The following is a 144,179-nucleotide window of genomic DNA, read 5'->3' as shown; positions in this document are numbered from 1 at the left end:
CCAGGGACCAGGTCTCTGACCATGTGGACAACCTCTGTCGGCCCTGCATTCCCTGGGTCCCGCCTGGCCAGGACAGGGCCTGCTGTCCTGGGCCCGTGCCTGCAGCCATTCCCTGGGCCCTGATTTCAGATTCAACTGGTGAAGACAGGCCTCCTGGGATGAGCCAGTTGGCCCCTCCCTGTTATTGGCTTCTCAAAGTTGGAAAAACTACACTGTGCACCTGGCAGTACTTGCTGCTGCTGGTTTTTCTTTCTTCCTTTTTTTTTAAGAAACAGAAAGTAACCCCTGTGCTTGCTGCAACCAAATCCATTTTACTGGTCTTCTGCATGTGCCACTGCAATAATAACAATCCCTTACATCTGGCGAGTCTTTTACAGTTTACAAAGCACTTTCTTATGCTTTCTCCTTTTTTAGTCCAGGTAACAGTTTGGGGAGGGAGAGAGAGCTGGCATTATTGTCCCTGATTACAGGTGAGGAAGCTGAACCTCAGACAGGAAGATCAGCTGCCCAAGGTCATAAGCAAGATGAAACTAAAGCAAAGAACCTGGGTCCTCAGACCCAAGTCCTCGGTTCTTTCCCTTGCACCACACACCCCTCTTGTCACTTGAATACTCAGGGTCTCAGACAACCTATTCCAAAAACCAGAAAGGGCAGAAGGCTCAGGTGCACCCCTGCCCCTGGCTCTTTTTATTTCTCAACTTCTTCCCTTGGTAAACTTAACCATCGCCTCACCTTAACTATCACCTCTAAGCCGATGACTCAAATCTGTGCTTCCCTCTGAGACCTGAGATCTTCAGAGCCTACCTGGCCTCTCCAGGTGTCTTTAATGTTCCCACCTGCCCCTCGCTCGCCCAGTTTAGAAAACTCAGTATTACTTTAGTTTGTCTTTCACCTTCTAAATCCAGTTGGCCAGGTCCTGGCCATTTAACTTAATTCATTTATTCATCCAACAAATACTGATTGTATGCTACACCTTTCCAGTCTACTCTGCATCCCATTTTTACATAATATGCAGTCTTGTGTGCCTGGCTTCTTCGGCTTAGTATAATTTTTTTAAGGTTCATCCATGTTGTAGCATGTGTCAATACTTCATCCCCTTTTATGGCTAAATAATATTTTGTATGGATATACCACATTCTATTTACCTGTCATCAGTTGATGGGCATCTGGGTTGTTTCTACTTTTTGGCTATTACGAATAACTGCTGTGAACATTTGTGTTCACGTTTTTGTGTGGGCATATGCTTTATGTCTTTTGGGTATATACCTAGGAGTAGAATTTCTGGGTCACGTGGTAACTATATGTTTAACTTCTTGAGGAGCGGCCAAACAGTTTTCCAAAAGGGCTGCACCATTTTACATTCCCACCGGCAAGGCATGAGGGTTCCAATTTATCCACATCCTCAGCACACTTGTTATTGTCTTTTTTATTATAGCTGTTCCAGTGTGTGTAAAGTGGCTTCTCGCTGTAATTCTGATTTGCATTTCTCTAACGACTAATGACACTTAGCATTTTTTCGTGTGTTTATTGGCCATTTGTGTATATTCTTTGGAAAAATTCTATTCTGATTCTTTGCCCATTTTTCAGCTAGGTTATTTGTCTTTTTACTGTTGAGTTGTAATAGTTCTTTATATATTCTGGATGCAATTCCCTTATTAGATAAATAATTTGCAAATATTTTCTCCTATTCTGTGAGTGGTCTTTATTTTTGAAAGCATCCTTTGAAGTCCTATTTAACTATCTTTTCTTTTGTCACTTATGCTTTCGGTGTTTTAAGCAGGCTTTGTCTAACCCAAGATCACAAAGTTTTACCCCTGTTTTCTTCTAAGAGTTTTATAGTTTTAGCTCTCATGTTTAGCTCTATGATCCATGTTGAGTTAAATATTTTTATTAAAAACTTTTAAATTGTGGTAAAATATCCATAACATGAAATTTACTATCCTAACTCTTTTAACTACGCAGTTCAGTAGTGTTAAGTACATTCATATTGTTGTGCAACCAATCTTCAGAAGTTTTCGTCTTGTGAAATTGAAACTCTTACTAAAGAACTCCCCATTCCCTCCTACCTCCAACCCCTATTCAGTTTGCTTTTATGTATAGTGTAAGAAAGGGGCCCAACTTTATTTCTTTGTGTGTGGATATCCAGCTGTTCCAGCACCATTTGTTGAAAAGACTATTCTTTTCCCATGAAGTGTCTTGGCACCCTTGTCAAACATCAGTTGACCACAAATATAAGGGTTTAATTCTGGACTATCAATTCTGTTCCATTGATCTATATGTCTATACTTATGCCAGTATCAGCCGGTCTTGATTACTGTATCTTTGTTGTAAGTTTTGAAATCAAGAAATATGACAAATCCAACTTTCTTCTTTTTGAGACTGTTTTGACAATTTATGGTCCCTTACATATCCATATAAATTTCAGGATTAGCTTGCTGGGGTTTTTTTGCCAAAAAAAAAAGCTATCTGCGATTTTGATAGAGATTGCTTTGAATGTGTAGATCAATGTAGAGAGCATTCCCATCTTAACAATATTAAGTTTTTTGATTTATGAACATGAGATGTCTTTCCACTTATTTAGGTCTTTAAATGTGTTGTGGTTTTCAGAATACAAGTGTTGCACTTCTTTTGTTAAGTTTATTTCTGAGTATTTCTGTTCTTTTTGATACTATTCTAAATGGAACTATTTTCTAATTTCATTTTCAGACTGTTCATTGCTAGTTTGTAGAAATATAATTGACTTTTGTATATTAATCTTGTATCTGAAATCTTGCTGAACTAGTTTATTAGGTCTAATAGTTTTTTAGTGAATTCCTTAGGATTTTCTACATAGAAGATTATATCATCTGAATGTAGAGATAGTTTTACATCTTCCTTTCCAATATGGGTCCCTTTTATTGCTTTTTCTTGCCTAATTGCTCTTGCTAGAACTTCAGTACAATGTTACATAGAAGTGGTAAGAGACATCCTTGTTCTTGATCATATGGGGAAAGCTTTCAGATTTTCACCATTAAATATGCTGTTCGCTGTAGGTTTTCATCGATGCCCTTTATCAGGTTGAGGAAGTTCCCTTCTATTCTTAATGTTTTAGTGTTGTTTTTTTTTTTATCACGAGAAAGGGTTGGATTTTATCAAATACTTTATCTGACTCTATTGACATGATCATGTAGTTTTTATCCTTTGTTCTGTTGATGTTATATTGAATATCAACTGATTTTCAGATGTTTAACCAATCTTACATTCCTACGATAAATATCACTTGTTCATGGTGCATAATCCTTTTTATATGTTGCTGGATTCAGTTTGGTAGTACTTTGTTGAGGGTTTTTGCATCTATACTCATAAGAGGTATGAGTCTGTAGTTTTCTTATGATGTCTTTGGTTTCTGGTAGCAGGGTAACAATGATCTCATAGAATGAGTTGGAAGTGTCTTCTAATTTTTGGAAGAGTTTGGAAAAATTGGTGTGAAGTCTTCGTTAAATGTTTGGTAGAGTTCATTCCTTTCTATTTCTGAGTTGTATTCCATTATGTGAATATAGCATAATTTGTTTATCCATTCACCCGTTGATAGATATTTGGGTTGTTTCCAGTTTTGGAATAAAGCTGCTATGAACATTAGTAGTGTACAAATCTTTATATAGACATATGTTTTCGTTTTCTTGGGTAAATATTTACAAGTGGAATTGCTGAGTCATTTGGTAGGAACATGTTAACTTTATGAGAAAGTTCCAGACTAATTTTCAAAGTGATTGCATCACTACACTTTACACTCCCACCAGCAATGTATTTTGCTTATTCCACATCCTCACCATGTTAGGTGTTGCCAGTCTTTTAAATTTTAGCCATTCTAGTGGGCATGTTGTGATATCTCAATGTTTTCACTTATATTTTATTGATAAATAATGATATCAAACACATGAACATATGTTTATTGGCCATTTGTTTATCTTCCTTTGTTCAGAGTCTGTTTGTATCTTTTGCCCACTTTTAAAAAATTGGATTTTAGTTGGGTCTTCTTACTGTTGCACTGTAGGAGTTGCTTATATATTCTGAATAAAAGTCTTTTGTCAATATGTAGATATAGAGATGGATAGGTAAGTATATATATTTTTTGACATTAAATTTTGCTCTTCATTTTATTGTACTTCTCAGATGATGCATTTTTTACATGTTGAAGTTTTATGGCAACCCTGAATCAAGCAAGTCTATTGAGACTATTTTTCCCACAGCATTTGCTCACTTCATGTCTCTGTCACATTTTAGTAATTATCACAATATTTCAAACTTTTTCATTATTGTTATATTTGTTATGGTGATATGTGATCAGTGATCTTTGGTGTTACTACCATGACTTGCTAAAGGCGCAAATGATGGCTAGCGTTTTTTAGCAATAAAGTATTTTTAAATTAAGGTGTGTACATTTTTTTAGACATAATGCTATTACATATGTAATAAACTACAATATAGTATAAACATAATTTTTTTTTTAAACATAATTTTTACATGCACTGGGAAACCAACAATTTTGTGACTTACTTTACTGCAATATTCACTTTATTGTGGTGGTCTGGAACAAAACACACAATATTTCCAAGGTATGCCTGTACTGTGAACATCACTGTGGCCGTAAGATAAACAACTTGGATCAGCACACTTTTCCTATAATGCGTCAGGTAGTAAATATCTTAGACTTTGGGGGTCTCTATTGGAACTACTCAAAAAAGTAACTTTTAAACTCATAAATGTTATAAGAGATGAAGACTTTATACCTCCACCTCTCCTTCCTCATCCTCTTCCCCAAATTTTAACATATTTTTAATTATATTGATAATTAGCTTTTGCATCATTATAACAATGTTATTGTTCACTGCAGAACATATTAGAAAACTGTGATTACACATCTTTTTTTATTGTTCTTGTTAATTGAAGTGTACTTGGCCTACAACACCATGTGAATTCCAGGTATACGCCATATGATTTGATATGACTATCAAATCATACATTACAAAATGATCATGATAAGTCTAGTTACCATCTGTCACCATACAAAGTTATCACAATATTATTGACTATATTTCCCCATGCTGTACATTGAATCTCTGTGACTCCTTTATTTTGTAACTGAAGTTTGTACCTCTTAACCTCTCTTGCCTATTTCATTCATTCCCCTACTGCCTCCCCTCTGGCAACCACCTTTTTGTTCTCTGTATCTATGAGTCTGTTTCTGTTTTTTAGATTCTACATATAAGTGAAATCATACAGTATTTGTCTCTCTCTGTCTGACTTATTTCACTTAGTATAATACCCTCCAGATCCATCCATGTTGTCACATATGGCAAGATTTCATTCTTTTTCATGGCTGAGTAGTATTCTGTTGTGTGTGTGTATATGTATGTGTGCGTGTATATACATATACACATACACACACACACACACACACACCACATCTTTATCCATATATCTTTCAGTGGACACTTAGATTGCTTCCAAATCCTGGCTGTTATAGACAATGCTGCAATGAACATTGGTGTGCATGTATCTTTTTTAATTAGTGTTTTTATTTTCTTTGAAAAACATCCAGAAGTGGAATTACTGGACTGTATGGTAGTTCTATTTCTAATTTTTTGAGGAACCACCATACAGTTTACCATAGTGGCTGCACCAATTCATAATACCATCAACAGTGCACAAGGGTTCCTGTTTCTCCACATCCTTGCCATCACTTATTATTCGTTGTCTTTCTGATGATAGCTATTCTGACAAGTGTGAGGTGATATCTCGTTGGTATCTCATTTCCCTGATGATTGGTGATGTTGAGCATCTTTTCATGTGTCTGTTGGCCATCTGTATGTCTTTGGAAAAATGTCTATTCAGATTCTCTTCCCATTTTTTAATTGGGTGGTTTGGTTTTTTTGATGTTGAGTTGTATGAGTTCTTTGTATATTTTGGATATTAACCTCTTGTCAGATATATCATTTGCAAATATCTTCTCCCATTCAGTAGGCTGCCTTTTCATTTTGTTGATAGTTTCCTTTGTTGTGCAAAAGCTTTTTAGTTTCATGTATTCTCATTTGTAATGGTAATGTAAATTCTTTACCTCTGTTCTATTTCAAGATGGATTTATTCTAGGTCTATTATATTTCCATATAAATTTTAGAATCAACTTGTCAATTTCTTAAAAGAGGACTACTAGAAATTTGATTGGTATTGCTTTGAACCTATTGATCAATCTGGAGAGAATTGGCAAGTTAACAATACTGGGTTCTTCCAATCCAGGAACATGATATCTCTCCATTAATTTTGAATTTTTTAAATTTCTCTCTTCAGTGTTTATGGTTTTTGATGTAGAGGTCTTGCACATGTTTTGTTATATTTATTCTTAAATATTTTGTTTTCAAAACTATTATGAATAGTATTTAAATTAAAATTTTTTTCAGTTTCTTATTGTTAGTGTATATAAATACAATTGATTCTTGTATGTTAACCTGGTATCTTGTCACTTTACTAAATTCACTTATTAGCTCCAATAGTTTTTTGTTTTTCTTGTTTGTGTGTTTAGATTTCTTAAGTTTTTCTATGTTCGTGATCATGTTTTTTAGAAAATAAAGACAATTTTACTTCTTCCTTTTTGAAGGCATACTTCCCTTTTGTATGTCTCTTATTTACTTTTCTTGTCTTATTGCATTTGCCAGAACCTCCAGTAATATAATATTGAACAAATTGATAATGGCAGATATCACTGCCTTGTTCCTAAACTTAATGGGAAAGTGTTCAGTATTTCACCATTAAGTATATAATTAGCCATAGGTTTTTCATAGATTCTGCTTTACAGATTTAGAATATTTAGTTCTATTTCTAGTTTTCGGAAAATTGTGTTTTTTCCTTTTTATCAAGAATATGTGTTGAATTGTGTAAAAATATGCGTGGTTTATTTTCCACATGCAATTGAAAAGAACAGGTATTCTGCAGTTACTGAGTGCAGTGTTCTGTAAATGTCAATCAGGTAAAATTGGTTGATAAGATTTTTCAAATCTTGTATATTATTATATTGACTGCTTTTGCCCCTTGAATATGGGTCACACTTTCCCATTTCTTCACATATCTCATTTCTTGTATTTGTTAGATAATGTATTCTAGAAATTCGGAAATCTGTTCTTTCTTCTTTTAGGGGTTGTTGTTGCATTTGGTTGTTTAGTAACTTGCTTGGAATAAATCTGTGGAGCCTGTAGTGTGCAGCCACTAGTGTCTTTCTTATTATTTTTTTAAAATTTATTATTATTATTTTTGGCTGCACTGGGTCTTTGTTGCTGTGTGCCGGCTTTCTCTAGTTGTGGTGAGCAGGGGCTACTCTTCATTGCAGTGCACAGGCTTCTCATTGCAGTGGCTTCTCTTGTTGAGGAGTACAGGCTCTAGTCACACGGGCTTCAGTAGTTGCGGCACGTGGGCTCAGTAGTTGCGGCACACTGGCCTTAGCGCACGCGGGCGTCAGTAATTGTGGCACATGGGCTCAGTAGTTGTGGCTTGTGGGCTCTAGGGCTCGCGCAGGCCTCAGTAGTTGTGGTGCATGGGCTCAGTACTTGTGGCTCACAGGCTCTTAGACCGCAGCCTCAGTAGTTGTGGCACATGGGCTCATTTGTTCTGTGGCATGTGGGATCTTCCCGGACCAGGGATCAAACCCATGTCCCCTGCACTGGCAGGTGGATTCTTAACCACTGCGCCACCAAGGAAGTCCCGCGACTGGTGATTTTCTTATTTTTTGTTTTGTTTCTTGAATTCTTGTCTTTATTTTTAAGCCTTGCTTCCTAGGGATTGCCTCTGTGTCAGCATTGCTAAGTAGTCAACCAGTAACTGGTTACAGTTTGCACTCAAACACCTTAAGCCCATAAGATTTTTGTTTTCTTCAATGGCTGTGATGAATGTAATGTATGGGTTAGACAGCACATTCAAAATCCTGGCAGTTTACAAGTCTGTTGGGCACTCTCATGTCCCCTGTACCTGCATATATGGACTCAAGTTCTACCAGGAATATGTAGATAGCCAGAGCACTCTTTGGTCTCTCCTGCACATGTGCTTTGCTGGAACTGTTTGGGAGCTTATCAAGGCCCACAATAGCTGGCTCATTCCTGGTATATCCCTGTTAAATTTCTTTGCTTGCCCCAACCAACACCTCAAAATCAGGCTACCTGAGTTGTTGGCCTTCCCTGTTTGTTTGTTTGTCGCCAAGATTGCTACTGTTTCTCTCAATGCCCCAGGCATGGGGTTTTTCAAGCTCTGCTCCAAATCAAGTGAGACCCTTCCTGAAACAAAGCTGCAGTTTTTCATGGCTTGCCTCTCCCTGTAGAACAATTACCACAATGACTGAGCTGGGGTGGTGGTGTGAGGGGAAAGGGTTAGAAGCAGCCACAGGCGAAGATGTCACAGACTGCTTACGTTTCTTGCCAAAGGTTCAGTAATATTTCATGAATCAATACTTCTCAGTTTGTTGTAAGCCTTTGATCATTTTTGTTTTTGACAATTTTGTCCAGTTTTGATGTTTTGGTTTTTTGAGTTTTGGTTTTTTTAAGAGCATTTTCTGAGCTTCTTACTTTGCCATTCCAGAAGGCCTGCCCTCATCATTGTATATCCTTCTAAATTGTGGATTTATCTCTTTTTTCAGTTCTTAGGGGTTTTTTAATATAAATTTATTTTATTTATTTTTAACTGTGTTGGGTCTTTGTTGCTGCGGGTGGGTTTTCTCTAGCTGCAGTGAGCGGGGGCTACTCTTTGTTGTGGTGCGTGGGCTTCTCATTGTGGTGGCTTCTCTTGTTGCAGAGCACGGGCTCTAGGCATGCGGGCTTCAGTAGTTGTGGAGCGCGGGCTCAATAGTTGTGGCTCACAGGCTTAGTTGCTCCGCAGCATATGGGATCTTCCCAGACCAGGGCTTGAACCCATGTCCCCTGCATTGGCAAGCGGATTCTTAACCACCGCACCACCAGGGAAGTTCCAGTTCTGTTAGTTTTTACTTCATGTGTGAGTAAAGCTGCCCTAAACATCCATATACAGGTTTTTGTGTGGACATAAGATTTTCACGTGTGGGCATAAGTTTTCAACTGATTTGGGTAAATATCAAAGAGCACCATTGTTGGCTTGTTATGGTAAAACTGTTTAGTTTTGTAAGAAACTGCCAGACTCTGTCCAAAGTGGCTTTACCATTTTGCATTCCCACCAGCAATGAATGAGAATTCCTATTGTTCCCCATCATTGCCAGAATGTGGTATTGTCAGTGTTTTGGATTTTGGCCTTTCTAATAGGTGTGTAGTAGTATCTCATTGTTCAATTTGTAAATCCCCAATGACATATGATATAGAGCATCTTTTCATATGTTTATTTCAATGCGTATTTCTTCTTTGGTGAGGTGTCTGTTTAAATCTTTTGTCCACTTTTTTAAAAAATTGGGTTGTTCAGTTTCTTACTGTTGAGTTTAAGAGTTTTTTTGTATATTTTGGATAACGGTCTTATATCAGATAGATCTAGTGCAAATGTTTTCTCCCAGTTTGTGACTTGTTTTCTCATTCTCTTAACAGTGTGTTTCACAGAGCAGAAAATTTTCATTTAAATTAAGTCTAGCTTATCAATTCTTTCTTTCATGGATTGTGATTTTGATGTTGTGTCTACAAAGTCATCCCCATACCCACAATCATCTAGGTTTTCTCCTATGTTATCTTCTAGGAGTTTTACAGTTTTGCATTTCATATTTAGGTCTGTGATCCATTTTGAGTTAGTTTTTGTGAAGGGTGTAAAGTCTGTGTCTGGATTCATTTTTTTGTGTGTGGAGGTCCAGCTGTTCCAGCACCATTTGTTTAAAAGACTGTTTTTGCTTCATCGTATTGTCTTTGCTCCTCTGTCAAATATCAGTTAACTATATTTATATGGATCTACTTCTGGGCTCTCTATTCTGTTCCGTTGATTTTTTTGTCTATTCTTTTATCAACATCACATTGTCTTGATTACTATAGCTTTATAGTAAGTCTTGAAGTCAGATAGTGACTTTGAACTTTGTTCTTCTCTTCCAATATTGTTGGCTGTTCTGGATTTTTGAAGCCTCCAAATAAACTTTAAAATCTCTTTGTCTATGTCCACAAGATAACTTGCTGGAATTTTGATTAGGATTGCATTGAATCCATAGATCAAGCAGTGACATTTTAAAAAATTATTATATTTTCCAGTCTATCGTTTCTATTTGTCTTTTTTTATAACTTTCAGTTCTCTGTTGAGGTTCCTTACTTGCCCTCATTATGTTTATACTTTTCTCTAATGCCTTGAACACGTTTATAACTATTTTAAGCTCCTTGTCTGCTAATTCCAACATTAATAAAATTCACAGATCTGTTTCTATCACATTATTTTCCTTTGGTTATGAGTCATATTTTTCTGCTTCTTTGCATGTCTACTAATATTTTATTTTTATGCTGGACATCATGGATGCTACATTGTTGGGTGTCTGAATTTTGTTGTCTTCTTTAATGGGGTGTTGAGTTTTGCTCTGGCGGGCAGATAATTTACTTGTGCATGAGCTTGATCCTTTTGAGGCTGGTGTTTGTGAGGGTGCGTCCAGAGTAGGCTTTACTCTAGGGCTAGATTAGCCCTGACCTTAAGGCTTGGTCTTTCTGAGAGTTCTATTGAATGTGCGGAGTACCCAGTGAGACATCTATATTCTGACTAGTTACAACTCAGCCATACTTTAGCTCTCTGCATGCAGTGGTAGTTGTTCAGCTCACAGTTCTCCAGTAGTTGTTCCCTGCCTGGCCTTATGGCGCATCTTCCTCTGCATGTGTCGGGGACACCTATGCATACTTCTGGAGCTCCTTTGCTATGCAGCTCCAGTCTATGAAACCCTGCCCTGCAAATTTCAGCTGCCACAGTAACCCTGAACTTCACTTTCTGTTTCTTCTTCTTAACAAATGTTCTGTTTAGCAACCCCTTCCCTGCATCAGCGTCTAGAAAATGTCTCCAAATTGGGTGATAATGAGGCACATCATATTTGTTTTCTTTCTATTAGGGATAATATTCCTACTTTGCCTGTTGTCCAGTGTCTGAAAACAATTTTTTCATGTTGTATCCAGTTTTGTAGTTGTTCGTGATGGGATGGCTAATTCAGTACCAGTTACTCTGTGTGACCAGAAGCAGAAATCTGCCATTTTTTAACTGTGTGATCTTGGGCAAGTCAAACTCTCTTAGCCTGATTTTGACATGAGAAAATTGAGGCTTATAATAATTAAATCAAAATGTTGTTGTTAAGATGAAAAGAAGTAATACATATCAATTCCTGATCTTAGTGCGTAGAGCATTTGCAGAAGCGTCACAAATGATTCTTATCATTGCAGTTATGTTACAGCGTGTTAAAATCTCTGTTGGACAGATGTGATGGAAAAGGCAAACAGATTGACAGGTGAAGAATCATATCTGAAGCCACAAGCTCTCACCATCCCACACAGTAATGGCCCAGCCTGTAGGCTTGGGGTTGTCCTAACCAGCTAGTGACATGCTTGGCTAAAGGATGGTGTTCTTGGAGCCAAGGACCAGGTGAAGGGCACTGTCCATAACAGGAAATGAAAGTGAGAACATCAGACACAACGGAGGCAGTGGGATATATGGGAAGAATACACAGGCTTTGGATTCAGACAGGCATGGATTTCAGTCCCACATGTGTTATTTGACTTTAGGTAAACCACATAATCTCATCTATAAAATAGGGGATAATATATATTTTGTAACGTTGTTCTGAAAATAAGAGATGCTATATGTAAAGTCTCTGATATACAGCTGACACATAATAACTATCATCTGATTATATCACTTCCTTGCTTAATAACTTTCCTTGATTTCTTATTTCCTTTAAGAAAAAAATCCAAACTCCTTAGTGTAAGACCTCCTTTTACCTCTTCAGCCTTGAATCCTGCCACTCTGAGCTTCTTTGACTTTCTTCAGCCACACTGAACTGTTTTCTTAATCTATCCAGGCCTTTACACTGCCTTTATCTCTGTATGGAACATTATTTCTATCCTTGACTTGGACTTCTATCCTTTTTGTCTTACCAATTTAGATATTGGCATAACTTTATTCACTCATTCTTTTGTTCATTCATTCATCAAACATTTATGGAGGACCCATCATGTAGCAGGTACTGTTACAGAGCAGTGAACAAGGTATACACAGTCCCTGTCCTCATTGGAATTCACCCTGCACCCTTACCATATCCACCAGGTCTGGACTTGGGGCCCCTTCTGATATATTTTTATGATGTCCTGTACTTCTCTCTCATAGCCCTTCTCTTAAATATTGTAATTAGTTCTTACCTATAGTTAACCCTCACTAGATTGTAAACTCTGCACGCTCACAAACCATGGTCATCCTAATCTTCACTTTATTTCCACTTCCTAACACATTAAATATTTGTTGAATTAACAGCAAATTACTGAAAAGTCCCCTTGGCCCTGAAACATACCCAGAGCAAGGACTCTGTGCAAGGCCCTGTAGGAGATAAAGATACAGGTCTATCACACCAGCCAAGTGAGGGAAATGACCGGCAAGATCTCTGACTCTTGGGGTCACTCTTGTTAGTGACCCCACTCGGTGAACTAACAAGCCCATTATGATACTCTCTCGAGTCTGCTGGCAGTGATAACTCATGCTGCTCTCCCTACCGACTTAGCTTCTGCTGGAGTTTTTTCTTCCTTCTCAGGACTTTTAATGTCCCCAGTCCACAGGGTTCTATCGGCTTCATAGACCCTCTGCTTATGTCTCCAGGAACCACACCAAGTTCTGAGCAGCAGCAGCTGCACAGGAGTGCCCTGCTGTCAGCAAATGACCCGACCCCATGTGAGGTACCTTTCGGCTTCCTCCTAGGCCTTGGGGAGTTTCCTGCCTCCACTGGACACCATCTCTAAAGCTTCATCTTCTTTCCTCAATTAAAATTGTCAAAGTCTTGTTGTATTTCCTGTCTCTAAGTGAGAAAATTAAGTATGGCTGGCAACTCATTTTTTTTTTTTTAATTTTTATTGGAGTATGGTTGCTTTACAATGTTGTTAGCCTCCACTGCACAACAAAATAAATCAGCCATACACATGGCAACTCAGTTTTATGTTACTTGAAGCAGTGAGAAGGTCATTCTCATGTACTGACAATGAACATCAAATCGGTACAAGCTTTGAGGGGGCAGTCTGCAATGTGTCTTAAAAATGCATATCCTTGGGCTTCCCTGGTGGTGCAGTGGTTGAGAGTCCACCTGCCGATGCAGGGGACAGGGGTTCGTGCCCCGGTCCGGGAAGATCCCACATGCCGCAGAGCGGCTGGGCCCGTGAGCCATGGCCGCTGAGCCTGCGCGTCCGGAGCCTGTGCTCCGCAACGGGAGAGGCCACAACAGTGAGAGGCCCGCGTACCGCAAAAAATAAAATAAAATAAAAAATGCATATCCTTTGACACAGTAATTCTATTCCTAGGAATCGATCCTAAGGATAACTTAAAATACATCAAAGATTTGGTTGCAGTTACCCCAAATGCAAGCATAATGCTCAGAAGAAGTTTGTCTCTTATCAGACTTGCTTAAAAGTGGCTTATGAGACATTCAATTTTCAGTAAGAGTTACTATTACAAGGTATTTAGGTCCAAATCCTAGCCATCTGGAGGATTTTAGAGGGAGAAAAAGCTCTCAGCTCTGTAAAGCAATAGGGTATTGAGAGGAGTGGACTGAAATGTCTAAGATGAGGCTCTGCCACTGACTTGCCCAGTGGTCACCTGCCCTCTCTGGACCTATTTTCTCACCTATAAAATGGGGTAAAATCTGCCCATTATCTTGGACAGGCGTGTAAGGAGGGCGTCCAGCTTTCCCTTTTGTCTGTACTAGGGCTCTCTCTGTAATGACACGGATTGTCTTCCATGGCTTCTCTCTGCCTTTAGAATGACACAATCCTTCCCACAGCCTCAAGCTTCCCAACAGTCTGGCTCAGCCTACTTCTCTGGCCTCATCATGGGTACAACCTCCCTGTCAGTCACTGTGCAGTCACTAGGTGCTGGAGATAGACATTCCTCCTCCAGGGTTTTCACGTGTGCTCTTCCCTCTGCCTGAAATCCTGTACCCCCTTTGCCTGGCCAACTCCTACTTATCCGTAAAGTCTAAGCTTAAATGTCACTCTTACCAGGTTATCTTCCTGGACGATCCCCAACATGGTTAGGTCCCCCCATTACATCCTGTCATAGTGCCTGCTACAGATCCTTCATAAGGCTTATCACAATGGTCCTTCAATACCTGTTTACGCCATAATTTATTTGGTCTCCTCTCCCTTTCAAAACTTCATGAGGGGGGCTTCCCTGGTGGCGCAGTGGTTGAGAGTCCGCCTGCCGATGCAGGGGATGCGGGTTCGTGCCCCGGTCTGGGAAGATCCCACATGCTGTGGAGCGGCTGGGCCCGTGAGCCATGGCCGCTGAACCTGCGCGTCCGGAGCCTGTGCTCCGCAACAGGAGAGGCCACAACAGTGAGAGGCCCGCGTACAGCGCAAAAAAAAAAAAAAAAACACACAAAAAAAACTTCATGAGGGCAGGTTCTATTTCTGACTTGCTCATGACTCTGTAGTGTCAGGGCTTGGCAGAGTGCCCAGCCCAGAGACACAACGTAATTTTTTTTTAAATAAATTTATATATTTTTGGCTGCGTTGGGTCTTCGTCGCTGCGCATGGGCTTTTCTTTAGTTGCAGCGAGTGGGGGCTACTCTTCGTTGCTGTGTGTGCAGGCTTTCTCTAGTTGCGGCGAGCGGGGGCTACTCTTCTTTGCTGTGTGCGGGCTTCTCATTGCGGTGGCTTCTCTTGTTGTGGAGCACGGGCTCTAGGCACGTGGGCTTCCGTAGTTGTGGCTCGCGGGCTCAGTAGTTGTGGCTCGCGGGCTCTAGAGCGCAGGCTCAGTAGTTGTGGCACATGGGCTTAGCTGCTCCGCAGCATGTGGGATCTTCCTGGACCAGGGCTTGAACCCATGTCCCCTGCATTGGCAGGTGGATTCTTTTTTTTTTTTTTTTTTTTTGCGGTACGCGGGCCTCTCACTGTTGTGGCCTCTCCCGTTGCGGAGCACAGGCTCCGGATGCGCAGGCTCAGCGGCCATGGCTCACGGGCCCAGCCACTCCGCAGCATGTGGGATCCTCCCAGACCGGGGCACGAACCTGTGTCCCCTGCATCAGCAGGCAGACTCTCAACCACTGCGCCACCAGGGAAGCCCGGCAGGCAGATTCTTAACCACTGCGCCACCGGGGAAGTCCCAAGGTAATTTTTTAAATGAATGAATTATTATCATCTTAGAGCATCAGGGATAGAGATCTAATGGCTTCATTTTACAGCTGACAAAATGAAGGCCCGGAGAAGATAAATGACTTTTCCCAGATCACATGGCCAATGAGTGGAAGAGGCAGTTTTAGAATTCATTCATTCATTCAAAAAATCTTGAGCCTACTATGTTCCAGGCACTGTCCTAGGTGCTGGAGATAGAACGATGGCCAAAGCAGGCCCTGACCTCCTAGCACTTAACTACCTGTAGTGGAGGAGATAAGCAGAGAAACAAACAACACTTATATAACATATGAGGTAGTGATATCTATGAAGAAAGAGATGCTCTAAAGACAAAACCGGTGAGGACTCAAACCCATGTTTTCTGCTTCCAAGTGCAGGCTCTTTCCACTACACCACGCTGCCTGCCCTAAGTAAACAAACAAAACCATAATTTATGAGGCTCCTTCAGCTGCCTGTGTGTGTGCTTGGTGGGGTGAAACCCTCATGAAGTCCGTGAAAAAGGGCCAACATCATCAGAAGCAGCAGCTGACTGGCTTGCCTGCTAAAGCAGGTGTCCCAGCATTAGCCAGCCCGGCCTCTACTGCCTTGAAACTTCACATCTGGCGCCCAAAGAGAGAGGGGGCGTGTTTAAATAAGACAGCTATTGACCAAGTGGATTGAGGAGGGTTGGAGTTGGCTTGTGTCTGGGAATGATGCAAACCACAAGGGGACAGTACTCAGGAGGCAGACAGAAAACACAGATGGGCTCAAACTGCAGGCGTGACTATTGCCTGAGCACCCCACCCCCATCCCTGGGCGAAGCAGAGGGAGGCCTCTTCACTGCCGAAGATCTGTTTATTTTTTCATTTATAAAGGCGCCCTCTGATGCCTGTACTTGGAGAAATCGAATGTGCACTCAGACCACTGACTTTCCTCTAAACTGTTTCAAGTAGAAACGTGGTTGAAACAAGAGTTCAGAACATATACAGAATGACACAGCAGCCCGCTGAGAGGGAGGGGTGCTGGTGGATCAAGGGGGTCATGGATTGGACAGTTGAGCAGATCACAAGGCTGCCCATTGAAACACTCCCTCCTCACTTTGGCAGAACATCAGTTTTGATAGTCCAAAGTGTTGTTTATAACATAAAGTAGGTACCCTAATAAAGATTAGTTGAAAAACAAACAAATGAAGGATGACAACTCATTTTTCTCACATAGGGAAGATTAAAGCCCAAAGCACTGCTTTGAAAATAATGATAGTAATCATTTCCTGACCAAGCACTATGAACCAGACATTTCATGATCTCTCATCCTCACACTAATCTTGACATAGATATTATCTTCATCTTAGAGATGAGCAAACTGAGGCTCAGGGCAGTTCAGTGACTTTTGAGAAGTCACACTGGTGGTGAATGGGCACTGAGCTCCAATCTGTCTCTAAAATCCAAGTACTTTCTACAAAACCAAGAAGTGACAACTACTTGCTGAGAGCAAAAAGCGACCCTCTCTAGCCGCTCTGCTGCTACTAACGTGTTACTGGTTGGGAAGCCACGTAATTCATGTTGTGAGTTATGTACGACTCTAAGTAAGGGTGGGGGACTTCATGCAGAGGCTTCAGGATAGCTGGTCCCTTATTTTAGGGGTGAGTTCAGGAGTTTGCAGCAAGAACTCACTGCTAGAGTAGAATCATATCATTGTACAATCCCAAGTATAATGGCTGTTCAGTGAGTGCCTGACGTGAACCCTAGTTACAATAAGCAAGACTGCTTACTGCGCTCCACCCCACTGGAAAAGAACTCATGTCAGGAGTGGATGACAACGGGACACTCAGTCTCCCAGCTCTACTGTATGCTAGCCTGGTGGTAGCCTCTCTTAATTTCCTAATTCACAAAATTGGGCTGATATCTACACTTCACAAAATTGTGAGGAATAAATGATAAAGTATACAGAAACACCTGGCATGGAACAGGTGTACAATAAATATGACTTTAGTCATATTTATTCATTATTCATAGGATGAGTTTGGTTGACCAGTCTGGGACTATGGGTCATTTTGGCCCAAAGAATTCCAGGGAGATGCAGTCAGTTCCAGGTCTAAATCAGAGTGTGTGTTCGTGCGTCAGAGAACAGCCTACATGGATCCTTAGTGGAACCGTGGAACCAATCCCATCTCCATGGTTTAACGAGGACCATGGCTCAGGCAAGAGCCAGAGGATTTCCAAGCATGAGATGAACCAGCAAAAGGCTAATCATTCCACATTTGAAGGCACTCCCAATTCTCTCCTGTCCTGAGTTTCCGAGGGGATCAAAAGAATCATTTGCCTAAAACTGAACTAAATCCAACCTCAAACTTGTTCACTTGAGATAGAACAAGCTTTTCCTCAGCTTGTTCTGTCTCAAGATGCAGGTGCAATTTGGCCTTTATGACCTATTTCATACTGGTGATTCTCTCTTCAGGCTACAAATGGCGATTTTTCTAATGTACGAATCTGAGATGTTAAACTTCTTCAATGGCTTCCTATTGCCTGTAGAGTGAAGTCCAAACTACTTAGCAAAGACTTCTGTGATCTGGCCCCTACCTATTTGTCTCATAACCCACTATTCCATCTGTCACTAAACCACTTATAGCTCCCTAAACACTCTGTGCTTTCTCATGTGTCTATGTCTTTTACGTAGTATGTCCTGTTCCTTTTGCCTGGGGTGCCCTTCACTTTCCCATTTGGCAAACATCTATTCTCAGTTTAAGCACTTCATCCTCTGTGAATCCTTAATCCCTGAGGTAGTCACAGACAACCCTTCCCTGGGCTCACCCTTAGGCAGGGAAGAAAGGACATGGTACAGTGGAAAGAATATAGGTTTCAAGTCAGAAAGACTGGAGTTTAAACTCTGGCCCTCCTCCCAGGCCAGCTGGAACACCAACCAGAGGGAAAGACATAGTCTTCTAGCCTAATGTATAGTCCACTGGTGTGGTTTTCCTTATGTAAAGACAGATGCGGGGGCTTGTAACCAAAAGATTCAGTGACCTGAACCACTGATGAGATCACCCCTATCTGGGATTGACAATTCTAAAGGTGTAATTCATTTAACTCCTTTTGTTCCAACCTCCATGTTTGCTCACACACCATGTGACAGGAAGTCAGCTTCCTATACAGGTTTGCTAATCACAACCACTTGAGTATTCCAGTTCCTCCAATTTTTTGTTACAAATTTATTATTAAAAATAAATGCATCTCACCTTTGCCACTTACTGGCCAAATCATTTAAACTCTGAGCCTCTTTTATCTTCATTTGTAGATGAAAAGTGTGAGGATTAGAGAAAATGGATTGAGCACAAATTTTGGCCCAGGGTAAGCACTAATATTATTGTATCATTATAGCACATTTAAATTATTTATCTATGTCTCTCCCTCCACTAGATAGTAAACCCCTCAAGGGCAAGAAATTCATCTTTATATCCCCCAGCATCTAGCATAACAGTGCTGGGCACATAGAAACTTTTGGCAAAAGTCTGTGAGATGCATAACATGCACACATTTTGCCTTTCCAATGACTGTCAGTTGCAGGAAGGCAGAGAACTTGTCGTGTGCTTCTTTTATCTTTCACAGCAGCCACCATGGTTGTGGAGCAAATCAGTAAGCAGTCATTCAAGGCAAACTCATGAGTAGACCAACACATTCTTCTTCTTAGCAGTTACTCTACAGTGGAAAAGTTACACGTTGTGAAGTCTGAAGACCTTGGTTCTAGCCCTGGTCCACTCCCTTAATGTGAGGTGTTAGGCATACTCGTTAAATGACCTACGCTTGTTTTCTGCAAAACAGGGGAGAGAAAAACCTTGAGGGCTATCACAAGGATGAAATAGGATGAAGTAAAGCACCATGTAAAGGTGCTTTATAAGTAAGAGGGACAAGGGAAACACTCCTATCAGGCTTTATGGTTTTCAGGAAAATGGTTCTGCTTCCTGTACCTCCCATTCCAGGAGAGAATAAAAAAGCACAATACCATGATTATGCTATATTTATGTAATTTTCACATATCTTTTAGGAAAACCTGGTTTTGAGAAGACTCCCTTGGCCTAATTCAGAGCAATCAGTGGCAACAAGTGTCCTGAGGCCGCTTTACTACCTGCATGGCTTAAATAGGGCAAAAAAATGCCAAATTTCTTTTTGATTTTCTTACAAAGGTTAAGTCAAAGGCAAGGCCAAGAGTTGGACAATCTTTTCCAAGGAAAAAGTGTTCTTGATTTAAACTAAAAGCAACCAAATGGATTACTTAGGGAACTATGCTCTGTTCAGAAGAGTTTCCTGATGATCTAAAATTAATTATAAAACTTTATTCTAGCCTCTCTTTACCTTCTTCTTAACATTTATTAGTCTACTTATCTAACTTTGTAATTTAGTAAGTATGGTATACTGGACATAATTGAATCTTTGTTTACAGATTCAAGACCATGTGGCAGGGATGCTGTAGAGAGGACTCATGCAGCAGATGGGTGGCTGAGTTAGATAAACATTAAGATCACCTTCAAATCTGACAATCTGGGATCTGAACAACTTAGTTGCACTTTCACTTGTAAAAACGAACATGAATCATCATTGGGCGGTATGGCAATGTGAACTAATATATAGCCAAGAGCAGTATAGCACAGTGGTTAAGACTACAGGCACTAAAGCCAAATTGTCAAGATTGATATCCTGGCTCTGTCACTTGCTAACTCTGTGACCTTGAACAAGTTTCGCTATTTCTCTGCTTCAGTTTCCTCATGTGTAAAATGGAAATAAAAGTACCTGTCTCTTAGGGTTGCTGTAAGGATTAAGAGTTAATATATCTGGGGGGAGGGGCACAATAGGGATGGGGATTAAGACGTACAGACTACTAATATAAAACAAATAAGCTACAAGATATATTGTACAACACAGGGACTATAACCAATATTTTATAACTATAAGTGGAATATAACCTTTAAAAATTCTGAATTAGTATGTTGTACACCTAATATTGTACATCAACTATACCTCAATTAAAAAAAGAAGCTAGGGGCTTCCCTGGTGGCGCAGTGGTTAAGCATCCACCTGCCAATGCAGGGAACACGGGTTCCAGCCCTGGTCCAGGAAGATCCCACATGCTGCGGAGCAACTAAGCCCGTGTGCCACAACTACTGAAGCCACTGCAATGGGAAGCCCTCGGCAACTAGAGAAAGTCCGCACACAGCCACGGAAGATGCAACGCAGCCAATAAATAAATAAATAAAGTAAATCTATTAAAAAAAAAAAAGAAGCTAATACCTTTAACATTCTTGGAACAGTGTCTGGTACATAGTAGGTGCGCAAAAAAATGAGTTATCCTGCTTTGTGTTAGCTTAATATATGTCAGAATACTAGGGACTGACTGCCCATGCAACATTTCATTAAAGCCTGAAAACAACACTTTAAGGTAGATGGTGTAGCTCATTCTAAAGATGAGGAAACAAGTTCTCGGAGGATAAGCGTCTTACCTAAGGTCAGTGCCTTAAACAGGGTTTGAATCCAGAGCCCTCTGCCTCCCAACTTGTGTTATTTCCATCACAGCACCCTGCTTCCCCAGTATGTCAAAATTGTTGAGTGTGTGCAAAACTGAGTTGAATTCATGCTGATCCAATGTATGTAGATCCTGTAAACTGCCTTTTGGAATAACACTGGGTACCTGCTTGCTATCTTGTCAATACTCTCATTTTTAAGGTAGGGCAGAAATAACCCCATTAAGGATTCACTTTACCATGGTTTACTTATACAATGATTGTGTAAATGGTGATGTTCAAACAGCTAGATAAATATCCACTAAAGGGACTTCCCTGGTGGTCCAGGGAAACTCTGCACTCCAATGCAGGGGGCCTGGGTTCGATCCCTGGTCAGGGAACTAGATCCCACGTGCCGCAACTAAAGGAGCCCGCATTCCACAACTAAAGATTCCACATGCCACAACTAAAAGAGCCCGCATGCTGCAACTAAAGATCCCACGTGCCGCAACTAAGACTCAGTGCAGCCAAATAAACATTTTTTTAAAAATCCACTAAAATGGTGAACCTTCCTTAGCCTGTTTCTTGTCTTAAATTCTTTGTTATTCTTTACATAGGACTATAAATTTTCGCCCATTATGATTATCCAGGTTCTCTTCTGAATTAAGTCCCTCTTACCACTCATCTAAGCATCATCTCAGTTGCTATCTAATGCTATTTAGTGTGCCTGTCCTCCACTCCATAATGATAGCCTCTGAGCTCTTGCAATCCCTCAAGTATCTTATCCAGGACTAAACATAACTAGTATTCAACAACTGTTTGACCCTCTGGATTTGAATGACCCAAAGTAGATACTAAACAATGTGGTTTTTCCATTCTTCAAGAGCAGTTCAATAAACGACATAAGAACCTTGAGAAAGAAAGCCTTAAAAGACTGAAAAAAAAAGTTATAGAAGGACTAGCTGTGAAGAACTTTGAATATTAAAAAAAAAAGAGGGGGAGAAGCCAAAGTGAAGCCTCAAGAAACAAGGAGTCTGGCAAAAGCAAATGAGAAAAAAGGGGAGAGGTGGCAGAGGAGCCACATGATATTTAGGGTTTGAAATGAGGGGGAATTCTAGAGTTAAGGTGGGTTTGGATCAGAAGCCTTCCCAAGTTTCTCAGGCTAAAGAGCCTGGGTGGCAATCTGTGGGTGGCCCACACTTAAGAACACAAAAAAACTGGACACAGATACAAATGGTGAGAAGTGTCATGCAGCAGGGAGTGGCAAGAGTCCATCCTAAATGCAGTCATTTGGGTACAACGTGCCCTTCAGAGAGGGCATAGTGACAGCATGGGCTAATTTACAGAGCCGCCAGGGTAATAACTCAAAAAGCAATACTGCCTTCTCACAACAAAACGAGGCAGCCCCAGAATGTTTTGTGGTGGTAAAAAGCTGCATTACAGCATACTGAGATCCCGGAACCAATGAAAGGAGACAAGTTTACCAAAACGAGTCTTGACACAGAGTACGTTTCTGGCAAATACATTATTATGCACTCACTCTACTCAGGTCCTGGAGCAACTATTTCGTTTCCTTATATGGCCCTTCTCTTCAGCTCTCTCCTGTATAATAACTAATGTCTTCTTAGAGAAACAAAGAAAAGGAATAGAACTGTTCCACTCGTCCTCCTCCGTTTTTTTCAGGGAAATGAGTAGAGGCTCATATCATTGAGAGTGTCAGAGAAGAACTACCAGTTTTTGAAATCACTTTTAAAAACTGAAATCATTTCTGCTAGAGAAAGCTGCTTTGATGGGGGGAGGCAAGGGAAAATACTGCAACTGCCTACCCTGACTGCCAGAATTAAGCAGTCTTACTTTAGCCAGAACATTTTTCTTTAATTCCATTAGAACTTTAATTTGAATACTACTAGAACTAAGATACGATGGGCAAGCATGGGTAGAAACACTCCCTATATGGCACACAAAATCAAAGAAAATGCCAGCTGTCATGCTGAAATAAAAATCAACTTCTAATGTTACTCCTCTTCTTAAAATTCTTTGATTGGCCCTCGTAGTCTTCAAATAAAATCCAAACTCCTTAGCAGGACCCCAACTTCACTTCCCAATATATTTCCCTCCCTATTCCCAAATTCTAATAGTCCATTTCTCCCCAAAAGTCATGTTCCTCTACCTGGAAAATCCTTTCCATTCCTCTTTGCTTGGTAAAATCCTACTCATCCTTCAGAAAAACTGCTTGGCTTTCTCTCCTTCAGGAAGATGTCCTCAACACACACACACCCCCCAATGAGCTCTCTGAGGACCCTGCGCTTATTTATCATTGCACTCACCATGTGATGCTATGATTTCACTTTACTTTCTTGTCCCTTCCACTAGTTCCTGAGGACAAGTGCCAAATTCTAGGATTCTACCTTCTAGTGCTCAGGACAGAAGCGTGACATATAGGAGATACGCAATAAATGTTTTAATGAATAGTAAATATAGCCATCTACGAATCTCACTTTCTCTCAATAAGAAAATATACTCTCTAAAACCTTTCATAAAATAAGGTAACTATCTTCCCTCTTTGACCACACTGACAGCCAGAATGAATATTTTGAAAGAGTGTAACATCTGGGTCATACCCTTGATAACATTTCAGGAAGTTGGTGGCTGACTGCATCATTTATGACATCAAGAAGAAAGCCATCATTTGCAGAGCACCTACGTGTGCCGAATTTATTCTGTATACACATTACTTCACTCTTGGTGGCCCATGGTAACTTGTTTGAGCTCTATTTTGATAAAGAATCTGAGGTTTAGAAATCTGCCCAAGGTCACAGAGCCAGCAAGTGGTGAAGCCAGACTAACACAATGTGCAAGATCAGGACTAGATTTTCTTCTAAAGGAACTAAAAAATGAGGTTGGCTGAATCTAAGATTTCCCACAGGACTGAAAAAATGATGAAGACAGCAAATAACTTGTCCATCTCAGACTATGGGTATGCAGTTTTAACAATATAAACTGAAAACCAGCCTTGTTCCTGTTCAGAGTTTAAATAACTGCATACACTGTTGCCATCCTGTCAAGTAACAGATTCATCAGACAATCAGTTTGAAGCACTGTTTTAAAACAACTTCTCAAATTTATTTAACTCATGTGGATAACATGGTAGAGTTTTTTTTTTTTTTTTTTTTTACAAAAAGGAAACAGCCAGCACTTACTACTCAATAAGCCTTGCAGACGGCTCAGAGTGTAGGCAGCATACTGGGCACAGTGACCACAGGATTTGCATTATGCTTGCAAAGACAGAACTCCACCAGCACCAGAGTTTTCCAATTCAAAATGTGATTTAATTAGAGATCCCAGCATGATAATTTTTTTTTAAAAGGCTGGATTGTTGCTTTTTTTTTCTTTAATTTTCCATTTCTATTTAGAAAAATGACTAGAGGCAATGGCGAAAATAACCATTTAAAAGGGATTCCTCTCCAGAAGTTTTTTGGAAAGTTAAATCCAGCCTTTCCACCCTTCTCTCCATCCTTTTACATTTAAAAAAGAAAGGAGTTTGGAATGTGTCAACCTTTACTCAGCTTGCTGCACAAAGCCTCAGCCTTCTCAAGTTGTAGACGTAATGCAATGCTGGGACTAATCTCCCAAACCTCTGGTTTTAATCAAGTCCATGGGGTGCCTGGCTGGAGGGCCCTGGGTGACAGTTGCTAAAGAAGCTCCTATTAATCTAAGGTCAGTCACAATCCTAACCTTAAACAGTAGACGGCTGACTGCATCACTTACGACATACACCAGGCGAAGGCAGAAGGAACAAGAAGTCAGACGTCCCTCGTCTGTTAAGTCATGAGTCACTCCAGCAGCTGAGCCTGTGTTCCTTTCCCCAGAGCTCACTGTGCAAGGTCACCGCCACACCACCTCCATCCCCTGAGCTCACTGTCCAGCCATAAAGGAAGGTGCTTCCAAGTTATCACTGGAATAAATGATTTTCCATAAGTAACAAATGAAAATGTTTAGATCTACCAATGACTCAGTCTCTCCATCTCTTCTTGGGGAGCCTGTACTTCTAAGCATGTGAGGAAGTTAAAAATACAGAGGAGCAGCATCAATAGACAATGTGCTTTACCTCTTCCTCATTACCTTCCTGGAAAATTGTTGTTTCTAACATTCAGTTTCCTTGAAAAGGAGAAATTTTACTTAACTGTTGTACATTGCATGTAAGAAGGGACTTCTCTTTTTAGCCTTCATTTCACTGTATGGGTTTCCCTCTCTAGGTACTGAGAGTGGGAAAGGGAGAGAGAGGAGGAGACAAAAATCACAAAGTGTAGTATAAAGCACAGCCTGTGTCAGCAACATGACAAGTCCTCTAATGTCATCAATGTTGACTCTAAGTAATTTCTGGTGGGGTTGAATACATCATTACATTTCTATTTGTGCTCTGCCTGAGGCTTTTCCCTAACCACTAATTGCGAATAAAGGGCTCAAGAGTAAGAGCTTTTGTGAAAGGGCTAGAACACAAGTAATGTGCTGGTCTGTGGCCAGGTGTCAGTGTACTTCATAATGAAGGAAAAGAGGATTACCGGGAGATTTTTGTTTCAGCCTTTAGTCCAACCAAGATTTAAAAGACTTACAGAAAATGCTTCACACAAAAGTTTGGTAGTGGGGAAGGGAGGATGGGGAAGTGGTAAACACATCCAGTAAAATTCAGGCATAAAAGAATACCCACACAAGTCCACAAAATACAAAAGAACACAGAGGATCACTTCCTGAGCCATAAATGGATGGATAAGGGCACAGGGTGGGTAGGGCACAGTGGATCAGCCACTAACGGCTTCAGTGATAATTCTGAAACCTGTTCCAATTTATTTTTGGAATGAATTCTTCTCCTGGACAGGTCAAAATTGTGCTTAAAAAATGTTGGAAGATAACAGCTTTTGAAATATTCTTTTGCCTCTTGCTTCCAGGTGATTTCCTTTTTGTTGAAAACCAGAAGCTGTATAAACCTCACAGGATGGAAAAACAGTCTTTTGATAAAGATGAGGTGAGGTACTGGATGAACTTACACAGTAAGTGAGAGTCTGTATGTCTTGGTCTTGTCCCTTGACCACTCCACATCTCTGGACCTAACAGAGATGGCAGTTCACTTCCTCTGGAAGAAGCCAGTAATGGACACTTGTCTATTGGCTTTGCCCAGAGCAGCAGTTCCTTTCTTTGGGCCCTTTCGTTCCTCTTTGGGTTCCTTTTTCAGAGTCATGGTGGGAGGCCTATGTACAGAGGAAGTCTTCATCTTAAGCTCTTCTTCACTATCTGTGCAGGATTCACTCTCGTAGACCTTTTCAGTTACTGGAAGAATAAAGAAAAAAATAGGATATGAGTGGGTTGAGTCATTTAGAACACAGCTCTCGAGAGAGAAAGAGATGTCTGGTTCACTCCAATCCCCTCAGACCCACTGACCAAGGGAGGTGTGCTCACTGACCATCGCAGCTCAATCCCGCTGGGAGATCAGATCCCGCCTCAGGGAGGAAGCAGTATTTTGAGCTCACACAGCCTCTAGCTGGGGCTCAAAATCAACATTCACCCTTACTCCGTCACTGCTATGCCCCATGCCTTTAAGTGGGCCCTTATCATGTGGTTGCCCAAATCCTGCATTTGGGCCTTGGTCTATGCTTAGCTAACTTGCTGAGCTCTACATAAGAAGTGTCTGCATCTCAAACACCTACTTCTACCTCCATGCTTTGACTGACTTCTTCAGTCTCACCTCCCTGACCCACAGTGCCTGCCATTTCCATCACTGGTTTTCCTGGTCTTAAGCTCTGCTCTACCAGCCAGTCCCCATCCTACCTAGCCAGACTCATTGCCATGGACCCTCCTGGCTAGTCCTATCCTGATGTCACCCACTGTGAACTGGAGATTAGCTACTCAACTATTCAGTCCTTGGTTCTCAGTGACCCAGGATTTAGTAATGGTCTACATCATGAAGAATGACTATCTCAAGCAAACCTGGTCAGATGACAAACTTGATAGTTTTAAGGAAGGACAACGATAAAATGAGAAAAAGTTCCCAGTGTTTTTACTCCCTGTCAGCCAAGGGTGTATTGCGCCTTTTCTCCTACCAATAAAATTCACTGATTCCTTCCCACTGGAAACTTTAAAAAAAAATTATACCAGTGAGGAGTCACTATAAGGAAGCCCCAAAGGGCACAGGCAGACAATCGCTTCTAACAATGATGTCCCAGAACTGATGAGGGTCTCTTCAATACTACTGCAGTGCACACACCAACCGCAAGAAACAGTACAATGCCACCCTCCTGTGACTTTAGAGAGATGCAGCAGCTGTACAGTCAACGTCATCTAAATCCTTTCTCAGCAAATGATGGAAAAAGGAAAACACCTTTTCTTAGCTGAATAGAGTAACCTAATATGCATAATATTCAAATGAGTAAAGTGAAAGGTATTTTTTCCCATTAACATACAATGATAGTTTTAAGCTCTCGATTACTGACCAATTTTTTCTAATAAAATATATCCGCCGAACTGTTCTAGAAGCATAGGCTTTGGAATCAAATACACCTGTGTTCTAATACCTAGTCTGTCACTTACATAGTCTCAAATTTTAATGTGTATCAGAATTACTTGAAGGCTCATTTAAACACGTATGGCTGGGCTTTATTTCCAGAATTTTAGATTCAATAGGTCTGGGGTGGACCCAAGAATTTGCTTTTCTAACATGTTCCCAGGTGATGCTGATATGCTGCTGGTCTGGGGACCACACCTTGAGAATCACTATTCTTTGCTCCCCTGTAAAAGGTGATATACTGCCCTACAAAATGTACAAATACACCCAGTAGTCTTTGGCAAGCACTCTTCAGTGCTATATTTTCCTCTTGCAATGGGCCACGCTGGAGGTCAACTGGCTATAACCAGTGGAGTACTCCTTCACCTTATTCATCTATTCTTATTAAGGTTGCATAATCAACAGTCCCCTCCCTAAGAGTTCCTAGGATTTGTCATTACTTTCAACAGCCTAGAAGTCACTTTGGCTGACCCCTGTCAACGAAGAGGCTAAAAAAACACTAGTAAGCTTTCAATATATACTAAGCGTTCTTGAAGATCTTAAGGCTCCACAGACCAGAGGCATTAGAATCTCCCATGAGCTTATTAGAAACACAGAATCTCAAGTCCTAACCCAGGCCTACTGAATCAGAATTTGAATTTTGTCAAGATCTTCAAGTAATGCATCTACTCAACAAAGTTTAAGAAATGTTGCTCTAAGATACTTCAGGAATTTCCATGGTATACTTGTTAGTTCAACAATTATGAACCCAGAACATCATCCCCATCCTGATGCAACTTCAAAAGCATTACATAACTGGATTTTAGAACAAAATTATGAGCTGTTATTTACTCAATATCTCAAATTAGGGAATTCTAAAGAGCCACCTACAGATATAGAAAAGACAAGACTTGCTCCTCCATAAGCTATATTATGTATTCAAATGGTGGCATGTCTGTAATATTAAACTTCAGCATCAATTAGCTCATTATTTCATGACTAACCACTGGTTGTCTCATTGCCGACTCTGTGCAATGCACTGCTTGAGGGAGTTAAAAACCAGTCAGGGCAGCACCAACAGAATTTCTTAAGCAGAACACTTTGTATATACCTTAAGAGCTAAAAGGAGCATTTCTATATTCAAAGCTGTGGCTACTTCAAACTACAGAACAAAGGAGATTTCAACTTAAAAATACAGGACCTTTATTTTAGCTGAACAACACGCCACTTTTCTGGGCTGCCATAAAAACAGGCGCAGTTTGCATGGGTAGAAGAATTCTTTTCCACTCAACTGTTTTGCTCTTAGAAATCCACCCTGTCCAGAAGTCCACCCCAAATTTATCTCAGGGGCCCAACTCCCCAGTCCCTGTAGTAAACTCACAGAAAGGGAAAGATCAGCTTTTTAAGCCCACAGACCAACCCCCATCCAGTACAGGACAGGAGAAGCCCCCTGTGCTGGTACATCTGGAACAGTCTGAGCAGAGAGAGGAAAGCAGAACTCCTTTATTGGTTACAGGAGCCAAGATTCATTAGGTTGACCTTGGACTAAAAACCTTAAAAAAAAATGTGCTATGTGAGCACAGTTTTCATTGTTGCATCCAAGGCTCTTAATAGTCCTGTCTGGAGACAGGAGTACAAAAAAGTTCACATCCCATACCTGGCCAAAACTTGAGTACTATGTTTTGAACAAAGCAATAGGTAATTAGCCCCAAATTCCCAATGAACTCCCATAAAGATATTTTTGACACTTTTCTTTTGGGGTAGCAGGAGGGAAAAACTGGCACTGATGCTTTTGTCCTCTTAAGTTTAAAAGAATAAAAAATTCAACAGTAAATATGTAAATTACCATTAACAGTCAAACCAAGAGGCTTGAAATTCATTACTAGAAGACTAAAAGCAAAAAACAAACAAAACAAAAAAAGACCAAAATCCAGAATTCATAGGCACAAGAAAGTTATCACTGAAAAGATAGAAATTTCCTGTGTAAGGAATTTTATTCCCAATCACATGCTACAATTAAAATGGCAGAGGCCTTTTCAGATGAGTGGGAGGTGGGGAATGGGAGAGGGCTCGAGACTGATGAAAGGTCTTCACTAGTTTTTTTTTTTTTTTGCGGTATGCAGGCCTCTCACTGTTGTGGCCTCTCTCGCTGTGGAGCACAGGCTCCGGAAGCGCAGGCTCAGCAGCCATGGCTCACGGGCCCAGCCGCTCCGCGGCATGTGGGATTTTCCGGACTGGGGCACGAACCCGTGTCCCCTGCATCGGCAGGTGGACTCTCAACCACTGCGCCACCAGGGAAGCCCCCTTCACTAGTTTTAACAACCACATTGCCTAGGGAAAGTTGATTCTTCAGAGTCTATCAATCTTTTTAAGACAAAAATTTGAACCAGAAAAGGAAAATCAAGAAAGGGAAAAAATACTTCTCTGGAGAGCCAGTGTGTGGCAGGTGCCACAGGAAAGGAGAAATGACAATTCTCGGCTATCTCACTAACAAGCGGTTGAAGAGCCTAAACCCACAACTTTTTACAAACACAAAAGACAGTACCAGGATCTGAACATCTCATCGGGCCTCAAGTGCTAAATCTTAAAAGCCCCACAGAAGTCGGTCAATCGTGGTAGAACAAGCTAAAACATGGCTGAAGAATCAAGCAATGACTTGAGGCCTGAATTCTAATTTCCCTCTAGGCCTCCATAAAAAGCACATGCTGTTACCTAACATGGCTTACAAGCAGGAAACATAAAGGAAGTGATTTGGAAGAGTCAGACCCCTCTATAGAACAAATGGGACAAAACACAAAGAAGACTCTTGACACTCTCTTCAGAGTCTAGTCTTCTATAGGAGCTTCTTTTCCACTGTTCAAATGTATAAAACAAACATTCAAAAAAAACCCAAATGTTTCTCAATGTCTATGATTTAAAATTGGTATTGTGGTTTCCATCTTGAAAGTGTTTTTTAAATATATTACTTCACATGAATCTTCACAACAATCCCACATATAGGCAAAATGGTATTTTCCCTCCACTCCACAGATCAAGAAACTCCCCACCAGAGATGATGTGACTTTTATGCAAGATCTCAAGCATATTACCCAAACAGAAACCCAGGTATTCTGACTTTAGTTGTAGTGTTCCCTATATTCCACTACTCAAAGTGTGGGCCACAGGAAAGCAGCCCAGCACCACCTGGGGATGAATCATGTGCATATTAAAGTCTGAGGCACCCTGCTCTGTAAGGGATTAAGGTGCTCTCCATGGTAATAACTCTATCTCTGGATTTGGAGTCAAAAATTTTTCTTACCTATGCAGCCCTCCTCGTCCACAAAGGCTTTAGATTTTAGCACACGTTTTCGTTTTCTTTTGTTTTCTCCACTTGAGCCCTAAAAGATCATAGGAAGATCAGAGGATACAACATTAAATTGACCAATCAAGCTACAGAGAAAAATAACAAAAGTTTTTTACTCTATAACAATCACCCTCCAATATTCTATGACGATAAAAAGTTAAACAAGTTATCTACAAATTTCCCTTTAGGGGATCAGCCCAACCACAGACAAGTTATGCTCATTGATACTTCATTGTGAGAAGGAAAGTAGCATGTTGAGCAAAGAACTGTGTTCATTCAGTCAACAAACTTTTGTTGGGTAGTGCAGGCGTCAAGGTTAAAAAGACCAATAGGACAAGGGCCTTAGTGGAGGAGAGAGACAAAGAAAACAGACCATTGCAATCCACTGTGGTAAGGGCTTTAATGGAAGGCCACAGCAGATACTATGGAAGCACTCAGGGAAGGCCTCTAAACCAGACCAGAGGTCTCCATGGCATCCACCCTTGCCGTGGATACCTGCTAGTTCAATCTTGGCACTGCAACATTACAACTGTCTAATTTAGTATCAAAAGGTATTACTTATACCAACTTCCTTTTCTCTCCACTGGTCTTCCACCCCATTTTCTCTTCAGCTAATGAGGAAATCAGTGCAAAATTTAAATGAGTCTTAACACAATGAATTAAGGAAAACTAATATTCATAAAGGAAAAAAACCACCCATCTTCTCAGTCCTTCATTATCTACACTAACAGAATCAGACAAGAGCCAGATGAAGATCATTGAAAACTGTATTTCCCCATTTGCAGCCCTTTTCTTGAAGAGCAACAAATCTGCATAAGTTGTTTGTTCTACTCTGTCTTTCACACACTCTGCTGCAAGACTTCACTTTGCACAATGCCAACAGGAGTTGGGTGGCACAGCTGCCCTAAAGCTGGAGGGAATGAAAAACAAAAGAGCTCCCAGGATTGACTTTGGCCACATTCCTGAGATGACACCTTATGGCTGAACTCCCTCTTCAGGAGAGAAGAGAGGGAATGCCCATTCTGCACTACCTATAGGAGAGCAGGACGAGACAGGAGCCGGCTACTGACATCTGTGAAGTGTACAGCAGCGAACTAACGTAGCAGAGTAGTTTTATCCTTGGGCGATAAAGGACACATCCCAGTAAAGTTGTACCTTGACAGAAGGAGGCTCTGGCTCAGTCTTCGGCACTGGTTCAGGAGATGGAGAAGCAGGAGGAGGTGGGGATGGTGACTCAGCTTCATGAGCCCCAGGAGAGTCTAGTATGACTGAAATAAGGAAACAAGCTTAGATAAGAGAACTACAGCAGTGTCTGGTACAATGCCTTCTCCACTGGCTCTCTAAACTTCCATGTCCAACAAAGGGTATTTTGCAAGCAGTAATTCAAGACAACCAAGGACTCTGCAATTATATAACTATAAGTATCTTTAAAATACATATTTTATTAATTTTCATACAAAGAGAATCAAAGAATCAAGAATTATTAGAGCTGGAATATACCTTAGAGATCATCTTAGCTAAGCTTCTACTTTTATAGATAAGTCAAAGTATGAAGTTGTTTTATAAATATCCACTGATCAAAAAAAAAAATATCCACTGATCATCTACCATGTGTCATGTATTTCACTTACATTATTTTACTTTATCCTCACAACAAACCTAAGAGACTAATACTATTATTCATCCATTAGAGTTGAGTAAACAGAGGTTCAGAGAGGTTAGTTAACTTGTCAGGGGCACAGAGCTTGCAACTGAGGCAGGAAGTTTTAGACCCCAGTCAGTCTGATTCCATAGTCTTACTATTCCAACTATCCCATGCTACCTTACCACTCAGGGCCAGACATTTTCTCTTAAGATCAAGTAAGTGGAGATAATCCTCAGATTATATCAAATGTGAGTACCTTTCATCTGAAGAGCTACAAATCCATTACAAATATATTTAAAATACACTGACGCATCCACATTCCTTATGCTTATGTCACTAAAATTATATTGAGGGAGAATGCTTGACTAAGGCAGACAGACATAAATTCTAGCATATGAATGTGGGCAAGTTGTAAAAAAATCTCTTTGAACTTCAGTTGTATAAAACAGAAATAATAGTTAACAGTGATTTTGTGACTGTGGTCTGAGGATTATTTGCCATCACTTGAGATGTATGTTAGACTGAAATTTTCCAGCTGATATTAAGAGCATAAACTGGGGAGTGGGGAAATCATCTTTGACACAATGATCACAATTACAGCTCTAACAACTAGGACTTGCTTGTTAATATGTGTTTGGGAACTACTTCTCACTTGCCTCACTGATGAGGCTTATTTTGCTACACTGAGATTAGCAGGAAAGAATATTTTAAGGAGAGAAATATTGCTACGGAAGTGGTACCACCTGAAACGACAGTACCACCACGGGGATCCCATCATTTCTGAATAGTTCCAGAAATAGTATAAGGCCCATAAGAGAGGAAGTGAAAATCCTCAGCTGACCTATTGCTTAATTACCACAAAGAAATTGCTGGTCAAGGGACTGGGTAAGCTGCTTAGCCTCACCTGCTCCCTGAATCTCCTGGCTGTATTCAAATTCTTAGCACAAGTCTTGGATCTGAAATTCTCCCAACCGATTAGGTCAGTGTTAAAAATTATGACAGTGGAGGGTTCAAGGCCAAATGACCTAAAGAGGTGAAGCAGAACAACAGCCAGAAAGAAACAATTATACACTTCAAGTATGAAATGGGCCCCAAAACTTTATAAGCTCTAGGAAATAAAAACATAAAAGGAAAGTGGTCCAGCTATTAACCAGCTCTGGGAGGCTGGAACATGATGGGAGCTCAAGGAAGCAAAAGTCCAGTCAAACCACAGAACCAAGCACACGTTTTTCTGAAGGTATAGCTATTAAGAAAGCTGTGTCACAATGTGTTACAGTGGTGGGAGTGAAGTTTATGTGGTGAGGATGCCAAAAAAAAGGAATTTTGAGTACTCTCAGTAATAAGTTTAAGAGTTCTTACTCTATTTACAGTTCTGTAACAACTTGACTTAACCAAGGAAAACACAATCCCAGTGGCACCCTCTAAGACCCCTCTCACTGCACTGTATGGACTGTTTATCTACACTTCACCTTCAGACTCTAAGGTCCACACAGGCAGAGGCATCATGATTTCCCTAGCACTGAATATACAGTAACAATTTCTTTTAAATAAAGGAAAAGAATCATTTTCTGAACTAAATTTGGGATGATGGGCTTCTAGGTCAAGGAAGATTCAGCATATACCTCCTTCTCCCTTCCACACACCCCCAAAGAGAAACATTATAACGATAATAAAGGAAAGAAATGTTGTAACCCTCTCATAATGGGGAAGAGAACACCAGAGGAGCCAAGAGCTCTTAATGAATAAGAAATTTCAACAAATCCCTGGAAGATGGAAGGCAGATGGGAAAAAGTTGACAAGGGAAGCATCAGTCCATTAGGTGAGTCTGATAGGAGAGGTTACTATATATTATAAAACTTGTATTTTTGAAATTGTGTACATGTATTACTTTGTTTAAAAAAGTTTTTTTAAACAAAATACTTTAAGAAAGGAAGGACAGGGAAAACAACTAGAATTTTCTGGGCTTTACAAACATTAATCATTCATTTTCATAATAACCCCACAAAATCACTATTACTATTTCTGTTTTATATTGATACAACTGAGGTTCAAAGAGACTTTTTTAAAACTTGCCCACATTCATATGCTAGAATCCATGTCTGTCTACCTTAGTCTTTATTACCAAGCCAAGCATTCTCCCTCAATATATTTTTAGTGACATAAGCATAAGGAATGAGAAACCTCACTCACCCCAGGAAAGCAACCTTTGTTGGGGCAGCATAAGAGCTGTGGTAAAACTAATTGCAGGGATCCAGTAATGTAACCACTGTTTATCAGAGAGTTTTCTGGAAGAGATGGGTAACTAGGATTCCTGAAAATCATTCATAGCTTCCTTTAACCTTTAAAAAAGGGGCAGTGGGTCATTTGCTTAACATTCCCTATAAGCAGTTTGCAAGGACTGAAAATGGTAGCAAGGACTGAAACATACCATTTAAAACTTTTTCCTAGCAATATAGATAGTACTCTTAATGTTGTTTCTCTCTGGGTCTGGCCTTTTCTCGCTTTACAAAGGGAGTATGTACAATAGAACTGCTAAAGGTGCTTATGACTCTGCCAGGGAGAAAGAGAAAGGAACAGTCCCTTGGGTAGAGAGTTAAGGATATGAAGTTGACGGGAATTTTCTGAGAGAAGGTACTTTCAAGTGTGTTTATTACCATTAAACGCTTACTGAATTTCAATAGGAAAAGTGGGGTGAATAATAAGAAAACTGACTCTATGTTAAGCACTGTCCCGGCACTTTTGACGCAGCATCTTATTTAATGTTCATAAAAGGCCAGCACAGTTTGTGATAACATCCCTATATGAGAGACGAGAAAACAGGAATTGATTAAGTAAAGTAATCTGCCTAAAGTCACATGGTCAGTGGTAAAGGTTAAGATTTAAACCCAGGTCTGTCTAACTGCAAAGTCTCTGCCATTTCCTCCACTCCCGCTGCTCATGTACTAACTTCCAGCTGAAGACAGCATATTGAACTAATAGTGTAACAGAAATAAAACAATAATAGGTTAGAGACTGTATGAATGTTTAAAATGAAATCCCACTGGCTTTGAGACAAAGAAGAAATTTAGGAATAAAATGGCAAAGGTTTATAAATTTAGTCAGATGCCAAAAATTATCTTTGCCAGAAAAAAAAATCTGAGAGCCTCTGCTTTATATCATCTGCTATTATAGGTTGTCCACCTCTTTCACATTTCTTCTCCCTTCCAAACTAAATAACCCCACTCATATTTCTAATCACTTAAGGGTATTATTTTTGTGAGCTAAGGATCAGAACTACAGAGAATATTTCAGAAGTATGTAAAGAGTGTTCAATCAACCACAGTAATTCCTTGACTTAGAGCTGACTCCTTCACTAATACTAGAGTATCTAGTTTACTTTTTTAATGTACATTAGGATGATGGCTTCAAAGACTTTTTTAGAATCTTCTTCAAGTTCTTTTCCTGGTTGGAATTTAGGGAAAACTGTTCCAATTAGCACACATTCCTAAGTTACTTGCTAAGTTATTTTCCTGTGTGTCTGCATAGATTTGCCTCTATTTCCTTCAACTCTTAACCAGTCAGAATGTTCCTTGATGGTTGTTTCATCACACACTTGGGAATCTTCCTTTCTGTAGTCTTGGTTAAAGCATTTTGATAAATGACATGGAATGAGTATATAGCAACTGCTCCACTGGGATGGTCACAATACCCTATCCCTATCCATTCCACAGTCAATGGAAACCCTAAATCCATGGAAGAGTCAAAGATGTACCTCTGCCATAGACATATTTAACTTTCTTGTACAATTTCTTATGTATATTCATTTCTTTTGCATTACTGTCACCTGTATATATAATTTGTTTTTTCACTCACTTGAGCTAATATCCCCCCACTTTTGGGGAGCCTCTGTTACCATTTTTAGCGCTTCTTAGTTTCTGGTAAAAGTAGAATCTAACAAGTTTAGCTTTGTCCTTCAACAGCATAGCAGGTTCCTTTTTTTGCATTCATTTTTCTTTAATCTCTTTTTAGTGTCAGTTTGTTTGCTCTTGTCTACCTTTATATGATGCTGAATCCCTTTGGACGATAGTTCCCCTGGCCATTACCAAAAATGTTTTATACTCATTAGGCCATGAATTCATGGAGAATCAATCACAGCAGCTCAAGCTTTTCACCACTCGTTCTCAAACCAGGCTTTTCAGGATCAAAGTAATCTGGCATATCGGTCCAACCCAGGTATTGTTCTCTTTGGTCTCCTCCTTTTTCTGTACACTTTCATTTACACATTTTGGGAAGGATAATTGATACTGGCTCTTAGAATAATTGATATTCTTTTAAAAGGCACATTAATTTTTCAGGCAAGACTCTTGCCCTTATTCTATTCGCTTATTGTACAACAGTGTCTACAACTTAAAACTGGAAGGGTTCACAGTGTCATTCCCTCTCAACAATGACCATACAGATTCTTCATCTTAGCATGGTTTTACTTATGTGGTACAAAGCGCCACCAATACCCCTATGCCTACAATATCACCCATTTTATAAGATTCACATGAAGGTACCCAAAGGAAGAGCTCCATTTTATTTTTTAAAAAAGAAAACGTCCTTGTTAATAAATGTAATAATCCTTATTCTCTTTCCCTTTGTGTTTGCTACTTTGACAAATTACCATAAGATTATGGTTCTTGTCAAAAGGTTAAAGTAGCTTTTAAACAGAAATAGGTACACTGTGTCTCTCAGTGCTAGGATTACTATTGTCACTGTGACCCATAATAAGTAACTTTTTAGCTCCTTGAGCCTAAAATCATCATAATAAGAACTGACCTTTCTGTGGACCGAATGTTTGTATTCCCTCAAAATTTATATATTGAAGCCCTAATCCCCAATATGATAGAAGTAGGAGGCGGACCTTTGGGAGATAATTAAGTCTCGAGGATAGGGCCCTCATGAATGAGATTAGAGACACAAGAAAGATGATTTCTCTCTTTGCCACGGAGGATATAGCAAGAAGGTGTCTGTCTACAAATGAGGAAGAGAGTTCTCACCAAGGAACTGAATCAGCAGACACCTTGATTTTGGACTTCTTAGCCTTCAGAACTGAGAGGAATAAATTCCTGTTGTTTAAGCCTCTCAGTCCATGGTATTTTTTGTTATAGCATCCCAAATTGACTGAGACAATCCCACTAGCCAAAAATTAAAATTTAAAAAATTAGCAATGCCCACCTTCATCTTCACTGCTATCAGACTCAGGAAGTTTGATTCTTCTCCTCTTTTTCTTCATGTTTTCAGTTTCTTTTGTCTCATCATCAGATACCTCCACTTGCTTCCTCCTGTTGCCATTCGGGAATAATTTAAGCATGTTACACAAAATAAAAATATAAGTATTCATGTGCTACTGTCAGCCTTGCTTCATAACTCATGATCTTAATTCCAGAGGGTAGAAAGTAAGAGTCGTAATAGACCCATAAGGATACTCTGCTAACTGACCACAGCTAGGTCACTTCGTGGGGTAACCAGAATAAAAACTTTCTCTAGCTCTCTAAAGACCACTGTAAGCTACTTACCAGGTTATTGAAAAATTTTCCAAATTCCTTCTTACTTCCCCTACTGGCCTTTCAATCATTCAACAAGCATTAAATAAGCAGCTACTACCTACATAAAGACTTTTTGCTAAATGCTCAGATGCAAAGATCAAGAAAATACCGTTGTTCTAAAGAAGCTCTGGCAGGAAAAATGGGCATAAATACCACTAACTATAAAATACAATGTGATAAATTTTACTAGACAAATAACCTAGATCCATCTTGACATTATTTAGCTCCTCTGTCTGGATACTCCACCACACTATTCATTCAATCAACAATAATTTATCAAGGGCCTAGTGTGTGTTATAGACACAAATAAGTACAAGACATAGTTTTTACCTTCAATCTTATTTCTTATGTAACTAAATATCAACTTATTTTTCTACCTTAAGCTAGAAAAATAACAAATTAAACCCAAAATAAGTAGAAGGAAATAATAAAGAGCAGAAATCAATGAAATAGAAAATGTTAAAAGGTAAAAGTTATTTTTCAAGAAAAGATTAATAAAATTAGTAAGACTTTTACAAGACTGATAATGAGAAAAGTATACATTACCAATGTTAGGAATGAATGAAGAAATCTATAGTGATACCTACAGATTCCACAGATACTCAAAGAATAAGGCTATATATATTATAAACATTTTTATGCCAATAAACTCAACAACTCAGATGAAATTCCTTTAAAAACACATTCAAAATTGACCCCAAAAGAATAAGAATATTTGAATAGCTCTATTTAAAGAAATCAAATTCATAATAAAAATTTTCCCACAAAGTAAACTCCAAGCCTGGGTCCACTGGTGAATTTTATCAAACTTTTATGAAAGAAACAATACATACCTTACACAAACTCTTTTGGAAAACAGAGGAGGAGGAAACTCCTCTCAACTGATTGTATGAAATGGGCATAACTTTGATACTGAAATCTGACAAAGACATTACCAGCCAAGAAATTAACTGATTATAGCCCCCATAAATATAGATGCAAAGAATTCTTAACATAACATTGACAAATCGAATCTAGCAATATATAAAAAGGATAATACATCATGACCAAGTGGGGTTTATCTCAAGAATGCAAGGCTGGTTTAACATTTGAAAACCAGTCAGTGTAATCCACCACATTAACAGAAACACCATACGATCGCCTCAATAAATGCAGAAAAAGTATCTGTCAAAATTCAACACCCATTCATAAAACATTTCAGCAAACTAGGAATAGAAAAGACTTCCTGAATCTGGTAAAGGGCATCTACTAAAAACATACAGTTAATGTCCTACTTGGTGGTGAAATCCTGAATGCATTCCTGGCAATAACCATCAACAGCGAGTGTCATACCCATCGTTAGAAACATTTTAATCCATCCCTATCACATGTTCCTAGGAGGTGAGGCCCACTGGACAGAGAGCTCTGACCCTCTGAAACGTCAGCATTTTGTTGATGTTTTCTAATAGCGTAGCCCCAATCTTGCCACAAAAGTCAAGTATGTCTAGGCCTATCTGTGCTGACAGTGTCCTTTAGAATTTCTTTCAACAGACTAGCTCCTACCAACTATGAGGTAGTGTCTCAAATTCCTGGATTCATTTTTAACAGCTTGTGTGCTTTTTGTTTTCTTTTCTAATTACATTTTACCACTTGAAACATAAACTCATTGATATAAAAAGAAAACAAAGAACTTTTTCTCTTAAATTTCACTGGAAACAGTAACCCCTCATTTGGCAATCTGAGGTGAAAAACAGACACAGAGACATACAATCAGGCACGCTTATGCCATGTCCACAAATATAAAATGAAGTAAAGGAGAAGACAATCAATTTAAACGCAATGGGGCCCAAAAAACTGGCTTTGGGCTCTAAATCATCTGAACTGGCTGATTCAAGTTCTGCTTCACTAGACAAGCTATGGAGCTTCTCTCTTCATTTTGGTTATGCAGCTGTATCCTTAAGGCTATCCCTAGTAGGATTTAGTGCTCAGCTGAAAACTGCCTGCTTGTCAATAAGCCCAAAAAGACCTTCTCACCCCCAGCAGAGACACTCTTCCCCCACAAGTAACAAAATTTTCCTACCTTTTTCTTTCCTTCTGCTGCATCTTAACAGGCTCTGCTTTTTTGCTAGATTTCTTCAGGCCCACAGGGGCTGCCAGCTTTGGTTCAGTGACAGACAGTGGAGGTTGCTCCACTTTTTTTTCTTCTTTCACTGCTTGTTCTGAATCCAAATTGACTTTAATTTTATCTGTAAATAAAGTATAGCAGATGACATATAACCCCATCATGCAATATTAATCTATCATTCCTTTGACAGTTTACTAGGTGCCAGGTAATATATTAGGCACAGGGGCTAAAGGGATAAAAAACAGTCCCTGTCCTAACAGAGCTCATGGTCTAGTCAGAGAACATTTCTCCTTTCCAACTACCACTCTAGCTATAACTGTTTTCATTTCTGCCTCCTACTAATCCCTCATTATATCACAGCCCCCAAGCCAAATGATAGTAAACGTAGCACTTAGAAAAAAATGAATACAACTTTACGAAGTACCAACATTCTCATTTGTTAGATGAGGAAATTAAGAGTCAGAGGGATTAAAAGATGTTTCCCAAGAGTATGCAGCTTATGAATTCTGAAAACAGAAAAGCATCTCCTTTGTATACGCAAAAAAATATGAAACACCTTTTTAAGCAAAGAATGATAACAGATGATGACTTTTTAATTTTGTCACCAATAATTTTTTGAAATATATAAAGCATTAAGGTTTTTGTTACTGAAACAGAATTCATATCATAAAATTTACCCTTTTCAAGTGTACAATTCAGTGGTTTTTAATTGCAACAACACCACCATCCAATTTTAGAACATTTCATCACCCCTAAAAGAAACCCTGTACCCATTAGCCATCACTCTCCAACCCATCCCTTAACAACCACTAATATACTTTCTGTCTCTATAGATTTGCCTATTCTGAACATTCTGTGTAAATGAAATCATATAACATGTGGCCTTCTGTGTTTGGCTTCATTTATTTTGCATAACATTTCAAGGTTCATCCATGTTGTAGCATGTATCAGTATTTCATTCCTTTTCATGGCTGAAAAATATTCCATCATATGGATATATCACATATCATTTAACCATTCATCACATGATAGACCTTCTTGGTTATTATGAATAATGCTGCTATGAACATTTGTACAAGTTTTTGTGTGAACACACAGTTTTAATTCACTTGAGTAGATACCTAGGAGTGGAAGTGCTGGGTAAATATGTTTAATTTTTTGAAGCACTGCCACAGTTTTCAAAGTGAGCACATCATTTTACATTCCCTACAGCAATGTATGAGGGTTCAATTTCTCCACATTCTTGCTAACACTTGTTATTGTCTGGCATCTAGTTTTAAATGGTTCAAATACCAACAATCAACTCTTCATCCAGCTCTAAAGCTTCATTTTCATTGCACTGATCTTGTCATGTGTCAAATACAATAAAAACATTCATAATTTTACTCTAAACATTAAGCCTTGAAAAAAACATCTGTTAAATAAATCAGCTTTGTAAGCCATTCTTTTAATTAAGTGAATATTTCATTCCTTTATTTTATCCAGGTTTCCCCCCTCCCTCTATTACATTCTATCATAATATCCTGTTACTCTCTGCCTAGCTATTACAATCATTAAGTATTTTATTTTTTCTGTATTTATTTGTCTTTCTATTCCAGTAGAATATAAGGGCCATGAGGACATTTTCTGCATTGTATCACTAGTGCATAATAGTGCCAAGCATGTAGTAGGCGCTCAATAAATATTTGCTAAATAAACACATGAATAAATAAATGTATACTTCTGTTTGACTTTTACAATTTGCAGTCATGTTTTATGTATTTTAGAAATAATAGTAATTTTTAAATTCACTGGCTTTTAAGGTTACAAACATATTAAAAACAACAACAACAAATAAACATGTGGGCCCCATCAAAGTTGCCAAGAAACCACACAATCTGATTGGGTATAGTGGACTAGCACCAGGCGTGCAGGCCAGTGACATTAGCATGACATATTTTCACAGAAGTAGGGAGCCCTCCTTATGCACTGTGCCTGCAGTAATACAATCATGCCTCCCAATAACCTGAAAGTAGCAAATTTTCAATATTTTTTCAGAACATAAAGATGTTCTCTGATAGCATTTTTTTTTTTTGTGCAAGCCAATTTTTTTTTTAATTTTTTAATTTATTTATTTATGGCTGTGTGGGTCTTCGTTTCTGTGTGAGGGCTTTCTCTAGTTGTGGCAAGTGGGGGCCACTCTTCATCGCAGCGCGCAGGCCTCTCACTATCGCGGCCTCTCTTGTTGCAGAGCACAGGCTCCAGACGCGCAGGCTCAGTAGTTGTGGCTCACGGGCCCAGTTGCTCCGTGGCATGTGCGATCTTCCCAGACCAGGGCTCGAACCCGTGTCCCCTGCATTGGCAGGCAGATTCTCAACCACTGCGCCACCAGGGAAGCCCTCTGATAGCTTTTATGGCAAATAAAAAAAACGATTACCCCAATCTGTCCCCTAACTACCATTTTGACCATCACAGAAAAGCAGATTTCTGACTAATTTTACTTGCATAGGCATGTAACAAAACTGCTTCCCACAAAATCTTTGTAAAGTGCTATGCTCCAAGAAGTGTGCCATAATTATCCTGCAACTCCTGCATTGTTCCTGGTATTCTGGCCACATACCCCCAGGGGCTGTGTACTTGATATGAGAAGTACAAAAATACGTAGTTATTGGTTCTTTCTATATGAAAAAATCCTCTCTCTCTCTCTCTCTCTCTATATATATATATATATATTTTACATCTTTATTGGAGTATAATTACTTTACAATGGTTAAATATATTTTTTTAAATAAAGGAGATTTGCTTTCTCAAAAAGTAAATATTTATAAATGGCCATTATAAATAAACTTCTCTTTTATTTTAAACACCCATTTTCAAGAACACTATAAAACAAATATTTAATTCTCTTTTCAAGGCAGGAAGTAAAAACAGAAATAAGTAAACTACCCTCCAGGATATCTCGACTGAACCCAGCTCACCCATAAAATCTATTGTTCCAGTTGGTTATATTCATCAACATATAGATCTGTATACTACAAGTTTATGTTAGGATGCAGGAATGCCACATGGGAGTGTGTTAGATAGGTTAAAAACTGGACAAGGTGGCTTTCACCTCAGATATAATGTTATTATATTAACATTCATATATTAGTCAAAGGAAGGTAAGAACATGCTTACTCATAGCAGCTTTTCCAAAAAAATTGCTTATCGCATTCCCTTTCCCTGGTGGCTTGTTGCCTACCGAAGATGCCTAAAAGCATAGAAAAACAAAACACACATGATTTTTTTTTCCTAATGTTTAGGCTGTTCTTCAAGTAGCAGTCAAAAAATCTCTTCAATAGAAGAGCACACTCTCATGATCATACAGTCTCTATATTATTATGCCAAAACGTGTAGGCACTAGATATAAGAACAAATCCAGACCAGATAGTATTTGGTGTTAATCGCCAAAGCTTAGTTTTCCCCAGTTTTTATAAAATTATTATTCATGAATATTTCTAAACTTATTTAGAGTACATTTAAAAACTACTTAGTTTGACAGAATTAAAACACATCAGAGGCAACATGGTACAAAATGGGGAAAAACCTCCAAAACATTACATTTGTAATCATCCTAAGTGGAATGCTAAATGCTGATTCCACCACGTAATAGCAATATGACATCCAAATTACTTAACAAGATGATGATAATGTCTCCCTCACAGAAGCGATAAGAGGATTTAAGCAAAGACCAAACTGTTGGCACTCAGTAGGAGTCCTATAATTGTCAGTGCTTTCCCTCTCCCTCTCCTCTCCTTTCCCAAAGTGGAAGCTTTAAAATGACAATAATGGTAATAATAATAATGGCAATAATTATGCTTTTCTAGATTATTTTTAATAGTATGAGACTTTTCTTAAGTCAACGCACTTAAGTTAGTTGAGATGACTGAACAATAAAAAACTAAGGAAAGAGATGAAAGAAAAAAACAAGAAAAATTCATTAAATAGAATGAGAATGTTAAATACACTGGCAAAGCCCAAAATATAGATGTTCCCAAATAACATACTGCTAATATACAATTCTTTGCATTATTTCAACTGGGTCTCACAATAAGCTTATGATGTGTACAGGGCAGGCATTACATTTTACAGGAGAATCTGAGGCTTGGTGAGAAGCATTATCGAAAGAAAAAGGACTACTTCAGGTGAGAGTATCAAGAACTAAAGGATTTACACTAAAGCAGAAAAAACAGAACTAAATATCAGAACCTTAAATAATTAAACTACTACCACTGGAATTATTAAATGCTTTTCTAGTTACCCATTCTGAGCTGTAAAAGCATATTTTTAAAGAAGACTTACATTCGTTACTTCTTTAGCCTCTGTTTTGGTTTCCTTGTTGGCATCTTGGGTTTTAGAAGCAGCTTTAGAAGCAAACATGCCCATGATTCCTTTGGGCTGCTGGGAACTCTGTTTGGGGATAGGTGGGCCATGACCATTGGTAGTCAACTCATTACTAGCTTGTGGCTCAGGTGATACCGGAAGATCTGACTGCTCAAACTTTTCAAAAGATGAGGATTCAGCAGGAGCTCTAGGGACGGCAGCTGCACACTGGATGGCACTAAACCTGAGGACAGAAATGTTACATTAAATTAATTGATGTCAACATCAAACCTTATTTTTAAACTCTTGTTTCTTCCCCACAATACTTTCTAACCCTAATACTATAAAATTAGAAAATTTTAGAACTAGAATGGATTTTAGAAATTAGTTTGTGCAACAAGTACTGGAGAGGAGTGAGTGAATTATACATCTCGTTAGTAATAAAACTAAGATTGGAAGGTGTCTTCTACCAAGCCATATGGGTATTGTTGCTTTTTTGAAAAAAGCATCCTAATTCAAAATAGTAAGAATACACCAAACAATAATAAAACATTAGTAATTTCACCATCTTTGGTAAACCAAATGGTTATCTCTTGTTTTTAAAGACCTTCAACATATAGGGCTAGCAATACCATAAATACTGACTGAATCAAAATTAAGAGCTTTAAATATTAACAAATTTCCTGGCAACTCTCCTGGCCAGAATGGATCATGCTTTAAAACATGGAATAAGCTGGGAACAGAGCCACTGGCTTCTATAACCTGTGGTCCTTTAAAGTCACTTATTTAATAATTTATAATAATCCCAACTAATAGCACCAGACAAGTATGCCCATAGCTAAGTGAAGAAATTTGGAACAATTTGCATGACGTATTAAAGGGAACATTCATCTCTTCTTCTCTAATGATTGTAGATGCGCCTGTTTCACAAAAAATCCATGATGTAATGTCCTACATTGTGAATGGGTAACTGATCCAGCCTTGTCAAACAGTTGTAATTAAAGCAAAGTTTTCCAACGTTTCCTAACAAAGAAGAATATTTTATTTCCCTCAGTCTTTTGCTTATTGAGGGTAGGTAAGAGCTCCTTGAAGGTAAGTATATTATTCACCTTTTGTATTTCAGGCACCCAGTACAAGACCTGGCACAGGGAAATACAGGTTGAAAGAAAGATTATTTAAGTCACTGAAAGTGAGGCTTCTGGCTTCTCTCCTTTCTTTAGTGTATCATCTCAACTTGGGGTGGGAGAAGATGGAGGTTAAGAAACTATGTGGTGATAGCAATTATCTTACAGATCAACCAGGCACAACTCTGAGATTAACTGGCCTAAGATAAAAAATCCCTGATAATATCACTTAATTTCTGAAGTAACTTTAGGCTGAACAGCCCTGAGCTAGAGTCCACAGCTCCAAAAACCTTCCACTGATTTATTACAGTCCACATAGAAAACTCCACATTAACACAAATATTTTGTGCATCAGAGTTAAGAACAGACGGAAATCATTTCCTTTCACTCACCACTCTTCCTCTCTGGCCCTGCAGTGCTTCCATGTACAGGGAAAGAGAGCAATGTTTTATTTCATTGTCAACATCTAAAGTTGGCCCCGAGACAAGTCTTTCTCCATTTGGTCTACATTCCACACCTTAGGGTCAGGACCAGGAATTGGCAATGAGGAAGAGACCAGGTTAGGCTGGGAACATGTCCGAAGAGAGAAGAATCTGCTCAATCTAAAATTTCAACTTTCTTCCTGTCACAACACTTCTTAAAACACATGAAACAATGTGTCAGATCTCAGTTGGCCCATGATTCTCAGGACCAAATACAAACTTCTTTACTGGAGATAAATTCCTCACGTTTCTACCGAGGATACTTTAAGTATTTAAGTAAAGTTTCATTAAAGTGCTTCCTACTATCACATTTGTACTTGCCATGTTTATTTTAGCGGTCCCTATGCAAATTTCATTGTGGACTTTTGAGTCACTTTTATTCTTGTTTGCTTACTTACTAGATACAACAGAATTGATTTTTAGAGTTTGACATACCACTAGATTTTAATACAGATTATTTTTGAAATCTAATAATACAACTTACATAAACATATCTGGGTGTTAATGTTTTCTTATAATCCTTCCCTAAAAGACACCAGACATAAATTACTCTTTAGCTGCATATTCATTATTTATCTAATAAATATTTGTGTGTCTATTATACTCAAGGTTTTGAGCTGAAGGAAAAAAAAGAACCAATGTCTACCATTAATTCACTCAACAATTATTTACTTATGCTTACCATTTGCCAGGCACCATTTTGGGTATACAGTGGTTAACAAAATAGACATGATCCCTATGCTCATGGAACTTACAGAAATTATTTTTGGCAATCCTATACCTATTTCTCCTCAAGGACCCAACTTTATCAGTTATCCCATCCCCCCCGAGTATCTTCAACCATTTCTTCTTTTTATAGCTCTTTCCTAATAATATAAGTTCAAGGTATTCTCAACTTTAAAAATGTATAGGGCTTCCCTGGTGGCGCAGTGGTTGGGAGTCCGCCTGCCGATGCAGGGGACACGGGTTCGTGCCCTGGTCCGGGAGGATCCCACACGCCACGGAGCGGCTGGATCCGTGAGCCATGGCCGCTGAGCCTGTGCGTCCGGAGACTGTGCTCCACAACGGGAGAGGCCACAACAGTTAGAGGCCCGCGTACCGCAAAAAATAAATAAATAAATAAAAATGTATATATATCCTCCCTGAGCCTCAATTCCTCTGTAGCAGGTTACCTCTCTTTTTCCTCCATCTTACCGTCAAATTTCCTGGAAAGTTGTCCCTATCTGCTATCTTCCTTATATCCCGATCTACCCAGTCGACCAGAAGCTGGTTGCTCCACTGAAACTGCTGTTACCAAGGCCATCACTTTTCAGTTCCTGTTTTACTCAGCTTCTCAGCAAGGTTTGATATTGTCAACCAGTCCCTCCTTCTTGAAACTCTCTTCTTAGTTTTTAGAACTCCAGACACTCTCATGATTTTCCTCTTATTTCTGGCTGCTCCCTCTTAGGTCCCTCTTTTCTGCCCACCCCTTAAAAAACAGCTGTCACTTAAATAGTGCTTACTGTGTGCCAAGCACTGTTCTAAGTGCTTTACATATATTAATTCATTTAAACCTCTACAACCCTGAGGCTGATACTAATTTTATTAGTTTCATTTCACTGATGAGGAAACTCAAGTAGAGAGGTTAAATAATTTGCCCAAGGGGTTACACAGCTAGTAACTGTGCCTAGAGTTTAATAACTTTCTGCCCTTCTTTCAGTCTATGCATTCTCTCTGCATGACTGTATCTACTGCTGTAGCCCAATTAATTATCTATTTTCTCTAATTCCAAAATCTCTCTCTTTACCCTCAGATTTCTCTCCTTAGCTCTAGACTCCCCTATCTATTGCAAAGGACACCTCCACTTGGACTCCCCACAGGGTACTAAAACTCAACATGTCCAAAGCCAATTCATCATTTTTCCCTTCTCCCAAAGCCTGCTCCTCCTCATATGTTCCTCTTCTTAGTGATGGTACCATTATCCATCCAGCAATTCAAGCCAGAAACACGGCCATCATCCTTAACACCATGAACCCCGCCCCCATCCCCACCATACACACTCTCCTGGTCCCTAACCACTACCACACCATCCAGGTTTTGATGGTATGGCCCTTTAACCTCTGTACCTCTCCATTTCCAACACCACTACTATGCTTCAGGTAACTATCATCTCCACCTTGAATCACTGCCAACAGTTCTCCTTCCTGATGGCCTTGCCTTCAGATTATTCCCTTCAGATCCATTTTCACCATCATAGAGTGATATTTTTATGATGCAATTCTCATCATTTCAATCATCTGCTTCAAAATCTTCAGTGGCTCCCCTGTGCTCTTGGAATAAAGCCTCAACTCTTTATCCTAGTAGTCAAGCATAGAGTCTGATTCCTTGCATCATTATTTTCTGCCTCTCACTCTAATTTCCAGCCATAGAAAACTACTGTGGTTCTGCACAAGCACCACGTGTTCTCTCAGCCTTGTCCTTACTCTCCCATTTCCCTCTGACTGGCTACTTCTACTAGGCCTTCAGGCCTCAACTTCAATGCCGTACTCTTCAAGAAGCCACCTCTGTCTTGACTCCTCACTCTACCCCAACCAAAAAGGGGGGATGAGTGTCCCCCAATATCCTCCCACACTCTTATTCATATTGTAGCACTGTCACACTATACTGTAATTGCCTCCCATAGGATCATCAAGCAGGTAATGGACCATATTCACTCTATAGTATGTGGCATGTCACACGTACTCATCAGATCTTTGTTGAATTAATTCAAATTATTCTGCTTAGTACCTATCAAAGTAGTAGGTGTTCACTATATGTCTGGGGATCTGGCCTGAACCTTCCATACAAAGTAGGCGTTTGACCAAAGCTCAAAAGAGTTTAAGTAACTTGTCCAAAGCTCCTGGGCCATGAGCAACAAAGCCAAAAATCAAGCCCATGATCATCAATTTCCAAAACCCATGTGCATTATAGTCCACCTCCTCCCTGTGCTGTGAAAGATACAAAAGATGAACAAGATCTGATTCTGGCTGTGGAAGATCAACTGATTTTGGATGGAAGGTAGAGGAATATTAAATTAGGAATAGTTTTTTGAAGGATAACATTTGAACTGGCTCTTGACAGATGGGTAGGATTTAGACAAGCAGAGACTGGGGTAAAGGAGTAATGAGGGGGCCCAACAAACAACATTTCTGGTAGTAGTGACAGGATAAATACATGAGAAATAGATTTATGGGGAGTCTACTGAGGTTTTCAGTATGGGTTGTAGCTGCTATTTTTCACCTTATGATGCACTAATAAAACCAGGCATGTGTCTTACTGCAAGATAAATGGGGTTTTACTAGACTTGGCGTTCACTCTTAAGAGGCAGCCACTGTGTAAACATCTTACAAAATCAATTCGTAAAGTAGCCCACAAGAAACATTAAGGAGCTCACTTGCTGCAGTTCTGCAAGTTGCTTTTAAGGATGTCATAGTCGGTATTGAACAGAGGCCCACTGTCCTTTAGCATGGCTTTCTGGATGCTGTACACATGTACACTGGCAGTCACAGCTAGCTTGGACTTCACTGCTACAAGTCAACAGGAAAAGCAGTCTGTTAATACACAAACTTCATAGCATGTGGGGAGTTTAACAAGAAACCCTTCTGCATTAAAACCATTTGTAATCTGTGGTGGTCCAAAAAGCTCTAAAAGGCCAAACAGTATTATATACAGTATGATATCAACTCTTCTGTCTGTGACAAGGACATTATGAAAGGTAGGTGGTGGTGAGCCAGTTCTAAGTACAGTACTGTGAAGGTATCACTCATCCAGTGGACACTTAGTAAATATTAATGAATAATTGATGATACTATGATGTGGTTTTTTTTTCCCCCCAGTCAGGGAAGAATCTTATACTCTAGCATATAAACATAGCAACTGAGGAATAAGTAATTTCTGAGAAGTCTCGCTTATATAATTCAATTTTAGTTTACAAAAAGAAACTCTATATAACAAAAATACTACTAACCAGATGAGTCTGCAGAGGAAATACAGAAAAGAACATCACAAGACCAAATTTTAGGTTCCATGAAGGAAGGGACCATGCCTAACTTGTTCCAAGTCTCTAGTGCCTAGCACAGAGCTTGACACAGAGTAGATACTCACTGTGTATCTACTGAATGAATAAATCTACCACTGTGGGAATTCAGAAAGAAAATACTGGACATTTCCACCATTTTAAATACCTCAAAGTTAATTTATAAGAAAACAACTCCACTGGTAGGCATCTTTATATACAAAGTACAACACTGCACGTTTTGTCTTGAGACATAATCCAAGATCATGTGGCTGACTATTACAAAATTCCTTTGAATTGGGTATTAAAAAATAGAACAGTAGCATTAATAGTCTTGAAATGGGTAGACGAATTTAATTTAGAAGTTATACTAAGTTCTTCTGACTTCTGAAAAGCATTCTTTAATTTTCTTCCTAAAAAAACTGTTATGGAATACAACGCAGTATTTAGAGACCATTGTCTTTTGACAGTTGATGAGGTGTTCCATATGGTATTCATTAATAGTTTTTTACATGTCTGTCACAGTTTTGAAATCCCATGATAAAAGCGCTTTATTAATGTCAGCAGCCATTGGCCTTAAAAATGGGAAATTAGTGTAGTATCATATTTTAACATGTTTCAGAAATTACTAATAAAAAGAATACATGGCTCTCCAGTAAAACAGCTAAATGTACATGAGATGTTAATGACACTGATGCCATAAGAGAAAAAACTTGGGCTTCCCTGGTGGCGCAGTGGTTGAGAACCTGCCTGCCAATGCAGGGGACACGGGTTCGAGCCCTGGTCTGGGAAGATCCCACATGCCGCGGAGCAACTAGGCCCGTGAGCCACAACTACTGAGCCTGCGCGTCTGGAGCTTGTGCTCCACAACAAGAGAGGCTGCGACAGTGAGAGGCCCGCACACCGCGATGAAGAGTGGCCCCCGCTCGCCGCAACTAGAGAAAGCCCACACACAGAAACTTAGACCTAACACAGCCAAAAATAAATAAATAAATTTATTTTTTTTAAAAAAAGGAAAAACTTGCTAGATCGCTATAATACTTACCTTCCAATTTATCTTCTCTCACTACTGCAACCTTGTGGCACTGTAACAAAATAACACTTCATTGGTATTTAAAGTAGTACAACTTGCAATTTTAACGTTTCCTTGCCAAAAATTCATTTGCACTTGGATATGAAATCAGCAACATTAGGTACCCCTGAAAATGTATGTTACAGTTTAATAAAGTCAGACTCATTTTTAACTGGCTTACTTTGAAACTTCTCAATCAGGTTAAGGAAAGTGAGAGAGTGTAGATATCAGTACCAAAAACCCCCCCAAAACTCAAAAAAACACAGCAGCTCAAACTAGGAAAAGAGGAAAAAGAGGAAAAGAGGACTTTTTACTAAGTAATGTAATGAGAATTACTGTATAATCATATGGAACCAGATAAAAATTGGATCTCTCATACCATACAAAAAAAATAAATTCTAAATGGATCAGAGATCTAAATGTAAAGAATGAAACATATATATATATAGTACGCACAGGAAGAAAATATGGGTGAATTCTTCTATAAACTAATATAACCTGAGAATGAGGAAGTTTCTTGACTATAATTCAAAATCCAGAAGTAACTGAAATAATCCATAAAAACTAAAAAATCATTTTTGGATGATGAAAAAAAAAAACTTTAAGCAACGTAAAAAGACAAATGGTAAAGTGGGAAAAATATCTGCAACTTACATCACAAAGGGTTAATATATAGTTTCTAAAATAGAGAAAATAAAGACTAACTATCCTTTTGAAAATCGGCAAGAGGTATGAAAAAACAGTTCACAGAAGAGAAATGCAGATGACCCTGAAACAGGACCACATGTGCTGTGTAGAAACAGATGCTCTCCTACATTGCTGGTAGCAATGAAAAATGGAGAGGTATTTGGCAATACCCAACAAAGTTTATATATATCCTACTTCTAGGAACGTAATCTTAAAACACACTGGCAAAAACATACAAAACACATATACACTGAGCTGTTCACTGCAGCACTATATGTAATAGCCAAAGACTGTAAATAACTCAAATAACTATCAATAAGGGACTGCTGAATAAACTAAGGTATATCTATCAATGTAGGAGCATGTGGCTGTAATAAGGAAAGAGAAACATTTCTATAACTGCAACAGAGTGATGCTCGGGATAACCTAGAAACCTTAAACTGTTTTCAGTCATCATATGGTTAGTAAAATTGTTGGGTTTGCTTTTCTAAATCTCATATATTTGGCTAAAGCAAATAAATATTTATTTTAATGTTAGGAACAACCAAAATTCACAACATAAGAAAAAAGAACAATATAAAATCAAGTAAGTTTTTAAAAAATATAATTATAAATTTGAACTGGGAATTTGACGTGTCTTCATAATGCATTTTCTCTTAAAAAAAGCATTCTTAAAAATGTCATGTTCTGCAAAATTGTACAATAAAAATTACAGCGCTTATGAGAAAAAGAGCATTAGAAACTAATCACTCAAACCTATGTAATAGGAGCCCTAAAAACAATAATTGGTACCCTCAGGAGAAAATATCGCAGCCCAGACAGTTCACTGTGACTAAACGCTGCCTTAGGGGATATTAGAAATGCATAAAAACAACGCAGTGGAAATGCCAGTGCTAAAACAACGTAAACCAGAGTACAGCTATGGTTCAGGGGGATCCTATTAAAGGGGACACAGGAGTTGAGTTCAGCATCCATAATCCCAGAGCCTGGCTGGGGGCAAGCCTCTAGAGCTTTTTATCAGTTAAAGAAAAAGGGAAAACATAGCTAGTTGATGAGAGAAAGTTCTTCTTTATAGAAACATTCCAGCCAATAAATCCAGAAGGAATGACAGAATTAGAACATCACTATTTTGTAACTCCTAGTGAATTAATGATCTAGGCAATGATAAAAATCAATCTCAGCTAAAATCATTAGATGAAAAGCTAATGGGGGACCTAATAAAGAATGGATCAAGTAATAACCTCTAAAAGAATCAACCAAACATTTCATTGAAATTTTCAAAAATTCTCTGGAAGACTCTCCAGGATGAGATTAGAAGGAGGCTTTTACTTTCTATGTATTATCAAGCATTTTTTACAATAATGATCGTTGGAAAAATAGAAATTATTCGTATGCTTAAAAACCCATACAAAGCCTATGTATCTTTTTTTCTTTCTAGAAACACTTAAATTGGGCTTCTCTGGTGGCACAGTGGTTGAGAGTCCGCCTGCCGATGCAGGGGACATGGGTTCGTGCCCCGGTCCGGGAAGATCCCACATGCCGCAGAGCGGCTAGGCCCATGAGCCATGGCCGCTGAGCCTGCGCGTCTGGAGCCTGTGCCCCGCAACGGGAGAGGCCACAACAGTGAGAGGCCCGTGTACCGCAAAAAAAAAAAAAAAAAAAAAAAAACTTAAAAAAGAAATGAGAAAGAATAAGAACAAAACCTGACATTATGCTTAACAATCTGCCTTTTCTTAGCCTGGCTCTCTTAAAAGAAAAAACCATGGATAAGCATCCACACTTGGTCAGTAATTAATTCTACAGGGTTCCACAGGGCAGGGCTCTAAAATTCTCACAACCACTTCAACCACAGGAACCCTACTCTTAATATATTTTATATTTTAGGATTCCAAGATTTCATTTGATAAAGCGTTCTGCTGCTTTAAAAAAAGGTGGGCAAAAAAAAAAAAAGCTGGGCAGAATTTAAATGCCCTCTTAAACTTAGAAACAGAAGGCTTTGTACAAGCAAACCACAGCACAGAAGTTTTTAATTGATCATGGGTTACACATCTTTTTGAAAAATGGTCTCAAAAAAATGCACTGAGGAACACAATTTGAATGTACTTTCAAGGGTTCACCCAAGAATCCCTTGAACCCTAAAGACCATGCAAGAATCTGAAATTAAGAACCTCTATCATATGGGTTAGAATAAAAATCTACAACTTTATCTTAAAACATAAATTCTTAACCTTGGACCCTTGTTCAAAAGATCTGTGAACACTGAAAATTTCATGAATATGTCAACATATGCATTTTTCTTTCAGATTCTCAAGGAATCAGTGACCAAAAAAAGAATAGAAACCACTGCTTTAAAGGTACACAGTGATTCCCAGGTCAAGAATTGACTATGACTAAATGGAAGGCTTTGACTAAACTCAAGAAAGAGACAGAGGGAGCTGATTAACCCTGGAAACAAAAGAAGGCATCCAGATGCAAACTTTGGCAGAATCCATTCAAGGGCCATACAGGGAGAGGATTCTGGTCAGGTTTATTTCTGAGAGCAAATGAATCAGGTGTGCTTAATCTGGTTTCAGATACATAATGACATCTGATTCCATCTACACTTGCAAATATCTTAATTAACATCTGGCTGGCCAAACAGCTTACCAACAAGAACAGAATATGCTAGTCAGAGAATATAAGGATCTGATACCCCTAGCAGTTTTGCTTCTCCTTGTAAATTACTAAATCGCCATTCTAGTTTTGAATCTCACATGCTTGGGACTCTATTGATACAAGACAAATCCAGTCAGTATTTTGATAAATCTGGCTTCTGAATTTATGAACCTTAGGGAAAGTCAAAAGGGAAGAGGAAAACATTATCAGTGGATCCCTGAGAAGGAGTCTTGATCCTTGGGCTAAATTCTCTATGGGAGCAAAAGAACCTTCAGGTAAGAGGTTTGGGAAGTAAGAACAGAGGAGGTGTGCCTCAGTTTGGGGAAGGAAGCAAAAGAGGAGGAATTATCAAAGTTCCAAGGATCAGTCTAGTACGGGAGAAGGAATGGAGTTATCTCAGCAGAGCTTCTGGGACGAAAGCTCAGATTAAAATCAAGTTCACTTAAAAAAAAAAATTGTACTTGCTGAACACCTGAGTTTGTGGCTTGACATTTGAACGGGCTGAAAATTAACCACCATTGTCTCCAATACACCTTCAAATGGAAGAAAGAGGAATAAGAGAAGCAGTTCCGAATGTCTTGTTGCCTAGGAAAATTGCACAATAATGATAGTCTCTGTATCACAGCCGAGATAGTAGCCAAACTTCTCAAGAGTTTTAGGTTTAGTCTAAAAATCCAAAATAATCACCATCTTCAAGCAGCTTTTTAAAATTTCCATAATACTGAATCTTGTTTTTGCCCTGTGTTGTGTTATATAACACTATTTATAACTCAAACACATTTAAACTCATAATAAGATTCTGAGAACTTACGGAATGTCCATTCTGAATGAGACTGCCAGACACTAAATAAGTGACATGCAGTTGGGCTCCTGAATTTTCCTTTCGCTTCCTTTCAACATAATCATACAGCATCCTGTTACAAACAAAAGGCACAAGTAAGTCATTAGTAAAAGTTTACCTCACAACTCTTAATTCATGACTTAAAAGTTAGATATATTAAATCTGACAGTCCATCAAATATTCTACAGAATATTTTTGCTCTGTCCCTGGACAGAGAGTTAAAATAAGATGAATGGAACATAGGGGTTGGGGTCAACTTGTATTGAGCTGGCACAGTGACTAGGCAACTGAAATAAAAGAAATCTAATAATGGTCAAGTGGGACTGAGCCTGCACTAAAAGAGGCAACGACATATAATGGACAGAATAATCAATCAAGGATAAGTTCAGTCACTATCTAGCCATTTGATCCTGGATAAATTAATTAGTTTTTCTAGGCCTCTTTCTATCCTGAGGTATAATTTGGGAGGGCTGTACAAGATTGGCAATCCTCTGTTAATCTGGGATTCCTGTGGCCATCCATAACCCTCCATCCTGGACTTCCATGGTGGTCCAGTGGTTAAGACTTTGTGCTTCCAATGCAGGGGGTGCAGGTTCGATCCCTGGTCGGGGAACTAAGATCCTACATGCCTCGCGGCACGGCCAAAAAGAAAAGAAAAAAAAAAGAAAGAAAGAAAAAAAAGAACGTAAGCCTCCATCCCTCAAAACTGTAAGCAAAATGTAGGTGTTTTTTGGCAGGGAAAGAGGGGAGAGGGTGGAGATGGTTCAAGGTTTTCAACAGATTTGCAAAAGGATTACTCCAGAACGTTGAGAACCACTATGTAGATGATTGTAAGTGTACAGCTCTGAAGTTCCAATTTTATGATCATTCAGAATCGATGCTGTTTCAAAACTGCAAATGTAACAGCTACTCACACTGTCCAGTATTCATTAACCTGAGACTGCCAAACACTCAATATAGAAATAATGTTGCTTTTATAACATTTCCTAAATTCATTTTTATCCTTATGATCCACTTAGTATCAGAAGCTGATTCCCCTCAATAACTTACAGTTTAACAAAAACATCAACCAAGAGACATCATTTGTGTCGTTTATTTCAAGAAACATTTACCGAGCCTCTATGACATGTCCCGAGCCTCTATGACATGTCATACTTCTGGCAAGAATAAGGGAAACTCAACCTACACTGTTGACTACTCTCTTAGCTTCCTTGATCCAATGCCTCACTGAGTCTCCTGCCACCTCTCTAACTGCCTCTGATCCATTTCCTGCACAGACTTGACTACCTACTCCTTTTCTGTACTGCTGGGGCTGTCTTCAGCTATATTTTCTCTATATATATTAGAGTGACCAATGATCTGGGTTTGCCTGGATCTGAGGGGTTTCCTGACATGGACTTTTAGTTCTAAAACCAACAGTCCAGGGCACACCAGGATGATTGGTCACCTTACTAAATCTTCTCCTTGATCCATTTCATTCATCCCCATGGCTTCAATTACTCCCAACAACAATATCATCTGCTCAAACCACCCAAGCCAGAAATCTGGGAGTCGTTATCCCTCACTTTTCCCAGTCCGGTGAGTTGCCAAATCTTGTCCGTTTTCCATCCCAAGTAATTCTTGACTCCATGCCCTCCAAATATCTTGACTGGACTATTTCAATTCCAAGTGTCAATGCCTTCCTCACACCACCTTCCCATTCATTATCCACAAGGCTGCCAAGGTGAAGTTTTAAAAATGCAAATCAAGTCATTCGGTCAGCAAAACCTTAATGAGTGGCTACTTCATGCTCTATGCCTTGGGGATAGAGCAGAGAACAAAGCAATCAAAGTTTCTACCCATTCAGAGTTTGCACTGCAGAAAAGGGAGATACAATAAACAAACAAGTAAATATATGTCAGATGGTAGTAAATCTATGGGGGGAAAAAAAAGATTAGGAGAATAGAGAGTGCCTGAGAAGTTTTGCTATTTTATATGATTAGGGAAGACTCCTTCCCTGCAGGAAGTTACAGAGCCGCCAATGTGAATATCTCAGGGAAGAATGTTCCAGGCAGAAAGTACAGCAAATCCAAAGGTTCTGAGGCAAGAATGTAAGCAAGGTGCAAGGAACGGAAAAGAGGTGAGTGTGCTGAATAAGGAAGAAGGGAAGAAGAGAGCCAAGCACCAGACATGTAGGGCTTTGTGGCTCTATGTAGGAAGGAAGTCCTCAGAAGGTTTAGAGCAGAAACAACATGATCTCATCTTTTAGGAGGATTCCTGACTGCTGTGTGGAGAATATACTGTTAAGGGGCAAGGAAGGAAGCAGGGAGACCACTTACAAGGCTACTGCAATCATCTAGGCTAGAGATGATGGTGGCTCAGACTACAGTGGTAGCAATGGAGCCAGTAATCAGTGGATGAATTCTGGGGACATCTTAAAGGGAGAAACAACAGGATTTGCTGATGGACTGACTGTGGGGTATGAGAGAAAAAGAAATCAAAGATGACTGGATTAAGCAACTCAAAGAATAAAGCTGTCATTCACTGAGATAGAGAAAAGCAGGAGAAGGAGGCGATGCGGGAGAAATTAGGAGTTAAGTTTTGGGGCATGTTAAATCTGAGATACCTATTAGTCATTAAGTGCTGTTAAGAAGTAGCTGATTATTCTTAGCTGAAGTATTATTCCTTGTTCAAAAGTTTTCAGTAGCACCCCATCCCCTAAGGAGCAACTCCACAGGTCTATCAGTGACATGTAAGACATTTCTTGTTCTGGCCCCTGAATCTCTCACCATTCTCCCACACTCACACAATTTTCAGCCTTATGAAATACTCTGCAGTTCCCCTGGCTCTTCTGTATGCCCCTCCTTCTGCCTAGAATGTTCTTCTCAGACTTCATCCACCTAATTCCTTATCAAGATAGCAGCTCAGTTATCACCTCCTATGTGAAGCCTTCCCTAACACCACTAGGCCAGCAGGGCACCCTTGCCGTCTAAGTTCTAACAGGACCTAGCCCATATCTGTTATTATAGTTACCACACCGTATTCCAATTACTTAGTTTATGTATCTGACATCCCCACTAGACTATACACATCTTGAGGGAAAAAACCCAACATTTTTGTTGATTCCTCTATCTTGTTCTCTTTAGTGTGTCCTTCCATGCAGCAATTATGTTAGGAAAGATGAGGAACACAGAGTCATGAACGTTTTGGTTTATTTATGCTAGTTAGGACCATGCTAGCAGAAGAAATGGTAGGAAGGGACCATGCCCAAGATGCTTTGAGCTTGCTGGCGAAACACGCTGTCATTTATCAACAATTCAGTCTTGCTTGTATCATCATAGTCACTGTCCTCTGTGCACTTATCTCCCCAAATCAGGCCCAGTTCTCTTTTATATTAACGAGATGGTCAGAACTGCACAAACTCTTAGAAAAATTTCTGCATATCTTTTGAATCTCTAAGACATGTTCATCTAATTTGATTATGCCAAACACCTTACCAACAAAACACGCAAAGTATTCTTAAATATGACTAACAATGCATATCACTTCTTACAAGATGCACTTCCTACACACATGATTAACTATACCTTCGCATCTTCTCATCCCTCCTGATCAGTTCCACCCATAATTTTCCCATAGGATGAATACAGTGTATACCTATATTGTCTTCCCTAATCTAATTCCTTCACAGCATTTTTATAACCTGAAATTATCTTGTTTAAGTCAATGATGGGAAGGGTCTTGTCTGTCAAGTTTGCTGTTTTATGACAGAGCCTAAAATAATGCTAAAAACTGAAAAAATATTTCTTTATTGCATCCAAGCAAATAGTAACAACCATGCCCAGTCACTGCCCTCAGTGCCAACAGTGAAACTTTAAATGCTCTCACTATAGTTAAAAGAAAAAAGGGTGACCTAACCTTGCACCTAAAGCAATTAGAGAAAGAAGAACAAAAAACCCCAAAGTTAGCAAGGAAAGAAATCATAAAAATCAGATCAGAAATAAATGAAAAAGAAATGAAGGAAACGATAGCAAAGATCAATAAAAAAAAAAAAGGGTGACAGGACACTCTAAGTCTCAGTTTTCTCATCTGTTAAAAAAGGTTGATAGGGACTTCCCTGGTGGTGCAGTGGTTAAGAATCCGCCTGCCAATGCAGGGGACATGGGTTCAAGCCTGGTCCGGGAAGATCGCACATGCCATGGAGCAACTAAGCTCGTGCGCCACAACTACTGAGGCTGCGATCTAAAGCCAGCAAGCCACAACTACTGAAGCCTACACGCCTAGAGCCCATGCTCAGCAACAAGAGAAGCCACCACAATGAGAACCCCGTACACTGCAATGAAGAGCAGCCCCCGCTCGCAACAGCTAGAGAAAGCCCGCGTGCAGCAATGAAGACCCAATGCAGCCAAAAATAAACAAATAAAATAAATAAATTTAAAAATAGAAAATAATTTATTGCTAAAAAATGCTAACTATCGGGCTTCCCTGGTGGCGCAGTGGTTGAGAGTCCACCTGCCGATGCAGAGGACACGCGTTCGTGCCCCGGGTCCGGGAGGATCCCACATGCCGCGGAGCGGCTGGGCCCGTGAGCCATGGCCGCTGAGCCTGCGCGTCCGGAGCCTGTGCGCCGCGACGGGAGAGGCCACCACAGTGAGAGGTCTGCGTACCGCAAAAAAAAAAAAAAAAAAAAAAATCATCTGAGCCTTCAGCAAGTCATAATCCTTTTGTTGGTGGAGGGTTTGAAACATGATGAGCATTACCAATATGTGACACAGAGACAACAAATAAGCAAATGCTATTGAAAAATTGGCACCCACAGACTTTGTCAACACAGGGTTGCCACAAACCTTCAATTTGTAAAAACAAAAACAAAAACAAACAAAAAAACGCAGTATCTGCGAAGTGCAGTAAAGTGAAGCACAGCAAAATGAGGTAAGCCTATACACATTTTAGGGCTTCACTTATAAATAAGCTTGGACCAACACAGTGTATTCTTATTGTGAGGACTGAAGCATTTTTAGTATAATTAGCACAAGATACATAAAAATGTTAAATAAAGTGATAATTATTGATTTAAGAGCTAAAACTACAGAACTCTCAGAAGAAAACACAGAAGTACATCTTCATGGTTTACTTGGGTTAGGCAAAGCCTTCTTAGATACTATATAAAAAGCACAGGCAACAAAAGAAAAAAAAAAACTGAACTCCATCATCAATAATAAGAACTCTTGGGCTTCCCTGGTGGCGCAGTGGTTGAGAGTCCGCCTGCCGATGCAGGGGACACGGGTTCGTGCCCCGGTCCGGGAAGATCCCACATGCCGTGGAGCGGCTGCGCCCATGAGCCATGGCCGCTGAGCCTGCGCATCCGAAGCCTGTGCTCCGCAACGGGAGAGGCCACAGCAGTGAGAGGCCCGCGTACCGCAAAAAAAAAAAAAAAAAAAAAAAAAAAAATAATAAGAACTCTTACGCTTCAAAGGGCACCATCAAGGAAGTGCAAAGAAATCATTATCTGATCAGGGACTTGTCTCTAGAATATATAAAGAACTCTTACAACTCAATAATAAAAAGACAAACACAATGGAAAAAATGGGCAAAGGATCTGAATAGCTATTTCTCCAAAGAAGATACACAAATGACTAATAAGCACATGAAAAGATGATCAATGTCATTAGCCATTACAAAAATGCAAATCAAAACCATAATGATACTGCTTCACACCCACCAGGATGGCTAAAATTTAAAAAGACAGATAACAGAAAGAGTTGACAAGAATGCTGAGAAATCAAAACCCTCATACCTTGGTGGTGGGATTGTAAAATAGCATAGCCACTTTGAAAAATAGTTCCTCAGCTCCTCGAAATGTTACATATGACCCAGAAATTCCAATCGTAGGTGTATACTAAGAGAACTGAAAATACATGTCCACACAAAAACTTGTACACAAATGTTCATAGTAGCATTATTCATAACATGCCAAATGTGGAAAAAACCTAAATGTCCATCAACTGATGAATGGATAAACGAAATGCTATATATCCATATGTTATAGGTTGAATTGTGTCCCCCCAAAAAAGATATTGAAGTCCTAACCACCAGTACCTCAGAGTATGACCTTATTTGGAAATAGGGTCTTTGCAGATGTAATAAGTTAACATGAAGTCATACTGGAGTAGGGTGGGCTCCTCATCTACTATGACTGGTATTCTTGTTTTTTTTTTTTTAATGGTATCAACTGCTTTTTATTGAGCACATATTAAGTACTTTCCATAAAATTCATTCTGCACCCTGACCTTAGAAGCTACATGTTTTTATTATTCCCATTTTTCAAACAGAGACAGAAGCTCAGAACCTAAGAGTGGTGACTCAAGTGGGTAACTCAGCTAAATGAGTGGATTCTGATTCTGGATGCATGGCCTCCAAAGCCAGTGTTTGTAACCCTAAGGCTCCTGTACCTCGAACTCTGCTCTGCTGGCATTGGCTGGAGGGAGCCAGGATGAGCCTCTAAGGGTTAGGCCTTCCAAACAGGAGCCACCAAGCCTGGTGTCTCATCTGTCTCCCAGTTTAGCCTAACTGGTATCCTTATAAGATGGCTATGTGAAGATACAGACACACAAGGAGAATGCCATGTGCTATGAAGGCAGATACTGGGGTTATGCAGCTACAAGCCAAAGAATGCCAAACATTGCTAGCAAACCACCAGAAGCTAGGAAGAATCAAAGAAGAATTTTTCTCTACAGATTTGAGAAGGAGCATGGCCCTGCCAACATCTTAATTTTGGACTTCTAGCCTCCAGAACTGAGACAATAAATTTCTGTTTTAAGCCACGCAGTTTGTAGTATTCTGTTATGGCAGCCCTAGAGAACTAATATACTATATAATGGAATATTATTCAACCATAAAAAGGAATGAAGTACTGATACATGCTACAACATGGACAAACCTTGAAAATATTATGCTAAGTGCAGGAAACCAGACACACAAGATTACTTATTATTAATAAGTAATCTTAAGTATTAATAAGTATTAATAATTACTTATGATTCCATTTATATGAAATGTTCAGGATAGGCAAATCTATAGATGGAGAGTGTATTAGTGGTTGCCTAGTGCTTGGGGGGTGGGGGGAGAAGAATGATGAGGGACTACTAACAGATACAGGGTTTCTTTTGGGGGGTGATTAAAATGTTCTGAAATTAATTATAGTGCTAACTGAACAACTCTGTAAATATATTAAAAATCACTGAATTGTACATTTTAAATGGGTGAATTGTATGGTATATGAAACATATGTAAATAAAGCTGTTTTTAAAAAAAATAATTATGAAAGAAAGTAACAGGGTGCATGACAGAGACAGAGGAGTAGGGACACCTGAAATAGAGCATTAGGGAAGAGTTGCTATATAAGTAATGTGTGAAATTTGAGCTGAAACCTGAACAATGAGGACAGCTGTGAGAAGAGCATTCCAGGCAGAGGGAATGGTACAAATTTCCTTGAGTAAGAATGGGCTTGAGACATCTGAGGAAAAGAAAGGCAAATATGGCTAGAGTATAAGTGACGTAGAGAGTGGTATGGGATGAAACTGGTAGACAGGCAGGGGCTAGACAGCGTATTAATTCCATAAAAATTATAGGAAATAATTCCATAAAAATTATAGCTACAGTAAAATTGCAGGCAAGTTTATTTCATCTCCAGTCCTCAATATGCACCTTTAATCTCAATAGGCTTATATAGTAACAGTTACCTCATTTCATATTTAAACATCTATAACCATAACAAATAATTACTCTTATGGGTGTCTAATCCTAAAGTTACCTAAACCTGTTAGGTTTGGGCCAGGACTGGTCTCAGCAATGGCAATCTCATATAGTCAAAATCAGTCCGAACCCATCCCTGGGCCAAGAGTTTCAGGTCTTGAAGGCATAAACATCACAGTCAAAATTAAACTCCTAGATCTGCCAAACAGCAACCCAAATCAAGCCAAATCAACCCATTCTAGAGATCAGGGATTTTTTTTAAGACTCACAGAATGTTCCTATGACTCAAGGAATAGGGAAAAACCAAACCACCTTTAGGAATAGAGCAAACAAAATGAGTATTTAACTCAATATATGTGCTCTCAGCCTGTTCACCAATTCCTACCCATTGGACATAGACAACACCTGCACATTTTCAGGTGAAGAAGTTAATTCAAAAAGCCTGCCCCTTCCATTTTGGCCCCAAGTTGGACTACAAGTTTCAGCAAGTAAAGGTGACAGGGCAAAATTCAAGAAGGGCAATGCTCTGTGTCATCCTGAACACTCCCTTTTTAGTTTCACTTAAATAGTTCTACCCTGTCTTATACTGTTACACAGCCTGTGTCAAACACCTGTTGACCTCATTATGGAAGTTATTTCAATGACACCCAGAGATGGGCCTAAGGAGCACATGTGAAAATGTAATGAAGATAAGATAACAGACATATAAATCTGAGATGTAAACAGAATTGGCTAGCCCATTTAATATATCAGAAATAACAAAGTGATGTTAACCAGAGGGCAAGGCTACAAATAAATCCAGTAAACATATCACCACACATTTGTATACAAGTCCACCTATCTCCTAAATAATAGACAAAAGCATTAAAGGTAGTAAAAAAAGGTATTCATTCCCATTCCCCCTCAGGGTGGGTGGGGTGTGGGTTCTAACCTAGAGACTATCTGTAAAGCTAACAGAGCAAAAGAAAACAAATAAAACCAAAAATTCCAATCAGATTAAAATTAGTAATAAATTGTACTTACTGTTTGGCCTGATTAACATGAACTCCTAGTGTATAGCTCAGCCATTTGTATGTCACCTGCAAGAAGAAGGAGTTTTTTTTTAATGTTTTATTATATGACTCCAGAGTGCAGGTCAGAACCAAGGGCTCCTAAAGATTCTTACTCTTAGACGATTAAGCCTTATAAATTACATTAGATGCCACCCCAGTTTTGCCAAGAACCATCCACCTAGGCAAGTAGGACTCAGATATTTATCTTACAAATACTAAGAAGTTTGTATCACAGATTAATGCAAGAATCTAAAAAGAAAGGCTGAATATATATAGAAAAAAATCTCATTTTTCTCACACTCCTTGTTTTACTAAGGCCCTTTTTTTCACATTCTGTCCTTTTTTGGGGCCACCACCAAAAACTATCCTCAAACTCACCCAGAAGCTAGGTTACTTTGGAGTGTATAACTCAGAAACTTCTGAGGAAAGTTGCAGCCATACAAACATTAAAGGGCACAGGTGGTAAAGGGGTCACGGAATGAGTGAAGTTGTTGAATACTGTATCAAGAGGTTAGACTGGAAACTATTGGCATCAAGCTTTGATCTTCCTTCCATCCTTCGTTGAACTCTCCTGTCATTTGCCTCTTCCTTATAACCTGTCACCCACCTCTCAAAGTCTTCCAATTCTAAACGCTGAGTTTCCAATAATCAGAAGACTTATATAGGTTAGGCAAAGGCAGTGTGATGTAGAGGAAAGCACTAGCAAAAGAGACAGACCTAGGCTGGAAAACTGATTATCCCTTACTAACCACAAATAAATTATTTGGTCCCTCTGCTTCAACTGCCTTTTCTAGGGATACTTCCACCGACCTCTAGGTGGGTCACTGTAGAGACTAAACGCAATGTGTATCCAAAGCTCACAGTAGGCACTCAGTCATCACGATTTGCGAAGCACTCTCATATCCATCGTTTCACTTGATCTTTACTCCAACCCTGTGAGGCAGGCCAAGCCTGTATCAATACCAAACTTCCAGGAGGAAGAAACCAACTGACGGCCGGAAGGTTAAACAACATGTCACTTAACCCGGTCAAAACACAGTTTCCTCAACTGTAAACTTGAGACTTCAGACGCCAACCACGTCGTCAGACAGGTGTAGAGACGCCTTAGAAACATTATCAACCAATGTTCCTCCCCCCCCCGCCCCCGCCCCAGACCTCCGGGGCCCCGGGCCTGTGCACAGAACCCAGCACGCCCACCCGAAGGACGCGGATTTGCGCGCGGGCCACAGGTCCTCGCCGGCGAGTTATCGCTCGCCCTGGGGCACCAAGCGTGGGGACCGTCTCTCCTGGGCCAGTTCCCACGCGGCACACGCAGAGGCGTCAAGGCCCCCGCTGCCCTCGCTGGGCACAGGACCCCAGTCGCACGCCCGCATTCCCCAAATCCTAGCTCCTCACTATCTTGTTCTGGTCCGTGACGAACTCGTCTATATTTTCCAGATAAAACTGGTCCGCCATGGTGCCGCTGCGCCGGGCCCCGCCGCCTCCGAGCTCCCCTGGCCACTTCAACTGCAGCTCCCGCCGGCGGGAAACGTCTTTCCTCCCTCGCAGGTCCCGGGTCGTTTCTCACAGCAACGGAGGCGACGCGCTACGGCGGCCGCCCGAGGGTCAAACTAGTCTCGGAGTCGGCGCAGGCTGAACGAAGCGGAGCTAATAGGACCGGACGGAAGTGAAGTCCTAGCAGCGCAGGCGTGCTCTGCAGGGGCTGAGTGTAGAGCCCTAGTTTCAAATCCCAGCTCTGCCTCTTAGTAACTGACCCAGGGCAAAATACCTCACCTCTAGGAACCACAGTTTTTCCAACTCTAAATTGATAAAATAATCCTTACCTCTTCATACATTTATTCAACAAATATTTATTAAGTACCCAGTCTATTCCAGGCACTTCTTAGGCACTGGGACATAGCAGTGAACAATAAAGACAGAAATAAACAAGTATGTTAGTAAAGTCCTGCCAGCTGGGATAAAGTACTGCCTGTTATAATCTCTCAGAATTGAGAAATCAGGGAAAGTTTTCCAGAGAAGATGAGAGGGGGGGAGTATTTGCTGGGAAGAGAATAGTTTTCATTATGGTTGGAATGCCGGGAGAAAAGGACGATGAGGAGGGATGAGACCGAAGAAGCCAAATCATGCTATGCCTACAAGGTTGTGTGAAGGGGCACGTGCACTTCATTCTCAAGAAAAGTTTTCGAATTGGGGAATTTCAACTAAAATTTCTCCTAACATCAGATAAAAAACCATTCAGCAGAAGCCAGTGTATTTCAGTAGGGCAGCAAAGTGGACAATGGAGCAGGCTCTAGAGTTAGACCCTGGATTTGAATCCTGGTTTTGATATTTGTGTGTGAACTTAGGTAAGTTGTTTAACCACTGCAAGCCTGTTTCCCCAGCTACAAAATGGAAATAGTGGGACTTCCCTGGCAATCCAATGGTTAAGACTCTGCCCTTCCAGTGCAGGGGGCACAGGTTCGATCTCTGGTCAGGGAACTAAAATCCCACATGCCACGAGGCCCGGCCAAAACATTAAAAAAAAAAAAAAAAAAGATGGAAGTAGCAATAGCACCCATTTCAAATGTTTGTTGCAACATGCATTCATTCAAGACATAGCAAAAGCCTACTAAGGGCCAGGCACTGTTCTGGGTACTGGGGCCCTGGGGATACAGCTGTGATCAATAACACACAGAGCCTGTTCACATGTAACTTACACTTTCTTGGAGATTTTTTTTTTTTTTTGCGGTACGCGGGCCTACTCACTGTGTGGTCTCTCCCGTTGCGGAGCACAGGCTCCGGACGCGCAGGCTCAGCGACCACGGCTCACGGGCCCAGCCGCTCCGCAGCACGTGGGATCCTCCCGGACCGGGGCATGAACCCGCGTCCCCTGCATCGGCAGGCAGACTCTCAACCACTGCGCCACCAGGGAAGCCCTTTCTTGGAGATTTTTAAGTGAGGGGCCGTAGCAGTTTAAAATAGGATCGTACGTACTGGAAATTGAGAACTAACTTGGGTTTTCTTTGAGTCAGCAAAAACTGCTAATGAATTAGATGAGTGGAGTATGAGAAAGACAGTAATCAAGGAAAATGCCTAGATTTGGAACCTAAATCTTTAGGTTAATGGTGATGCCTTTGACTACTGAGATATGAAGACTGAGAGAAGGAGCAGATGAGAAAATTTAAAAATTTTATTTGGCCAGAGTTATAAACGGGATAATATACATATACCCCTCATGCCATGCCTGCACACAATGAAATCAACAATTAGTATCTGTACTTGGAATTGGCAAATAATAAAATGACTAAAGTTAGAAAACAACAACAAAAACAGTTATTACATTATTATATACCAGGCACACTGTACCAGGCTTTGAGAGAGAGATTTCATTTGATTCTCATAGGATCCCTGCAAATGGATTGTGTTTGTCCATATTTTATAGACTAGATTGCTGAGGCTCAAGAGAGGAGACACGGATTTTCCAGGTCACAGGGTTAAGTGGTAGTACTGGAACTGGAACTCATTTCTAGTCATTGCTCCACAGGATTGGAAAAGATGTCAAAATTGACCAAAGAAGAGTCTTGATACTACCTCCCCGCCTAAAGGGAGCAGATGATAATACTTATAGACTACCTGGCCCAACATGGTCCTAGATCTGCCAATATTAAAAGAGTTGCATGTCTTTTAGAAGCCAGATTCGTGGTTGTCTTTGGGAAGATAGAAAATGAAAGGGAGTAAGAGGAGGCTTCTGAGGAAAAGGTAATGTTCTGGTTCTGGATCTGTGGATCTGGATCCCATGGGTGTGTCAAGTCTGTGAAAATTTGAACTGTACACTTTTGATATATATGGTTTTCTATATGTATGTTTACATCTATAAAAAGTTTACATGATTATTCAGGAAATCTTTAACTACTGTGCCAGGTCTTCTCAAATCAGTAAAACAGAAAATAGGTACAGGTAAGGATGGGTATTGGAAAGGATAGGTTTAGTCTTAACCTTGGAAAAAAGAAAGGAGATTCTGGGAAGAAGGGATAATGGACAAATGGACCCCAGGCAAGACAGTAATGGAATTATCAAGTTAAGATAAATGATCAAAGGCATCTCCAAGACTGGGTTGGAATAATAAGACTAGAAAGGAATGACCACCGCTATGCCTGGGAGGGGGGAGGTTGGGAGTTGGGCTTGTACATTAAGGGCAGGGAGCTGGAGGGGGAAGGGAAAGCTCTTCTGCTTATGTCTGAGGCCTACCCAGCCTTGAACTTTCCTACCTCAGGGAAAGGTAGCTGACTGGAAAGCATGTGGGCTTTGGAAATACATTTTTCTTTTAAAAAGCAAGCAAAGCAAACTAACAAAAACCTAGGCTTGAATCCCAGCTTCACCACTTCCTAGCTGTGTGGCCTTGGGCAAATCATTTAACCTCTCTAGTCCTCATTTTCATCATCTTTAAAGAAGGGACAATGATAGGCAGTGATGTTCTGATAAATGATTAAGAACCAATTTACCAAATAAAATAAGCCCTGATTTGTAGTCGTTGCCAGCTTCTGTGGTGTAAATATTCCCACCATAGCAGATTCCAAACTACAGATAGTGAAGTCACAGAATGCAGAGTCAGGAAGAGATGCACACTGTCACACCATTATTTCCACTGTACAGATACAATAAGCAAATAACCTCAAGAGCATAGATGATAGTAAAATGTAGTAATATAATTGAGAAATAAGATTTGAATATTATCTTTGTTTTTAATATAATTTATTTAATAGTAAGTTACGTAATTTAATTTTTAGTAACAGCTCTGTTTAACAAGTGACTTGCAAACTTTCTGAAACTTTAACATTCAGCTCTCATAAGCAAGTATGAGCCAGCTCCAGCACACGACTATAAATATAATTTAACTTGCATGATTGAGGGGATTGAAGGAAACATGTTCTGTGCCTGGCAGTTAGCTAAGTGCTCTAAAAATGGTAACTATTATTATATAACTAACACTTGCATACAACTAACTATATGCCAGACTCTGTTACAAGTGCTTCACAAATAGTAACCCATCTAACCTCCATAAAAGTCCTAGAAAGTAAGGTGTGTTATTAACCCCTTTTTCCAGATAAGTAAACATTGGCACAGAGAGGTTAAGTAACTTGCCCAAGATCACAGAGTAAGTGGCAAAGCCAGAATTATAACCCAGGCAGTCTGGCTCCAACATCCATGATCTTAAACATTGTATTTTGCTGCCTCATTATTAGTTTACAACTGCATATAGGAAAATAATAAGTACTGTGAAAGTCTAACACACTTTATTGCAGAATTTTGGAATCCGTGTGCACATCAGTCAAGTGAGAATTGCTTTCAGTGGAAGCCAAGTAACAAATGATATATGTTGAGTATCTAAAGGATGTGGGAATATAGAGTCCAGGTAAACAGGAGTTAATCTTAGAAGTTTTCAAGGCAATTGTTGCAGGGGGTGAACAAGGTGGAGGGAGGAAAGTTGGTGGTGGGGGGAATGGATCTTTGATTAGGTTTATGGAGGAAACCACAGCTAACAAATGCCTAGGACTGTGGCCAGGAAATTAGTGTTTTTCTAAATAATGCCTGAAAGCTTAGTTCTAGGGTCAAAACTAAGTCAGAAAAGAAAGGAGTGCTCTGCACTTTCACGCCCATAAATCATAGGTATGAAACTCCTTCAGCTCATGTGCATCACTGGAATGTTAATAACTGTCAGTTATTGAGCACCTACCATGTTGTGGGGACCTTGCAGAGGTTTAATCCTCAAACAACCCTGTTAAATTCTATTATCCCTTCACCAAAAAAGAACTCAAATTTGAAATCAATTTTATGTTGTTGATAGGAAGAATGAATGGGAAATGATTTCATATAAGTTCCAAGACAAGTTTTGCTTAAACTAATAACTAAGTAGGATTTTAGAACTGGCCTCCTTCTAATATAATAACAACAGCCTCACCAGCATCTAATAGGTTCTCAGTGACATTTATTGACTTAAATTCAATTACACTGAAGGAAGTGAGATTTGAGGGGGAAAAACACTGGATTAAGAAACAAGGTGATCTGAGACAGTGTTCACTCTTACTTATCATTCTTGGAGTGTGGAAAGTGTACAGGCACCATGCTAGGCCTTTTACTTTAATATTCTCATTTAATCTTCAAAATCATTCTATAAAGTAAATAAATATTATTACTTACCTACTATTATCCCTGTTTTTCAGATGAAGAAACTGAAGCTCAGAGAGGTTAAGTAACTTGCCCCAAACCATCCAGGTAGTAAGTGGTGGAGATAGGTTTCCACCCAGGTGTGCCCAGAGCCCATGTTCAAACACTGTGGTTGTCTTTGGAGGAGAGCATTGGACTGATTTTTATTCTTTTCCTTATTTTATTGTTTTTTATGCATCTTTGAATTTTTACAAGTCATTTTTACAAGTATCAATTTTATTGTTAGAAAAAAAATGAACATATTTTCATTTTGAAGAAAAAGTGCATTTAGCAACGTAAAATTAACTCATCTTCCTACTCCAGGCATGGTGTTTTCCCTATTTGAAATGTAAAAGGCAAATCTCCAAAACGGAAAATTACCACCATTCCTTCCTTCACCTCAAATACTGCTTCTTTAAATAAGACAACTCACTCCCTATTCCTTAAGGATGAGTCTTAAGATTAGTTTTAAGAACACGAGCAGTTCTGAGGATGGCAGTGTCAGGTGATACCAGGAGTGGGAGCCATAGCATCAAGGCTCCATGTCTCCAAACAGAACCTAAGGTTGATGTTAGAAATAGAAGGCTGACCCTCCTCTTTCCTCCTCTTCATCCCACTTTACCCCAGAAATGATTGGCTTCGGAGAGTCTAATGATTCTTACAGGGCAGGGGGTGGGAAATCTAGACGGGGCTCAGTATTGAGAGGGAATGAGGAGCTGTCAACCTGTATGTGGGCAGGATCCCCAGACCTCAAGCAGGGGAAGAGGGCCTGTAAGTGCAACTCAGGAGCCCCACCAGCTGGCTGGGCTTCAGGGCTGCCATAGGTCTCTGGGGGATAGCATTCCAGTCAGGGTAATGGGTTAGAACAAAGGAGTATAAGATTAAGAATTATGACTCGGAGGCCACATAACTGTCCAAGGGCCATTCCAGAGCCCCAGAGGCCCAGGACTTATTAACACCAAGGTATTTAGCATTAGATCATTCGTACATTCATTCATCAAACGTTACTAAAGGTCTCCTACCTACTAGACCCTGTGTGACCAATGGGAACACAGCATAGTCTTCATCCCTGGGGATTTTAGAGTTGGGGGGGAATAAACAGCAATACAGTGCAAGGGAAGCACAGGGTGCCATGTGAACCCACAGGAGGCAACCAACCCAGCCTGAGGATCAGAAGACATGCACAGGGAAAAGTGGACTTGGGTTTCCAGAATTAGATGTGTAATCCCTCCTCTCACTTTAGGCAAAATATACAAGAAATGAACTCAGGGTGCTGCCATTTTTATAGTTTTTAACAAAGCAAAACACAACTGTATTTCCTCTTAAAAAAAAAAAGCTGTTTTATGAGAACACATATACCTTGTGCAGACTGTCCTGTGGAATGTACAGCCACCAAGGCCAGGACACATCAACCTTCCTGACAGCTGGGGAGGCAGGACCCCAGGGGATGGTGAGATAAGGCTCCAGGTGCTGTTTTAAAACACTTTATCAGTTCTGTAAAAATCAATGTAAAACCCCTCAGTTATCAAAACAAGGTGGATGAGGCAAGAGGACACTGGTTCCCTTGTTTCATACCCACGGCACCGAACCACACCTCCCCCCAGCCCCCACTCACACCCCAGCCCATTAATCCCTCAGCTCAGCCACGGGAGGCTCACGGTGCCATCTTTGTTGCCGCAGACATTCAGAAGAAGATCAGGAGGACCTCACCCCCGCCCCATCTTGCAGTTGTTTTGTACATTGTTTTCCTTTGTCCATTCCCTTGGGGGCTGGAAGGGGGCTGGGGGTGGAGGGGATGCTGAAGGTGAAAGTTAATTGGAAATTGGCTATGAGAAGTTTTGTCTCAAGCATATCATTTCTCAATGATTAAAATTGGGGGCAGGGGGCATTGGCTTTCAGGGCTGAAAAGAAGCATATGATCCTTCCCTTACAGACCATTGCTCTCTGGCTCCCAAACCCTGCTGGGTGGGAATACTTCCTGAGGAAACGCTGTGTGGCTTCAGCTTTAGTTTCCAGTGAAGAAGGGGCAGAGGCCATTCTAGACACAGTCCTGATGGAGTGGGCTGCTCTCTTTGCTCAATCTGTCTCCTGGCATCACTGCTTCTCTCTCTATGACTATTCTATTTTCTTCTTTGGCTTAACCACTGTCTCTACTTCCTCAGAATTTCCGTTTAAACACAGCCATAGGTTGCCATGGCTCCTCTCTCCCACTGCCTCCAGTTTTTGTCCGTCACTACAGATTTTCTCAACGATTCCCCATTTTGTAATTCCTAAATTGTTGAACCTGATATGCTCAGCTTATCTCAGGCTTTTGTTTCTTTTAAATCTCAGATGAGCAATATCTTTCTCAGGATACTGAGCAGCCAGTGGAAAGATTCCTCTGGGATAATTGCTTCTTCATTCATTCTCCAATTGTTGATTGAGTTCCTTCTATGAGCTATGTCTGTGAGATACAATAGAATACAAGAGACACGTGGCCCTGGATGGAAACGGAGAAGTTAACGAAAAGTTACGAGATCATGTTATGAGAGGAAACAAACAGTGTGCACCCATCGGGGATGTCCACTAGACTGTGGGGTATGCCTGTGCCCAGATGCAGAATTAGAGTGGGGATCCACACCTGAAGCCACTGGAGGGGATTAGATGAACCAGGGACAGAGTCAAAGGCAGAACCCCAGGGAATTTCAGCAGTTAAGGGACACGCAAAGGAGAAAAGGCCTAAAAAGAGACTGAGAGGGAGAAGGAGCACGTAGAGGGTTCAAAGTGGAAACAAGAGGAGAAGTGAGTTTGAAGGAGGAATTTTTGACAGTGTCAAACACTTCCCCAAAGTAGCACTGGGTAGGGATTGAGAGGAATGCATTGGATTTGGCAATTAGGGGGCCTCTGGTGACATTGGCCAGAGGATTGAGCGGCACAAAAGCTAGATTGCAGTGAGTTAAGGAGTGAGGAAGAGTGAAAAAAGGAACTGAAGATAGAGGGTGGTGACAACGTTGGCCAACTAACTCTGTGAAAGAGAGGTGGGTGGGGGTGAGGGTGGTCATGAATTTCACAACACGTCTGCCTAAGCTACAGGGGTGGGAGGTGGTGGTGGGTGTTTGTCTGAGAAGGAAGTATGATAGGCATTCTGGGGTCTTTTCTATGTAGAAGGTCCTCAGTCAGGGGTGCCTCAGAAACTGCAGGCCTGAATCTGCAGGAGGAGAGCATATGGTAGATCCTCGGTTCCCGTGGAATGGGAATTTTTCAAAAGTCTTTTCATCCCTGGATTCCCAGCACCCAGTGTGGTCATAGCTGGCATGGCGTAGGCCCTTAGCAAATATTTGTTGACTGATAACTGAATGGCAGAATGAGTAGATGGATGGATGAATGGAATTGAATTAAATATTGTTCTGCTCTATAATCCCTTTTGTTGATTTACAGAACATTGTTTGTGGAAGGTGTTGTCTTTCCTTTCCCTCCACCACTGAAATTGTTACATGGTCTTGTTATCAGGGGGAGCATTACTGATAAGTTAACTGGGGAGATTCAGTTGCCTTCAAAGGCCCAGTGATCAGAAATAGGGGGAGAGGAGTGACCTTTTATGGACAAAAGTCAGGACCAAGTCCAGATCCTAAACAAGCTTGAGAGCTGCAAAGAGCACTGCTGCTGAAGACCCCGAAGGGAGGCTCCATGCATTCCTATATGTACCATCTTTATAGACAGGATTTTATCTAGTAAACACTCCATACATTTTGGGTTGACTAATTTGAAGTATCTTACCTTTCAATATTTTCTTCCAAGACTCTATAGAGTAAGAGACAAAATCAGATGGTAGACTCCCCCAAAACTAATTCTCCTCATTTCCCCTTTCTCTGTCTGATGAGGAAATGCCTCCATCACCCTTCTGATCTCCCTGGACCTGCCCTATTTCAGACTCGCCTTATCATCAGTCTTTTTTTTTTTTTTTAACTTGTTTTTTGGCTTATAAAGGAAATCATGCTCATCTACATCTTCTCTAGCCTGATCTCTGTTCCAATCTGCCCCCGCTCCCCACTCTGGTCCATCTTTAACACCAGTTCCACGATGACATTTCTAAAACACAGAACTGATGACATTACTCCCTACTTAAGAACCACAGTCTTATTTTAGAACACTTCCACTGCCCCCCAAAAGTTCCCTTGTGCCCTCATTCCCTGCTTACACAATCAATCCCTATTCCCACCCCCAACACCAGGCGACCACTGACCTCCTTTCTGTCGCTATAATTTTGTCTATTCTAGAAACTTCATATAAATGGAACTATAAAATATGTAGTTTTCTGGGTTAGGCTTCTGTTATGGGCTGAATTGTGTCCCCACCCCAAATTCATATGTTGAAATTCTAACTCCCAGTAGCTCAGAATGTGACTATATTGGGAGATAGGGTCTTTAAAGAGATAATTAAGTTAAAATGAGGTTATTGGGGTGGGCCCTAATCTGACTGGTGTCCATATAAGAAGAGGAAATTAAGACACATGTACACTGCAGATGGAAGACCATGTGAAGACACAGGGAGAAGAGGGCCATCCACAAGCCAAGGAGAGAGGCCTCAGAAGTCAACCCTGATAACACCTTGATCTCAGACTTCCAGCCTCCAGAATCGTGAAAAAATAAATTTCTATTGTTTAAGCCACCCAGTGTGTGGTACTTTCTTATGGCAGCCCTAGCAAACTAATATAGCTTCTTTCATGTAGCATGATGTTTTTGAGATTCTTTCATAATATTGTAAATATTAGTAGTTCTTTACTTTTTGTTGCTCGGTAGTATTCCATGGATGTACCATATTTTGTTTATTTATTCACTAGTTGATAGACATTTGGATTGTTTCCAGTTTGGGTGCTAAAACTCCTGCTAAAAATTTTTCATACAAGTCTTCATGTGAACATATGTTTTCATTTCTCTTGGGTAGATCCCAGAGCTTTTAAAATCAAGTTTAAGTTTCTTACTTCTTCAACCTCACTTCTCACCCTTTATCGTTTCTTACCTTTGCTTCAGCACCAGAGATTGCTCATAAGTAGATTGCATATACTATGCTATTTCTCACTTACAAGTCTTTACATATGCTGTGTCCTCTCTGGACTTTCGTTTCCTCATCTGTAAAATGGAGATAATAATCAGAGATATTGAGTCTCAGATGTTAGTGGAATATAATCTAATAGACAGTACCTCTCATCCAGACAGCGCTTTATAAAAATTTACAAAGCTTATTCATATCCTTTATCTCCTTTGATCAACTCTGTCACATAGGGATTATAGTTTAGCAGCTACGGCAGATTGCAAAAATGGCCAGGAATTATTCACTTCTCTCTATCTACATCTTTTAAAAGTATCCTTCTACACTGACTCTGGTTTGGCTTTGTTGTTCACTTTGACTAGAAACGTGCTTGAGTACAGGTGCTTCCCTTCTCTTGCCACACATGGAGTCGAGAGACCACCATGTGAATGAGCCTAGGCTAGGCTGCTGAGGGACAAGAAGCCACATTGGAGGAGAAAAAAGGTGCTCCCAATATGTGAGTGAGGCCACCACCCAACTTGCCAGTTGACTACAGACCCGAGGGGGAGCCCAGCATAGATCTGCTGAGCTGACCAAAACCAGGTGACCTATAGAATACAAGCTAAATAAAGTGATCATTGTTTTAAGCCACTGTGTTTCAGGGTGAGTCATTTTATAGCAAAAGCTAACCAATACAGAGATTCAGCGCAATAAAGCTTTAGAGCTAAGCAGCCTGGGTTTGAATTCTAGCTCTGTCACTTACTAGCATTGTAGCCGTGGGCAAGCTACTCCACCTTTCTGAGCTTCAGTGTCCTCATCTGAACAAAGGGGATAATGGTAGTGCCCATTCCCTGGGGTTGTGAAGATTCAATAAGATGACAGATGTCAGACATTATCTCATGTGCTACTGGGCTCAACATAACTGCCTAATAGAGGGAGCCATTGTTCAGATGAGTAAACTAAAGATGAGAAGACTAAATTCCCAGATGTTTAGTGTCTTTCTCCAAGATCACACAGCCAGAAAGCGACTGAACTTGGCACTCACACTGGGACTGCTTGACCCCCACCAAGTTTAGGACTCATGACAGACTAGTGGGAGAGACTGACTGGGGGTGAGTAGGAGCATTCATTGTCCACTTTGCAGATCGTCTTGCAGTATGAAAGCCAAAATAGGCTAAAGTTAATGAATGATCAGATTGAACTTTTATGAAGATTAATTTGGTAGCACAAAGTACAAGTCATTGGGAGGCACTGGTAGTCCTACCCCTTCATTCTCGGGATCCCATGTCTCCCCAGGTCTGGTTTTCTGTTTGTACTGTTTCTCAAATCCACTCTTTCCTCTCCATTTTCTTTCCTTAAACTGTGCCCCTTTCTGGAGCTTCCAGCTTCCTTTGGTGTCTCCTGTTCTAATCCTTTCTCCTCTCCCTGCATCTTCTACACTTTGTGCTCTGTGCCAGCACATCCCTGATGCTCAGCAGAGGACAGATTCTGCTCGTGGGTTTTACCTAGGGGCTGGCTAGATGGCTTCCAGGTACTGAAATGAAAGACCTCCAAGTGCCTCAGACATCCCATCCAGAGAATGAAGGGCCCATGAGAGGGCCTTCCGGATCTGATCAATTCTGCAGGCAGTGCCCAAACCCTAATAAAGGACTGGCAGGTACTACCGTCACTGAGCAGCAGAGGGCAGCACCAGCTCCTCCTTTGTCATCTCCCATCAGGAGCTGGGGACGCTCCTTCACAGAGGAAGAATAACAATGAAGACAAGACCTCAACAACCAATTAGAAAACGCTCTGTGGGCCAGACTTTAATTGAATTAATTGCCTGAATTGAAAGAATAGGGGATTTTATATTAAAATAGGATTTCAGGCTTTAATTATTAATCCAAACATCTGGCTGCCATCCTTTGTCCAGGCTGTGCTCTCCCGTGGGCCTCGGTCCTTGCCACTCCCTATGGTCTTCCCAACATTTAGGCCAAATGTCTTTTGCCATTGATCAAAGTACTTGTACTGTCATACTTATAAGTGAAATCTTTCTTAACCATGTCTTCAACAAAAGGAAGAAAATAAGACCTAGATTAAGAGAACCACAAGTTCCAAAAAATGGGGGAAGGGAAGAACCCATTTCTTTGTGAAAATGAAGTAAGCAATGTGTCTGTGTTGAAATAATACAACTTAAGGTGACATTACAAAAATAAAGCACAATAACGGGACTTCCCTGGTGGTGCAGTGGTTAAGAATCCTCCTGCCAATGCAGGGGACACGGGTTTGAGTCCTGGTCCAGGAAGATCCCACACACCGTGGAGCAACTAAGCCCGTGCGCCGCAACTACTGAGCCTGCACTCGAGAGCCCGCAAGCCACAACTACTGAGCCCACATGCACAACTACTGAAGCCCGGGTGCCTAGAGCACTGCAGTGAGAAACCCACACACCGCAACGAAGAGTAGCCCCGGCTCACCGCAACAAGAGAAAGCCCACGCACAGCAACGAAGACCCAACGCAGTCAAAAATAAAATAAATAAATAAATTTATAAAAAATAAAGAAATTTTAAAAATAAAGCACAATAAGAACCAAAAGGAATATAGAAAAGATGTGAGATGAAAAAGCAACCATGGAAGAAAGGACTGAAATTTCAACAGATTTTATTCTTTTGAATGCAAATAAATGTTTCTGCTATAAAATGGAATTAAGGGAATAAATTATAAGTGTATAAAATATAATTCAATAAGTGAAACAGTAACACCCGCAGGAGGCTGTAGGCATTTGAGATTGCACCCTCTAACCCAACCCCTTCCCCCAGTCCCCAGCTTTTATGGATAAGATAGCTGAGGCCCAGAGAAACTGTAACTTGTCCAAGGTCACAAAGCTAGGAAGTGGCAAAGTCAGGGATAGGAATCACATCTTTGGGCTCTATACCCTTTGCTTCTTCCATATATTTTATGGCCACAGAGCTTGACAACATTTGTTGGGTTGATGAAGGGCAGCATAGTGTAGTGGAAAGAACATTAAATCGGGATGGAGAGCCCTAGATTCTAGCCCTAGCTATACCAATGACTGACTGTGTGACCTTGGGCAAGTCACTTTCCCTCTCTGGACCTTATTCTCCACATCAAAGTACAGAGAAAGCTAAACTCAAGACTTTGAAAGTTAGTTGGGAAGTGTGTCATATTAGCCAATTATAGCCTTTTTGTCCTGGGGCTAAGAATTTAGCCCCAAGGGAAAGGAGTAAAAACCTCGCTTAAAGAGAAGAAATCAACTCTGACTGATTAGAATAAGAAATAAATTTATTAAGATAATCTTCTATAGCTTGTGGAGTTACCAGAAAGCCTGGAGAATTAGGCTCAAAAAATGGGCAGAAAAATGAAAGCATATATGCACACAGACACCTGTATACAAATGTCTATAGCAGCTTTATTCATAATGGCCAAACTATGGAAAAGACCTTTAAGAAACAAAATTCAACAGAGTAAATTTGAAGGTCGAATTGGCTTTATTCAATGATTCATGAATCCGACAGCATCCCATCTAGTAAATAATGTATTTACAGATGGGATGCAGTCCAAGGAGTTGTACAAAACGGAAGGTTTTTATAGGCAGAAAACGGGGCAGGACAAGGAAGTTCTTTTCAAAAGAAAAGAAAGAATTGTTTCAGGCTAGGTCACCTTCCCTAAGTGAGCAGCAAAGAGCGGGGGTGGGGGGGTGGGGGGGTGGGGGGGTGGGGGGGTGGGGGGGGGTCTTATCTCGCTTATTACCTCACTAGTGCTGACAGGAAATTCCAGACTGATCGGTTTACAGTTCCACTCCTGGGAGTGGCTGAAACTGCATTTAGGTTAGGTATTAAGTCTTGGTAAGGTTTAGGAGAAGTGACTCCATTTGGGGCTTATTTCTTTTTAACAGACCCAAACGTCCATTCACAGACAAATGGATAACAAAATCTGGTATACAGTAGAATATTATTCAGCTGTAAAAATGGAATGAAGTACTGATACATGCTACAGCATGGATGAACCTCGAAAACATTACGCTAAATGAAGTAAGCCAGTCACAAATGACCACATACCATGTGACTAGTATGAACGTCCAGAATAGGGAAATCTAGAGACAGAAAGTAGATTAGGGGTTGCTGTGGACGGGGGAGGGACAAGGAGTAGCGGAGTGACAGTTACATGGTATAGCGTTTCTTTCTTTTTTTATATATAAATTTATTTATTTATTTTTGGCTGGGTTTGGTCTTCATTGCTGTGCGCGGGCTTTCTCTAGTTGCAGCAAGCGGGGGCTACTCTTCGTTGCGGTACGCGGGCTTCTCATTGTGGTGGCTTCTCTTGTTGTGGAGCACAGGCTCCAGGCACGCGGGCTTAGTTGCTCCACGGCACTTGGGATCTTCCCAGACCAGGGATCGAACCCATGTCCCCAGCAGTGGCAGGTGGATTCTTAACCACTGTGCCACCAGGGAAGTCCTTGGTATAATGTTTCTTTTTGAGAAGATAGAAATATTCTAAACTAGACTGTGGCGATATATGCCACTGTGGAGATATATGTTGCACATACTTATGCATATATTAAAAAGTGAACTGTATAGTTTAAATGGGTGAATTGTGTGGTATGTGGATTATACCTCAATAAAGCTGTTAAAACATTGGCAGAAACAAAGGGAGCCAAGACAGGTACAACCTCAGCCCAAATCATGCTACAGAAGCAATTCAATAAGAACACCTCTGCCACCCCTACCCCTGCCCTGAACACTGGACCCAGAGGCCACTACTTGCTCTGCTGGCATTCCTACCCCAAAATCTAGATGTTAAGGCCACTGCCCCCAACACTACCAAAATGAATTCTCCATTGTCCCTGCTTCCTTGCAACCTAAATGTCTTATTCTAAGTTCTGGGAGAATGTACCTGATGGATTGAGTCTGGATCATATGTGCATACCTAGCTGTAAGGGGGGATTGGGAAAGCAAATATCTGGCTGTCATCACTTCTATAATGGGAGATAAGATCTGACCCCCTGCAAGATGCATATGGTAGAGAATTCTCCAGATATACGAAAGGGGTTTCAATGTTGGACAAATGAGCAAACCAACCAAACAACAAACAAAAACAAACATCCTGACCTCTATACATGTATGTAACCCCAGTTAAAATGCAAATATTCCAGATTAACCTGTCCTTTAAATGCTCATTCATTCATGTATGCCTGCAATCACCGTGAGCATTTATGAAGTACCTAGAAACTCTTTGCCAGCTCTATGCTAAGCCCCACAGAATCAGAAACAAATAAACCTGGCCCTCAAGGCGATCCCAGTGAGCAGGAGAAAAAATGGAGTGTTACGGGTTGCAGGCTAAAAAGTACAAGGAGTAAAATGGGGGCTCAAAGTGGGACTGATCAATTCTCCTTGAGGAGAAGATTAGAAACACAAGATGACTTTGAGGAGGAGGTTAGAAACCCAAGATGACTTTGAGGAGGATCTTAAAGGTGGGTTGGTGTCTTGCTAGGCAGAAGGGAGGAAATAGGGGCCTGGAGCAGCCAAGTGCAGGGGGGAAACAGGGAGAAACACTGTGCTAGAAACTTGGGGTGTGACACAGGGCACAGCGAGAAGGGCTGGAGAGGTCACAGATCATAAGGGGTCATAAAGCTCAGACCAAATAGTTTGGTCTTCCCTCTTTCAACAGGGAGCTATTGAAGGATATTTTGTTTTCAAAACATAATTTTTTAAAAATATTTTAATTTTATTGGAGTACATTTGATTTACAATGTTGTGTTAGTTTCAGGTGTACAGCAAAGTGATTCAGTTATACATGTACATACATTCTGTTTTAGATTCTTTTCTCATATAGGTTATCACAGAATACTGAGTAGAGTTCCCTGTGCTATACAGTAGGTCCTTGTTGTTTATCTACCTTTTATATAGTAGTGTGTGTATGTTCATCTCAAGCTCCTGATTTATCCCTCCCTTCCATGTCAAAACATTGTTTTGATGTTGTGTAGAGAATGAACTGGAGAAGAGATCGGGCAAAAAGGTCATGTAGCGGGCTGCTGCCATAGTCCAGACATTAGATGGCAGAAGAGGGTCTGGACCAGGGTGGTAGCAGTGGCGATGAGAGGGACAGAGATGGATATGCGATAATACATAAGGAAAAATTTCGTTCACGTTATCTTGTCAGAACTGTTTAAGGGCGAGCAGGACCCTGATGACATGGTATCAACCCATTCACCCATCTGTCCCATCTATACACTCACTCACTCCTGCCCCAACATTTATAAGTGCTGGGGATACAGAAATTGTTCCCACCTTAGAGGAGCCCTGACTGGACGGGAGACAGGCATCTAAACAGACAGTTATAAAGAGTGTGATGGCTGCTAGGAGACTGCTGGATGGAGGGCGCTGTGGGAGCACTTTAACTGAGGAGTTCAAGGAGGACTTCACAGAGAAGATTGGAGACCTGTTTTAAAAGATCGAGAGGAACTGGTCAAAAAGAAAATGCTGGGAAGGAGGCACTGGGGTCAGAGAGAAGAGCATGTTATGTGGCCATGAAAAGGTATCTTTCAGTCCGCCAACCATAGGAGTGTAATAGACCAAAGGCCCCAGACGCTGCTCTCTAGAGTCCAGCATCCAGTCTGCGCTGAGACATAACCTCCCATGAGCTGCTGTCAGCTGAGAACAGCAGGGAGACTAAGGCAGGTGTATTCCTGAGAGGCAAGGGATTCCTCTGACCTCTGACAGCCAACTTTGTGGCTTCAGGGTAACCCAACCTTCCTTAGACCATACAGCAGAATCGGACACTTCCGCCAAACTCTCCTTTCCCTTCTGCTTACTCAGGGTCAGACTTGAATGGAGGATTTATCGTTCAACCAAACTCTCCTTTCCCATTTTTGTAAAATCTTGCACGCTTAAACCCTGCTTGACTTTGCTTCTAGGAGGACCCAGAGTAACATACCTGTGTAAAAGCATATATTATTTAAGGACTTTGGACTTTACTCTGGGCTAATTCACAAGACCTGAGACACTTTTAGTAAAGTATTGGCTTGGCCAAAAAGTTCGTTTGGGTTTTTCTGTAAGATCTTATAAAAACCCAAACAAACTTTTTGGCCAACCTAATATAATCAGACAAAATAAAATTTGAAGTTTGGAGGTAGATGGCCTAGAGGTGTAGAGAGAATGGAGAAGGTAGGAGAGAGCAAATAGTTGTACATTTGACCCTTGAACAATGCAAGAGTTAGGGATGCCAACACTGCACAGTCAAAAATCCAAGTATAACTTTACAGTTGGCCTTCCATACCCACAATTCCTTCTTATCCAGGGTTCTTTCCTATCCACAGTTTCACATCCACGGATTCAACCAACCACAGATGGTGTGGTCCTGTAGTATTTATTATTGAAAAACATCTGTATATAAGTGAACTCACAAAGTTCAAACCTATGTCAAATGTAATTATTTGGGGCTGCCAAGCTTTAGGATCTTTTCGTGTTTGGAGAGTTCCTCATCTTACGAGACGGGCAGAGCTGGCTTCCTGTTACAGAAACTGAGAATGCCAACTCACTTTCTCAGCATCCCCTGCACCTAAGACAAGGCACATGACCCAGGCCCTGCCAATCAGATACACCTGCCTTAGACAGATTTTGAATTGGAAGCTAGTGAGGCAAAGAAGCAGGGGTGTACAGAATCAGTGTGAGCCATGGCTGGCAGCAGAGGCAGCAGCTGTAATGGCAGACTCCAGGATCTTGGAGTGGTCATGTTGATCGTACTTGAGTGGCCCCAATCCCCAGAACAGTGAATGTCATTGTGTTTACTGGGCCAGTTCTACATGGTGAATTTGGGAGTTGATCCTGGGGGAAAGGTCCAAGCCCAGTTCTCCGCCCTCCAGGAGATTCTGTGAGCTGCCTAATATCCTTTCAATAATTCCTTTTCTGCTTATATAAGCCAAATATGTTCCCTGCTCGCAGCAAGGAATCTTGCTTGATAAAGGGGAAATGGAACAGGAGCTACCAGCAGCCTCAGTGGACTAGAAGGGAGAAGGGTAGCAAGAGAGAGAATGCAGTATGATATGAAAGTTATTAAGCTCTGGAGCAAAGAGACTCACGTTCATATCCTAGCCCTTCACCTATGTCTAGTTGGCTCAGGCTGCTATAACAAAATACCATGGACTAGGTGGGTTAAACAGCAGAAATCTACTCCTTATGGTTCTAAAGGCTGAGAAGTCCAAAATCAAGGTGCCAGCTGATTCAGTTCCTGGTGAGAGCCCTCTTCCTGGTTTGCAGTGTCACCCTCTCGCGGTATCCTCACACGGCAGAGAGAGAGAGTTGCTCTGGTCTCTTCTCCTTATAGGGGCACCAGTCCTTTATAAGGGGCTCCACCCTTATGCTCTCCTCTAAACTGAATTACATTCCAAAGGCCCCACCTCCAAATATCATCACAATTGGGATTAGGACTTCAACATATGAATGGCTGGAGGTGGCCATTTAGTCCTAGCAACCTATTCACTGCGTGACTTTGAACAAATCACTCAACTTTCTGAACTCCAGCTATCTTACCTGTAAAATGGGGATGTTGAGCTTTACCTCCTTCATAGGGCTATTGTAAAGATTAAATGAAATAATAGGTACAAAAATACTTTGTAAACTATAAAGTGAGCTCTACAAATGTTTGTAATTTACTCTAACAGGGCCAAGCACACAGTGTGGCAGGCAGAGGTGCTTTTTAAATATCTGAAGTAAGAAGAAAAAATAATTATTATCTTTAGAGCTAGTACTGTGTGCCAGTCACCATGATGAGTGCTTTACTAAAATGAACTTCCTAATAGCCTAAGGTGAACAATCTTCCCAGTTTGCCAGGACTCCCCTGAAAGTCACACATTCTGGGAATCCCCTGAGATCTGAATATAGGTTTGAGGATCATGCCCATTTTACAGATGAGAAAACTGAGGCTTAGCGAGATTATGCAACATGCCTAAAATCATATTTATTAAGTGACAGAGTCAAAACTTGAACCCAGAGCTATCAAAGAGGAAATATAAAAGGAGAAGTCTTTTTAGAAAGAAAGATGGAAGGTATCAAAACCCTGCATTTTTAACCATATGACTCTAGCCCAGTTTGGCCTCAGGGGCTGGTGCTGGGAAACTGTTTAGAGAAGGTCATAAGCTGGGCCCAGCCCCAGGTCATCCACTCCCTCAGGGCAGTTCCTGGCAGATCATGGTACTTTGTTTTGTTTTTTACTTCATAGAAACTCTCCTGTTTCTATAGGGTAATTAAACCCTCATGCCTCATCCTGTTTATATTTTGCCTTTGTCTTTTGTTTTGCTTATGAATGAAAGAACAATTCAACCTTCTTAATCCAAACTGCTTAACCCCTTAAAGCAGGTGTTTGGGGTCTTGAGCTACAGCATTAGCTCTAAATATGTATACAGAGTTAAAGGAATTCTGTGCCCAGACAGTGTCAGAGCAAAGCATTTCTCAGATGCTGATGGGTAAGTTTTGCTCAGGGTGCAGAGGAAGGGTGGTCAGGAGAGAAAGAAAGTCTGGTTAACCCCTAGATCAAGCTTCCTTTCTGTTCAGATACACCTGTAGTGGCCCCATCTTACCTCTTGTCAACTCACCCTCATTCTGCACTGTTGAACTGAGAGTCTGGAGGCTGGCGTGTGGCCCCTAGCTCTGCCACTAATGAAGTGTGTGCCCTAGACGACTCTCTTTCCTCTCGGAGACTCAAATTTTCTCATCCGTCAAACAAAGGAATCTGATGATCAGATTAGGTGCTTCCCTATAGGGTCTCTGTGGTGTTGACACTTTAGGATACTGTAATGGTACACATAATTGAACTGCTTTTTTTTTTAATAAGCATTTTAATATCTTCAAACTGATAAAAGAAGAAAATATTTCAATTACAAAAAAAGGGGATTATGGAACAAAAATAGGTAGATATGAAAAAAACAGCTCAATCTAATAAAATTATAAATGCTAGAAATGAAAAAATATAGATATCAAGGAAAGAATTTAGAAAAGATAAACTTTAGGCTGGATCCAGTTTTAAAATTAGTTATTGAACCACTGCTAGGGAATGTACACTTGAATCTTGCTTCTCTCCAGGTGAACTGCTTCTGAAGGAAGGTTCTGGGCTAGGTGGTGTGTGTGGGTGGATGTGAACATGTGCAAGTGTGTGTGTGCATGAATGTTTGAGTGTGAGTGTGTGAGTGTGCATGCAGATCATTCTCAAAAAAGGCATACTCGGGGCTTGCATGAACTTCCAGGTCTGGTGAAAGCCCTTCACCCACCCCTGCCTGACTCCTGAATTGCTTTTCCAGACTCAGCTCTCCCATAAAGTGGGAAGTAAAAAGCATTTCTCTTCGTGAGACAGCATTGTGGACAGGAATGAGCACTAACGCTGGAGTTAGACTTGGGCTTGAATCCTGGCTCCACCCTGTACTTGCTATATGACCTTAAGCAAGCTATTTACCTAAGTCTGAATTTCATCAGTGGTGACAAGGAGCTAACAGTCCCTAACTCAGCATAGTTAGAGACTGGAATGGAAGGAGTACGTCAGGTACCTGGCTTAGAATGAAATACGTGGCACACCTAAATCAGGACAAGCTGTGTAATTTGCAGGTCCTAGGGTAAAAAGAAAATGTGGGCTTCTTATTCAGAAATTATCAAGAATTTCAAGATGGCAAGAACAGAGCATTAAACCAAGCACAAGGTCCTTCTAAGCACAGGGCCCTGGGCATCTACACAGTCAGATCCTCTTGATATTAACTTTCTTCCAGGCAGGTTAGCTAAGATGTTGGGAGAAGAGTGATGGATGGAAGGGGATGTCATAAGTAAGAGTCCCCAAGTAACTCAGGAAGCAAAAATTGAGACTAGGAGATCTCTTCCATCCCCACTCCCTCCCTGAAGCCACCCTGGCCATTGGAAGGCATAGATGAAGGTCAGAGCAGGTGAGTCACTTGCTTCCTTAACCACTGGGAATGTTTTTCCCACTCTGTGAATTCGGCCTTCCCTCCCAGACACGGAGGCTTAGCTTAGGATAAGACAATATGCATCCTTTCCCAGGGAGTCAATCTTCATTTCTTTTACCTCTTTTATGTCACCTAAGTCCTTCTGGACCCCCTGGAAAGGAACTGAGGTCCTGGGGCCCAATGACAAGGAAGGAGTAGCTGAGGGAGGTCACTGTCCATTGGGCAGAAGGGATCCTCCAGACCAAAGTATTGTTGAACACTTGGAAGCTGGGAAGTCAGCCAGCGTTTCATCTTTTGTTTTTTCCTCCTGGGGCTTCCTGTCCCAGAGGTGGATGGAGAGGGGTCGTGGGGGACTTCCTGACCTCTACAAATAAACCTTTCCGTTGTGGTTGGCCAGGCAGTACTTCCAGACCAGACAGATCAGGTTGATGGGCAATAACAGAGGGAGACAGCAATGCTGCCTGCAGAGGAAGCTCACTCCTAGTTCCATCAAAGGTCCCAGCAAGAGGGGGCTACGTACTGCTGGGGTAGAAAACGTGGTCATGGGAAAAGGCCAGGGCTGACTGCCTACAGTGCGGGGTGGGGGTGTATGGAAACTGGGTTGGGGGGAGCATCAGAGAATGTGAGGGCTGAAAGGGCCTCCAGAGGTCATCTAGTCTGTTCTCTGCTGATTCCCAGTACCCAGACAGTTCCTGGCACATAATAGGGGTTCAGTTGGCATTTCCTGCATAAATGAGTGAATCTAGTCCAACATCTTTCTTTAATTGAGCCAGAGAAGCAAGGCCCAGAATGGAAAAGAAAGTTTCCCAAGGACACACAGTGAGTTAGTATCAGAACCCAGACTAGAGCTCAGAATTCCTGAATCCCAGACCAACGTTCTTTCTACTGGGTGACAATTAGTGCATAGAGGAGGGGAGAGGTTTTCTCCTCCTTCTCTACATTGAGGAAGACAGAGGATTTCAAGTAAACTGCTCAGAGAGCTTGATGTGACCCTAAAGTTCAGTGATCATAAACCACAGAGTTTGACACATGCTTGAAAAACCTAAAGATGAGAGACGGATGAACTTGTAGGACAAGGAGAGAGGTGGTTATGCTGACAGCGACAGTCCTCTCACTGGCCATGGGGCAAAGAGAGGTGTATCCTGGGGACTGATGTGGACCTAGAAGAACGGAGATTACCTGGATCTTCTTAAAAATGACTTGCCCTCAAAAGAATTGCATGGAGGGCACTGTGACCCCAACAAAGAGGATGGACTGCTAGAAGCTCAGGAGCTATCCTGGAGGAGAGGTCTTGCCTTATCAAGGGAAGTGCAAGTGGAGCTCCAGGGTAGGATGTCCAAAGGACCTTCTAAAGCCTTCTAAAGAGAAAAAATTGGTTTTGGACACCTGACCCTCTCCAGACAGCAGCATCATATTGCAATTGGTGTCCTGGAGACAGAGATGATGTTCTTTGAAACTAACAAAGCTTATATTTCAGGGCCTCTCACTTACATGGGCCCCCTTAGTCCCATAAGCTTTATATTTATAGTGTTTATTCTTTCTCTTCAAGAGTGTATTAGTTTTCTGTTGATGTGTAACACATTACCACAAACTTAGCAACTTAAAGCAACATAAATTTATTATCTCGCTTCTATATGCTGGAAGTCTGGGCATAGCAGGCATGCATGAATCAATTCTCTGCTCAGGGTCTCACCAGGCTGAACAAGGTTTTGGTCAGGTCTGGGGCTCAGGGTCCTCTTTGAAGCTCACTGGTTATTGGCAGAATTCAGTTCCTTATGGTTGTACGACTGAGTTCCCTATTTCCCTGCTGGCTATCAGCTGGGGATCACTGTCCACTCCCAATACTTTGCCATGTGGCCCCTTGTTATGAACTGAAAAGTTTGTGTTCCCTCTTCCCCAAATTTGTATGTTGAAGCCCTAAACCACAGTGTGAATGGTATTTGGAAATGGGACCTTTGGAAGTTAAAATTAAGGTTAAGTGAGGTATCCAACAGGATTAGTGTCCTTTCAAGAAGAGACATAAGAGCAGGCTCTGTGTGCCATGTGAGCACCTACAGAGAAAGCGGCCATCTACGAGCCATGAAGAAAGCTGTCACCAGAAACTGGCCATGCTGACACCCTGATCTCAGACTTCCAGCCTTCAGATCTATGAGAAAATAAATCTGTTGTTTAAACCACTCATTCTGTGGTATTTTGTCAAGGCAGCCTGAGCTGACTAATACATGCCTTCCCACCCCCACCCAATGCAGATCATGACACAGATGTTTGCTTTCCAGACCAGACAGAGTACATCTCTCTGACTTCATCTTCTTTCTAATGTCAATACTTAAAAGGAATTGGAGAAATGTCATTACCCGAGGACCAAAAACTACCTCTGGATTTCATCAAGCAGCAAGAAAAGACCTATTTAGTAAACTGAATTTTAGGGAAACTGGTGGGAAAAAATAAGGTATTCTACCTGCAACAGTATGAGTCCAGTTTGTTCAACAAACTAGTTACGCTTATAAAGGAAGAGGCATAAATACAGTAAAACAAATACACAGCATAGCAGCACAAACATATAATGCTTCAGGAAGTGGCCCAAGCGGAGAAATTCCCAGACTGGAAGTTGAGAGATTGGACTGTAGTCCTGATTCTTTCACTGACCACTTAAGTTGCAGTGGGGAATGTATACAAGACAACCCACAGAGAAGAACAGAAAAATGATAATAATATGAACAGGCAATTCATAGAAGAGGAAATGAAATGGACAATAAACATATGAAAGGATACTTAAACCTACTATTTGTCAGGGAAGTGCACATTTAAAAAAACAGAAGATAGCTTTTCAACAATACGTCTAACAAAAAAATAAAAGATTGAGAACATCCAGCCCTTGTTAAAGAGTAAGGAAACAGACACATTTCACATTGCTGGTAGAGGTATAACATTGTACCATAATCTGTTTGGAAAATATTCTGGAAGAATCTATTAAAATTTAAAATGTAGATACCCTTTGGTCCAGAAATCTCTTGTAAGACTCTATGCTATTAGAGTAAAAGTATCAGTATCTAAAAATATATGTGCAAGAATATTTATGGGTACCTTGCTTATAGTGGCAAAAAAAGAAAAAAAAAGAAAATTGGAAGTAACCTGAATGTCCAACAGGAGAGAAATAACTGAATACATTTTTATGCATTTACATTATATTATGGAATATGATCTAGCTATTAAAAACATGAGTTAAATCTATCTGTACCAACCAGGAGGAATGAGTATGAAATATCGTTAAGTGAAAAAGCAAGTTGCACAGTAATGTGTATTGCATGTCCCTATTTTTGTTAAGGAAAAAAAAGGAGAAAAGCGCCCACTTTTTATGTTTATATATTTGTATCAGGAAAAAGAAAGTCGTGGGAAGTTACACAACACAGTGTTAATGTTGGTTGATTGAGGTGGGGTGGAGGATGGTGGTAAGGGAGTGGTGAAGGCATTAGAGGGAAGAAACAGGAAATTATTAACATGTGCTTTTATATGTTAATTTTTCTACTGTTTGACTTACTATAAAGTATATGCATTACTCTAATTTTTTTAAAAAGTATGTTTAAAAATTAGAAGAAAAGAGGGGCTTCCCTGGAGGTCCAGTGGTTGAAACTTCTCCTTCCAGTGCAGGAGGTGTGGGTTTGATCCCTGGTTGGGGAGCTAAGATCCCACATGCCTTGTGGCCAAAAAAATCAAAACATAAAACAGAAGCAATATTGTAACAAATTCAATAAAGGCTTTGAAAATGGTCCACATCAAAAAAGTCTTAAAAAAAATTAAAAGAAAAGAGAGTAAAAGCATAGGTTTGGCAGTTCAAAAAACCTAAGTTTGAATCCAAATTCTATCTTTCACTAGCTGGGTAACCATGAACAACTTACTTAAACCTCTCTGAGCCTCTGTCTTCTCATTTGTTAAGATAGGCATGATACCCAGCCCCTAGAGTTGTGAGAATTAAAACATGTATTTAAGTGCTGAGTACATAGCAGTCATTTAAAATATTTATTTATTTATTTAGGCTGTGCCAGGTCTTAGTTGCGGCATGAGAGATCTTTTAGTTGTGGCATGCAGGCTCATAGCTGCGGCATGCGGGCTTCTTAGTTGTGGCATGTGAACTCTTAGTTGTGGCATGCATGTGGGCATTAGTTCCCCAACCAGGGATCAAACCTGGGCCCCCTGCATTGGGAGCATGGAGTCTTACCCACTGGAACACCAGGGAAGTCCCCATAGCAGGTATTTTAATAAACGGTAGCTATAATTAGCCCCACTCAAGATTGGATTGACTTATAGGAACTCTGAGCTGGTTAATGCTTTGGCAGCTTTCAGCAGTTTTATCCCTTCAGGAAAACAAAATTCACACTAGTCATGTTAGTAGAATTTTAATATAGAGACTTAGTTAAATGGGCGTTAGAGGACTGAAAGAAGAGAAAAAGCAGAGAAGAGAGAATAATTGCATTAGTGGCGACCTCCCCCAGGCCTGGGGGAATAGAGAGGGAAGAGGATGGGGTTATCAAAATCTAGAAGTTTGGAGTTCAGGCTTGTTCTGAGAGGGCACCTCCCCACCACCCCCAAATCTGGAAACTGGCACCAACTGCTGCTGTCAAGGTCAATGGCCTTTGCTAGGGTGACACTGACAGGAACAGGAAATAGACTGAAAGGAACAAGTCCCATCTGCCTCCTGCAGTGTTCCAGTCTTCCTCCAGTGCCCCTTGCAGGGAGAGCTTAACAGAGGACCAGGCGGGCAAAGGAGAAATGTGGTTTGCAGAGCCCCACCCAGCTCAGGGTTTGGAAGGGTAGATTGGAGGCTAAGAGCTACTAGCACACATTCTTCAAACCGGGTTTTTTAACTTTTGTTCTACAATTAGACAGAGGAAGGGTAGAAGGGAGGACGGGAGGTGGTAGGCTAATCCTCACCTTTATTTTCCAGGGCAATCCAGCTGTGAGCCAAATTTGCTTACTCCATTCCACAAAACAAAAGCCCTTTGTTTGTCCATTCCAGACTCCTTAGGAAGCTGTTGAGTGAGAGTTTACTGTTATTCATTCTCATCTTAAATTACTAATCAAAGTCTCTCTTACAACAGCTGGAGTTCACTGCCCCAGAAGGGCTCTCATATACATACACAAATTTTCCTACCTTGTTAAATTTCCTGCAGTGTTTTGGTACCCAGAGATGTTTGGGCACCTCTTATAAACTGGAGTCTTATAAACTGGAGCAGTTGCCTACCCCTTACTCTAGGTCAGATCACCAGCAGGTCACTTTATGTCTTTGGGTCCTCAGTTTCCTCTGGTATAAAACAAGAATTTTAGGCTACATCATCCCTAAAATTCCTCACAATTCCAGCATTCTAAAATTTTGCCTAGCTATGAACAAAATGAGTCATGGCTCTTTTTAATTTTTTTTTAAGATTAATAAACTAAGAATGGGTTTTCAAAAATGTTAGATTTTTGATGACTCTGAGGCTAAGTTTGGGGTTTATTATTACTATTACATTTAGGTTAAAACTGCACCTTGACATTAAAGAGTTTGATACTTTGGATCAATCTAGTTATCAAACGTCAATTAAGATTTATTAAGGGCCCATTATGGGCCAAGTTCTACAATGGAGATCCAGAAGAAAGATAAAATACCACTTCAATTCTGAGGAAGCCATAACTGTAAGAATAATTAATAAGATGAGAAAGCAAGGGTTCAATACCTGAGTAATGTACCAACTTTTTGTTCTGAAGTGAAATTGACTGGATGCATTGTACTGGTTTGTTGGTTCATGGTACAAAGGTAAGGAGGCTTCTCAAAGGAAACAGCTGAGTTCTCTTGAATTCCATATATACCTCATTTATTTAAAAAGAGGGGGCAAAACCCCGCTGGCTACTAATAGGGCAAGGAAACTTGATAACTGGCTCAAAAAGACATTAACCGTGGTAGAGGCAGTGAAGAAAAATAAGAAAATTAACACTGACCTACCAAATAGAAATTCTGGGTGGAGTTTTATTAGGTACTTATGTAATGTAACAAATAGCGCTTGGAGACGGATGATCAGATGGAAAGGGTAGATTAACCGTCCCATCCCAATTCTGTACTTGTAGTGCTATGTGCTGCATGCTAGGAATGTATTTTGGAAGTCAGGACCCTATAATCAACACTCCCCAAAATATTTTGGTATTCTCATTTCCACAGTAGTGGGAGGACTGAGAGGGAAATCATTACCATGTATACTTGCCAGAATGTCATAGGGCTTTACCTTCTGGGGACCTAGCCTCTTCTTCATTCACTGGGCTCTGGTCTGAGAAGTGGCTCAGGATCATCAAATTTTAATTGAGGCCATAACTTTCAATGGCTCATTAGAATAATTGTATCTACCTGGTTTCTAGTTACCTCTGTAATCCAGTGGTTAAGTACTGCCACCTGGCTTCTATCATTTTGGGGTTCTACCATCCTCACTGCTGTTTAGTGTGCCTAGTTCTATGACAGTTTCTCCTACCACCAGCACTGGTGTATGCAGGAGAGCCACCACTGAATTTTTCAGGAATGCTGGTGCCCCTCTTAGCAGCACATTGCTTGTAGCTTTGGTAAATGGTGTAAAGTTCCTTTGGAGCATAGTTATCTAGTGAGTCTTCCGGCCTTACATAGTGTATCCACTTCCCTGAACTTTTTAATCCTTTCCTCCACCAGCTGCACTGGCCCTTGTGACATTCTAACTTCACTTAGTGTGAGCCATCACTTTTCCCATGCTTCCAGGAGCCATCCTAATAGCAAGTTTGTCTGTCTACTAAATCAGACTCTCCTCTATCCAGTCTTATGTTCTGGTTCCCTTGACCAAACCTCCTCAGAGTCCAGTCTCATGTGTACACCCTGGCTCACGCTAGTAAATGATGGCTGGGCCTTGTCGTTCCTTTGCAGCTCCTTTGGTGAATAGTCCTTTTCTTCCTTTAATAGGCCCAGCGCTTCCCCAGCTGGATTATGCTATGACTTAACCCTAAGTGTAGGCCTAGTGGCCAGGGCTATAGGTGGGGGCAGTTCCTGAGGGAGGCACACTTTGTCTTAAGGGTCTGAGTTCTCTGCATTGCCTTCAAACAAGCAGGGTGTGCTAACTCTTAAAAGGAGAAGAGGGGTACTTCTGCATGCTCAGAGGATTTAGAGGAGTCTGGGAGTTCAAAATATACACAGACATCCCCATCCTAAGTGTCAGAGTCCCATTAACCTTGGTATATCAGACCTGCCTTGGTTCGTCACTTACCATCTCTGGAACTTGACTACTTTATTAAGTCCCAGTCCAGGTCTTCAGCTTTCTCTGCCCTCCTGCTGCAGGAGATGAGAACCTCTTTGTAAGCTTTCTCACTTGGCTTTCATTGCCGGTTAATGGCCTGCAGCTTGTTATTATCTTTTTCTAGAATATCCATGGACTTTGCAATAATCACTCAAGTCTATTACCCTTATAGTTATCATTTCTCCTATATTTCTCAAATGCTTAGTACATCGCACCAGCTAGTGCATTCCTCTCCATGGACATACCACCCTAATTCATCAGCAGTGAGAACTAGACCACAACCTTTTATGCTCTACCTATTACCAGTGATGAGCTCCTCATTGCCAACCAGGTGGTTAGTGATCTAGCTTTAAAATCTCATCTTACCAACTGCTTTTTTGGACCTCTCCTGGCACAAATTTCCACAGGTTGCATTCTCCAGATGCAGATGCTGATAACTGTAGGAGTTCGGCCTGCAGAATATTTATCAGGGATCCATGTCTGTGCAAAGGAGGGAAAGGAAAACAAAACAAAACTGGGCAGAGGGAAAAGCCCAAATGCCATGCAGGTCTGACAAAGCTTCAGCCAACCCATGAGATCTCTGAAACATTTATAACCCATCAGAGTTGTCCCATGGTGGGCCAAAATGGCCAAGCCTTTATACCCCTGCCTCACTCCATCACCTAGCATGGGCTTCCCCGGGAAGGACAAGACCTTGCATAAGGTAAGGTAGGTCTCTAGATAGCTGAGGCAAATCCTGAATGAACTGACAGCTGGAGGTTGTCTTGGAGCAGCACTCCTAGCAATGGGGGCAACAAATTCTCCTTGAAGTGAGATCTGAGGCAGTGGTATCTTTAATGTTAAATTAGGCTGCAGGGCAGTTTACGCCCCAGGGCACTGATGAGAACAATAGAGCAATCAGCCCGCAATTATTGGAGCCTAACATCTTGGTGTGATACCAGTGAGGTAGAAGGCTTAACAGAGAAATCAGGGAAAGACAAAAAGAGCCCGGATAAAACCACTGTAAACCCAGGGTGACTGCATACACACTTAAGGCTGTGTCATCTGAGGAGTGACATCAGAGGCTTCACACTGTGGGGGAAATAGACTTCACTAAAATAGTGCAGCCAAGTTCTTAAACAAACGAACAAGCAAAAATCAACAAAAACAAGCCTCAGAGAGGAGAGAAGGGAATTAGGATCCAAAGTGGCTACAAAATATTACCTAAAGTATCCAGTTTTCAACAAAAAATTATGAGATATGCAAAGAAACAGGAAAGTGTGACAGATACACTGGTTTTGTTTTTTTTTTTCCTTAAAGCAGGCAACAGAAACTGCCCTTGAGGAGGCATAGATGTCAGATTGAACAGACTTCAAAGCAGCCATTATGTTTCATACATTCAATGTTCAGCATTCAAAGTTCAAAGAACTCAAAGAAACATGTTTAAAGAAGCAAAGGAAGATACACTGACAATGTCTCATCAAATTGAAAATGTTAACAAAGAGATAGAAATTATTAAAAATAACCAAATGGAAATTCTGGAGTTGAAAAGTACAATAAGTAAAATTAAAAATTCAGTAGAGTGTCTCAACAGTAGATTTGAACTGGCAGAAGAATTGGTAAACTTGAAGATAGATTGATAGGGATTATGCAAATTAAAGAACAGACAGAAAAAAAGAATAAGGAAAAATGAACAGAGCTTGTGGGACAACATTAAGTACACCAACATTTGTGTAAAGGAAGTACCAGAGAAGAGGAGAGAAAGAAAGGAACAGAAAAAATATTTGAAGATGTAATGGCTGAAAACATCCCCAATTTGATGAAAACCACTGATATACACATCCAAGTAGTTCAATGAAGTTCAAGTAGGATAAACACAAAGAGATCCACACTCAGATATATTACAGAAAAAATGCTGAAAGACAAAGAGAGAATTTTGAAAGCAGCAAGCGCAAGAGGCTTGTCATACACAAAAGAACCCCAGTAAGATTAACAGTTGATTCCTTGTATGAAATAGTGGGAGCCAGAAGGCAGTGGGATGACATATTCAAAGTGCTGAAAGTAAAAAAATGACATCCAGCGGTGAAACTATCTTTCAAAAATGAAGGTGAAATAAAGACATTCCAAGACCAATAAAAGCTGGGAGAATTTTTTTGCTAGCAGACCCACCTTACAGGAAATGCTAAAGGAATTCTTCAGCCTGAAAGCAACTCAACCCACATGGTAATTCAAATCCACACAGAAAAACAAAGAGCCTAGTAAAGGTAATTACGTTACCTTTATAATTATAAAAGACAAATAAATACATATTTTTTCTCCTTTATTCTATTAACTTATTTTAAAAGCAATTGTAGGGACTTGCCTGGTGTCACAGTGGTTAAGAATCTGCCTGCCAATGCAGGGGACAAGGTTCAATCCCTGGTCCAGGAATATCCCACATGCTGTGGAGCAACTAAGCCCTTGTGCTACAACTACTGAGCCTGTGCTCTAGAGCCTGCGAGCCACAACTACTGAGCCCACATGCTGCAACTACTGAAGCCCACATGCCTAGAGCCCATGTTCCGCAACAAGAGAAGCCACCGCAATGAGAAGTCCTCACACTGCAATGAAGAGTAGCCCCTGCTTGCCACAACTAGAGAAAGCCCGCGTGCAGCAACAAAGACCAAACACAGCCAAAAATAAATAAATTTTAAAAATTAAAAAATAAATAAAAGCAATTGTATAAAGCAATATATATACTTTTTGAATATGACATTAAAAACTAAAAGAACAAAGAAAAATAAACTTGACAGCATCAAAATTTAAAACTTCTGTGCTTCAAAGTACATCATTAAGAAAATGGAAACACAACACACAGAATGGAGGCACAATAGTTCCTTTCACTCTTATGATTCTCTAAGTACTATTTTTATTTACTTTTGTTTTTATTTTTCTTTATATATTTTTAAATGGGTCCTGATTCTCTGTAAGGGCAGGAAGTGTCATTTAGCACAGTTCAGTGAGTACTTTGATAAATAATTGTTGATAGTGAAGGTAGTCTAAACTTACCACTGCAGAGAAAGAAAATTTTGAATAGGAGAATGGTTACATGTGGACTTGGTAGAGTACTTGAGAAAGTTGGCCAACCCCTACTGTAGTCTCCTGTGGGGTCCAGAGAGGAGGTACCCTGGAGCCAGCTAGGACTCCATTAATGTTAATGGATAATTTTTTTTTAATCCCACAAGCTAAGAAATCTTTCTTTCTTGATAGCAATCTGTCTACTTTAGTTCCTGATAAAATGCTCTTCCTAGTCCAGACAGGAATAAGGGCACTGGCCCTAGGATCCTGGGAGTATTTAACAGCAGGTGCCATGACTGCTTGGTGGTGTCAGCACCTACCCACTTATCTGCAGCACTCAGCACAAGCATGGCACCATGTAGGCAGGCTTGTGAAATGAATGAATGAAAGAAACATCAAGGGAAAAGAATTACAGGCCAGAAACAGAATCTTCAGCAGAAACTTTTATAATAGAAATATTTAAGCCTACACCAGAGAATATCAGGAGAAGATATAATAGCCATCTTCAGGTCTTTATAGCCTGGGACCAGTGGTGCTGGTAAATGTTTAGCCTAAGAAAAAAAGAAAGCCCGCATTTGTAGATTTGCTGATTTCCTTGGTATAAGTACTCGTACAATGGCCAATTTCAAACTACTAACGTGCATACAATCAGCTTTGAAAGCCAGTTCACTATTGCCTGCACCATAAAGTATTTCAACACTGGAGCACACCTGCGTGGCCACATTATTTTTCTTTTCTTAGTTTATACCTCCCCAGACTCTCTCACTACTTTGCACTTTGAGTTCCATGATCTCTTTAGCATCTAACCTTTTCCCAATGCTTAATTTCCCATGTCTTTTAACTTCCTCAGTTCAGGAATCACCTCCTTTGAAAGAGGCCATGCTTTGACTACCTTCACTGGATTAGGTACCTCCCTTTGCATTCCCACACTCCCCTGCTGTTCCAGTGGTCACAGGACTTATCACATATATATTGTTTTGTTTGCTTGCCTCCATTTCCTGCCTCTCCCTCCATGCCCACCATGTAGTCCTATCAGGAGCTGCCTATTACAGTATACCTTCCCCTTAGTTAGTCCAGGGGGCAGATGCACAACCCAAGTTAGATGAATTTGAGCCTGATCCTAAGAGTTTTTGAACTGGAGCTGCAGAATTAAGACTGTAAGGTATGAGATGGGGATTTAAGCCATCGGGGGGGAAGTTAATCTGAGAAAATAAACGCAAAATAAAACAGAAATGGATGGACAGATATGTGATAAATTAAATATAGCAAAATGGTAACAGTTGTAAAATTTAAGTTGTGGTATATATATGTACAAATCTTTCAACTTTTCTGTATATGGAATTTTTTATAGTAAATTATTGAAGGAGGGGGTAAGAAGTAAACAAGGGTCAAAGAGCGAGAGAGTTCTGGGGAGAGTCCAGCCTCTGGGTCCAGTTCTCCTAAGGGCCCAGCTGATTTCTTGCCCTGCTCATCATGACTACCCAGGAAAATTTTTTCCCTTTTTACTATGCTAGGTCAAATTGGAATTCTGTCACTTGCACTCAAGAAGGTCCTAACGAAAAGAACAGTATAATGCAACCAATTCCTATCTCCTCTGTTAAAGTATAAACCCTGAGAGGGCAGAGATCCTGCGTTATCTTTTTTGTCATTCCATATTCTCCAAAAACAGGCAATGTAGTGGAGTGGTAAATAGCATGGGTTTAGCAGTCAGACAGACCCAGGTATAGTCTAGGTCTGCCATCTTACTGTAGGATTATAGGCAACAACCTACTTAAATCTTTCTCAGCCTCAATTTCTTCATCTCTAAAATAGAGATAATATTTGCTGAATAGAATGTGAGAATAAAATAGGTAATGTATTCAGAGCATTCAGCCAAATGTCTGGACTGCAAAAAGCGCTTGGTAAATGTTAGCCCCTGCTATGGTTATCAGGCAATTCATATGACCTCACATTCCTTAGTCTCTATCTTCAGTTTTTTTAATTCTTTTTTTTTTTAAGAAGATGTTGGGGGTAGGAGTTTATTAATTAATTTATTTATTTTTGCTGTGTTGGGTCTTCGTTTCTGTGCGAGGGCTTTCTCTAGTTGTGGCAAGCGGGGGCCACTCTTCATCGTGGTGCCTGGGCCTCTCACTATCGCGGCCTCTCTTGCTGCGAAGCACAGGCTCCAGACGCGCAGGCTCAGTAGTTGTGGCCCATGGGCCTAGTTGCTCCGCGGTATGTGGGATCCTCCCAGACCAGGGCTCAAACCCGTGTCCCCTGCATTAGCAGGCAGATTCTCAACCACTGTGCCACCAGGGAAGCCCCAGTTTTTTTAATTCTTAAATTTCCTCTATTCTAAACTGCCACTGATTATAGACCACACCTTAGATTTAATAGCAACTCATCATAAAAATAAGGAAATAATAACATAAAATATATGGTAAGGCAGTACAGTTTGATGGTTTAAATTGTGAGTGCTAGAGGGAGAGTACCTCTGTTTTAATGACCTGTGATAAATTACTTAACTTTCCTAAGCTCAGTTTCCTCATTCAGAAATTGTAACTGTTCAATAAGTGTTAATTAATATTCTTATTAATATATTCATTGGTTATAACATGCAGTGATTTTTCAAATTTTCAACAGGGAGGAATGGCTAGAGTTCAAAAGGCACTGTACAGAGAGGTGAGAACCTCACACAGAGAGAACTCCAGGATATCTTACTTGAGTCTTTCAGCTGAGTAATGATCAGCACATGCATGTGAGGAAACTACCAGGGCCAGGGAAAGAACCACCTGAACAGACTAGAGGTGACAGTGGCCAGTACTGTCCAGGGAGTGTCTCTTCCCACCAGCCAGACTAGTAAAACTCATATTTAATGGGGCATTGGATGAAGCAATCAGGAAGATCTTGGCTCAGTAGTGGCAGGCAAAGAGGCAGGAAAATGTGACTTATGGTGAGAAGAATATCAACCCATTGAAACACCCAGAACTGACAAAGATGTCTGAATTAGCAGAGCAGAACTTTAAAACAGTTGTTATGACTGTATTCCATATGTTCAGAAAGTAGAGCCACGGAAGATATAAAAAGACACAAATAAAATCTTTAGAGATGAAAACCTCAAATGTCTGTGATGACAAATACACTGGATGGAATTAACAGTAGGTTAGACATAGCAGAAGAAAATATTAGTGAATTTAAAGGCATAGTAATATAAACTATACAAATGAAATACAGAGATAAAAATGAGTTAAGAATAATGAAAAGAACATGAGTGAGCTGTGGGACAACCTCAATCAGTCTAATATACATGTAATAGCAGTTCCCAAAGAATAGAACAAAGAGGAGAACAGAAAAAATTATTTGAAAAAAACAACAGCTGAATTCTTTTCAAATTTGATTGAAACTGTAAACTCATAGAACACAAAGTTCAATGGAGGGATAAATTTGGAGTTTGGGATTAACATATACACACTATTACATATAAAACAGATAACCAACAAGAACCTACTGTATAGCACAGGGAACTCTACTCAATAATAACCTATAAGGAAAAAGAATCTGAAAAAGTATATACATACATATATATATATATATATATATATATGAATCACTTGTGCTGTACACCTGAAACTAACACAACATTGTAAATCAACTATATGTCAATTTTAAAAAGGTGAATTTTTATTACACGTGAATTATATCTCAAAAAAGTTGTCATTACCAAAAAAAAAAAAGACCAAAAAACTCAAGAAACATGGAGAAAACTACAAGGCTCATCATACCTTAATTGTTCAAAATCAGTGATAAAGAGAAAATATTGAAAGCAGCCAGAGAAAATGCCAAGTTATATACAAAAGAATAAAGACGACAACAGTTTTCTTATTGGAAACAATTCAAGTGAGAATGTAGTGCAGCAAAATCTTTAAAGTACTAAAAAAAAATTGTGAACCTAGAATTCCATACCCAGTGAAAACATCATTTTAAAAACTCAAAATAAAGATGTCTTCAGACATAGAAAAACTGAAAGAATTCATCACCAGGAGACAAACACTGAAAGAAATGCTAAAGGAATTTTTTCATCAAGAAGGAAAATACCAGATGAAAATATGAATCTACACAGAGGAATGAAGAGCACAGGGAGGGGTATCTGCACAGGAAAATATATAAGAATTCTCATTATTTGTATCTCTTTAAAAGAAAATTAACTGTTTAACAAAAAGAACAAGGTAGAGTTTACAACATATGTAAAAATAAAATGTACGACAGCAATAGCACAAAGGGCAGGAGAAGGGAAATGAAGTATACTATTTTACAATTCTTATATTACACTAGAAAAAACTCAGTTTCTCTTCTTCTGTGTAGGAGAAAACCTAGTTCTTCCTTACTGTGTTTCTCTTCTTGTATTTTCTTTACTATTCACACAGAACAGCACTTCACTTCTGACATTTCTGGTCACTAAATGCGTGGAGGTTTTCCCCCACACCAGCAAGCAATTCTCGAACACCAGGAGGGTCCCACAATACTGCCCCCTGCCCCCCACACACACTTTGGATGCCAGGCCGAAGCCCAGATTGTCACCCGGGCTTCTGACCAGCTGGCTGTATATCAGAGGTTCCCTTGACCCCCTCCTCAGGTTCAATTAATTTGCTAGAGCAGCTCACAGAACTCAGGGAAACACTTAGTTACATTTAACATTTTATTAAAGGATATGATAAAGGATACAGGTGAATACCCAGATGGAAGAGATGCGTAGAATGAGGTATGTGGGAAGGGGCATGGAGTTTCCATGCCCTCTCTGGGTGCACCACTCTCCCAGAACCTCCATGTGTCCAAAAACCTGGAAGCTCTCCGAACCCCATACTTTTGGGATTTTACGGAGGCTTCATCATAAAGGCATGATTGATCATTAACTCCATTTTCAGCCCTTCCCCCTTATCAAGAGAATAGCGGATGGGACTGAAAATTCCAAGCTTCTAAGCATGGCTTGGTCTTTCTGGTGACCAGCCCTCATCCAGGAGCCATCCAGGAGCCTACCCAGAGTTACATCATTAGAACAAAAGACACTCCTATCCCCCAGGAAATTACAGGGATTTCAGGAACTCTGGTCAGGAACAGAGGTCAAAGAACAATATTAAAACAAGAGATGCTCCTAGTGTTCTCATCACTTAGGAAGTTGTAAGGGTGTTAGGAGTTCTGTGCCAGGAACTGGGGGCAGAGACCAACATATAGTTTCTATTATATGTCTATATATATTTCTATATATTGTCTATGTCTATACATAGACAATATGTGAAGTGGCATAATATCACTTAAAGGTAGACTGAAAAATCTAAAGATGTATAGTCTAAACCCTAAAGCAATCACTAAAATACAAAACAGAGTTATAGCTTATTAGCTAACAAAGGAGATAAAACAGAATTATTTTCAATAATTTAATTAGACAAAAAGAAGGCAGAAGAGCAAAAGGAAACAAAGAACAGATGGGTAAGTGGAATACTTAGAGCAAAGAATAATATAAGTACAAAGAAGATCACTTAATAATGATAAGGGAGTTAGTTCATCTAGAGGACATAACAATCCTAAACACTGACACCTAATAAAGTTTTAAAATATGAAGCAAAAACGGATATGTCTACAAAGAGAAATAAACAAATCCACAATTGTAATTGGATTTCACTCTCTCTCTCTCTAAATAATTTTAAAAAGAATAGACAGAAGATCATTAAGGATATAGATTTAAACAATAATGTTAAACACCTAACTGATATTTGTAGTACATTGTAGTACATTTGTACTACATATTTGTAGTACATTGCATCCCAAACAGGAGAATATCCATTCAGTTCAAGTTCACACGGAATATTTGCCAAGATAGATTGCATTTGGGGCCATAAGACAAGTTTCAATAAATTTAAAACTAAACTATTGAGATCATAAAAAGAGTGTTCTTTGAATGCAGTGCAATTAAATTGAAAATCAATAATAGAAAGAGGGCTTCCCTGGTGGCGCAGTGGTTGAGAGTCCGCCTGCTGATGCAGAGGACACGGGTTCGTGCCCCGGTCCGGGAAAATCCCACATGCCGTGGAGCGGCTGGGCCCATGAGCCGTGGCCGCTAAGCCTGCGCGTCCGGAGCCTGTGCTCCGCAACGGGAGAGGTCTCAACAGTGAGAGGCCCGCGTACCGCAAAAAAATAAATAAATAAATAAATAACAGAAAGATCTCTGGAAAATCTCCCAAGTATTTGAAAACCAAATACACTTCTAAATAATCCATGGGTCAAAAGAGAAATGAGAATTTTTTTTTAATAAATTTATTTATTTTTGGCTGTGTTGGGTCTTCGTTGCTGTGCGCGGGCTTTCTCTAGTTGTGGTGAGCGGGGGCTACTCTTTGTTGCAGTGTGCGGGCTTCCCATTGCGGTGGCGTCTCTCATTGTGGAGCACAGGCTCTAGGCACGCAGGCTTCAGTAGCTGAGGCACGCGGGCTCAGTAGTTGTGGCTCACGGGCTTAGCTGCTCGATGGCATGTGGGATCTTCCAGGACCAGGGATCAAACCCGTGTCCCCTGCATTGGCAGGTGGATTCTCAACCACTGCGCTACCAGGGAAGCCCTAGAAATTATTTTGAACTGAATGAAAAGGAAAACACAAAATATCAAGATTTGTGGGATATCACTAAAGCAATACTTAGGGAGAACTGTATTATATATATATATGAAAAAGAACAGGTCTCAAAAAATTATGTCAGTTTCCCCCTAAAAGCAAGAAAAATAAGAGCAAATTAAACCCAAAGAAAGTGAAAAAAATTAAGAGCAGAAATCAATGAAGTCAAAACCAGAAAAACAGAGGTCAACGAAATCAAAAGAAAGTTCTTTGAGATCAATAAAATTGATAAACCTCTAGACTCACTGATGAGGGAAAAAGAAATATGACAAAATTACCAATATCAGGAATGAGACCAGTGACATCCTTATAGATTCTACAGATATTAAAAGGACAATAAAAGAATATTATGAACAACTTTATGTCAACATATTCAACAACTTGGATGAAATGGATGATTTCCTTGAAGGCACAAACTGCCAAGCTTCACTCAAGAAGAAATAGACACTGAAAATACAACCTTATCTATAGTTTCAGAGAGCAGACTAGTAGTTGCCTGGGAATGGATGAAGGGATCGGATTGCCAAGGGGCATGAGGAAATTTTGGAAAGTGATGGAAATGTTCATTATTGTGATGATGGTCTCAAAACAGATATGTCATATGTCAAAACTTATCAAATTACAAACTTTAAGTATGTGTATTTTATTATATGTCAATTATACCTCAATAAAGTGTTAAAGAATCAAAAGCGAAATGTACCAATTCTTCATGCCATATACTGCAGAAATTCAGATCCCTCCTCCACATCTCCAAGGGTTTGGAAAGGTGTCTTACCTTCTTCTCAGTCAGTCCAGGTTGCACTGAATTGTTTCAGCAGCTCTGCTGTATCCTGCTTCTGACCATTGCCCTTGGTCCTTCCTGTACTCTGTGGCTGATCCCCTTTGCCCTATGCTGGCCACCAACCCCCCTGCCCCACTTTCCTTTTTTTTCCCAAAGGGGCACTAACACATGGCTATTACTGAAGACTTAACAGGTGATGGAGAGTAATTACATCACAGGCAAGAAAGAAATCGAATGTCAAATATTGCTTCCCTAAAGGTTTATTACCCATCCCCTATCACAGGTTTTTTCCTCCACTGGCTGCATCTTTCTGTATGCTCTTTCTCCCTCTCTCCTCCTCTTTCTACTCTTAAACTTCTTACTTTCTAGTCTCTCAAGCTGTCCATGAACAATACCTAAACTCTCATTATTCTCTTACACAGTGCAATTTATATCTTTCTTTTTTTTGCCCTCCCCTTCCAGATCAGACCCTAACCAAGGGGTGTGGGAGAAAGACCCACTTTTCATATCCAAAAAGGCTGATCATGGTATTTTTCTAAACAAATAAAATCTTTTCTCTACTGATGAATATGGCATTCCCTGGAAGGCAAACAAGACTATGCTAAGTTTTGTTTTCAATATCCATTTTTTCCCCTTCTTGCTACAATTCACGAAGATATACTATGATAAATGTTATCACAGGAAATGCCCTGCTCCAAGAAATTTAACCTGGCCACAGGTCTCATATTGATTCTGCAGCTACAACTTTAGAAATCATCAAGTGTTGAAGCTAGGTAGGACTTCATCAAGCAGTCATTTCCCACAGACATTCCCCTACCCTCATTATACAGAGTGTGAGGCCCAGACAGTTCAAATGACTTGTCCAAATTAAACACTGTAGTCACAGGGCAGGGACTGGAGCCCAAGTCTCCTGGCTCAAGTCAATTTCATTCAGTATAACAAACACCAAGTGAGCCCCTGGGAGCCCAGCCAAGGGAAAGGAGTGGTGAGGGTTTTCTGGGAAGGGGGGGCTCTGTGTGTAGGTGACTTCACTAGGTCGGGGCTCAGAGCCAGAGAACATTTGATTGTTGCCAGACCCCAAATAATCTGTCCCCATCTCCCAACCCCAGCGGGTTGTCCTGGGTAAACTGACCCTGTATAATACAAAATTAGATTAAATTCCTGCAATCCATGAGACCAAGCTAAAGGTATGAGCACACAGGAAGAGAACTCAACTCTGGCAAGAATTTTTTAAAGGCAGGCAGGATTTCCATTTGAACCTGGCAGGGTGTGATTTGGGCAATGGTCACAAGCAGAGGCTCTCTGCATGTTTGAGAGTTAGGTTTGAACCCCGGTTCAGCCATTTGAGCAAAGTCCCTTCACCTCTGTGAGCCTGTTTCTTGAGCTATAAGACTGAGATAAACCATCTCCATGCAGACTTCTTGGGAAGATTGAATTAGATAAAGGAGGAAACGTGTTTAGCATTAATGGTGACTATTAGAACAGCTATTACTGCGTTCCAAGCACCTGCCCAATTAATCCTCACAATAGCCGTGAGAGGTAAAGTTTTATTAGGCTGACTGTTTTACAGATTAGGGACCTAACGCTTGGAGAAGTTAAGGACTTCACCCAAATTGCTCAGGAAACACTGCTAAGGTATCAACCTCTGCAGGAGGGCTGCAGCAGAATGTACATGTTGGGGGCAGCGGAAAATGGTAAAGGAAACGTCAGATGTGCCTAATCCTGGAAGACGCAGTTACATCCAAGAGGCCCTGTACACCTTTTCTTGGAACTACATGATAATACGTGGTGGTTCATCTTTTTGGAGGTCATTTTGGCCTTAGGTGGCAGCAGGAAAGACTCCCATTAGACTCAAATAAAATTCTTAAGGATGAGAATGTTCACTAAGCAGCTAACAGAATGTTTTTCAAACTCAAGTAATGGATGGGCCCCTGTTTAAAACTCTCACAGACTCACCCCAAAGTTGACTTAAATTATTTTAATTTTAATACCACTTACATATTTATAAACGTAGTGCTCAGTATATATATTCCTTATGCTTACAGCTCTTCTACAACTCTAAACCAAGACACACGGAAAATAAAACTATAAAACCTACAAAATTCAAATAAACATTTCAATTTAATGTGACAGAAGGCGTTGTTTTGATGAAATTAGACTATTTGAATCCTGACCGTGACACACACAGTTCTTTTGAGTCTGGCAACCATCGCACTGTGTACTACAGCAGCTCCCATCATGCTTCCCTGGTCAAACTCCTGGAAAATCTTCATTTGACAGCACACCAAGACCCCATTTGACTTCCACTACGCACAGGAACATCATTTACACCACCTCCCTATTTTCCTGATCAGGCTACAATTAACATAGCACTATTGGGCACTAGAGCGATCACAAACACAAAGTAAACGCCAAAGTGGCAAGGCAGGTGGTGGTCTTTCAACCAGTTCAGAACACGTTTGTTTTAACTTGTCTGGATTATCACCAAAATGAAATATAACATTTAGAAGATCTCAGAGACACATCTCAGGCTCCTAAAAATACATCTGTTGGCTTCAAGGGGTCTACAGACTCAGGTCTGAGAAACTCTGGTCTAATCATTTCCAAAACTCTGGGATGTCTTTTCCTGAAGAGCTATAACGCAGAACATTGGTCTCCCGGGATTGGAATGACTGGGTCACACAGGTGTGTGTATACTAGTCTGCTGTTTCCCCCTTTATCTGCCTGGTGACCTTCTACTTCTCCCTTGAGCAGATTCTTCCTCTGGAAGCCCTTCCTGGCTTCTGCAAGCTGAGCGAGTCTGGCCCACTCTGCACTCCTACCATACCCTCCACACTCAGTCCCCAGGCTCATAGCCCCTGGTGGTATAATCATTTATTTACCCATCATCTCTTCTCTTAGACTGCAAGCTCGGTCTGATCCATTTCTGGTCTTTACTTCCCTACCAGGGGCCAGGAACAAGGTATTTGCTCAGGTAGGAATATGAATGGATGAATGAATGAGTGGATGAATGAATGAATGAGTGGATGAATGAATGAATGAGTGGATGAATGAATGAGCTAGGCGAACTCTCTTCTAACTCTGGGATATTCAGCTCCACCATTCAGCTCAGCACTTTCTCCTCTCTCCAACTCCCATCATTGTTCTCTTCAAGGGATTGAAAAAAGTATATCCTAGACCCATAGAATATTAGCGATAGATGTGCCCTACAACTGAAGTGCAGAGAGGGGAAATGATTTGCCCCAGGGTACCCAGCTAGGATATGAAAGCATCAGACCAGAGGCCATGTGCTCTGATTCCTATTTCAGTGTTTCTCCCAGGACATTATTTATTTATCATTTATTCATTGATTTATTTTTGGTTTGGGCCGCCAAGGGGGAAAACCATGTTACCTTGTGACCTCATCTCCCAGTGGCAGTGTTTTGGGAACAAACTGGATTCTCACGGTTCTCCCAATGGTGGCAGGGTGCCCATGTCAGGCAAGGTATTTTTTCATAATGAAAAAGAAACAAACATAGCGTCAGACCTCATTTGTAATTTCCCCATAGCAGTTGGAATCTAGAAATATCTTTGTTTCCCTTCTCAGCTTATTATGCTGCCCTTGTCCTTGGTAAAGTGGAGCAAGAAGGTGGATTTGGAGGCTTAAAAAAAAATCTGTACTCTTTTGTTTACATATGTATTTACTCCCAAAAGCATTTATTTTTGCCACATAGGCCAATATGGACATCCTGCAATTCCCGCCCACCTTTCCTCCTTAATTTAGATATCTCACTTTTCTCCCATGGCCAAAAACACTAGTGTCATCCCTGACCTCCGGATACCCTCTTCCTTCCAGCCAGGGAGGCATCCCACCTCCTCATGCCTGGCCTTCCCAGTGGGCCGTCCTGGCTTTGACCTCACAACCACCAGATCCTCGTTCAACGTTTAATCTCTTCCTCCCTCCCTCCCGTCATGCACTCCCTTATCCTGCCTCTTGGCCATGGCCCTGGAACCCAGGTGAAAAGAAATCCAGAAGGAAGGAAGAAAGAAGCTCAGACACACAGTTCACCCACTGGGTACCTGGGACCATGCTTTTTGTGTGTGTCTGGCTTCTTTCACTCGGGATATTATTTCTTTATTTATTTTTACTGTGGTAAAGTATACATAACATAAAATGTATCATTTTAGCCATTTTTAAAAGTAACCAGTTCAGTGGCATTATTGCATTTACTTTGATGGCACAACCATTGCCACTGTCATCATCCCAAACTGAACCTCTGTACCCATTAATAATAATTACCACGCCCCCTTCCCGCAGCCCCTGGTAACCGCAGAACACTTTTATGGACGCTATTTCATTCAATCCTCACATCCACCTTATGAGGTAGGTATTGTTATCTCCATTCTTAACACCTGAGAAACCTGAGGCTCAGGGAGATTAAGTAACTTCCCCAAGGTCGCTCAGCTCGTGAGAGTCCAGGCTGAGAGCTGAGAGTCAATTCCATCTGACCAGGCTCTTCCATTCTTTTCATTTGTGGGCTCTTTCTCGGGCTGAGAGAGAGTGAGGAGTGATGTGGAAGGCGTGGTCTTTGCCTTTAAGGAGCCTATTCTTTCGAGAAGAGCAATTTGTCTAAATGTGTGGCGCAACATGCACAGAGGTTGTGCAGTGAAGGTGGGGCTGTGGTGAATACAGTTGGGACTCTGTATTACCATCCACTCCTTCAGTATTTACTGGAAGATTCCTCCATATCAGGGTCTCTGCTGGGCCCAGAGAGCCACCAGACCCCATCCTGACCTGGAGGAGCTGACATCCTAGGACAGAAGGCAGGGATCTAAACGGAAGTGCACAAGGCGGGGTACTCTCCTCTACGTGGAGGGCTATGGAGGGCAGACAAGGAAGCAGGAGGCTTTGGGAGGAGGAGATGTGTGAGCTAAGCCCTGAAGGATGAGGAGGAGAATGACCAGTAGAGAAGACAAGGTAGGGCATTCCAGGCAGGGGTCCAGGAATAGCATGTCCTAGATCACAGAGTGATCAGGAAGGAGCAAGATGGCAGGGGTCCTGGCAGGGAGATGGCAGGAGATGGAGCTGGAAAGATAGGTGAGAGCTGGGTGATAACCCTAAGGGAGTTTGGACTCGATTCTGTTGGCAGTGGGGAGCCAACAATTTCCATCTCCAGCCCAGACCTCTCTTCTCATCCTTTGTCCATTTACATAATATCGTGTTGACATTTCCACGTGGGTATCTTATAGTCATCTCTAACTTTGCATTTCCCAAGATGAACTCTGATTTACATGCTTCCTTGCCCAATCCCACCAGCGGTGATATTAAAAATATTTAGGGCACAGTCCCCAGGGCTCGGTGTCAGCATCCTAAAGGCCCATAGCTGTGCCAGGTATTAACTGTTTAGATGCTGCAGAGTGGGAGGATCTGAGGGTCCCAGGGGAAAGTCCAACCAGCTGGGATAGCGAAGGGGCTCAGAGCAGCAGCGGTTTTCCCAATGGATCTGGCCAGTACCAGCTGCATACTAGCCCTGCCCCCAACAAAGCTAACCCTCCTGTGCTTTCCGCATCTCAGTAACGGTACCACCACCTGCTCAGGTACTCTTGCTGGAAACCAAGGCATTATCCTTGGGGCCCAGGCCAAAAATACAATGGGGCTCATATACTATAAGTCTAAATATTTAAAAGTTATACATCACATTAAATCAATTACTTATTAAGAGATAAGTTCTTCTTAACTTTATCAAGGTATTTTTTACATATAATAAAATGCACACATTTTAAGGGCATGGTTTGAGGAGCTTTGACAAATATATTGTGTAACCCCAACCCCAATCACTCATGGTTATAGAATATATCCATTATCCTAGAAAGTTGCCTTATGCCTATTTGCAGTCAATTTCCCCTCCCCTCCACTCCAGGCAACCACTCATCTAATTTCTATCATCATCATAAGCTTATTTCAGGACTTCATAGAAATGGAATTATCAGTATACTGTTCTGTTTTAGGACTCTCTTGCTCAAAAGCTATGGATATTTTTATGATTGAAGGTTGGCAGAGACTTCCCTGGTAGCACAGTGGTTAAGAATTCACCTGCCAATGCAGGGGACACGGGTTTGAGCCCTGGTCCGGGAAGAGCCCACATGCCACGGAGCAACTAAGCCCGTGCGCCAAAACTACTGAGCCTGCGCTCTAGAGCCCGTGAGCCACAACTACCGAGTCTGCGTGCCTAGAGCCCATGCTCCGCAACGAGAAGCCACCGCGATGAGAAGCTCGCGCACCACAACGAAGAGTAACCCCCACTTGCCGCAACTAGAGAAAGCCCGCATGCAGCAACGAAGACCCAACACAGCCAAAAAATTAATTAATTTTAAAAAGTAATTAACTTAAAAATAAAAGAAAGTTGGCAAAATATCGAAGATGACTGAATTTAATGGTGTCCTATTTATGGACAATAATATATGAGTAAAAAGAAATACGACTAATAAATGATTATATATTTCATAAAAATGTTCTTGCTTTCACTTAGCACAATCACTAATTATGCATTATCATCAATATTTTCAAATAATTTTGTTTAATTGACAGTAAGGTCCAAAATTAAATAAACTTTATTGAATCCTATGTTTTAATTTTTTTAACTTATTAATTTCCATTTAGAAAAACTTCTCAGTAGCAACTGGAATTATCAACAAAATTCCTGAAGCAATATTTTAGATTAAAAATGTATATTGTGAATTTTATAAATTATGGTCAAATTTTATGGGAACACACAATAAATTACATATTTCAAAATAATTATATTTTTATATTAAAATAAATTTATAAAAATCATTAAGACAGATAATAAATTATAAGAGAGAATTTTCCAAAATATTTTAATTTCATCATATAAATCACTACCAGTTATATTGTGGTTTTCATCACTCCTTAAAGCAATATCTAAGTCTACAAAGAATCAGTATCATGCTATGAGCAGACCTACTTAAAAACAAATGTAAGAGTGCTATGAATTGTTTAATATTATTAGCTGCCACCTGCAACTGTTGCAAATACCAAGCGAATCTTCAGGTCCTCCTAGACCATGAATTGGAGCTCAAAGAGAAGCAAGAAAATGGACCCTGCTCCTCCGGGAAATGACGCCTCATGATGCACTCATGCTATCTGAGAGAAAAGATTCCACAGGACCAGTTCATTTGTTTGTCTCTTCTCTCACCAAAGAGCTATGCCACTCACATGCCCCCTGTACTCCAGAGCAAAGTGTCCAGCTCTGATGTGGGCAGCAGCAGCACAAAACACAGAACTTCAGACACGTGGAATGGAAATGGTTTGCATCCATGACTGAGTGGGATGGTTGTTACATAGGTGGATACATTTGTCTCCTTAAACTGTGCACTTGGTGGGAAAAGTGTTTCCCTGGGGCCTGAATGGGGTTAGGCACGAGAGGGAATGTTTAATGTACAAGACTCGCAGGGCCAGTGCAGTTCCTGAGCGTCAAGGCAACCATGTACTCTAATTTATTAAACTCGTGTGTGTGGTGGGGGAGGGGTGTATATAAGGCCTCTAAAGCACAGGGCCCAGGTCCATGGGTGGAACTGCCCTCGATCCCGCCTGTTTCCTCATCGCCCACCCTCGCCACCGCTTCCAATCCATCGGCTGGTCCCAGTGTATCTTAAATCTCTCTCCTCTCCATCTCCACTGCCCAGTCCAGCCCAGGTTGCCATCATTTCTCACTTGGACAATCTCTTCTTAACAGGCTTCTCTGCTGCTACTCTTGTCTTCCCCCTGTCTGCTCTCCACATAGCAACCAGCATGATCTTAAAACATAAATAACAACAAGTTGCTATCTTGCTTAAAACTATTCAACTGGGGACTTCCCTGGTGGCTCAGTGCTTAAGAATCCGCCTGCCAATGCAGGGGACGTGGGTTCGAGCCCTGGTCCAGGAAGATCCCACATCCCGTGGAGGAACTAAGCCCACCCGTGCGCCACAACTACTGAGCCTGCGCTCTAGAGCCCTTAAGCCACAACTACTCAGCCCGCGTGCCACAGCTACCGAAGCCCACATGCCTAGAGCCCCTGCTCTGCAACAAGAGAAGCCACCGCAATGAGAAGCCCGCGTACTGCAACGAAGAGTAGCCCCCGCTTGCAGCAACTAGAGAAAACCTGCGCACAGCAACAAAGACCCAACACAGCAATAAATAAGTTTATTTTTAAAAATCACCTTTAAAAAACAAAACAAAAACCATTCAACTGCATTCTCTTTGCTCTTAAGATAAAGATCAATAACCTTAGTGACCTTTAAGGCTCTTGGAGCACTGACCCCTGTGCAGATCTCGACCTCAGGCCATTCTCCGGATTTATTCTTTTTTTTTTTTTCTTGCGGTACGCGGCCCTCTCACTGTTGTGGCCTCTCCCGTTGCGGAGCACAGGTTCCAGACGCACAGGCTCAGCGGCCATGGCTCACAGGCCTAGCCGCTCCGCGGCATGTGGGATCTTCCCGGACCAGGGCACGAACCCGTGTCCCCTGCATCGGCAGGTGGACTCTCAACCACTGCACCACCAGGGAAATCCCCGGATTTATTCTTGATCAGCACATCCTATTTAGCGATTTGAGTAATTGCCCACAGGTTTCTTGTCTCCCTCACCCACCCCCACCCCCCGAAAGCAGGCAGGGACTATCTGTTCTGTTCTTGGCATTCTTACCTTGTACAGTGAAAGCACTTAGTAAGTATCGTTGGCCAAATAGATGAATGGATGTTTTTAAACTGAAGGGTGGCACAGATGGGTCTGGGTTTTTGAAAGGTCTCTGGCTGCAGTGTGGAAGGTGAAATAGGTGGAAACAGGCTAGAGCGAAGCAGCTGCCATCTATGCATGGGCTTAAGATCTCACTGGACCAACTTCCACTGTTGAGAGCTAGTGATTTAAAAAAAAAAAAAAGTGACTTAAAGGCTGAGACAGCGAGGGAGAAACCAAGAAGCAGAGGCTTTCTGCTTTATGTAATGGGGATCTGTATAAGATTTTTGGAAAGTTTCCATTACTAAAAATGGATTTCAGAGCCCCTAGTGTAAAAAGGAAAGCACACAGGCTGGTAGTCAGAAGCCCTGAGTTCCAGTCATGTTTCTTTCCCTAAATGCCCTTCAGTAAGTCCCTGACTCCACCCAGGCAGCGTTAGTGGTGCCCTGTTTTGTGTAGCTCCTGTCATGCTGTACTGCCATTGTCTATGGACATATTTGTCACTACTGTGCCAATTCATTTTCTTATCACTGGCCCCCATTGTGGGGTGGGGTAGGACAGTAACTATTCATTGAGTGGATGGAGAGATGGGTGAATGGGTGGATGGATGGATGAATGATAAGTGGATAGGTGGATGGACTGAACCACATACTAAGCCCCTATGTTGGAGAAAGACTGGGGCTCAGTAAGCAGATGGATACTCAGCGGAACTGCATACCCTTCTAATACCCAGCTTCTCAGTTTACTGCTTTTATTTATTTATTCAATAGACATTTTTACTGAGTACCTACGATGTGCCAAACTGAGATTTTTGCTATGGGGTGTTTAAAGAGGAATAAGACAGAGCGCTGGTTAAGGACAAGGATTCTGGACCCTGACTACCCAGATTTGAATCCTGTCTCTGCCACTTACTAGCAGCCTAATGGTAAACAAGTTACTCACTCTGTGCCTCTAGTTTTCATCTGTGAACTGAGGGAAAAATAGTACCTACTTCATGGTTGTTAAGATATTAAGTGCATTGATGATTTTAAAGCTTTCAGAGTGCCTGACACATGGTAAGTACAACATAAGTATTAGCTTTACTCTGTATTCTCAGGTCACAGGTCAAGTGGGGGGGATGATGAACCCAACACACAGTAACCTGGGTAGACTATGTACTAGAAGAGGCATAATTTGTTGAGGGAAGGGGTAGGGAGGCATTGTGGAGGAGGCAGTCTTGGAGCTGAACCTTGTGGGTTGAGTTTAGATTTGATGCAGCATGCTATGGGATGCACACTTTGTAAGGTGATGGTAGCCAAATACCAGTCCTCCTGTCCAGAAAATTTGGGGTCGCTAGGCACCTGAAGGCTACGGTGACCCAGTGTTTCCTTTTATGGTTGAGACCCCTGGTAAAAGGTCCCAGTTCAAGGACACACAGCTAGTTATTTATTTAACAAATCATTCATTCATTCTACAAATATTTACTAAGAACTTACTTTGTGCCAGGCTCTAGGCTAGGTGGGATCCAGGGATCCCACCTCATACATATTTACTTATAGACTGTAGGTACCCTGGGACAGGGCCTTAAGCAATCCAACCTCTGTTTTTCCCTCGGAGCCTGGAGCTATCTAAATGTTATGTTTATTTTTAAACAACAGCACTGCCATTGATGACTCATAGAGACTTTTGTAATCTGCTCTGAAACCCAGTCTGTCCAGCTATTTTGTCTCCTTCCTAATTTCTTGGCCCTGAGCCTCATTTTGGTTGTTATTCCCTGTCCCCACTCCAGTTCTCACTTCCTCCTTCCCCACCTCTGTGGACTATTCCCCTACATAAGGATTAGTTGTGGACTAATCAACTACATAAGGATTAGTTGATATTTAATGTTTAAGTGTCTGTATTCCGTTAGCCCCACAGACTGCATACGGAATCTGGGCACACACCCTTTGAGGGGCTACCTTCTTGTCTAGGAGGGGGGCTGGAGCTGAGAGAGATCACACCCTCTCTGGGTTCCCTCTTTTGGTTGGTGGACTCATCATCCTCAGAGACCTTGTAGCCACTGGGCCCCACAGGCTCAGCACCTGGTACTGACAAGATTTTCAAGGGCCTGGAGAAAAGTTTCAGACTACCTCCTCCTTTTTTTTTTTTTTTTTTACAGAATCCAGAATACCAAAAGAAAACAATAAAATCAAAATCAATAAATATTTAGACAAACGTCTACCAATGTAAATTTATATCAGCTTCACTGGCTGTTCAATTTAATTGTGATAGTGACTGCCACATATGCCCTCCCTCCTTTATTAATAGATCACCTGAATTTTAACCAGGCACAAGATCACCCAGCAAAATATACTTCCCAGCACCTCTTGAAGCCAGATGTGGTCATGTGACTAAATTCTGGACATGAGAAGTAGTGAGTACACTTGATACCTGCTACTTCTAGTTGTGCAGTGGATGGGGGCTCTTCATCTTTCCCCTGACTCACTGGCCAGAGTTATTGCATTGGACAACTCCAGGGGGCACATTTACATTGCAGTCTATGAGAATGGTGCTCCCTGCCATTGTGCAATGCAGCAGCCCTACCCCCTGGCTGAGATGCAGACCTTCAGGCAAGAGCTGGAGTTGGTATTCATAAACATTTGATTACATTTAAAAATAATTTGTAGGGAATTCCCTGGCGGTCCAGTGGTTAGGACTCTGCGCTTTCACTCCCGAGGGCGTGGGTTGGATCCCTGGTCAGGGAACTAAGATCCTGCAAGCTGCGTGGCACGGCCAAAAATAAAAAACAAACAAACAAACAACAAAACAAAACAAAATTTCTAAGTCTGATTTTCTCACTTTGCAAACATTCCATGTATGGGCTGTAATTGACAAGAAATCAAATCTTGTCATAATTTAAGTAGACATAGCAAATGATTTCAAAGTAAAATTTTAACAAATCCTTTAAAATATTTTCAGCAAAGAAACAATATTTTATATGGGATATAGAAACATTTTAATATAGGATAGGACCTAAAAAATATACGTATGGAAGACCAATGAAGTTCTTAGAAAGGCCTTGATCATTTTCAATCCCCCAAGCTAGAAATTTCAGAATCATTTTTGATATTTTCCTAGTAATTTATTCATTCAGGAAATAGTGAGCATTTACTTTCAGACAATATATATAGTGGAGGAGTATCAAGACTGTGGTCAGACATACCTAGGTTTGAGTCCTGGTTTTGCTACTTACTTTGCTCAAAGTGTGTGACTTTGAGCAACCTCTGTAGGTCTCTACTTATCTGTGAAATGGGGGCAATAATAATGCCCATCTCTTATGTAATAAAGAATTTGACTGGCCTCTGTCCCTGATTACTGGGAAGGTGAATTTCAACCCTTGGAATTTCCAAAGTAATAGGAGTATCTTTGTTATCATGAGCTCTTTGGATCATAAATCTGAGTTTCTGCTAAGAGATGGGATGACTCAGGATGGGGGCTGGTCATCATAAAGACCAACCATGTGGTTAGAGGGTTGGGACTCTGAGCCAACCTGATTTCTAGGGACAAGGGGAAGAACTGGAGATTGAGTTCAAGCATGTGACCAATGCTTCAATCAATCATGCCTTTGTAATGAAATTCCAATAAAAACTCTGGACACCATAGCCCAGTAGAGCTTCCTAGATGATGAACACATCAGTGTTCCTGGAGGGTGACATATCCTGATTCCATGAGGAGAGGTCATGAAAGCTCTACATACAGAACTCTCACAGACCCCACCCTGTGTGTGTCTTCATTTAACTGAAACTGATTTGTATCCTTTATAATAAAACTGTAATCATAAGTATAATGCTTTTCTGAGTTCTGTGAGTTGTTCTAGCAAATCATTGAACCCCAGGGGGTCACGGGAACCCCAGAATTTGTAGCCATTTGGTCAGAAATGCTGGTGGCTGGGGAACCCTCGAAAGTGCAACTGGCATCTGAAGTGAGGACAGTCTTGTTGGGAAGTATGCTCTTTTTTTTTTTTAATTAATTATTTAGTTAGTTACTTTTGGCTGCTTTGGGTCTTTGTTGCTGTGCGTGGGCTTTCTCTAGTTGCAGAGAGCAGAGGCTACTCTTCGTTGCAGTGCACAGGCTTCTCATTGCGGTGGCTTCTCTTGCTGTGGAGCACAGGCTCTATGCAAGCAGGCTTCAGTAGTTGTGGCACGCAGGCTCTAGAGCACAGGCTCAGTAGTTGTGGTGCATGGGCTTAGTTGCTCCTCAGTATGTGGGATCTTCCCAGACCAGGGCTCAAACCTGTGTCCCCTGTATTGGCAGGTGGATTCTTAACCACTGCGCCATCACAGAAGTCCCGGGAAGTATGCTCTTGAACCTATGGAGTCTGCTGCTAACTCTGGGTGGTTAGCATTGGAATTAAACTGTATTTCAGTATATCAGCTGCTAGTGTCAGAATACTGCCTCATAGGGTTGTACAGGATCAAATAAGAAAATATGTGCAAGGCACTTAGCAATAATAATGATGATTACCCCTTATGGCTGGAAGGATTAAATAAGATAAACTGCATGAAGCACTTAGCATAGTCATAGTACTTGAGACTCCTGTGAGCCGCACACTACGCTACTCATGGAAGATAGTTTGTCCATTTTAATTGCTGAGCAGTATTCCATTGTATGAATATATCACAGTATATCAGTTCTCTTACTGATAGGCACCTAGGCTGTTTCCAATTTGGAAGTATTGTAAATAAAGTTGCAGTGGACTTTGTTGTACAAATCTTTTTGTGGTATAAATGTTTCCACTTATCATGGATAAATTCTTTGGATTAAAACTGGGTCATAGGATAGGTGTATATTTAATTTCACGAAAAATGCCAGACCTTTGTCAAAAGTGTTTATGCCATTTTACACTACAACCAGCATTATGTGAGAGTTCTGGTTGCTCTGCAACCTTGCCAACACTTGATGCATTCAGTCTTCTTAATTTTTAGCCATTCTTGTGATTGTGTAATGACATTTCATTGTGGTTTTAATTTACATTTCCATATGATTAATGATATTAAGCACAGGAAGACGGGAAAAAGAAAACAGAAATAATAAACAGAGAGAACAAACAAAAACAAATAAAGGTTCAGGCTTAAGCCTTAATATGTCAATAATTACCTTAACCTAAATGGTCTAAATACACTAATTAAAAGACAGAGGGGCTTCCCTGGTGGCGCAGTGGTTGGGAGTCTGCCTGCCGATGCGAGGAACACGGGTTCTTGCCCCAGTCCGGGAGGATCCCACATGCCGTGGAGCGGCTGGGCCCGTGAGCCATGGCTGCTGAGCCTGTGTGTCCGGAGCCTGTGCTCCGCAATGGGAGAGGCCACAACAGTGAGAGGCCCGCATACCGCAAAAAAAAAAAAAAAAAGACAGAGATTGGCTTAGTGGAAAAAAACATAACCCAACTATATGATGTGTATAATAAACTCACTTTAAATGTAACAATAAAGGCAGACTGAAAGTAAAAGGATGGAAAAAGATAAATCATGCAAAATTAATCAAAGGAAAGCAGGAGTGGCTAAAATAATATCAGATAAAGTAAACTTCAGAGCAAAAAAAGTTATCAGAGACAATAAAATTATAAAATTACAAAGGGTCAATTCACCAAGAACACATAGCAAACATAAATGGATATGCACCAAGCAACAGAGCTGAAAAATATGTGAAGCAAAAACTGATAGAACTTAAGGGCAAAATAGGTAAGTCCACAATTATAGTTGGAAGACTTCAGTACTCATCTCTGAACAATTGGTAGAACAACTAGAGAGAAAATCAGCAAGGATATAGAACTCACCAGCACCATTGACCAACAGATTCTAATTAACATTTATAAAACACTGCACCCACCAACCACTGAATACACATTCTTTTAAAGTGCCCACAGAATATATACCAAGATAGACCACATGCTGGGCCATTAAAATTTTTTTTAAATAATTGGAATCATACAGGGACTTCCCTAGTGGCACAGTGGATAAGACTCCACGCTCCCAATGCAGGGGGCCCACTTCGATCCCTGGTCAGGGAACCAGATCCCACATGCATGCCACAACTAAAAGTTTCCATGCCACAACTGAGGATCTGGCAAGCCACAACTAAGGAGTCCTGGAGCTGCAACTAAGGAGGCTGCCTGCCACAACTAAGACCTGCTGCAACCAAATAAATAAAAAATATTAAAAAGAAAAGAATTGGAATCATACAGAGTGTGTTCGCTGTGCACAATGGAATAAAACTAGAAATCAGTAACAGAAGGATAACAGGAATACAACATACTTCAAAGTAATCCATGGGTCAAAGAGGAAATCTCAAGGGAAATTTTAAAAAATACATTGAACTGAATGAAAGTGAACATCGAACATACCAAACTTTGTTGGATACAGCTAAAGTCACACTGACAGGGAAAAATTTATAACTAAATTTAGCACTAAATCCATATACTAGAAAAGAGGAAAAATCTCAAATCAATTATTTAAGCTCCCATTGAGAAAACACAGGAAAAAAAGAACCAAATATATCCAAAGCAAGCAGAAGGAAGTAAATAATAAAGATAAAAACAGAAATAAATGAAACTGAAAACATAAAAATAATAGAAACAATAAAACAAAGGACTGATTCTTTGGAAAAAGTAATAAAATTAACAACCTTCTAGCAAGACTGACCAATGAGAGAGAAGATACAAATTATCAACATCAGGAATGACAAAAAGGACCTCACTATAGACCATGTAAACATAAAAAGGAAAATAAGTGAATACCACAAACAACTCTACACACATAAATTTGACAACTTAGATAAAATGGACTAATTCCTTGAAAAACACAAACTACTACAACTCACCCAATATGAAATAGATAATTTGAATATCTCTATATCATGAAGAGATTTGAATTTGTAATTTTAAAACTCCCCAAAAGAAATCTCCAGGCTCAGATGGTTTCACAGAGAATTGTACCAAATGTTTAAAGGAAATGAAGACAATCTACACAACATCTTCCAGAAAATAAAAGAGGACAGATACTTCCCAATTTATTTTATGAAGCTAGTATTACCCTAAAAACCAAAGAAGGACAAAAAAAAAACCAAACTATAGACCAATATCTCTCATAAACTTAGTTGTAAAAATTCTCAACAAAATACTAGCAAACCAAATAAAACAATGTAAAAAAAGAATTACAGCACAACCAAATAGGATTTATTCCAGCTATGCAAGGTTAGTCATCATTCAAGAGTCAGTCCAAAAAATCAATCAATGCAATCTACCACATTAACAGGCCAAAGAAGAAAAATAACAAGATCATAGCAATCATTGCAAAAAAAGCTTTTGACAAAATTCAACATCCTTCACAATAAAAACTCTCAGGAAAACAGGAATAGAGGAAAACTCCCTCAACTTGATAAAGATCATCTACAAAAAACCTACAATTAACTGTATACTTAACAGTGAAAGACTGAATGCTTTCCCCCTAAGATTAGAAAAAGGCAAGGATGTCTGCTCTTACTACTCTTATTCAACGTAGTACTGGAAGTTATATTCAGTGCAAAAAAGGCAAAACAAGGGAATTAAATGCATACCCATCAAAAAGGAAGAAAATAGAACTGTCCCTATTTGCAGATGACAAGATCATCTAAGGAATCTACAAAAAACTCTTAGGACTAATAAGTGAATTCAGCAAGGATTGCAGGATGCAAGATAAACATACGAAAAATCATTTGCATTTCTTTACATTTGCAATGAACATATGGATACAGAAATTAAAAGTACAATACCATTTAGAATCACTCAAAAAAGGGAAATACTTAGGCAGAAATCTAACAAAACACATATAGATTTGTATGCTGAAAACTACAAAATGCTGATGAAGGAATTTAAAGAAGATCTAAATAAATGGTGAGATGTACCATGTTCATGGACTGGAAGGCCCAATGTAGCAAATATGTCAATTTTCCCCAAATTGATATATAAGTTTAATGCAATTTTTATAAAAATCTCATCAAGATTTTTTTAGATATAGACCAGATTATTCTAAAATGTATATGAAAAGGCAAATAATGAAACCATTTTGCAATAACTAAAACAATTTTGGAAAGAGAAAGAATAAAGTAGGAAGAATCAGATTGATTTTAAGCCTTATTATATAGTTACAGCAATCAAGAATATGCGGTATTGGTGGAGGGAAAGACACACAAATCAATGGAAGAGAACCTTGAAATTGGCCCACAAAAGTATGCCCAACTGATTTTTGACAAAGCTGTAAAAGCAATTAAATTAGGAAACATAGCCTTTTGAACAAATAGTGCTGAAGCAATGGGACATCCATCTATAGGCAACACACACACACACACAACCTGCAAAAAAACAAAACAAAAAACTCCAAAGTTTCAAAACTTAGGGAAAAAGAGGAGAAAATCTTCAGTACTTAGGGCTAGGCAAACACTTCTTAGACCAGTAAGATCCATAAAAGGAAAAGTGGATAAATTTGACTTTATCACAACTATAAACTTTTGCTCTGCAAAAGACCCTGTTAAGAGGATGAAAGTACAGGCCATAGAGTGAGAGAAACTATTTACAAACCATATATCTGATAAAGGACTAGTATTTAGAATATACAAATAACTATCAAAACACAACAGTAAAAAAATGACAATCAGGGGGCTTCCCTGGTGGCACAGTGGTTGAGAGTCCACCTGCCGATGCAGGGGACACGGGTTCGTGCCCCCGTCCGGGAAGATCCCACATGCCACGGAGCAGCTAGGCACGTGAGCCATGGCCGCTGAGCCTGTGCGTCCGGAGCCTGTGCTCCGCAACCGGAGAGGCCCGCGTACCGCAAAAAAAAAAAAAAAAAAAGAATGACAATCAGTTAGAAAATGGGCATAAAGCATGAATAGATATTTCATTGAAGAGGATATACAGATGGAAAACAAGCATATAAGATGTTCGACACCATTAGCCTTCAGGGAAATACAAATTAAAATCACAATGAAATACAACTATACACCTATCAGAATGTCTAAAATAAGAAATAGTGGTGATGCAAATGTTGGCAAGGATGCAGAGAAACTACATCATTCATATATATATTGCTGGTGGGAATGTAAAATGGTACAGCTACTCCGGAGAGCAGTTTGGCAGTTTCTTGAAAAACTAAACATGCAGCTACCATGTGATCCAGTAATTACACTCTTGGGCACTTATTCCAGAGAAATGAAAACTTATGTTCACATTAAAAACTTTTACATGAATATTTGTAGCAGCTTTATTCAGAATATCTGAAAACTGGAAATAACCTAGCTATTCTTCAATGGATGAGTGGTTAAACAAGTTATGGTACATCCATATCATGGAATACTACTCATCAATAAAAAGAAATGAATATTGATACATGCAACAACCCAGATGAGTCTCTAGAAAATTATGCTGAGTAGAAAAAAAAGCCAGTTCCCAAAGTTTACATACCGTATGATGCTATTTATATAACACAAATAATTGTTTGCTGGGAGTTAAGTAGTGGTGTAGATATAAGAGAGCAACAGGAGAGATCCTTATGGTGATCGAAATGTTCTGTATCTTGACTGTATCGATTTCCATATCCCAACTGTGACATTGGCAAGACATTATCTTTGAGGGAATCTGGGTAAAGGGTACACAGGATCTCTCTATATTATTCTTTACAATTGCATATGAATCTACCATTTTCTCAAAATAAAAAATTTAATTAAAATATTACCTGTGTGGGGCCTCCCTGGTGGCGCAGTGGTTGAGAGTCCGCCTGCCGATGCAGGCGACACGGGTTTGTGCCCCAGTCCGGGAAGATACCACATGCCGCGGAGTGGCTGGGCCCGTGAGCCATGGCCGCTGAGCCTGCGCATCTGGAGCCTGTCCTCCGCAACGGGAGAGACCACAACAGTAAGAGGCCCACGTACCGCAAAAAAAAATAATAATAAAATAAAATATTACCTGTGTGGTTTCTCTGTCATCTAAATCCTGATTGATGCAATACACTTCATCAGATTGGAGAATTTCTCTTCTCTTCCTAGTTTGATGAGAATTTTGGAGTAGGTGTTGATTTTTACCAACTGCTTCTTATGCATTTATTGAAAATAATCTCATGGTTTTTCTCCTTTTCGGTGAAAATTATATTGTTTGATTTTAGAATGTTAAGACAATTTTGCATTCCTGGGATAAACAATACTTTATTGCTGGATAAATTTGCTAATATTTGCTTAGGATTTTATGTCTACATTTATGAAATGTCTTTCAGGTACCTATGGGAGTGATCAATGTTATTAGTTTCTAAAATTAAAACAGACCTGAGCAAAAGTAATAAAATATTAAAATTTGATAAGCCTGGATGGTGGGTAAATGGTAATTTGTTACATTATTCTCTATACTTCTCTGCTTTCTTCTTTTCAATTAAACAATCCTTGGTTGCAGCTTAGAAGACACATTCAGAGGATAGACTGAGGACATAAAAACTGGGTTCTGTGTGCTATTAGGAATACAGGGGTAGGATAGTCGTGTGTAACCTCTTCACATAGCAATGGGTCAAACACATAGTTGGTACTCAGTAAAAGTTTATTAAATGAACTTAGATTTGTTTAAATCACACTCCAGTACAACCTAATGGATGCTGTGATCCAGATCCATCCTCAGGATCTAGTCAGTCATTCCCCCAGCTTCTGGGAGTAGGTTGCTCATGGCTCAATTTCTCTCTGGGAATTGCCCTCCTCCAAAGGAAGCAGCCTTGCCGAAAGTTACAGGACCTGTCCACATACAGCCTCCATCACTGGTCAATGCAAGGACATAAATTTCTGGCCCCCTTCTTTAATTTGGAATAATTCTGAAAGGTCATCCCAGGCTCAGAGCATTCTTTGGGATTGGCTGAGGCTTCTGCTTAGATAGTTTCACAATTCAACCTCTCCTTCTGCCTAATCCTGCTTCCATCACTCCCTTACAGGCTTGGCCTTGAAAGTACCTTCACCCCACCCCACCCCAATAAACCTCCTGCATGTTAATCTCCCTCTTCCTCGGGGAACTCCACTCAGGACACGTATTACCCTATTTTACTGTTCTTTTCATAGCAGTTATCAGTATTTGAAATAACCTTATTTCTTTAGCGTTTTAATACTTGCTTATTGCCTGCTGTAAGAATGTGAGCTTCCCAGGACAGACCTTTTTCTTTTTCCATACAATGTACACTACTGTATCAAGCACCTAGGGCAGGGCCTGCAGAACACAAGCAGGCCCTAAATACTGGTTGTTGGAATGAACGAATGAAAAGAGACACACCTTGCCCTAGGTATCGTAGTCTCTCAACAGCCAGCAACAAGCACTTGAGGGCGGAGACTCCGGACAAGTCCCCGAGTCCCCGCCCTTCCCAGCACGCCCCCAGGCCCAGGCAGGAGGCGGGGCCCCGCAGACGCCGCGGCCCCGCAGACGCCCCGGCCCCCGCAATGCGGCAACCGGCGGTACGGCTGCTGCAGCTGAGTCAGGTGCCGTATGCCGAGCTGCTGGCGCTGCAGGAGCGCTGGCTGCGGCGGCTGCAGGCCGAGCCAGGGACCGAGGCGGGCGCGCTCCTGCTCTGCGAGCCCGCGGGGCCTGTGTACACCGCCGGACTGCGCGGCGGCCTGACGTCCGAGGAGGCGACGCGGCTGCGGGCCTTGGGTGCCGATGTGCGCGCCATTGGCCGCGGCGGCCTAGCCACCTTCCACGGCCCGGGCCAGCTGCTCTGCCACCCCGTACTCGACCTGCGACCCCTTGGCCTGCGCCTGCGCGCCCACGTGGCGGCGCTGGAGGCGTGCGCCGTGCGCCTGTGCGAGCTCCAGGGCCTACCAGGTGCCCGCGCGCGGCCCCCACCCTACACCGGCGTCTGGCTGGGCGAACGCAAGATCTGCGCAATCGGTGAGCGCCTCGGGGCGGAGCCTGGCGGGGCCGGACCAATGGTGGTGAGGGCAGAGCCCCGGCTGGGAGGAGGTGTGTCTGGCGCGGGCTCTGAATCAGAACTAGTCCTGGATGTAATGTATCTTTCTTCCTCTGAATGATTTTTTTCCCCTTTTTAAAAAAAAATTGTGGTAAAATACACATAATATAAAATGTACCATCTTAACCGTTTTAAAGTGTACAGCTCAGTAGTGTTAAGTGTTTCCAATTGTTATGCAACCAATCTCCAGAACTCTTTTCATCTCTCAAAATTCAAACTCCACTTTTTTTTTTTTTTTTGTGGTACGCGGGCCTCTCACCGCTGTGGCCCCTCCCGTTGCGGAGCACAGGCTCCGGACGCGCAGGCTTAGCGGCCATGGCTCACAGGCCCAGCCGCTCTGCGGCATGTGGGATTTTCCCAGACCGGGGCACGAACCCGTGTCGCCTGCATTGGCAGGCGGACTCTCAACCACTGCGCCACCAGGGAAGCCCTAAACTCCACTTTTAAACAACTGCCCATTTCACCTTCCCCCTAGCCCCTGACAACCTCCATTCTACTTTTATCTGTATGAATTTGACTTCTCTAGGTAACTCATTTAAGTGGAATCATACAGTAGTTGTCTTTTTGTGACTGGATTATTTCACTTAGCATAATGTCCTCAAGGTTAATCTATGTTGTAGTGTTTGTCAGGATTTTCTTCCTTTTTAAGGCTTAATAAATATCTCATTACATGTAAAAACAAATAAACAAAACAAAGTTTTTAACCCTCTTCACTGAAATATTCAGAACCAGAAGGGCCCTCAGAGGCCAACTCGTTCAACACTCATTTTTACCAATGGAGACACACGGGAAGTGAATTGCCAGGGTACTTCACAGTATCAGGACAATAAGGGTGAAATAGTTTTTTCAAACTTTTTTTTAAGCAACGGAGGAATCTCTTTGTTAAAGGACATTTTCTGTAATCTCCATAATAAGTGCAGCTACTGTGGAGCGACACACCTCTCCTCCCATTTTGTCCCCCTCCCCTGATCTGTGCACAGGCCCTTGGGTGCTCTAGAAACGAAGTTGGAAAGTCAGTGGTCTAGTCCAGTTTCCTCATCACACTGAGGGGGATCATGAAGCCTGGGGAGGGAGGGTACCTATTCTAAGACCCATTGGTTTGTCTTGCAGGAGTCCGCTGTGGAAGGCACATTACATCTCACGGCCTGGCGCTGAACTGTTCTACGGACCTCACGTGGTTTGAGCACATTGTGCCCTGTGGGCTGGTTGGGACAGGTGTCACTTCCCTGAGTAAGGAGCTCCAGAGGCATGTCACTGTGGATGAAGTAATACCACATTTCCTTGAGGCCTTTAAAGAGACCTACAAGTGCACATTGATCTCAGAGGACAGCCCCAGCTGAAGGGCATTTATATTATCACAGCCTGGAGGTCCTGCCTTGGAAAGCACCACACCTGACTTGGAGTCACTGAAACCCAGATTCTAGATCCAGCCCTGTCATTCACACACCATGAGACTATGGGCAAATCATGAGCTCTGAGCCATTGGCTCCATATGTATCCTGGTTTATTTATATCTTCCCCACCTACCTCAGATATAGATGTGAAAATATTATGAAAAGCATGCTGTATAAATTTAAGGCATTAGCACTACCATTGACACCATTTTCTCAGCTTAGAAAAACTCAGATATCATAGAGTGTCATTTCTCAAATATTTATTATTTCCTCAATACTGTATTTAACTGGGGAAGCCTGGGCTCCAGTTCCTTTGATTTTTGTAAGAAATATTTCTCTGGATCATCCAGGTGAAGGTGATGTGATGTGGTGCTTTTTCATTCTCAGGAGACCTGAGTGCTTTCTGCAATAAAAGGGAAAGGGAAAGGCCTCTTTAAAGAATAAAATGGGATTCTGTGTTCCTGGGTTGGATTCCTCAAGCCTGATAGCTATTTTTAGTTAGGTAACCTGAGCTAGGCCAGAGGCTAGGGGAAAGAGAAGAATAATTTCTCACACTGTACAAATGCCAAAGATAGAAGTAAGTTTTTCTTATACGAGATCTCTGTTTGTAAGGTTCTATAGTAATTATCTATTGCTGTGTAACAAATCACCCCAAAACTTAATGACTTAAAAGAATAAACATTTATTATCTCGTATATTGTGGGTCAGGAATTCGGGAGAAGCTTAGTTGGGTGGTTCTGGTCAGGGTGTCTCAGGTGCAATCAGGATGTCAGCTGGGGCAGCTCTCATCTGAAGGTTTGACTGGGGCTGGAGAATCAGCTTCCAAGATGATTCACTCACATGCTTGGTTGGTAGTAGTTGTTAAAAGGAGGCCTTAATTCCTCACCTTAGTTCCTCATCATTCCACAGGGCTGCTTGAATGTTCTCATGACCTGGCAACTGGCTTCCCCCAGAGCAAGTGATGCCAGAAAGAGACAAGGTGGAAGCCACAATGTCTTTTATGACCCAGCATTGGAAGTCACACAGTCATTTCTGCAGTCTCTTAATATGTGAGCCCTATTCAGTATGGAAGAGACTGCACGAGGGTGATAGGAGGTGAGGATCATTAAGGGCCATCTTGGAGACTGACTACCACAGGCAGTTAGAATAGAAAGAACCTTGAATGAGAAGTCAGGCAACTCTAGTTCCAGTCCTGGCTCTGTGGAACAGTAACCAACAACATTCAAGATGGTGGTTGCTTCCTGAGGGACTGCAATGAGCAGAGCTCCCTGCTGCTGATGGACATGTGGTGGAGTTCTGCCACCAAAATGTGAGGGTTGTTCATTACGACAGCATAACTAGCTTATGCTGACGGATAAAATATGTTTATATTAATTAGGACTCTTGTATTTGCAAGTGTAGAAACCCAACTCAAACTAACTTAAGCAAAAACAAACAATCAAACAAATCCCACAATGGGAGGGTTATTGGAAAAGGTACTGAGGGGGTCTCATAAAATCCAAGGGTGGGGCTGCAGCTGGGCTCCAGAACAGAACCAGATCATGTAGCCCTTTAGGAACCCACATGGTCTTTTCTCTCCTGTTCTCTGCCGTGAGTCTTGGTGTGTTTGCTTCATTCTATCTTACTTCAGTCCAGCTTTCTTTGTTTCCCAGGCCATGTAGTGGAAGATGGCTACTACTGCTGTTATCCATGAATGTTGCAGTAAAGTCAAGGAAAATCCCCAGGTTTCTGGCTTGAGCAAGTGGGTGGATGCTAGAGGTATTGCTGGGATAGAGAACTCTGGATAATGACCAAGTTTGGAGAGAATAATAATGAGTTCAGTTTTAGGTAAATCAGGTTTGAGATACTTGTGGAAGATGTAGGTGGAGAGGGCCAGTTGGGTGTTTGAATCTGGAGCATGGCCGTGATGAGCGATGGTTTCGGTCTGGGAGCCCAAAGAGAAGGGGAGGGCAGAGGACTGATAAATGTGAGGCACGGGCCAAGGAGGAGCAGGCCAAGGAGACTGAGAAGCAGTCTAGGCAGAGACATAGTGCGGGACCCAGAATGAGACAACATGACGATCTCATTCACTCTTCTGGCAGCACAGCAAGATAGGTAGGCTTATTTTATGGATGAAAAAACTGAGGCCTGGGAGGCTAAGTGAGTTATTTGAGGTCATGCACTTACTTAGGGGCAGAGTCAGTCCCTGGCTCCTAATCTGGGCTCTTTTCCACTCTTCCACAGCTGCCTCTGAAGGGTGAGCAGGGCAGGTATCCTGGAGGAGACATGCCTCCAAGAACAGGTGGGTCGACAGAGCTGAGGAGGACGCAGGGCAGAAGGCCAGATTTAGGCTGAGGCCGGACGTGTGGAATTGGCTCAGGCCACTGCTGTGGGTTCCTGACTCTCCTTCCTTTCTGGACAGAGCCCACCTACGCTTTCCCACTGGGGCCCTTCCTCAAGGAAGGAAGCTGAGTGTACGAAAGAGGATAGTTAACACCCTGGCTTTTCCACCTCCAGAAAGCCTCTTCTTGTTTATGAGAAGTCTTTTCCTCATAAATAAACAAATTGTCCAAGGTCTGGTGAATGAGTGCTAAGTGTGAGGACGTGACCAACTGCAGTGACTGGCCCAGCATCTTGTTCCTTTGGCAGGAAACCAAACAGAACCTGCTCTGACAGTGTGACCAGGTGCACCTCGCTTCATGAAAAAAGCCTCTGACTGAAAACCTTCATGGAAATCAGATATTTGCAATCAAAATCTAATTTTTTCACTAAATTGTAATTTACCTTACCTATTATCATACCATATTATAATAACTATAAAGTTTTAACAAACAACAACACTTGCACTCCCACCTAAAAAAACATTCTTTTCATTTGTGTGTTTCCAGCACTTGATTATGAGCAGACATCTTTTATTATTCTGTTCTATTCTGTCTTATAATTCTATTATGAATTATTATGTGGATAAAATTATGTATACTATTTTAAACCATAGTATTACAGAGATTTTCCCACATTGCTAGATAGCCTTTATATTTTTAACATTTAATCTTGTTTTTATTTCTTTTAAAACTTAGATCTTTTAAAAAAAATATAGGCAATGCATACACATGGAATAAAATTTAAAAGGTACAAAATGCTACCATTGTAATGTAAGTCTTATTCCTATCCCTTTCCCCTGTAAACCCAGTCCCTTTCCTGGAAGACTAAATGATGGTAAATGTCTTATTTATATTCTTCATAGATATTTTATATATATATATAAGCATACATGCTTATATGTGTACATTCTTTTTCATATAGTAGCATACTATACACACATCCCTTCACTTTGTAAGATTGTTTCAGGTCAGTATATAAAGAACATCCTCATTTTTAAAAACGGCTGTGGAGTCATCCTCATTTTTTGAAACAGCTGCGGAGTATTCCGTTCAGTGGATTTACCATGACTTATTTAGCTAGCCCCCTATTGAGGATGTTTAGGTTATTACTAATCTTTTTCTTTTACAAATAAGGCTGCAATGAGGATCCCTGTATAAATGTGCATGTGTGTCTGTGTGTGTGTCTGCATATTGTATCAGATACGGTGAGCACAGAGTTTGCGTTTCTAGAAGTGATTTTCTGAGTCAAAGGACATGTGCATTTTTATTTTAATAGATATTATCATATTGCCTTTCATAAAACATACCGATTTATATTCCCATTGGCAATGTACAATGCCTGAATTTTAAATGTTCTAGCATCTTAGATTTTTCTTCATCTTGAAAGCTGTTTATTATAAAATCTTTCAAACATACAACAAACCCCATGAACCCCATGTACGCATAACGCAGGTAAAACAATCAACTCATGGCCATTCTTAGTTTATCTAAACCAGTGCCTATTTCCTGCCTCCTCCCTGGATTGTTGTGAAGCAAATCACAGGTACCATATTATTTCATGCATAAGTATTTCAGTATGTATTCCCAAAAGATAAGGACTCTTTAAAAAAAAATAACCACAGTGTGTCATAACACATATAAAAAATACTTATTCAATATCAACAAATATTCAGTTAATATTCAGATTTCTGTTTTTCTCCCTCCTCCCCCGCTCCATCCCTCCCTCCGTCCTTCCTTCCTGTAGTTGGTTTGTTCAAACCAGGATTCAAACAAGGTCTACACACTGAATTTGGCTCATATGTCTCATAAATGTCTCTTTTCACCTACGGTTCCCCCGCCATCTTTTTTATCTTTTTCTCCTGCGTTTCCTGAAGGTTAAAAAGTAGATCCTGACAATTGGCATGATTCAGGTATGATTTTTTTAGCACATCTGCTTTGTAGGTGATGGTGTGTTCTTACATCAAGTAGCATGTAGTATCTGTTTTGGGGGGTTTTTTTCCTCTTTTTTTTTTTGTGATGACTATGCCCTAGATTCATTATTTTATTAGGGGTTTGCAAGATGTGATACTCCGATTCTATCATTCCTTCTTCACCTACCAGCTGGAATAAGTCTATAGACCTGGCAGGCTGAGTGCAAAAGAACTCAACATGTCCGGTAGCATTAGTGTTATTAGCATTTTATTAGATTTTTAGTTTTGTTCATTTTCATTAAAATTTGTATTGAATAAATACTATGTAAAAGATTTGCTTTTACAGTTGCATTGGAGTTTAAGCTGAGTTTAAATTTGAACATATTTAGGTTATCAGCACTGAGTACCTCAATGATTTTTTCCTTTAAAAGGGGTTCCTAAATCATTCAAGTTCATGAGACACTGGTATAAGGCTATAGTGTTACATTTTTTCAATTTACCTAAGCTGTGAGCTTTTCTAAGCCAGAGACTCTTTCTTTGTTTTGTTTGTTTGTATCCTAGCATGTGAAAGGAAACAGTGGTTCAATGACTGTTATTATGAGGAATTCCCTGTAGCTTTGGTCCTTTTGTTGACAGACGTCAGTATCCAGTCTGTGAAGTGGTCATCCCAGCCCTGCTCACACAGCTCCAGACGTGGAGCATTCTTCATAATTCTGATTGTTAGAAAGTTGTTCCTCATCCCAAACTGAAACCTGCCCTCAACAGTGTCATAATTCTGCCCTCCTGTAAGTCCTCCTCTGAGAGGTCTTCCCTGGCCACACTGTGCATCCCCCTCGGGTGGCAGTGGCCCCTATAATGTAGTTACTTATTTCCATGTCTGACCCCGTCCAGACTGTGAGCTCCCCAGGCAGGGACTATAGCTGTATCACCCATGGCCCTCTCAGGACCAGCCCAGGGCCTCACACAGAGATGCCCAGAAATGGCGGGTTGAGTCAGCAAATGAATTCTATCCTAGGAGCGGGCTCTTCTTCAAGTTAAACTTTCCTGATTCTTCTGTTCTTCATAAAATATGGCTTCCAGATTCTGCCCCCACTGCCCTCATCTCAACAGGTTCCAATTGGCTAACATGGCCTTAACCTGTGTTGCTTGAAGATAACATGCCTGGTGCGGTCTGGCCAGTGTTGGGGAAGCTAGTAAAATAGTCTTGTTCAGGCTTCAGAGGCAACAATAGGCCTTTGACTAAAAAAGACCCTGGGGCTTCCCTGATGACGCAGTGGTTGAGAATCTGCCTGCTAATGCAGGGGACACGGGTTCGAGCCCTGGTCTGGGAGGATCCCACATGCCGCGGAGCAACTAGGTCCGTGAGCCACAATTACTGAGCCTGCGCATCTGGAGCCTGTGCTCCGCAACAAAAGAGGCCGCGATAGTGAGAGGGCCGCACACCGCGATGAAGAGTGGTCCCCGCTTGCCACAACTAGAGAAAGCCCTCACACAGAGATAAAGACCCAACACAGCCAAAATAAATTACTAAACTCCTAAAAAACAAACAAACAAAAAAAAGACCCTGAAAGAGCTACATGCTGAACTGCTAGACTACATGCAGGTCAGCAGAAACGGTGCTAGCAAGTCTTGGGAATCTGGCCAGTTCCCGGGGATCAGCGAACATTCTGAGACTTACAACTAAAGTATCAAAGCATTTGCAATAACAGCCAGAGCTGCATTATCTTCACACAAGCTGATGATCCTCAGTTTGCAGCTTGGCGTTAAAAGCAGGACTCCTTTAGGCGCACTCTGCAGTCTCACCCGTGGGGCGAACACACCGCCTGGGACCTTCCCAATTGGGACTCCAGGTTGCTGTGCAAGGGACTTCCCAGCTGCTGCTTGGATCTGGAAGTAGGTGTCGGCCCCATTCGGTGATGTATGCTCTGTTATATACTCTGTTAATATTCTTACTCCTTTTCCTCTAATGATTGTATATTGAAATTTATATACTCTGTTAATATTCTTATTCCTTTCCTTTTAATGGTTGTATATTGAAATTAAGTTAAATCACCTTCTATTAAAGATTTGATTGAAGCTGTTTATTTGTGTGAGACGAGTGGTTATTTTGCCAGCGAATCCAACAAACCTTAAAACCAAAAGCAGACTTTTGGCAAAACAGCCCGTGCAAGGTGTGTCAGCCTGTGCTGGGCCCTGGGGACACAGAGATGGGTCAGACTTGGTCCCTGTCTTCAGGGAGCTCACAGCTTGGTGGAGGAGACACACCAGTAAAAACTGTTCGCAGTAAGCTGTTACAAGTACCATGAGAGAAGTCTGTACAGGTACTATGGGAACACAGAAGTGACAAATCTTAAAAGGGAAGAGGGGCAGAAAAGGCTCAAGTGACTTCTAAGTTGTAAGAAAGAGAAAACCTGGCTCAAACGCAATGAAAAGCAGTATCTTAGATCTCGTAACTAAGAAGTCTGGGGATAGACTTTAGGCACAGATTGATCCAGGAGCGGGCAGCATCTAAGGGCGAGTTAGCCACCCCCAGGAGGAAGGGTGTTCCAGGCAAAGAGAGCAGCATAGGCAAAGGCCTGGAGGTGAGAGAGATCAGGTGGGTATTGGAAGAACAGCAGATTTTCCTCCTACCCCTTTCTAGGGTGAACAGCCTGGCCTCACAGCCTCCTCCCACATTCCTTACTTCTACTCCTCTCTACTAGCCCTTGCCCTGAGCAGCCTGAAAATGAATGCGGAGGACCTCACCCATTTGACTGACTTGCCACTGCCTCTGCTTGATCCTCCCATTTGCCCCTCCGTATGCTCACCACTCTTCTCCACCCACCATGGGACTCCTTGCTCTTGAGCTTCCATCTGGGTTGGTACAAAGTCAGCAGTAGAAGACCATAGGGTGGGAGGGGAGGGAGTGGAGGGAAAGGAAGGGATTCATTTCCCAGCTCTGTCTCTGCTAAGTCAGCATGGGTTGGTTGCAGTCTCTACATGAAGTCACAGTCCCAGCCTGGCTGCCCTCCCTGGGCTCCAATAAACCCATCCCACCCTTGCCCTCCAAGCCTGGCAATGCTTTCCCTTCTCACTGTTGCTAGCCAGACATGCTGCACCATTCCTTGTCAGTTTCCTAAACCCTCCTTCATGCTCTCTTCAAAGTATCTAGTTTCAGGGTGCTATCTGTTTCCTGCCAGAACCCTGACTGACATGGCCCTGATTTGCAGTCAGAGGCTGGACCGGGGACATGCTATGCCTTGTGAGATGCTGGGTGCCTTCAAGGAGTTTTTGTTATTCAGCTCAGCTCAATTCCACCACACTCACCTCTCTCCAGCCCAACCCACGTGGGCCCAGGGCTGTTCTAAGCACTTTACAGGCATTATTTAATCATCACAGCAAATAACAAACCCACAAGGTTGTATTGCTGACTGTGTTCTGAGAAGAGGAAACTGGCTCAAATGAAGATTTGCCCAAGTTCATATAGTTAGTTAGAGGCAGATCCATGATTTGAACTCAAGTCTGGACTCCAAAGGCTGTACCTTAAACAGCACTCCTGTTGACTCCCACTCTGCCCTCCACACAGGAAGGTGAAAGGACCAAAGGAGACGGTGAGTGTGAAAGTGCCTTTGAGACCCTGAAGAGCCAACACACCTGGTTGGCCTGAGAGCTGCGGTGTGTCCTGTTGCTCCCCAGGGCCAGGCTGAGTCTTTGACAGGCACTCAAGGAGGTCAGAGCTGGCAGAGGCCCCAGAGATCAGACAGCCTCACGCCTTCCTGTGCTGAGGGAGAAACAGCCCCAGAGAAGACAAGTGGTCCCCCCAAGGTCCTACACTTGCAGTAGGAGCCAGAATTAGAATTTAGAATGTCTTCAGACACCCCATAAATCTATTAGGGAGAAGGATGTAGCACTCCCCTTAGAGAGAAGTTTAGAAGAGAGAGAAGCGGGTGGGGATCAGGATTGGGGAAGCTGATGATTTCTGGACTACAGAGTTTCAGACCTGAGGGATGCCAGGGACTTCAGAGCCCATCTAGAAGGCTCCTCTGATAGCCACTCTGACAAGGAAGCTCTACTTGCTCACCTCCAAGATAAGAAGCCCATTCCCATGAGAGGCAGCCTGTCCCACACTCCCAGTGAGCAGAGATCTGGATCCTGTGACTCTCCCATCCCCAAGCCCGCTTGGTCCCAGGTCTTCTCTCTAGGACTCCACAGAACATGCCTGCTCCCTCTGCCCAGGTATGTGAGCCGTGCTCACGGCACACTTACTCCCCTCTTCTCGTTTCTCATTTCTGCTCAACTGTCAATCTCCTGTCTGCCCAAATCATATCTGTTTTCCAAGGCCTACTATAGAGGATACTTGTTGCTTCAGCCTGTACAGCCATTCAGACTACCTCTGATAGTAGCATCCAGATTTTCCTTAGGGAATCACCCCCCACCAGTTTTATGTGTGTGTATTTGTTTGTTTCTTTTAATTGAAGTATAATTGGCATGTAACATTATATTCGTTTCAGGTATACAACATAATGATTTGATATTTGTATACATTGTGGAATGATCACCACAATAAGTCTAGTTAACATCCATCCCCTTACACAGTTATAAAATTTTTTTTCTTTTTTTTTTTTTTTGCCGTACGAGGGCCTCTCACTGTTGCGGCCCCTCCTGCTGCGGAGCACAGGCTCCAGATGCGCAGGCCCAGCGGCCATGGCTCACAGGCCCAGCCGCTCCGCGGCATGTGGGATCCTCCCAGACCAGGGCACGAACCCACGTCCCCTGCATCGGCATGCGGACGCTCAACCACTGCGCCACCAGGGAAGCCCTGTGATGAGAATTTTTAAGATTTATTCTTTTTTGTTTTTTGAAGGGAGGTTTCAGTTATTCAGTGTTTCCAGTTTTTCAATAAGGGACACAGATGGAAAAGCCAGGGCCTCTTCCCACAGAGTTTACAATATGGGGAGAGAACAAAAGAGATATCACATAACAGAGGCAAATAATTCTAGGAGATAAATGTCCCTCAATGTGTTTTTCAAAATACAAGTTCTTGCACAAACGTGTAACTAAATGCTGACTCCATGGTGCTTCAGTTATATCTGAAAGGGCTTTGAGAAAATAAGAAGTCCTGTTACTGGATAAAACTAGTGGTCCATCTCGCCTTTCCAGCAGCACTAAAGGAAGTTGTAGGGAGAGCAGAGGTTAACTGTCAAGATAGCTTTTAATTTGTAAATTTATCCAAAGTTTGAAAATATCATGGGGATTCTTAGGAATCCCACTAGTCAGTGAATGGCCTACCTATATGTCCACTACATTTACAGACTACACACACACCCACTCAGATGATTCTCAGAATGGGGGTATATGAGAAGTTAATTCTCATGTCTGGCTTTGTCATTCTTCGCCTTTCCCTCTCATATCTTCAATCACTGGTGTCACAGGACAAATATAAGTAGTTGGGAAGTGTTAAACTCTGACAGTAAAGCAAAATCAGAGTTAAAGGCAAATGTTTAATGAATCATGTTCAAACACACGCTAGTCAATGAAGAACTTTAGGTTCCAAGGGCCAGATATTCTGCATTCCCAAGAAATCGCAATCAGCTTCTCATTCTGGTTAAATATTTTCACCTTGCATTTTGCGGCCACAAAATTAGTGGTACATTTTTGAGCGTTGATCTATCATTCAAAGATTCAAATTAAGGGACTGAAAGAAAACATTTTGTATCTGTGTATTTGAAAAAATCTGTCAATGAACAAGGAGCCAGGTGTCAGTTTCCTACAGGGGGAATGTTCTCATGGAGGTACTGTAAGGGTAAGTCAGTCCACTTCATTTCTTGTTCTTTAACATTCTGTGGTGCCGCCATTTTCCTGTTCAGGTTCAGGAAGCTCATTCGGTGGTATTACAACATCCTCATAAGGCAGCTTGTCTTCTCACCAAGCATCATCAATCAAATCCAAGATGCTTCCATCTCTCTGTACCTCACTGTCCATTCTCCTGCAGCTTTAATCTTGCCAGATCTGCAAGCCAAAAAGGTTATTTCCTAAACATGAAGACTGAGGAGATGATGTAATCCAGCAGTAGGATTCTCCAGGCTTATTAGCCTGGATGTGTCTTTTGGCATGATATTACCCTGGGAAAGACTCATCTCATCTGTTTATTTATAAGATCATAGTCCCTCCCAGCTGATTTTCCCGGTCACACACAGATGCCACCTTTTTGTAAAGTTTTCTCAGATCACTCCAGCTTCAGCACACATTCTGCCCTTGATCGGTTCCTTCTCGTCCTTATGATCCACTAAACAAGTTAGGTCGGCTTTGTGACTGATTGCTCAGGTATTATTGTTTCCAATTGCTGTGTGTAAATTTTGTATCAATGACTCAGCATATCTTTCCCCAATCTGGCCTCAATCTTTTCCCATCTGTCCCTCTTCCGGACACCTCTAACCCTGTCATACTTTCCAACCTTTGCACTTAAAGGTCTCTTTGCCCCATCACTAACACCTACTTTTCCTTCCAAACTCAGAGTTGGACGTCAGCTCATCGGGGTCAATATCGCATTTCCAGAGTTAGGCGGTAAGGTGCCTTCACTCTTCAGGGGTTGGCAGAGTGGAAAGCATAAGGCGGGCAGTGACCAGGACACCTCCACCATCCCAAGCACTTTGCCACACTCTCCAGAATAAGCCATTACCACTTTCCTGAACAAAATTTTTCTTACACGCGTGACTATCCCAATGCTTTTAATGTTCTATCTTGTTCCTTTTTTCCCAGCTAACTCCCAGTCAGTCTAAAAACTTGGCTCCCAGGTCACCTCCTGCAGGAACTTTCTCTAAGCGCCCGGAAGAACGCGGTCTCCGCCCCTCCGCAGGCCCCATAGTTCCCTGAGCACAGTGAATGGTCCCCATCGGGAGCTTGTTGCATTGCCCGCCACAGGGTCTTCCCAGACAGGTGATGCCTATGTTCCCCGGGGCAGGGCAGTTTTATCCATCTCTGTTTTAGAGCTCTGTAAACGTGCAGTTACATTAGCAAAGCTAGAACGCCTCCCCCCCACCCCCCGCTAAAAATGACCCTCGCAGGCCACCACCGTTGGTACAGGCGTGGGAGGCCACTCCACAGCCTAAGATTTATTCTTTTAGCAACTTCAAACATGCAATCCAGTATTATTAACTATAGTCACCATGCTGTACATTACATCCTCATGGCTTATTTCATTCATTCATTCATTCATTTATGGCCGTGCCCCACAGCTCCTGGCATCTTAATTCCCCAACCAAGGATCAAACCCGGGCCGACAGCAGGGAAAGCGCAGAGTCCGGGAATTCCCGGCTTATTTATTTTATAACTGGAAGTTTGTACCTTTTGCCCCCTCCACCACTTTCCCCCACCCAAGTGTATGTGGTTTGAATAGAGATGACACACCCCCTACCAGCTTCTGTGACCGGGATAGGCACTGAGTCCGTTTCAGGACAATAAGAGTCTGACCCAGGACTTCTGTCAGGAGGGTTGTGGGGGAAAGAAGCTCTTTCTACCGGTTTCATTCATAGAATACAGTGTATGCATGGAATTCAGGCAGTCATTTTGTTACTGCAATATGGGATTCTGCCTGAGCATGGAGCATCAGTGAGAAAAGCAGAGACAGCTTCCTGAAGACATCATCTGAGCTCCTGGATCCAGCCATGCCTGAAGCTAGATATGTCAGGATTTTATACTTTTATGAGCTGAGAAATTCCCTTTTCTACTTAGGTCAGTTTGAGCTGGGTTTTCTGTCTGTTGCAACTAAGATTCCTGATTGATACATCCATCATCTCTGCAAACCCTAGTCCACACTGACCCCACATTCTTCTGCATTCCCATAGCCCTTATTGTTTAAACCATAAGATTCAAAAGTCCATGTATATACAACCATGAACACATATGCCCTTATTAATTTTTTTTCCCCATGTTGCGCTGCTTGTGTGATCTTAGTTCCCTGACTAGGGATTGAACCTATGCCCTTGGCAGTGAAAGCACGGAGTCCTAACCACTGGACCACCAGGGAGTTCCCAATAGCTATTCTTTATGGAACACTTGCTATGTGCCAGGTACGAGGTGAAGCACTTTAAATACAATATCTTACTGTAATCCATACAACCATAAGATGTAGTTGTTTTTAATCCCCATTCTACATAAGGAAACTAAGACTCAGTGAGATTAAGTTCTCACAGCTGATAATTGCAGGGCTAGGATTCAAACCCAGCTCCATTGGACGCCAGAAGCTGTGTTCTCAAGTACTCTTCCACCTTGCTGCCCAGGACACAGCATGTGTGAGGGTGAGGAAGAAGAGGCCACTGAGCTCTTCAGTCTCCTGACACCACACCTTGCTGCACGTCTCCCAGTGCTCTTTTCACCACTCTTTGCTGCCTGCAGGGGCAGGAGAATGGTTAAGCTCAGAACAAGAAGACAAATGTTCTGTGGGCTAAACTGACAGGCCAAGAGGAGACAAGATTGCAGAAGCACAGACACAGGCTCCTGATGAGTAATGGAATAAAATTACTTGATGTGATCATTAAACTTCCTCTGTGATTCATGCTGTATTTTCCTTGGTAACCCAGGCTTCTGAGACTGTTGACGACAGACATCATCCATGCTCGTCCTACCTCCCAACGCTTCTCCCCCACCTACTAGACAGACATTGAGTTACATCCTGGGTATTCTATGGTGAAAAAGATACACCTGGCCTGTCTTCTTGCAGCGCTTACAGTCTAATGGGAAAGGCAGACCCCAAATCAGTACACAGATAAATAGAAGACTGGGTTGGGGTTGAGTCCTATGAAGGAAACAAACAGGGAATTGGGTGGATGACGGTTGCATTTACCAAGAGACAGAAGACCGAAGGGAGCAGAGAAGGAAGTCATGAGTTCCAGCCACAGCATGTTATCCAAACAGAGATGTCAAGTAGGTAGTTAGATATAGGAGTCTAGCGCTCAGAGGAGAGAGGTGTGGCCGAGAGGTTGAAAGAACATCAGGCTCTCTCAGGTTCTATCTCTTCTTGGAAGCTTTCCCTGATAACGTAATTTCTAGTGATCTTTCCTTTCATTACCTTTATTCATTCATTCATTTATTCAACAAATTCTCAGTAAGGTCTACTCTGTGCAGACTTAGTGCTGGCTTAGTGCCCTTAAGGAGCTTATGTTCTAGGTGTGGAATCAATAAATAAAGTAGACAATTATAACACAGAATGGTAAGTGCTGTGTTCAAGGGAAGTGTAAGGGGCTGTAGGAGAATGGCCTTCTGCATCAGCCAGGTCCAGCAGGAAGCAGATGGCCACGTCCCATCAGTAATGTGAGGAGGCTGTATTCAAAGAGGTGGGCAGAGAGTAGGGAAACCACAGGGGCGTTGTGAAGTACCCTGGATCTTGAAACATTTGGACACCATTACCTCTCCAGGCCTGAAGGGGAGAGGAAAGGGGGTGGTTACAGGAATCCAGAGAAGAAGAGAGGTCTGAGATAGGGCTGACAGACAGGAGCTGTGAGCTTCAGTTGAGGGATGCAGCAAGAACAACAGTAGCAATATATACATATATTTTAAAGTTAAGTAGATCAGATTGAAAAACAAGGCAGGGAAGGGCTTTAAGGGAGGGCAGACAGAGGGAGGGATTAGGATTTGTAAATAGGATGGTCAGGAAAGGCCTCACAAAGAAGGTGGCATCTAAGCAAAACTTGAAGGAGGTGTATCTCTAGATGAGTTTTCCCCAGACCCCTTCAATTGGCCCACTTCACTCCCCCATCCCCCATCTCAAGGTCCAGGGACTTGTCCCCAGCCTCTCTGGATTAGAGAGTTCCCTGAAGGTCCTTCTCAGACTACGGTTTCCCCAGGAGAGGAGTTCTGTTTCATCCTTCCTTTTCTCATCTAATAACACTAGAAGCTGCCATTTATTAAGCATGTGCATCACGCTCTTGGCATGTTACACACATTGGGCCATCTAAGCCTCATAGCAAGACTGCAAGGCACAGCTGGGGAAAATGAGGCAGTTCGGCCCACTTTCCATTGGCCCCTTGGCCAGCTGCCTTCCCTAACAGGGCTCCTGCCCCATCCTCACTCCAGAGAAGGGGAAATGGAAGATAGACCTTAAGTTTTTGAAGGACTGAAAAAGGGAACAAAGATTAGGAGTGTACTTGATGTCTCCATTGTGCACAAGGACCAAAGGGTAGAAGTCAATAGAAGGCAGTATTTATCAAAATGTGAGAACATCCTAACAATCAGAGCCTCAGATGCCTTGGAGGCAATGAGCTCCTTTTCACTAGAAGTGTGCAAGAGAAGCTGATCCATCTGTTATCAAAAATGAAATATAGGCCAGCCCCTAGCCAGCTGCTTCATGCTACCCAAGGGCCAGGGGCGTGTGCGTGACTTTCCTCTGCCCTGTGAAGGGTGTGCCTCCCACCGCTATGGGCCTTGGAGCCACTGCCCTCATTTTCTCTTGCTGTCTTGAATGCCGTCCAAGGGAGGTGCCTTGCAACCAGCGCGTTGAGCGCCAAGAAGGACCAGGAGATGGAACTGGAGCCACCACATTCTACTTATGAAGGAGATGAAAAGTTTCCAGGAATTAAGTCCAGTTTCATTTCAGTATAAGATAGGAGAAAATGGTGATCCCAAAGCCTTCTTCATAGAGATTTCCTGGACAGAAACATATCCTCAAACACCTCCAGTCATATCTATGAACGCATCTTTTAGCATCATATCATCAGCTGTAAAGCAGAGCATATCAGCCAAGTTACAGGAAGCAGTGGAAGGACCGCCATGACCCACATGTTGTTTGAATATGCGAAGGACAATAAACAACAGTTCATGGAGAATCACCATCCCTCTTAATTCTACGACAGCCACAAGAAATATCATCTTGTTTGAAATTCCTAATGCAGCCCCGTCAAGTGAGAAAAAAAGACAGCTTTCAAAAGCCCAGAAGGAACTATATCCAATCTCCTGGGATAAACCGTATGGAAAAGAATATTTAAAAAAAGAATGTATATATGTGTATAACTGAGTCACTTTGCTGTACAGCAGAAATTAGCACAACATTGTAAATCAACTATACTTCAATTAAAAGAATAGAGAATTAGGGGACTTCCCTGGTGGTCCAGTGGCTAGGGCTCTGGGCTCCCAATGCAGGGGGCCCGGGTTTGATCCCTGGTCGGGGAACTAGATCCCACATGCATGCTGCAACTAAGAGTTTGCAAGCCACGATGAAGATCCTGTGTGCCACAACGAAGACCCAGTGCAACCAAATAAATAAATATTTTTTTTAAAATAGAGAATTAAAAAAAAAAAAAAGCCCAGAAGCATAAGTTGGTAGATAAAGCAGATCACAAAGGAGAACTTCCTCGAGGATGGAACTGGGTTGATGTGGTGAAGTTAAGCAAAATTGGCTTTAAAGATGATGAATAGCACTTGGAATTTGAGACATGGGAAGAGTACCTTTTAAAAAATAAACTGGGTTCAAAATCTTTTATTATTTTTTTCTGGTATTGAAGTGACTTTTTATAAAAACAGATTTTTTTGATATATTTCTTACATAAAAAATGTTTTAAGCTGAAAGTTCATGAGGAGATCTGGTTGTATTAAATTATTTTCATAAACTTACCTTAATAAAAGGTGAAAATGTTACTGATTAGTATACTTTATGAAGCCAGTTGAGCTTTGTAAATGGACAAATATGGGGAATAATAATCAATGTTAACTCATATGATCTTATTCTAGTCGGTGTAATTTTTTTAAAGGAATATGAAGCCCTTTTCAAACTCTCATCCCAGTGGGACAGAATACTGAGTGAACAATTAGTCCACAGCATGATCCATATTAATAGGCTTCTCATCTTAGTGAAGTCTTCATCTCTTCTTTCTCTTAATTACTGAAGCATAAATTGCTTCAGAGATTTAAATACTAGTATTTGAACTTTATTCATAATATTGTTTGTAGTTACTTTTTACTTTTCAAGGGTGAACTGCTTATTTCTAATAAACGAATATCTGTTTATACTTTTCCCCTGGTTTCGGTCACAATGTTCAATTATAAGAGCTTTCAATGGAATGTTGAACAGGAGAATATAAAAACAAATCTGCCAAATACATTAGAGAGCATTTGAATAGAAGTGCTGGTTCCTATTTAAAACATTTCTCTTTGCTGTATATACCAAAATAGATGGGAGTAAAAGATGCCTTAATATTTAATTTTTGTATTGTTTAGAGACAATGGTTTAAAGAAATTCCCATTTATTTAATATTTAATTTTGTATTGTAAGAGAAAATGGTTTTAAGAAATTCCTATTTATGTATTTTTAGTTGTTTGTAACTGAGGTCTTCTAAATGGTTTAATATAAAACCACAATTCTAGTCTTGCTTCTTTTCAAGTATCCAAATGTATTTCTCAGCATCTTTAAAATAATAGACTTAGAAGTCTTTCAACTGCTGAACTGTAGTACATGCTTATTTTTTTAAAAAATCATTAACAGAGGAAACTATTGGTGTAGTTTTACCAGCAAGTTATTGATATGTATGTGTGATTCACAGTGATTCTGTATGTGCTCCCCAGCTATAAGAACACATAGGATGGACTTACCTGGTGGCGCAGTGGTTAAGAATCCGCCTGCCAATGCAGGGGACATGGGTTCGAGCCCTGGTCGGGAAGACCCCACATGCTGCAGAGCAACTAAGCCCGTGTGCCACAACTACTGAGCCTGAACTCTAGAGCCCGCGAGCCACAACTACTGAAGCCTGTGCACCACAACTACTAAAGCCTGCATGCCTAGAGCCCATGCTCCGCAACAAGAGAAGCCACCGCAATGAGAGGCCCGCACACCGCAACGAAGACCCAGCGCAGCCAAAAATAAATAAATTAATTTAAAAAAACACAAAAACCACATAGGACTACTGCGGTGGTATCTGGAAGGGTTGATTGTTGGTTCCTCAAGTCACAGTTATGCAGCTTGGGTCTGAGTTTTTAAAGAATAGCTAACTTTTAAAGAAGTTTCTTTAGCAAAAGAGCAGTTGAGTTGTGACCATGGTTTTTACTGGGCTAACGCTGGCTTCAGTGAAATCGTTTGAATTATGAAGTAAGTATAATTATGGTGAAGAAGTTCAGCCTCATTTTCAAATGCTGAATCACATTTTATTTCTTGAATTAATATGATATAAACATTAAAATTCAGGACCATTGGAATACGTTGATTTGTTTGCTTGTTTTTTTAAAGAAATTGAAACTGCTACATTTGCTAGTGGAAGAAAATGGTTTTGCTCTGAAGATTCTGAAATTGTTCAGGCTTATGGTTCATAGATTACAAAGAATAATGCTAGTTAAATGCCAATGAACTATTTTTACTCTTTTTATATGAAATGTATAAATTTCGGAGGTGGGGTGATTGTGGCAGTGGTGCCTCTTACTACCTTGTGTAAAACAGTTGAACATTCTCATCAATATTGCCATCATCATCAATATCTCATCAGTACTGCCATCATCATTTTCTAAGTTTGTTTACTTAAAATTGTATGGAATGACACAATTAATAAGCAATAAAACCTCTATTACACACACACAAAGAAATATAGGGAATTCTTGGGTAAGGGATTTGACTAGATAACTCTGAGTCCTTCCAACTTAGGTTCTATCAATAAATGATTCTAGAACTCTAACATGATATGATTCTAAGACTGTGATTCCAAAATTTTATTAGGACAAGAGACAATCCCTAACTTCAGAGAATTCACAATCTAGTAAATGAGGTGGACAAATAGTGACTTTTCATAACTGTAATAAACGCTCCTATAGATTAGATGCAAGGCTTGGCAGGATGTGGGAAGGAATGCTTACTGAGCCATGGCTGTTTCCTCAAGGCTGATCTCAAGAACCACTTGAATCACAATCTCTCCAGAAGCTTTTTTTTTTTTTTTAAATGCTAATTTCTGGGCTCTAGTCCAGATCTCCTGAATCAGAACCTCTGGAGTAGAACCCAAAAGTCTACTTCACTTA

General features: G+C 41.1%; 2 protein-coding genes, 2 long non-coding RNA genes and 2 pseudogenes across 10 annotated transcripts; 2 read left to right on the top strand and 4 right to left on the bottom strand.

Annotated features, from left to right (window-relative positions):
- Positions 1–23,224: 23,224 nt before the first annotated feature.
- POLD3 (DNA polymerase delta 3, accessory subunit) lies at positions 23,225–75,287 on the bottom strand. Of its 4 annotated transcripts, none has more exons than XM_060160012.1 (13): positions 75,178–75,287; positions 71,539–71,673; positions 63,968–64,023; positions 55,181–55,283; positions 51,001–51,040; positions 49,335–49,467; positions 44,296–44,560; positions 43,132–43,204; positions 39,931–40,096; positions 37,501–37,607; positions 31,812–31,924; positions 30,612–30,690; positions 23,225–26,103 (listed from the first exon to the last, which is right to left on the bottom strand). In XM_060160012.1, exons 4-13 carry the CDS (start codon positions 55,280–55,282, stop codon positions 25,901–25,903), a joined length of 1,281 nt encoding a protein of 426 aa, XP_060015995.1. In that variant the 5' UTR covers position 55,283; positions 63,968–64,023; positions 71,539–71,673; positions 75,178–75,287; the 3' UTR covers positions 23,225–25,900. The 4 variants fall into 4 exon arrangements, with proteins under 4 accessions (XP_060015995.1, XP_060015996.1, XP_060015994.1 ...); XM_060160013.1 differs by lacking the exon at positions 75,178–75,287 and adding an exon at positions 71,838–72,015; XM_060160011.1 differs by lacking the exons at positions 71,539–71,673; positions 75,178–75,287 and adding an exon at positions 65,392–65,613.
- Positions 75,288–80,924: 5,637 nt separating this feature from the next.
- Positions 80,925–93,891, bottom strand: LOC132526140 (uncharacterized). Its single transcript, XR_009542468.1, has 3 exons — positions 93,776–93,891; positions 91,059–91,156; positions 80,925–81,625 (listed from the first exon to the last, which is right to left on the bottom strand). It is a non-coding gene; the product is annotated as an uncharacterized LOC132526140 (long non-coding RNA).
- Positions 93,892–112,030: 18,139 nt separating this feature from the next.
- On the bottom strand, positions 112,031–122,448 carry LOC132526139 (uncharacterized). Of its 2 annotated transcripts, XR_009542467.1 has the most exons (4): positions 122,298–122,448; positions 122,027–122,200; positions 112,546–112,755; positions 112,031–112,439 (listed from the first exon to the last, which is right to left on the bottom strand). It is a non-coding gene; the product is annotated as an uncharacterized LOC132526139 (long non-coding RNA). The 2 variants fall into 2 exon arrangements; XR_009542466.1 differs by having other exon boundaries at positions 112,031–112,755.
- A 1,572-nt stretch (positions 122,449–124,020) lies between these two features.
- LIPT2 (lipoyl(octanoyl) transferase 2) lies at positions 124,021–131,740 on the top strand. 3 transcript variants are annotated; one of them, XM_060160018.1, is made up of 3 exons: positions 124,021–124,471; positions 125,661–125,780; positions 128,168–131,740. In XM_060160018.1, the coding sequence occupies exons 1-3, from the start codon at positions 124,024–124,026 to the stop codon at positions 128,182–128,184; spliced, it is 585 nt and encodes a 194-aa protein (XP_060016001.1). In that variant the 5' UTR covers positions 124,021–124,023; the 3' UTR covers positions 128,185–131,740. The 3 variants fall into 3 exon arrangements, with proteins under 3 accessions (XP_060016001.1, XP_060016000.1, XP_060015999.1); XM_060160017.1 differs by having other exon boundaries at positions 126,854–131,740; XM_060160016.1 differs by lacking the exon at positions 128,168–131,740 and having other exon boundaries at positions 125,661–126,370.
- Positions 131,741–135,846: 4,106 nt separating this feature from the next.
- LOC132525305 (anaphase-promoting complex subunit 13-like) lies at positions 135,847–136,175 on the bottom strand (annotated as a pseudogene).
- A 2,843-nt stretch (positions 136,176–139,018) lies between these two features.
- LOC132526511 (RWD domain-containing protein 4-like) lies at positions 139,019–141,610 on the top strand (annotated as a pseudogene).
- The last annotated feature ends 2,569 nt before the right edge of the window (positions 141,611–144,179 follow it).

This window comes from Lagenorhynchus albirostris, chromosome 9 (genome assembly GCF_949774975.1).
Source record: "Lagenorhynchus albirostris chromosome 9, mLagAlb1.1, whole genome shotgun sequence".
In the NCBI taxonomy this organism is placed as follows: Eukaryota; Metazoa; Chordata; class Mammalia; order Artiodactyla; family Delphinidae; genus Lagenorhynchus; species Lagenorhynchus albirostris.
This window is presented reverse-complemented; position numbering and strand designations above follow the sequence as displayed.

Bases quoted from the DNA above. Each gene is read 5' to 3' on its own strand.
- POLD3 (XM_060160011.1), bottom strand. From the start codon at position 65,451: ATGGCGGACCAGTTTTATCTGGAAAATATAGACGAGTTCGTCACGGAC. The intron at 55,284-63,967 runs GTAAGTACAATT...TGTTTGTAACAG, and splicing joins CATGTTAATCAGGCCAAACA to GATGCTGTATGATTATGTTG. The intron at 49,468-51,000 runs GTAAGTATTATA...GTTGACTTGTAG, and splicing joins GAGAGAAGATAAATTGGAAG to CAGTGAAGTCCAAGCTAGCT.
- LIPT2 (XM_060160016.1), top strand. From the start codon at position 124,024: ATGCGGCAACCGGCGGTACGGCTGCTGCAGCTGAGTCAGGTGCCGTAT. The intron at 124,472-125,660 runs GTGAGCGCCTCG...TTTGTCTTGCAG, and splicing joins ACGCAAGATCTGCGCAATCG to GAGTCCGCTGTGGAAGGCAC.